The 144,179-nt window shown below is 42.6% G+C and overlaps 1 protein-coding gene across 2 annotated transcripts; it reads left to right on the plus strand.

Annotated features, from left to right (window-relative positions):
- Window positions 1–65,398: 65,398 nt before the first annotated feature.
- On the plus strand, window positions 65,399–120,094 carry LOC129701606 (fibroblast growth factor receptor 4-like). Of its 2 annotated transcripts, none has more exons than XM_055642901.1 (18): window positions 65,399–66,919; window positions 79,045–79,358; window positions 93,506–93,769; window positions 96,310–96,399; window positions 98,913–99,082; window positions 101,650–101,773; window positions 103,011–103,201; window positions 103,504–103,642; window positions 104,724–104,917; window positions 106,181–106,326; window positions 106,654–106,775; window positions 107,141–107,251; window positions 109,087–109,277; window positions 109,856–109,978; window positions 111,531–111,601; window positions 113,171–113,308; window positions 113,713–113,818; window positions 114,821–120,094. In XM_055642901.1, exons 2-18 carry the CDS (start codon window positions 79,253–79,255, stop codon window positions 114,977–114,979), a joined length of 2,445 nt encoding a protein of 814 aa, XP_055498876.1. In that variant the 5' UTR covers window positions 65,399–66,919; window positions 79,045–79,252; the 3' UTR covers window positions 114,980–120,094. The 2 variants fall into 2 exon arrangements, with proteins under 2 accessions (XP_055498876.1, XP_055498877.1); XM_055642902.1 differs by having other exon boundaries at window positions 65,399–66,402.
- Window positions 120,095–144,179: the final 24,085 nt, after the last annotated feature.

The raw sequence follows: 144,179 nt of genomic DNA on the forward strand, positions 1-144,179 counted from the left end.
CGCTCTTCCTCAACTGGGCTCAAGACACGCCCCCTTGTGAGGCAGACATGATCGCTGCCTCCCTTGGAGCTTTTTCAATGCAGTTTTATGTGAGACCAGCGAGCACAAATGTAATATCTTTATATGTGAAATACGTTACCTGGACTATGGAAAGTAAGGACATGTAATGAAGGGGTTTACACACATTACTTTGGTGACATACATAGAGATAGTAACAGGCATAAGCTTATTGCACGCGCTCCATGCAGTTTCTAAGGGGTTGCGCAATCAGAGGAGAGGCTCAGCTCGTCGCTGCCTCACCTCTCTTCTCCCTGTATTTGCAGCGGCTGTGAAAATTTTGTGATTTTTACTATAAAAAATGATTAGATTCATATAGAAATGACATTTATAACAGATCAGTGGAAAAATCTTTATATTTATTTTATTTTATTATCATTTTTCTTTACTTTTCTTAACACCCATTTTCATTGGGAGTATCACAGGTGAGGCTCTGCCTCCCCTGTCTCCCCTGACCGCACGTCCCTGCTACCTCCATGATCCATTAGCTATCTACCCTGAGAGGCCCTCTTACAATACTATACATTTCAATACATCTTTTATTCTTCCAACTGCCCATGAGACCATTGGAGGTCCATTCACCTCAATCGTCCCTCAAAAGACAATCTCTTCATCACAATAATCCTCCTTATCTTGGTGATCCTCTCCAGCCTTACAATACTCTGTGGTATCTGTGTTTCTCAAATTCTGGCTCCTTGTGCATCACCAGTAGCTGCTGTCCAAACACAAGCGATGGGATCCCCTGTCTAAATATATCTGCGTCTCTATCCTTTTTTCTTCATGACTCTCCCTAAAATCTACCTCTTATTTCCCCTGATAGGCACTTTTGTCAATGTTGGGAGACGCAAGAAATTGCAAATGCCAGGATCTTGAATAAAACAAAAGGTAGTCAGTGCAACTCACTGTCAGGCAGCATCTGTGGATGGAATTGATAGGCATGTGCCAATGTATGTGCCAATGTTTGTGTGGTGACTCTGTGAAGCATCTTGGTGCCACTTTGCAGTTCTAGTGACACCGTAAAGACAAATTGTTTTTCACCAGTAAGAGGAAATGACAATAGCTGAAGAACAGCTCTGAGCAGTTTGAGAAAATGTATCCAGGAAATTGAGAACTATTGTTACAATGGGTAACAGGATATTGAAGCATGACTTCCTATATATTTCACCATTAACATTTATTAACATTTATTCCAAGCCCTATTAACTTAATCTCCCATTCTTTGTTAACAATCCACCTTCATACAAGGGAAAATGACATCAACTACTCCAGCTCAGCTGCTGAAGCTTTGACAAATCAGAATCCCTCTTCTTACTCTGTGTTCGGTACTATGTGCTTAGCATCATCTTAAAGTTGATGTTTCCTCATTAGTTTTAATAGGATAAATTATAAACGGTTTCCAATGTATTCACTAACTGCAGGGTGACCTGGTCCTGTTTCTTCCAATCCTTCCTGGTGCTGAGTTCCTTATCTAAGTAATACCAGGGCTGCCAACTCTCACGCTTTGAGCGTGAGAATCACGCCCTCAAGCAAACTCTCACTCCCTCACGCTGATCAGAAATTTCTCATGCTCTGTGGTGAGAAATTCTGTGATCAACAAAAATGTCAAAACTCGGATAAACTTCATGGTCCACAAGTGTTGGAGAGCCGGGGCTGAGGGAGGGGTGAAAGCAGTGGGCGGATACAGATGCAGGGAGCCGGGGCTGGTGAGTTTGCGGGGCTGACGAGTATTTGCGCGGCAGCAGCTTCGGCCATTGAGCACTCCGGACAGTGCGAGTGTCCCGGGCCATCGAAGGCGTCGGAAGCGCCGCTGCCGCGAGAGCCTCTGTGCCGAAGGGACAGACTCTCAAAGAGAGGTGGAGAGAGAGAGAGGGGAAGGAGACAGGGGGGAGAGAGAGAGGGCGGTGAGAGGAGAGAGAGGGGAGAGACAGGGGGGGGAGGTGCCTATTCCTGCACCTATTTTCTATGTTTCTATGCTTGAGTATATGGCAATAAAACTCAATCACTTGATTTTGAAGCATTCATGCATGGTGGAGGTATAATGTAGTCATAGTGATACAGTGTGAAACTTCGGCGCAACTTGCCCACACCCGCCAACATGTCCCAGTTATGCTACCTGCTTTTGGTCCATACCTCCAAACCTGTCCTATCCATGTATCAGTCTAAATGTTGAGATGGTCCCTGCCTCAACTACCTCCTCTGGCAGCTTGTTCCATACACCCATCACCCTTTGTGTGGATAAAGTTAGCCCTTAAAAAGTTACCTCTTAAAGATACTTCATACAAAAAACATTGAAATCATACTTCTACAGGGCACTAAAACATGATTTTATTACATCAAATTTCAAAAAGTTCCTACCCTTGGAGGGGGGAACCCCCTTCTTCCAAACCCTCTCCCCACTCGGTTGCTCCACTCCCTCACCGGGTACCCCCAAGGCAAGTGATCAGTGATCGCACAGCCTCCCCCCTTTCAAAAACGCTCCAATCCAATTTAAAGCATATATATTGTATTCAAGTGTAAGTTAAAAGACTTGCTGCAGTATGCACCATATTGCACAATTCCAATGGGACGGGGACACCCTCCTCCCCCCCACCCGGTCGCTATGCTCCCTCGGGCTTGGTCTCTCGCAATTTCTCACTCCCAACTCTCACCCAATGTTGGCAGCCCTGAAGTAATTACATGTAATTAAAAAAATGCCGGATGATTATTTGCTACAATGAGGTGACACTAAATAGAATAACTATTTGTGAGTAAACTTGTTAAAAGCGTTTGCTCCGTATTGTTGGCTGCAGGTTTTGGATGAGGGTGTTATTTCTTGTTCCGGCATGTGGTGGCAATCCTTTGCGATTCAAGATAATCCCTTAATAACTAAAGGCTGCATTCTTTTGTTAGTGAGCTCTGATTGTAGCAGCAACAGAGTGGGGGTTAACAATTGTCACCTGCTGCCTGGCTTTGAGGCGGCAGAGAAGCGCAGCACTGATTGAGTGATAAGTGCCAGGCCCCTGAGTTTATCTGTGGGAACAAAAGCTCCCTTTGTTTGGGCAGTTTTATATGCAAAACTGTCTTTGTCTGTAAAGCTTTCAGGATAAACAATTCACCTCTTGACTTTGATGAAAGATATGGAACACTTGAACTTGTGGCCGATCAGATGTAATTTGACCATTTCACACAGGCTTCATTCCTTTGGTTTAAACTAACACCTGAAGTGGCAGCTTTGAGTCAGATCATTCTGTAATCCCAATTTTCCATTTACCCCCCCCTCCCCACAAAAAATCTAATATTCGGCCTGTAATGATAACCATGGCAACTGTCAGCAATTAGGTTTAATGATTATTGAATCCTAGATGTATACGTCAGAAGATGGCCCTTTGGTCCATTTTGCATCCTTGAATGAGCTGCCAATTGGTCCTAGAATTCTACAAAGGATATTTATTTCAAAGTCAAAGTCAAAGATATCATAAAAGCAACAGAAAATGCATATAAGAAGGCAAAGATGCACTAGTGTGATGGAAGCTGGAGTATTGGGAAGCTTTTAAAAACCAACAGAACGCTACAAGAAGAGAAAATATTCAATATGGTGCAGCACAGTGGCACAGTGGCACAGTGGTAGAGTTGCTGCCTTACCGCACCCGAGACCTGGGTTCAATTATGACAATGAGCGCTGTGTGTATGGAGTTTTATGGAGTTTGGCCCTGTGACTATGTAGGTTTTCTCCGGACGCTCCAGTTTCCTCGCACATTCCCAACACGTGCAGGTGTGTAGGTTAAAATGGTTTCTGTAAATTGCAGGCATGTTATTTCAGACTTGGCTCTGAGGCAATGTGGAGAATGGAAAGTCGACAGTAATAATGCTGGAAACTCGTAGGTTTGGGGCACAGACAGGAGATTCTGTGGCAGCAAATGAGTCTGCATGATGCAAGGTGACTTGGATAGGCTGGGTGAGTGGGCAAATGTTTGGCAGATGCAGTATAATGTGGATAAATGTGAGGTTATCCATTTTGGTGGCAAAAACGGGAAAGCAGACTATTATCTAAATGGTGGCCGATTGGGAAAGGGGGAGATGCAGCGAGACCTGGGTGTCATGGTACACCAGTCATTGAAGGTAGGCATGCAGGTGCAGCAGGCAGTAAAGAAAGCGAATGGTATGTTAGCTTTCATTGCAAAAGGATTTGAGTATAGGAGCAGGGAGGTTCTACTGCAGTTGTACAGGGTCTTGGTGAGACCACACATGGAGTATTGCGTACAGTTTTGGTCTCCAAATCTGAGGAAGGACATTATTGCCATAGAGGGAGTGCAGAGACGGTTCACCAGACTGATTCCTGGGATGTCAGGACTGTTTTATGAAGAAAGACTGGATAGACTTGGTTTATACTCTCTAGAATTTAGGAGATTGAGAGGGGATCTTATAGAAACCTACAAAATTCTTAAGGGGTTGGACAGGCAAGATGCAGGAAGATTGTTCCCGATGTTAGGGAAGTCCAGGACAAGGGGTCACAGCTTAAGGATAAAGGGGAAATCCTTTAAAACCGAGATGAGAAGAACTTTTTTCACACAGAGAGTGGTGAATCTCTGGAACTCTCTGCCACAGAGGGTAGTTGAGGCCTGTTCATTGGCTATATTTAAGAGGGAGTTAGATGTGGCCCTTGTGGCTAAAGGGATCAGGGGGTATGGAGAGAAGGCAGGTACGGGATACTGAGTTGGATGATCAGCCATGATCATATTGAATGGCGGTGCAGGCTCGAAGGGCCGAATGGCCTACTCCTGCACCTAATTTCTATGTTTCTATGTTTCTATGGTGTGATGTCTCCCTGGGGCCAGGGTGCAGAATGTCTCCAAGCAGTTGCAGAACATTCTCAAGGGGGAGAGTGAGAAGTTGTTGTACACATTAGCACAAACTACATGGGTTGCAATAGGGATGATGTCCTGCAAAGTGAATGTTGGGAGTTAGGCATAAGATTAAAAAGCAGGATCCCGAGTGGAGTAATTTGGAATACCTCCAGTGTCACATGCTAGAGAGGGCACTCACTATACTGTCCTATGGGAAGATGGGACTGATGGATGTGTGCCTCAGGAGTTGGTGCAAAGGACAGGGATTCGGATTTTTAGACCATTGGGATCTTTTCTAGGGCAGAGGTGATCTATACAAGAGGGATGGGTTACATCTGATCTGATCTGCGGGGGGTGGTGTTCTTGCAGAGTGGTTCGCTTATGCCATCTGGGATGGTTTTTAGATCAGCCTTCCTTATGCCTGTCCCACTTAGGAAACCTGAACGGAAACCTCTAGAGACTTTGCGCCCCACCCAAGGTTTCCGTGCGGTTCCCGGAGGTTGCAGATGGTTGCTGGAAGTTGCAGGTAGTGGAAGCAGGTAGGGAGACTGGCATAAACCTCCGGGAACCTCCAAGAACCTCTGGGAACCACATGGAAACCTTGGGTGGGGCGCAAAGTCTCCAGAGGTTTCCGTTCAAGTTTCCTAAGTGGGACAGGGGCATTAGGGTGAACCCACGAACAACGAGTGGCCCACAACTGGGAATGAAGAAAGATTTTAACAGCCCTCCCACCTGCATAATTCAGATGATACAATGTTTTATAATGGCAGGAATGTTATATCATGCCTCGCCCAGCATTGTTCCGCTGCTGAGATGTAGCAATCTGGATCACAAAGCTCAATTGTTGTTAAGGAAACCGTCTACCTGCCTAATCAGACCTCAATTGCTCTTCTTATAACAGATTATAACACAGAACCAAATTGGTTGCCTCGATTTATGGTTGTTACAGAAGTATTCTGACTCTTGCATTAGTCAGGCATTTTCCAATGTTGGGCAAGTTTTCTTTATTTTCCAAATTACTGATTTTCTTTTTAAGAGATTAAAGCATTTTGTATCTGTGTCCAGTTTCACATCAGAAATGTGTGCACCATTCCCACAACAGAATAAAGTGAGATATTTGGAGCAGAGAAGAAATCATCTTGATGTGGCTGCTGTGTTTAAAACACTGTAACTTTCCAGCAGCCAAGAAAATGAGAAGAAACCATAACTAGCAGCATGGTTTACAGGGCTGCCAACTCTCACGCTTTGAGCGTGACACTCACGCATTTCAGCCAATTCTCACGCCCTCACGCTGAAGACAGAATTCTCACGCTGGCAGGCTGTCTTCAGTCCCTGCACAGCAAAGATCCTACAGCGGATCTAAAGGATCTTTGCCGCACAGTTTGTCTCTTTGCACCGCATGGCAGTGATCTGCACGGATTGGGGAAGCGCGTCGGTCCCGGGCAGCGGGTGTCAGCGCTTTTGTGCGCCGTCTACGAGCGCTGCGCTTCCGGCTGCCGCGGCAACCTCCCTCCCTCCCTCCTTCCTGCCCTTCAACTCACACGGCAGCACCAACGCCGCCAATCCACGCTACACCGTGCCCGCCAGACTCCCCATTGGGCGGCCGGGGAAAGAGAGGGGGGGAGAAAGAGAGAGAGAGAAAGAAAAAAAGGGAGGGATGGAGGCAAAGAGAGACAGGAGAAGGTAATGTAGGAAGGGATTGAAGGAAGGGAAGGAGCAAGGGGAAGCGTGAGGAAAAAAGAGGGAGGGGGAGGAAAGAGAGGAGGGGGAGGAAAGAGGGGGGAGGGGGGGGAAGGTGTGGTGTGTGGAAAAGGTGGGAGGAAAGAGGGTGTGTCTCCTTGTGTGTGGTGTGTGTGGGTGTGTGTGTGTCCCTGTGTGTGTGTGTGTGTGTGTGTGTGTGTGTGTGTGTGTGTGTGTGTGTGTGTGTGTGTGTGTGTGCCTCCCTGTGTGTGTCCCTGTGTGTGTGTGTGTGTGTGTGTGTGTGTGTGTGTGTGTGTGTGTGTCTCCCTGTGTGTGTGTGTGTCTGTGTCTCCCTGTGTGTGTGTGTGTGTGTGTGTGTGTGTGTGTGTCCCTGTGTGTGTGTGTCCCTGTGTGTGTGTGTGTCTCCCCGTGTGTGTGTGTGTCTGTCTCCCTGTGTGTGTGTGTGTGTGTGTCCCTGTGTGTGTGTGTGTCTGTCTGTGTGTGTGTGTGTGTCTGTCTGTGTGTGTGTGTGTGTCTGTCTCCCTGTGTGTGTGTCTCCCTGTGTGTGTGTGTGTGTGTGTGTGTGTGTGTGTGTGTGTGTGTGTGTGTGTGTGTGTGTGTGTGTGTGTGTGTGTGTGTGTGTGTGTGTGTGTCTGTGTGTCTGTCTGTCTCCCTGTGTGTGTGTGTGTGTGTGTCTCTCTGTGTGTGTGTGTGTGTCTTCCTTTGTGTATGTGTCTCCCTGTGCGTCTGTTGTCACATCCTGGCCTTAGACAGGGCTGCCAACTCTCACGCTTTGAGTGTGAGAGTCACGCATTTCAGCCAATTCTCACGCTGATGACAGAATTCTCACGCTGTCTTCAGTCCCTGCACATGTTTGTCTTTTTGCGCCATATCACAACGATCTGTGCAGTCTGGGGAAGTGCGTCTGTTGGCGTCTGTGAGTGACGTTGCATCTCTTCTCTTCTCTTCTTTCTTGGTTGGATGTGCAGCCGCCGACAACATGAAGCAGCCGGAGATAAAACTAACCAGGTGAACCGGTTGTAAAACATGGGGAGGACCACAATGAGGCCAAACATCTAGGACGGGGTTCGGCAACCTACAGCAACCTTCGGCTGACTCCGGCCCGTAACCCGAAAAACCACGTTTTTTTTTCAATTCTTTTTCGCAGGGTCGGGGCAGGCGAGCGGACCTGAGAACTGCAGTCAGTTCCTGGGACGTGAGCTGATCTGGGAACGGCAGCCAGTCCCTGGGCACGCAGAATGCCAACTTGATCATTATGGACAAATTGGGCCAGCCACGTACATGTTGTATAACTCTGACTCAATGAAGATCTGAATGCGCTTAGAATGACCATTTAAGCAAAATTGCCCCCACTTTCCCCATTTTTAACAGGGGAAAAATTTTTAAAGAGTCCTTGAGATTAATATCCCTTTGCTCTGTTAACAGCGTTAAAGTACTTATGAGGTCGAGTCAGGAAAGGGAACATGTTATTTCTTTTTAGTTTGCTTTAATTTGTTAGTTGATTGTTTGTTGAGTGCCATCATTTCTGAAATGGTCTTAAAGTAACTTAACTGTTATAAAGCAGTAATAAGTGATTTTTGTCCAAACAATTGGAACTTGCATAAAATGTTTGCATTATTAGCAGGACTGCCAACTCTCACGCATTGAGCGTGAGACTCACGCATTTCACAAAATTCTCACGCTCTCACGCTGATCACAAAATTTCTCACGCTCAAATATCTGCGGGTGCTGAAAGTTCAAAATAAAGCAAAAATTGTTTTAGAGGTGAGTAAAAACCATGAGGGGAATATCAGGTGAATGCATAGTCTTTTTCCCAGGATATGTGATTCAAGCACTAGAGGGGATTGGTTTAAAGCAGGGCTATCAAACTACCAGCACCAACCCCCCTCCCCCTTCCTCCCTGAGGCACGGCACACACCTCCCACCCTCACCTCCGGCGGCTCTATGTCCGTCGACCGCTCTGTCCACACCCCATGGAGTTTTAACCCCGGCCCGGAGCCAGGAGCGGACCGGGTGAGTGCTGCCTCCGGAGCCTACTATGGGAGGGGGAACACACCCCCCCCTCCCACCCCCCCCCTTCGGTCGCTACACTCCCTCGCAATTTCCCACTCTCAACTCTCACCCAATGTTGGCAGCCCTGGGATTACCTTACCAACCAATTATTATCTCAACTTTTTTCCTTAACTGATCACTTTGTAAGTTTGTCGGGGGAAAACCACTGAGGCAAAAGATTCAATAAGTAATCAAGGACGTTTCTGCAAAGAGAAAAGACTGGAGGAATATGGAATATGGTATTGGCAGAAGGAGTGGGATTGAGATCAATCAAAAAGGATCGGCCTGTTTGAGGTATCATTTCCTGTTCCTGTTCTTTTGCCATCCTTCTTATAATTAACCTCCTTTACAGAATTTCAAACTGAGTCTACTTGTAAGAATTCAATCAGATTGCTGCTCAGATAATGTGCCTCAGGCCCTGTTTGGGAATGGTAACCCAGTGTTTACCTGCCTGATACCATTAATATATCACCAGAGCAACAAACTCTCTGGAGATCATTAAACTAAAGAGGTGACGCTGTATTCATCTAACTTGCCTGGCTCTACAGCAGATCCCAGTTGCTAAGCTGATGTCAAGAGTCTTTGTATTCCCCTTTCCTAAACTTCAAACTACTTTGCAAATCAATATCCAATTGTGAGTGCACGAATGAGTAACAAGTGTAATTGAATAGTTGATCAGCTGAAATCATCTGACTTGAATTGTACCTTTTACTGGTGTGCTGAAATATGCCTGCATTTTATACTCAGGCCCTCCAGAGAACATAGTTAATTTGGCAAAAAATCTATTGTGAAATGTGGTAAAGTGGATTACAACCAGTCACTAGCACTATAAAGGAACATGTTTTTTTTCCAACAGTACCCCATACAATTTTAATTGTTTCTGTGTGGCTGTCAGAATAGGGCTTTAATTCTTGAAAGTGCGCTCCCTAAGAGACAATTGCCACTGAGTTTGCAGACCCTGGTCAATGGGTATGTGCCAGGAGGGATGTATCTTTCGGTATGTGCAAGGGCATCTATATGTGCAAGAAGAGTATAATGTCTGAAGAAGGGGCTCGACCCAAAAAGTCACTCTTTCCTTCTTTCCAGAGATGCTTTGTATTGTATTGTATTGTATTAAAATTTATTGTCATTGTCTCAATTTGAGACAACAAAATGAATTTCCCTTACAAGCAGTATCATAAAAAAAATCATTAAAAAATAAATAAATAATAAATAAAATAATAAAACATATTAAAAATAAAATTGAAATTGAATTAAAAAAAAGCACAAACACAGAAAGTCCACGACACAACATAACATAAATGGCACCAAGGTGAGGATGGCACCATAGTCCAGCCAGCCTCCCCTCCGTGTTCATCCGTGGTCGGGGCCTTCTGAGCACCCGCAGTCGCCGCCCCGGGTGGCCCAATGTTCAGGCGGCCCTCACGCCGGGCTGGTGGAACGCCGACGCCGAACCCCGACGGTGAGCATTCTCCTCCTCAGCGGCCCGGACCTCCTGATCAGCCGCCTCGTTGCCTGTCCCGTTGAGTTACTCCAGCTTCTTCTATCTTCGGTATAATGTAACATGTCTCCTCCATGAATAAGATTCCCCATACAATGGCAAACGTAACCTGCATATCAATGTTTACACCTGAAGAATAGAGGGCCTCACAATAATTTTTTTTTCAAATGCAGAGGTCTGAGTTATTTAAGCCAAGTGCCAGTCATCAGGAAACACAGAGATGCTGCAACAAGCCATGAAAGTAATAAGGACATGGTTCATCCATTGTGTTTAAGAAGGAACTGCAGATGCTGGAAAATCGCAGGTACACAAAAATGCTGGAGAAACTCAGCGGGTGCAGCAGCATCTATGGAGCGAAGGAAATAGGCAACGTTTCGGGCCGAAACGTTGCCTATTTCCTTCGCTCCATAGATGCTGCTGCACCCGCTGAGTTTCTCCAGCATTTTTGTGTGAGGCTCATCCATTCATGTGTAATATTCAGAGCAGGTGGATCTGCACAGCAGGATATGAAGGGATTTTAACTGTCACATGGCCTCGCCAAGCTGATTATCGGCATATTTTGTTGGTAAAGGTATTTCTCTTTACCTCAGTACATGAAATGAAATGATTCAATTTATTGTCATTGTCAGTGTACAGTACAGAGACAACGAAATGCATTTTTAGCATCTCCCTTGAAAGGGAGACACAGGGCGTCGCGGTGTGCCCGCGCCTGCCGCCGTAATTACATTCCATTACAGGCAAAGGTGGGTGAAGTGTCTTGCCCAAGGACACAACGACAGTATGCACTCCAAGCGGGATTTGAACCGGCTACCTTCCGGTCGCCAGCCGAACTCTTAGCCCATTGTGCTATCTGTCGCACATGTGACGATAAAGCACCATTGAAGTATTGAAGTGTCAGTGATAGAGAGTTAAGTAGACTTGCCACATTACCTGCAACCCCCTCCACTCATTCTGGAAAGAGGAACAAGTAGAGGAATATTGCTGAGTTGTGGCTATGAGTGGCAGCTGACAGATTTGTAATCAACACAATGGGAAAACAATTTGTTCTTCACCTTCAAGATACAAGATACAAGATACAACTGCTTAATGAATTTGCATTAGAGAAGGAATGGGTGTCTTTTCGGGTCGAGACCCTTCTTCAGACTGGTTAGGGATAAGGGAAACGAGAGATACAGACGGTGAGGTGGAGAGATAAAGAACAATGAATGAAAGATATGCAAAAAAGTAATAATGATAAAGGAAACAGGCCACAGGCAGCTGCTTGTAGGGTAAAAATGAGAAGCTAGTGTGACTTGGGTGGGGGAGGGGTAGAGAGAGAGGGAATGCTGGGGCTACCTGAAGGGCGAGAAATCAATATTCATACCACTGGGCTGTAAGCTGCCCAAGAAAAATATGAGATGCTGTTCCTCCAATTTGCATTTAGCCTCACTGTGACAATGGAGGAGACCGAGGACAGAAAGGTCTGTGTAGGAATGGGAAGGAGAATTAAAGTGTCCAGCAACCAGGTGATCAGGTTGGTTCAGGCAGGCTGAGCGAAGGTGTTCTGCGAAACGATCGCCCAGTCTGCGTTTGTTCTTGCCAATGTATAAGAGTCCACATCTTGAACAACGGATACAGTAGATGAGGTTGGAGGTGCAAGTGAACCTCTGCCTAACCTGAATGGACTGGCGGGGTTCCTGGACAGAGTCGAGGGAGGAGGTGCGACAGGTGTTGCATCTTCTGCGGGGAGGGGGTGGTCTGGGTGGGAAGGGATAAGTTAACCAGGGAGTTGCGAAGGGAACATTCTCTGCAGAAGGCGGAAAGGGGTGGAGATGGGAAAATGTGGCTAGTGGTGGGATCCCATTGGAGGTGGCGGAATTTTCAGCGGATTATGTGTTGTATGCCACGGCTGATGGGGTGAAAGGTCAGGACGAGGGAGACTCTGTCTCTGTTACGACTTAAGGGGAGAGGAGTAAGGGCGGAGCTACAGGGTACCGAGGAGACACAAGTGAGGGCCCCATCTATGATGGGAGAGGGGAACCCGCGTTCCCTAAAGAATCGGACATCTCGGATGTTCTAGTATCTTGGGCGCAGATACGGCGTAAACTGATGAATTGGGAGTAGGGGATAGAGTCTTTGCAGGAAGCAGGGTTGGGAATAAGTATAGTCGAGATAGTTGTGGGAGTCAGTGGGTTTGTAATAGACGTCAGTCAATATTCTATTTCCTGGGATGGAGACTGTGAGATCAAGAAAGGGGATGGAGGTGTCGGAGGTGGGTCAAGTAAATTTGAGTGCAGGATGAAAATTGGTGGTGAAGTTGGTGGTCCATGAGTTCTGCATGGGTGCAGGAGGTAGCACCGATGCAGTCATCAATGTAACAGAGATAGAGTTTGGGGATAAGGCCAGTGTACGACTGGGACAGGAATAGTTCAACGTACCCTACATTGAGGCATGCATAGTTGGGGCCCATGCGGGTGTCCATAGCTATGCCTTGGACTTGGAGGAAGTGGGAGTCGGAGTCGGAGGAAAAGTTGTTGAGGGTAGAGTGAGTGTTAGCAGAGGGAAATTGGATGGTTCTGAGGTCGAGGAAGAAAAGAAAGGCTTTAATGCCTTCCTGGTTTGGGGTGGTGTAGAGTCACTGAACATCCATAGTAAAGATGAAGGAATGTGGGCTCAGAAAGCGGAAGTCATTAAGGAGACGAAGGGCATGTGAAGTATCTTGGATATAGGTTGGGAGAGATTGAACATGAGGGGATAGGATGGAAAATATAGAACCCATTCATTATCCGGGGACAGCGTCTACGTGTTAGTGTTTAGCACCAAAACTATATCTGGCAAGTAAATTAAACTGGACTGACTTCCTTATTCTTTTCCTCAGCAGGGACAATCCTCCCCAATCACAAATATAGAATGAACAAATTGTTTATTTTATCAAGTCTAAGGGGACACAGATTTATTTTCTGTCTTGGGAGGCCCTAATGCAACAGTGAGAGGAAAGGAAAATCAGAATGAAAGACATCTCTTGTGCAACAGTCTCAGAGAACCACTGCAGGAAGCTTTAGGGACAGAGTGGTTACTGTGAATCATGTTTTTTTTAACATTTATAGTGTACTAATAGACCCACGTCATTTGGCAGGTTTGAAAGATTGTACCTCAATCATATTTTGCACTTATTTCACAGGGTTAAAGTAGGAAAACTTTACAAATTATTTGATTGCAAAATAATCATAAGAAAATAATCATTAAAATAAAGCAGATACAGTATTAGGGTGGTGGAGGTTATCAACATGGATCTTATTACGACCGTGGTAGGCTGATCCAGAACATACTGATACTCAGCATTAATAGTGACTCGGCTGTATAGAGTCAAAAATGACTTTATCGATAGAAGATAGTGGGTTGTGATGAAAGAACAATATTCAGACTAGATGTCCAGTGAATTTCTTCAGTGATCTGTGCTGGGACCGATGCTGTTTGTGATATAAATAAATGTCTAGATGTGTTGCTTAGTAAGTTTGCAGATGAGGGCGGCACGGTGATGCAGCAGTGGAGTTGCTGCCTTACAACTCTTGCACCCGGAGACCAAGGTTCCATCCCGACTGCTGGTGCTGTCTCTACACAGTTTGTACATTCTCCCCCGTGACCGCGTTCAGTTTCTTCCCAAACTCCAAAGACGAACAGGATTGTGGGTAATTTGGCTTGGAAAAATGGTCAAATGTCCCTAGTGTGTGTAGGATTGTGTTATTGTGCGGGGATCACTGGTCAGTGCGGACCTGGTGGGCCGAGGGGCCTATTTCCTCGCTGTATCTCCAAACTAAACTAATGACAGGAAGTTTGCGGATGTATATTGGGATCTTGGGATCCAAGCCTATAACCCCTTGAAATGGGCAACCCAAGTAGATAGAGAGATTTTATTTGATTTTGTACGCCGGGTTGATTGCATTCATCAAAACAGGGCGGACCACGTGAAGGTTGCAATCCCCCCCCCCCCATGTCCAATCTTTCCCGACCTCTGTCCAAGAAGATAGGTCAGGGCATTGAGTATGTCAGGAAGTCGTGATGCAGCTTTATAAGTTTTTGATTAGGGTGCAGATAGATATAAAATGCTGGAGTAACTCAGCGGGACAAGCAGCAGACTAGTCTCGACGTTACCCATTCCTTTTCTCCAGAGATGCTGCCTGGCCCACTGAGTTACTTCAGCATTTTGTGTCGATATTCGGTTTAAGCCAGCATCTGTAGTTCTTTCCTACACATTTGATTAGGCTGCATTTGGAGTATTGTCTGCAGTTTTGGTCACCCCATTACATGAAGGAAGTGGTGGGTTTGGAAAGGGTGCAGAGGAGGTTTACCAGAATGTTGGCTGGATTAGAGGCAATTAGTTACAAGGAGAGGTTGGACAAACTTGAATTGTTTTTCTGGAATGCCAGGGGTTGCAGGGAGACCTGATAGGAATATAAAAAATCACGAGAGGCATAGAAAGGGTAAATGGTCAGAATCTCCCAGGATGAAAAAAAATCAAATACTAGCAAGCATAGCTTTAAGATGAAAAGAGCAAAGTTTAAAGGAGATGTGCAATGTGTATTTTTTACACAGAGGGTAGTGAGTGCCTGGCACGCATAACCGCGGATGGTGTTTGTAGCAGATACGATAGTGGCGTTTAAAGGATTTTTGTATAGGCTTACGGATGTGGAGAGAATGAAAAGATATGGGGTATGGGCAGGCAGATAAATGATGGTCTTGGCATCCTGTTTGGCACAGGCACTATGGGCCAAAGGGCTTGTTTTTGTGCTGTGCTGCTCTATGTGTGTGTTCTATTTGGAGGGAGGAGGGAATAAAAGGAGTAATAAAAGTATGTAGCAAAATACAAAGTGCTGGAGAAACTCAGCAAGTCAGTCCACATCTGTGGAGGAAATGAAGGACAGTCATCGCTATGGGTTGGGATCCCTCTTCAGACTAAATGGAGTTGGGGGTGAATGTTGGAAAAGAGATGTAGAGGTGGAACAAAGCCTGGCAGGTGATACAGGTGAGGAGTGTTGGCAGATGGGTGTAAGCGATGATGTGAAATTAGAACAAAAGAAGGTCAGATAAGGAGAGAAGTGGAGAAGTGAAATGTACAGCTGGTGGGAAGGATATGAATGGATGGGGACAGGAGGATTGAGGGAATGGGGGGGGATGGATAAAAGGGAAATAAACCTGCTCTGGTGGTCATCTGGTGGAATTGCATCCAAGTAGCCATTATTTAAGAGCAGTCTTCCACAGTGACTTGGACAAGGTGCAACATGTGAACCCAATGGCAAAATACACTTAATTCCAGCAGAGATTACTGGAAAGCAAATGAAACAAGGATAATTATTTTCCTAATACTGGGCTTCTTACAGCGACTTTAGTGGTCCTAACATCACCTAAGACTTGCCAATGCAATAAGAATACATATGTCATTTAACAAGAGAGTCACAAATGGAATTGTGAATACTGGGTTGAATCACACTGGGAATTACTTCCAGGTTTGGGGACTGAAATTTTACTTCATGGTCTGGTACTGAGATGCAACGGTAGAGTTGCTGTCGTGCAGCACCAGAGACCCGGGGTCAATCCTGACTATACTGTAGGTGCTATCTATATGGACTTTGCACATTCTCCTGTGACCATGTGGGTTTTCTCAGGGGTCTCCAGTTTCCTCTCGCATTCCAAAATCATGCAGATTTGTAGGTTAATTGGCTTCTATAAATTGTCCCTAATGTGTAGAATAGAACCAGTGTACAAATGATCACTGATCGGCACTGATCGGTGGACCAAAGGGCCTGTTTCCACGCTGTATCTATAAACTAAACTAAACTAAACTACTGAACTCACTACTACATTCTGGGCAGGCACATATGTTTCCTCATTTCATTCATATAATATGCATGAAACAAAGAAAGGTTTACATCGCTGGGCAGCTGGAGGGAGTTGCTCATTCAGGTCAGCATGGGTCGTGTTACTGTGCTGATTCGGTTATTGAGTTATTGATCCATCCTGGATGATGGTTATTGATTGCACTGCACACCCGCCTGATGAATGATGGATGTTTACATACGGAATGTCTTCTGGTGGCTAGGGATCTAAAATTAATACGCAAGTGATTACTGGTGCATCTAGATTGAAAATCTAGGTTATGCAGCTCATGTGGTATTGGTTTAGTTAATAATTAATTTTATGTAAATTGTCCACATGGACAGCTTTGTTTCTTTTCAATCTGGAAAAAAAACTGGTCCTATTAGGAAGGGTCATCCCCTAGTCTCTCATGAAGAATTCGAAAACCAATGAAGTTGATCAAAATTAATTTCTTCTCAACCACCCTGCGGTGCTTCATCATCTTTAAAGGACAGGATCTCAGCTGAATTTAAAGAGGTATGCCTGGAATTTGCAGCGGGAGGATACCTCCTGATCTAGTATCATAGCTTAATTTCTCCATGGCTCTGGTCAGATGAAAATCTTAGATATCTTTCTCCATCATTTCCGAACCTGTTCTTTTTCAATTTAACAGAGGGCTATCACTTTGATAACGTAACATGAAAATGTAATTACTTTCATCTTTTTGATTTGTATCCTTTTGAAGAAGTCAAAAACATGAAGATGTAGGAGCAAGCTTAAAGCCACTCAAATCTGTTTGTTCATGCAATTGGATTAGCTCTTAGGGCTAAAGGAATCAAGGGATATGTGGAAAAAGCAGGAACGGGGTACTGATTTTAGATGATCAGCCATGATTATATTGAATGGCAGGGTTGGCTCGAAGGGTCGAGTGGCCTACTCCTGCACCTATTTTTCTATGTTTCTACGTATGTTCCATGTTTATCTGTTCCCCGAGCCCTTTGCTGCTGTGGAGTCAAATTTTCAATCTGCTTCAGCAATGACTCGGTCTCACCAGCTCTGGGGAGAACTACAATGATTCAGTACTATATTGCTTCCCATCTCCATCTCCCAACATCTAGAATTATTGAGGATTGTAAGTAGTTTGACGTCCCAGCATTGAACCCAGGTAATTGTACCTTGCCAGCCTGAAAATGATCAATTCATCCCAATTCTCTGTCTTCTGCCTCCTAAATCTACTTTCCTGCAGATATCAGACTTTTGAACAGATCTCTCCTAAACTACGGATGTACTCCCATTTCCACAATCTACCTCATTGAAGCCCTTACACTTTTTTTTTTGTACCTTCTTCTGTAGCTATAACATTCCATTCTGCATCTATTTCCTTTCTCTTTTTGCACTGTTGTATATATGGTTTAGGGATTGTAATCATGTGTAGATGATTTACCCGGATAACACAAAAAACAAAGTTCACTGTATCTCAGTAAATTTGACAATAATAAACCAGCATCAATTTAGCTATCCATATTAATATATTATTCCTATCTTGTTTTAACATTTTTTTATGGCACATTATGGGACATGCTTTGGAGATATAAATATACTTTAGACATATACTCAATAGAATAGAATAGAATGCCTTTTATTGTCATTCAAACAGACAAGGTTTGATCGAAATTTCATTCCTGCATTCATGACATTACAAAAAAAAACCAAGACACACACTTGAGGAGGTGCAGGTGAACTTTGCTGACATCTCCTCCAACCTCCTCCAACCTCATCTATTGCATCCGCTGCGCTAGATGTCAGCTGATCTGCATCGGTGAGACCAAGCGTAGGCTTGGCGATCGTTTCGCCGAACACCTCCGCTCGGTCCGCAATAACCAACCTGATCTCCCGGTGGCTCAGCACTTCAACGCCCCCTCCCATTCCAAATCTGACCTTTCTGTCCTGGGCCTCCTCCATGGCCAGAGTGAGCACCACCGGAATTTGGCGGAGCAGCACCTCATTTTCCGCTTGGGCAGTTTACACCCCAGCGGCATGAACATTGACTTCTCCAATTTCCGGTAGCCCTTGCTGTCTCCTCCCCTTCTCAACTCTCCCTCAACCCTCTGGCTGCTCCTCTTCCTTTCTTCTCCCCCCCCAACATCAGTCTGAAGAAGGGTTTCGGCACGAAACGTTGCCTATTTCCTTCGCTCCATAGATGCTGCCGCACCCGCTGAGTTTCTCCAGCACTTTTGGCTACCTACCAGTTTACCTATAGTCTGTTTGCTCTTTCATTATCTTTTTAATCATCCATTGAATCTTTATGTGGGCTAAATTATGTTCTCATTGGTTTTAGCTGTCCTTAAACACAATATCTGTGTCACCATCTCTAAATTCAATATATTTTTGGGCAGGATACTATTAAGGACATTTCAAAGCATTTTCCATTGCACAAGCTTTGGTGAACAGCACTATTGAGATTATCTGCAAAACATACATTGTCATTGTGCTTTGGTGCGTGATCAATTATTTGTCTTTCTCTGCCTGCTTCCTTCCCAACCTTCTTCCTTCCCCTTCCTGCCTTCTTCCTCCTTCCTTCCTTCCTTCCTTCCTGATTCCTTCCCCTTCCTTCCTCCCCTTCCTTCCTTCCTTCCTTCCTTCCTTCCCTTCCTTCCTTCCTTCCTTCCTTCCTTCCTCCTTCCTTCCTTCCCCCTCCCCTCCTTCCTTCCTTCCTTCCTTCCTTCCTTCCTTCCTCCTCCCTCCCTCCTCCCTCCCTCCCTCCCTCCCTCCCTCCCTCCTCCTTCCTTCCTCCCTCCTTCCTCCCTCCCTCCTTCCTTCCTTCCTTCCAAGTCAAATCAAGTTTATTTGTCACATACACATACAAGATGTGCAGTGAAATGAAAGTGGCAATGCCTGTGGATTGTGCAAAAACTACCAGAACATAATAGAACAGAATCAGTATTTACATGTTAGAAAATATGTTTTTACCAAAGACACAACACAACAGTAAATTAGTACAGCAAATTAGTCCCTGGTGAGATAGAGTTGATAGTCCTGATGGCCTGTGGGAAGAAACTCCGTCTCATCCTCTCTGCTTTCACAGCATGACAGTGGAGGCGTTTGCCTGACCGTAGCAGCTGAAACAGTCCATTGCTGGGGTGGTAGGGGTCCCCCATAATCAGTGGTGGACTGGCCAGGGTGTCAGCTTGCCCGATGGCAAGTGGGCCCCTGATGAAGTGGGCCCCCTTTGTCTCCTCCTGGCAACCAATATTTTTAGACCCAGTCCGCCACTGCCCATAATGTTGCTGGCTCTGGATCTGCACCTCCTGGTGTATAGGTCCTGCAGGGGGGCGGCGAGTGTGGTTCCCATGGTGTGTTTGGCCGAACGCACTACACTCTGCAGAGCCTTCCTGTCCTGGGCAGAGCTGTTCCCAAACCAGTTTGTGATGTTGCCGGGCAAGAAGGTTTCTACAGCCCCAGAGTAGAAGCACTGAAGGATCCTCAGAGAGACTCTGAATTTCCTCAGCTGCCTGAGGTGGTAAAGTCGCTGCCTTGCCTTACTCACCAGTGCGGCAGTATGTGTTGTCCATGTCAGATCCTGTGTGATGTGGACCCAGGTATTTAAAGCAGCTCACCCTATCCACAGTAGTCCCATTTTTCTCCAGTAGTGTGTACGTCCTCCTTCCTTCCTCCCTTCCCTCCTTCCTTCCCTCCTTCCTTCCCCCCTTCCCTTCCTTCCTTCCTTCCTTCCTTTCCTTCCTTCCTTCCTGCCTTCCTGCCTTCCTTCCTTCCTTCCTTCCCTCCCTCCCTCCCCTCTGCTACATCTGTTTCCCTCTTTTATTCTTTCAATTACAATTGACCTGGGGCCCAGGGAGAAAGAACTGTTAAGGTTCACTCCTGTTCACTTTACAGTGATTACTTCTGGAAAACGCATATAGGAAAGAACTGGCCTTGTGTTCTTATAGAAGGCCAAATGCACTGTTTATAATTGTCTCTCATGCACTAAGAATAACTACTTGAGTTAGGATCTGTTCACAAGCAAGCCATTGCTTTCTAATAGGAACCATTAAGGACTGAAACAAACCTTCAGATCCATTTAAATTCAATTTAAACTATGTAGCTCACTTCTGTTCATTTCCCACACTCCATTCACTTTTCCCTTTTATAAGCAACTACTTAATCAATCTCATTGACTTATTTCAGGAAGTAGACCTTCAGTGTACTCTGCAAAGCCCCATGACTTGCTTTACCCAGACTTCCAAAAGGCATTTGACAAGCTCCAAACAAAAACCTATTAATGAAGCTGAAAGCTGTGGGGATGGATACGAAATTGGCTGAAGGGTAGAAAACAACAGGTACTTGACAGAAGAATTACTGCAGGGTAGGGGGTGGATTAGTGATTGAGGTATCCCAGGGCTTGGTGCCATGACTGCAATTGTTTCTAACTTACATCAATGACTTGTCCAAACAATACATAAGCAGCAATCAACAGAGACAGTAAATAGAACACAGATCATCATAGCCTACATAGTTGAATATGAGTCAGAAGAAGTCATAATCAAATTGCAGTCCTGTGATCAGACAGTATTGTGAGCACAATGGTTGCCAAGATACAAGGGAGACATTCTAATGTTTGACGCAGCACAGATAATAATCTATCACCTCTAACTTAATCCTAAAATCCTCCATTGTGGAGGAGAGAATTGGCATGGAAACAAGATAATTAGATATAGGAGATAGTTCCTGTAGCTGTTATTATATTAATGAAAAACGCAAATGTCCAACAACAACCAAAAGACCATGCATCCAATTGAAATCTAATGTTCTTAATTCTGGCCCTGATCTATTGCTATGATCCACAGAAGGATTTGCAATTTGCAATGTTTTTTATAAAATTATTCTTGAAATAAAAATAACAAAATTACTTTACAAGTAATAAAGTTGGAAATAGATAGTTTGAAAAATTGAATTATCAGATTCGGTATATAGAGTAATTTTGATTGAGAGGAGTAGACTAATCAAGAGTCAAGAGTGTTTAATGTCATAAAAGAAATTCAATAATAAACCAATAACAATACTAGCAAGTAATGAATTATTTTCTTGAGGATAATTGTCTGATTGAATATTGAATCTGCTCCCTGAGTGGAGAAATATTGGTATATTTCTCTATTTAGGAGGCAGATTCCACATTAATCAATCAGGCAATTATCCTCAAGAAAATAATTCATTACATTAAAAGGTTAATTCTCATAATTTTGCTAAACTAGCCAGTGCAGCAGTAATCAGATATGGCTTAGTCTTTCTCAGATTCAGGAGATACCCTTTTCCTCCGGCATCCAAGTCCAATAGCAAAGCACCAAATCACTGATGTGTGAAAAGCCTCCATGCAACTTCTGCTTTCCCATGAGAAAGTTATCTTTTAATAGGGTTTATAAAGTGACTGGTGCAGTGGCCTGCAGCTTTGGAGGCGGGTCAGCCTCACTCTTTCAACTGCACTTTAAGAAATATAAATCTTCCTCGCAAACAAACCAATCTGCACCTAAAATGAGACAATTCATATTCTTCCACCAATTGAAATGAGGTCCCATACCGTGAAATGGCCTAACAGTTGATAATTTACTGTTGATTAAATTATCTGAATTTATTTTTACGCACCTCACACTTTTCCTGATATTAACCTAAATTTGCAGTACAGTACAGAATAATTAAATGTTTCTGTACAAATAATGACAGACACAAAATGCTGGAGTAACTCAGCGGGACAGCAGCATCTCTGGACGGAAGGAATGGGTGACGTTTCAGGTCGAGACCCTTCTTCAGACTGAGAGTCAGGGGAGAAGGAGATATAAAGATATGGAACCTTCCATATCTTCATGTCACCTTACCCTCCCCTATCTCTATGTCAACTTACCCTTCCATATCTCTACGTCTTCCTCTCCCTTAACTCTCAGAATTACAACCTGGCAATGTCTTTTAACTGTGCAGTTCAGAATACTCATTGCAGGTAAACACAACATGTACGTGCTTATAGGCACAACAAGTTGGAGTAATTCTGTGGGCCAGATAGCATCTCTGGAGAAAAGGAATAGATGAGACCCTTTTTCATTTTGAGAGCAGTGATGGAAATGGGGAGGGGGGGGATGCAGGGGTACGGCGTACGGTCGAGCAGTTTCTCACTTTATTCAACTCAGACGAAAACGAATTGTTAACTGCCGCTGTTAGCACTTGTTAACAGCCAGTAGTTAACAGTAGTTATACAATGTGTCATCAATACATTGATCCACATTCCTCAGTAAATGTGTTTTAACACCGCGTTCCTCTGAATAAAATTAAGGGAGAATTTCTTAAACTGATTGTCAGGGCTACAGGACCGCGAGCACGGGCTCAGGTAAAGTCACGTCATTTTATTATTCAACGTTATTTTATTTGCGTCTGTGCCTCGTTGTGCCTCCCTGCCTCTCTGCCTCCATGCCTCTCTGTGCCTCTATGCCTCTCTGTGCCTCCGTGCCTCTCTGTGCCTCCATGCCTCTCTGTGCCTCTATGCGCCTCCGTGCCTCTCTGTGCCTCCATGCCTCTCTGTGCCTCTATGCCTCTCTGTGTCTCCGTGCCTCTCTCTGCCTCCGTGCCTCTCTCTGTCTCCGTGCCTCTCTGTGCCTCTATGCCTCTCTCTGCCTCCGTGCCTCTCTGCCTCTGTGCCTCTCTCTGCCTCTGTGCCTCTTTCTGCCTCCGTGCCTATCTCTGCCTCTCTCTGCCTCCATGCCTCTCTACGCTCTCCCCGCTCTCGAAAACTCGATGATGTATTTTGGGAGATATTTTGGAGAAAGGAGATGCATAAAATGTGCACATTTTAAAAATCTGCGTTCAGATATACAAACCTTCAATAGCAAATGATATGCTACATTTTCAAATGAAAAATAATGCTTAAGAAGCTAATAGAAAACTTTTATAAATCATTGGTTGTGCCATAGTTAGAATATTGTGTTCAATTTTTCTGGAACGATATGTCCTTCAGCCAACAAAAATAATGAATAATTAGTCTGTGTTAGTCAATTAGTTAATGGTGCAGTAACGCTTGGCTAGCAGTTCCCCGTTGAATGGTATTCAATATACCAGTTAAAAGGGAGCAGGATGAGTCAGAAAACAAGGCTCTAAATTTAAGTGAACTTTGGGAAAGTGAGTCAGAAGAGTAGACTATGCAGAGCATTGACAAACAATGTGAAATGTTCCAAGATCTTCTTGGTAATAGACCTGTACATTTTGAATTGAATTGAAATTATTTGTCATTCAAAAATGAATGAAAAGAAATGAATGTTATCCCTAACAACTAAGTTCAGGTAGAAGTAACATGGATAAGGGAGAGCCAGTGGATGTAGTGTACCTGGACTTTCAGAAAGCCATTGATCAGGTCCCACACAGGAGACTAGTGGGCAAAATCAGAGCACATGGTATTGGGGATAGGGTATTGACATGGATAGAAAATTGGTTGGCAGACAGGAAAGAAAGAGTAGGAATTAACGGTTCCCTTTCAGAATGGCAGGTAGTGACTAGTGGGGTGCATCAAGGCTCGGTGCTTGGACCGCAGCTATTCACAATATAGAAACATAAACATAGAAACATAGAAATTAGGTGCAGGAGTAGGCCATTCGGCCCTTCGAGACTGCACCGCCATTCAATATGATCATGGCTGATCATCCAACTCAGTATCCTGTACCTGCCTTCTCTCCATACCCCCTGATCCCTTTAGCCACAAGTTCCACATCTAACTCCCTCTTAAATATAGCCAATGAACTGGCCTCAACTACCTTCTGTGGCAGAGAATTCCAGAGATTCACCACTCTCTGTGTGAAATTTTTTTTTTCTCATCTCGGTCCTAAAAGATTTCCCCCTTATCCTTAAACTGCGACCCCTTGTTCTATATATTAATGATTTAGATGAAGGAATTATTAGTAACATTAGCAAATTTGCAGGTGACACAAAGCTGGATAGCAGTGTGAACTGTGAAGAGGATGCTATGAGAATGCAGGGTAACTTGGATAGGTTGGATGAGTGGGAAGATGCATGGCAGATGCAGTATAATGTGGATAAATGTGAGGTTATCCACTTCAGTGGCAAGAACAAGAGGCAGGTTATCATCTGAATGGCAGATAGATACAAAATGCTGGAGTAACTCAGCGGGTCAGGCAGCATCTCTGGAGCAAAGGAATGGGTGATGTTTCGGGTCGTGACCCTTCTTCTGTATGGTGTCAGATTAGGAAAAGGAGAAGTGCAACGAGACCTGGGTGTACTTGTACATCAGTTACTGAAAGTAAGCATGCAAGAAACAGCAGGCAGTGAAGAAAACTAATGGCATGTAGACCTTCATAATGATAGGATTTGAGTATAGGAGCAAAAAAAGGGTTGCAGAAATGTCATATGATGAAAGAATGGAATGACTGGGCTTTTATCCACTGGAATTTAGAAGGATGAGAGGATATCTTATAGAAATATAAAATTATTAAGGGATTGAACACGCTAGATGCAGGAAACATGTTCCCGATGTTGGAGGAGTCCAGAACCAAGGGCCACAGTTTAAGAATACGGGGTAGGCCATTTAGAACTGAGATGAGGTAAAATCTTTTCACCCAGATTGTTGTGAATTTGTGGAATTATCTGCCTCAGAAGGCAGTGGAGGCCAATTCACTGGATGTTTTCAAGATTTAGATTTAGCTGTTTGGGCTAATGGAATCAAAGGATATGGGGGGAAAGCAGGAACCTAGTACAGATGTTGGATGATCAGCCATTATCATATTGAATGGTGTGCTGTCTCGATGGGCCGAATGGCCTACTCCTGCACATATTTTCTATGTATCTATGTAAAATGCTGGAATAACTCAACGGAACAGGCAGCATCTCTGGAGAGAAGCAATGGGTGACATTTCGGGTTGAGACCCTTTTTCATACTGATGTCGGGGATGAGTGGGACAGAGATAGAATGCAGTCGGGGACAGTAAGACTGGTGGGAGAACTGGGAAAGGAGAAGGGATGGAGAGAGAGGGAAAGTAAGGGCTTTTTGAAGTTAGAGAAGTCAATGTTCATACCGCTGGGGTGTAAGCTACCCAAGCGAAATATGAGGTGCTGTTCCTCCAATTTTCGCTGGGCCTCACTCTGACAATGGAGGAGGCCCCGGACAGAAAGGTCAGATTGGGAATGGGAGAGGAATGGCATGAATTCACAGCTTTATCCTGCGCTACTTAATCCAAGGGCGAGCGAACGAGCGTACAGACATTTCGGGTCGAGACCCTTCTTCAGACTGAATCGGGGAAAGAGGAACAAGAGATATAGATGGTACTAAGGCCAACTGAATGGAAGATATGCCTATATCTCCCATTTCCCTTTCCCTTGACTGTCAGTCTGAAGATGGGTCTCGACCCGAAATGTCATCTATTCCACTCTACGATCATTGCTTTCGTCCTCCTGAGAGAGAGAGAGAGAGATGCAAGAAAGCAGCTATGACATATAATACACAATAAACTATATTATAAATACACAATAAACAAGTTATGCATTCTTGTACTCTTTAATGGGTATGATCGCACATAACCCCTCCCCCCCTTCCTTCCCAACCTCAGCTTCACGGACCTTAGAGTACCCTTATTTCCTAAAACCCATTTCCATCACTGACTGAGAGTCACCTATTCATTTAATTCAGGAATGCTGTCTGACCCACTGAGTTACTCCAGCTTTGTGTGTCTATCTTCGATTTAAACCAGCATCTGGAGTTCTTTACTACATACATGCTTATGGGATTGGTCTCATTGGTTAGATGATTATTTCCAATACATGTTGTTTGTAACTTGTGTAGTTCTGAACATGGACTAAGAATCTTTCTGCCCTTCAAAGAGTCATGTCATTCAGTAAGAGAGAGAGGGACAACCAACAAAGAAAGATTAGCAAGGAATGGAAGGACATCACTGATATAGAAGATAGACACAACATTCTGGAGTAACTCAGCGGGACATGCAGCATCTCTGACGAGAAGGAATGGGTGACATTTCGGGTCGAGACCTTTCTTCAGACTGAAATATAAAGCTGGAGGGAGGGATATGGAAGAGGACAGGGGGGAGGGGAAAGAGGGGGATAAAAAGGAAATGGGAGACTCAGTGGTTCATGTGGCACAGTTCATGTGGACAGACTGCCCAGTTTATCTGGCGAAATGCCAGAACTCACCAACATGCACCAAAATCTCGCTTGGATGGCGATGAGAGAGGTCCTCCCAGTCAAATTCATCCTGTACGACTGGAGTTTTACTACAGATGCACATTGCCCTTGGGGCAGCTGTTATGCAGAAGAGATGGTTGCCCACTTCTTTGCATGGTGTGGATTTGCATAGAGGGTCTAGAGAATAATGCAATGGGTCTTGTCACGATTCATCCTGAGCAGCTCTGTAACAGAGGACTCTCTAGTTTATGGACTGTCCCTGGGAGACATTTGGAGATGGACATAAAGTGCTGCTGGAAGATCATCAACTTGGTGAAGGACACTCTTTGTCTGCCCAAAATCCGTTAGTCTTCAATCACGGCACGATGTCTGTTAGGGAATGTTGCCAACTGACTCTTCCTTGTGTGTGCTGAGGAATGCACTTAAACTTGGTGCAGTCAACACCCAGCTCTGTGGGGGTTACGACAGTGTAGGGTCCTTCCGATGCTGGACATTGAGGGATAGAGTCTGGTGGGGCCACCTCTCAGACAAGAGAAAGGATATCACCCCAGGGGAACACATGCGTGGCAAGGGTGTTTTGTTTAAAGATAGGTGTGAACACTGTTTAGTATGACATTATTGAATGCATAGAAACTCAGAATGTATGAAGATTTTTTACACAGTTTTCATTTTGGAGATTTTATATTCTGAATAAAGTTTATTTTTGATGAAAGAATGACTATTCAAAGCAGCTTTCTCATAGTTGATGGGAATATTAACTCTTTTAACTTTGTGAATACTTACAAAGAAAGTAATAGTGTCCCATTAAAATAGTCCCTGTGTCCATCTGGTCAAAGCTATAGCAAACTATAATTTCCATAAAACTATCACAGGACCTCTGCTTTCTTAATGTACTCAGGCAGTTGGGAGTATTGGTTGGCCCTCGACTCTGGACAAGTACCAGTTTCAGAGATGATGGACCTTTGGTACTATGATTCACAGCCCTGATGTAAAATCTTGTCAGCTGACTTCTAATTAGTTCTGGCTGGAATGTCAGTGAAAGTGGAAGTGGAAAATTGAAGCACAAGTAAATGGGGTGATAAAGATAGCATATGGTATGCATGCATGCATTGCCAGTGGTGGCATTGAATACAAGAGCCAGGGAATCATGATGCAGCTCTAGAGGACTTTGGTTAGGTCGCATTTGGATTATTGCATGCAGTTCTGCTCGCCTTCTTAACAGGAAAGATGTGGAGGCTATGGAGAGTGCATTGGAGGTTACCAGAAAGCTACTTGGATTAGAGGCTTCAGCTACTGGGAGAGGTTGGATAGACTTGGATTGTTTTGCCTGGAACAATGGAGGTTGAGGGGAGACTTGATAGTGTATACAATTATAAGAAGCATAGTTAGGGTAGACAGTCAGAACCTTTTCCCAGGATGGAAATGTTCAACACAAGAGCTCAGGTGAGAGGGGGTAAAGTTTTTAATGGAGATGTGATGGGCAATTTTTTTACAGAGAGTAGTGTGGGCCTGGAATGCACTGCCAGGGGTGATGGTGGAGGCAGATACAATAGTGTATGTGTAGAAGTAACTCACTCAGGTGATTTTAACTGCTGACCCATTCCTTTTCGGGTGACTGGATAATGTTACATTTTTTTAAACAATATTGTAATTGAAAAGAACGATGCCCCGGTGAATAAATACAACATGGAATATGGTTATATTAACTTTACAAATTAGGAACATTCTGGATCTGCATAAACTTAGCTAAGAGGTGCATGTCGGCCTCTGTCTCACCAGGAAGTGCTTCTAGGCTGCATGGATGGAAGTGAGAGAGGAGGCGTAGGGGCAGGTATTACATCTGCTGCCTGGAGAGGGGGCAGGTTGGGTGGAGACGGATGAGCAAACAAAGAGGTTGCAGAGGGAGTGGTCTCTATGAATATACTTTTGCCCCGATTTGGTTGAAATATTTAGGTTAAGCACGAATGAATGATTGCTCTTCATATATATTTAATTACACTAACTTTTGTGGTTTGCAAATCTCTCTGGCAGACTCCTTCGTAAAATTCTATTTCAGTGTCAAGGTGATTTCTCTGAGGCCTCAGAAACATCAGAAGTGAAGGTTGGTTGAACACTGCTTCCTGGGCCTCCTGCCAGTAGTTAAAGGGCCCTCAGTATCCAGGTGCCTAGGGCCAGGATAGGGTGTGTTTGGCTCCTTGACCCAGCCTTGCTTTGTATAGAATACATTACATTTGTCTTGCTTCAGTGTTCCGGCTTGGGCTGAATGGCAGCTTTTACCATTGTCTGCACACAGTGTTTTCACTGTTGTCAGTGTATGCTCTTATGGGCTTGGTGCAGCACGGGTATTGAGATGGAGATAGTGGGGTGGGACCGGTTACTGTGTCCATGGGGAACAAAGGGAGTTATTTCAAGGGAGTTGGCTGGCTGGCTGATGTCTCCATTAGACTCCAGCACCGGCTTCAAAAAAAAACAGAGACAAAAGGGATTGAGAATCCAAAGGAACAAAGACAGTATTTGAATGCCTGGAGTGAGATGTCCAGCCAGCATCATGCTTACTGCATTCCTGAGTGATCAATGCGGAATATGTTAAATGTTTTCTTGTGAATTTTAGAGGAGAAATGTAAGGCAGAGACTGAAATGGGTGGAAGTAAAGTTTGATAGTGCTCACCAAAGTCAGGAATCTAAAGGTTTTGCAGCATTATAAAGTTAATTAAATTTTTACCTCCAGCAGCACTTGGCTCACATTTTTTTTCTTGGATTATGTGCATGGATGTCAGAGGCATGGAAAACCAATTTCTTTTTCTAAACGCCTTCCAACAGAGCCAGGGACATGGGCCATAAAAATCACTGAGCAACACTCAATCACAGATTGCATTTGAAACCTGTCTCTTAAAGTCTGAGCAATATTTTTTATATGTTGTTGAAATTGAGCAAATCAGATTACAAATCCAATGATGTGGTTTGATTTGTTGCATAACCATTCATAACCCAGAAGTCACCGGCACAGACACTGTACTATAATTGATAATGATCCTTGTGCTTATCTAAAACCTAAAATAAATTAGGTGGCGCAGCGATAGAGTTGCTGCCTTACAGCACCAGAGACCCGGTTCAATCCTAACTACGGGTGCTGTCTGTACAGAGTTTGTACATTCTGCCCGTGACCTGCGTGGGGTTTCTCCGGGATCTCCGGTTTCCTCCCATACTCCAAAGACGTACAGGTTTTTAGGTTAATTGGCCTGGTAAAATTGTAAATTGTCAGTGTGCGGGGGTCACTGGTCAGCCCAGGCTTGGTGGGCCGAAGAGCTTGTTTCCGTGCTATATCTCTAACTAAACTAAACTATAATTTGCGAAGAATGCTTAGTAAAAGTGAAAACAGCTCAAACTGTTGAATCTGGAACATAAAACTACTGGAGGAAATCAGCAGGTCAGGCATCATCTGTGGAGTGAAATAGACAGCGTTTCATGTCAGGATCTTTGTCTATATTGGCTTAGGTTTTGGAAATTCATACATATCTTTTACTGATCATCTTGCTGCTTTGAATGTCACCAGCTTCCCATTGGAATATGGTACGGTGATCATGGAGGTGAATCTGAAATGATACATGTAATGAAAAATATTTTGTCCCAAAGTTAAAACTGCAATGCGTCAACTTAATCCGGAACACACTTTTGCCTTCAAAGCCATAAATTAACAAAGTGCTCGGAGAGTTAGAGTATGCAAAACACAAAGTGCTGGAGTAACTCAGCAGGCCTGGTAGCATCTATGGAGGAAATGGATAAGCGATGTTTTGAGTCAGGATCTAAATGTGTCCTTTGAGTGCGTGCATATCCCGCACTGAATTTCCTCATGTTCCTCATCACCGTACGGCTTAAAATGTTGCAAAAAGACAGATTTCATTCCAACTGTAAACCGTTTCTGCAACTGTTGTTCGCCAGTGCCCGGATATCAATGGCGGAAAATCAACTCTCCAAAACATTATTGCTCCAGTAAATTGAAGGAACAATACATAATTTGAGTCCAAAGAAGGTTCCCAACCCAAAAGGTGGTAGCTGCCAAGCCAGTCCCCTGCACATAGGCCTGGAAGGAGGAGCCCGCCAAGCCGGCCCCTGTTCATGTGGCCTGTGGCCTGGAAGGGGGGGCCCACTGAGCTGACCCCTGCTCATCCCCCGTTGACCAGACACAGCGATGATAGAACCGGTGACGACGGACACAACCGGCGGGGAACGAGGCTGGTAGGAGAGGAGAAGGAACTAGTCTGGCCTACCGTGCCCTCAAGGTTCGGTGTGGGAGGCACACCCAGGGAACAAAGGTAGACAGGCAAGCAGAGGTACATTGGTTTGCAGGTCGATGCAGACGTCCAAGGAATGCGATGGCTGGAGGCCCGCAACAGTCTGGGGCTTGCCTGGAATGGGAAACACTCATAACTAGAGCATAGACTGGACTTTTAAATGGATCCAAAACATGGCGCCTCTTGCCAGAGGGAAGAGCGGATTATTTCTGTACATTTGATAATCGGAGAAGTGCGTGGATATGGCAATACTCTACTGGACTGTTTGTAAAAAAATAATTCCACTGTGCATTTGCACTTCGCACATGTGACAATAAATTGAACCATTGAATCATTCTTCAGGCTGATTGCCATAGGGAGAGAAAGCCAAAAAAGATTTGCAGCGGAAAAAAGCCTGGCAAGAGATAGGTGGATACAGGGAAGGGAGGGGATCGGCAGATGAGCAGAGTGCTTGACAAAGGCTAGAGATGAAAAGGAGACAAAAGGGTGTCAGATAAAGGAGAAATTGGCGACCAATGTAACTCCCCGATAGTCAGCATGGTTTTGTACGTGGGAGTTCGTATATCATGAATCTGATTGAGTTTTTTGAAGTTGTGACTAAAAAGGGTGATGATGGCAGAGCTGTAGATGGCAGAGCTGTACATTTGGATTTCAGTAAGGCATTTGACAAGGCTCTGTATGGGTAAGGTGCTCTGGAAGGTTAGATCCGATGGCATCCAAGAAGAAATAGCTGACTATCGACCATTGGCTTCATGAAAGGAAGAAGAGATTGATGGTGGGTTTTTTTTGGATTGGAGGCCTGTGACTAGTGGGTGTGCATCAGGGCTCAGTGCTGGGCCTATTGCTATTTTTCATCTACATCATTGATTTGGATGAGAATGTACATGGCATGATTAGCAAGTTTGAAATGATACATGTTGGTGATAGTGAAAATGGTTGTCGAAGATTACGGGAGGATCTTGATCAGTTGGGCAGGTGGGCTGAGGAATGGGTCATGGAATTTAATACAGAGAAACGTGAGGTGTTGCACTTTGGGAAGTCTAACATATGCAGGGCCTACACAGTGAATGGTAGGGCTCTAGGGAGTGTTGTGGAGCATAGGGATCTAGGAAAGCAGGTACATAATTCCTTGAAAGTGGTGTCACAGGTGAATAGGGTAGTCAAGAAGGCTTTCGGCACATTGGCCTTCATCAGTCAGAATATTGAGTATATAAGTTGGGAGGTCATGATACAGTTATATACAGTTACATTTTAGGGTATGAAGAACAATGTGGATATCAGAGTGAAATGTTAATGAGGTAGTAGATCAGTCAATATCACTTTAAAGGACAGAGATGGCTGAATGAGCACATTGTCAACACCTTCTCCTATTCCTTTAGAACAACGCTGGATCCATGTGCCAATAAAAATTGGGGAAAATCAGAGTTGCAGCACTCTAATATTTTTCCATGAACCATTAAAATACATTAGGAAGATTATTAATCATTTGTTATGTACCTTAGTTAGGTATGTTACAAAACCTACCTGAATCGTGGCTGAGCATCTGCCCTACCCCGTGTGCACGATTTTGCCGCTGTTTAGAGGGGGCGGGTTTAAAACGCGATTTTTACTAGGCTGTTGCAATCGAAAATGTTCAGCCTAGTAAATCATTAACGGAAAATCGCTGAAAGACCCCGTCGCAAAAGGTATTATTAGTTTTTATGGCCTTGTATAATAGTTATAGTAGTTTAAAAATCACTCTCCCAACCCGCAACCTCTCACAGCCCCAGGGTTTTATAAAGCAAACAATTAAAGGTATGTACCTTATTTTTACATTAAATGGGGCTTGTATATAACCCTGTTTATAAAGTTTTCTATAGCGAGTAGCTCATTTTGGGCTCTTTATATCCCGCAGTATTTTTCTGGGCACAAATCCAGCACAATGTGAACGTTCTAAACCAGTGCGTTCACAGGAACCCACTAGAAAGCTGATTTAAATTGACTTTAATTTACAGCAATTGAACACTAAATTCCTTCCATTTGGCCTATAAATTGATGTAAATGAGATTTAAAAATCATGTTTTATTGTGAATTATTTGTGAATATTATTTGGACACTTGGGCTATTTAAAAATGTTAATCATTTATTAAGAAATGGATAGATGTTTAGATCTAGTAATTGAAGTTTGAAATTAGCTACAATTGGGTAACTAACTAATTATATGCTTTAATTTCAGGTCATCCAAGTAAGATTATTTTATATTTGTTTCAGAATGCTTCAATCTATGATAACTGAAAAGTTCATTCAGTTCTCTTAATTTTTAAAAAGGTTATGGGCTTTTGACTGTCCACGATCACAGCTTTTTTGTTATGTCCATAGAAAATCAATAGGGAACAAGATGCTAATTTCCGAGTATGAAAATGGCCATAACTTTTTTATTACTTGAGATATGGAAGTGAATTAGGTGTCAAATTAAACTTATTGTTATGCTTTATCTGATGGGATAAATTGCAGACTTGATTTTTTAAATCTCAAAATTTTGTAACATTGCTACCTTAGTGCTTTAATTCCTTTGTTTGTTCATTGCAGTATAAAAAACTACTTCATGGAACTTTTTTTCATTAGAATATGTAATTGAAGTTAAATCTTACATATTAATCTTCTATTTTAAAATACCTGAAAGACATCTGAATATCAATGCACCAGAGATAGTGCAGAGGACATTCCTCAGGATATTACCTGGAATGGAGGACTTTGGTAAGGGAGAGATTAGATAAAATGGGCTTGTTATCCCTGGTGCAAAGAGAATGAGGAGGTGGCCTAATGCAGGCATATAAGACTATAAGTGGCATAGATAGGGTATATAGTCAAAAGCTTATTTACTGTGGGTATCAAAAACAAGAATGCACGTGTTTAAGGTGAGAGGAAGGAGTTTTAAAGGAAATCTGAGGGGGACGTCATTTGATTGATATCTGGAACACACTGCCAGAGGAGGTAATGGAATCAAATCCAATTACTACATTTGTGAAGCATTTAGACAGACATTTGAAAATGCAAGGCATAGATGGATATGGTCCTAATGTAAGCAAATGCGATCAGTGTCAATAGTCAAAAAGCTTGGCGTGGATTTGGTGGGCTGAAAGGTCCGTTTCTTGTGAAAGTCTATAATTTACTGTACAGATTTAATGAAATCGTATGGAGAATGTTGATTTCTCTTGTTATGGAATCCTTTAGGACGCAGGGCGATTTGTGGAAATTAAAACCTTTTGGTGTACGAAGTAAAGTATTGGCACGGATAGGAATATTGGCAAATAGGAAATAAAAAGGAGGCATAAATGTGTTTTTTGTTTAGTTGGGGAGAGCCAGTGAATGATGTGCCACATGGGTCGGTGTTGGGATCTTAACTTCTCCAATTTATATAAATAACATGAATGAGAGCACCAATGATATGTGTTGCTGTTGTAAATCTGCTGCCGGCATAAAGATAGGAAAGTCAGTTGCAAGAAGGGCGTAAGGAGGCTACAATAGAATATGATTCAGTAAGTGGGCAAAAATCTGGCAAATTAAATGTTAAGTGTGCAAAAAAGTGAAATTGTTCATTTTCCCCCAAACAAATTATAAAAAATAGGCATCTTATTTAAACAGTGAGAGATTAAAGATCTGAAATGCAGGGAGATCTCTCTGACCTGCCGTGTGATTCACCAAAGGCTAATATCCAAAGTGCAATGATTAATTAGGAAAGCTAATAAAATATCAAAAATAATTAAATACAAAAGTAGGGAGGTCTTCCCTTTGTAGGGCTTTGGGACTACATATCCGGAGTGCTGTGTACAGTACTGGTCTTCTTATTTAAGGAAGGATGTCAGTGCTTTGGAAAACGTTGAGAGGTAATCTTAGGTAAAGATTAATACTTGAAATGTATTGGTTTATGTTGTGAGGGAATGCTGGACAGTTTGGGCTGATACCTGCTGAAGTTTAGTAGTGTGAGAAGGGAATTGACTGAAACTTTTAAGATCCCGAGAAATCTTGACAGGTTTGATGCGGAGAAGATGCTTCCTCCTGTGGGAGAATCTAAAATTGGGATAATTGTTTCAAATTAAGTGTCCTATTTAGAAATTTAAAAAAACTGTTCAATTCATATACCAGAATGAAATTATGATGATGAATGGGCCTTATTAGTAATAATCTTTCAAAACTCTTTAGATTCTGGAGTAGTTCCAGAGGATTGGCGGGTAGCAAACGTAACCCCACTTTTTAAGAAGGGAGGAGGGAGAGAGAAAACGGGGAATTACAGACCAGTTAGTCTAACATCGGTAGTGGGGAAACTGCTAGAGTCAGTTATTAAAGATGGGATAGCAGCACATTTGGAAAGTGGTGAAATCATTGGACAAATGGATTTACGAAAGGTAAATCATGTCTGACGAATCTTATAGAATTTTTCGAGGATGTAACTAGTAGCGTGGATAGGGGAGAACCAGTGGATGTGGTGTATCTGGACTTCCAGAAGGCTTTCGACAAGGTCCCACATAAGAGATTAGTATACAAACTTAAAGCACATTACATTGGGGGTTCAGTATTAATGTGGATAGAGAACTGGCTGGCAAACAGGAAGCAAAGAGTAGGAGTAAACGGGTCCTTTTCACAATGGCAGGCAGTGACTAGTGGGGTACCGCAAGGCTCAGTACTGGGACCCCAGCTATTTACAATATATATTAATGATCTGGATGAGGGAATTGAAGGCAATATCTCCAAGTTTGCGGATGACACTAAGCTGGGGGGCAGTGTTAGGTGTGAGGAGGATGCTAGGAGACTGCAAGATGACTTGGATAGGCTGGGTGAGTGGGCAAATGTTTGGCAGATGCAGTATAATGTGGATAAATGTGAGGTTATCCATTTTGGTGGCAAAAACGGGAAAGCAGACTATTATCTAAATGGTGGCCGATTGGGAAAGGGGGAGATACAGCGAGACCTGGGTGTCATGGTACACCAGTCATTGAAGGTAGGCATGCAGGTGCAGCAGGCAGTAAAGAAAGCGAATGGTATGTTAGCTTTCATTGCAAAAGGATTTGAGTATAGGAGCAGAGAGGTTCTACTGCAGTTGTACAGGGTCTTGGTGAGACCACACCTGGAGTATTGCGTACAGTTTTGGTCTCCAAATCTGAGGAAGGACATTATTGCCATAGAGGGAGTGCAGAGACGTTTCACCAGACTGATTCCTGGGATGTCAGGACTGTCTTATGAAGAAAGACTGGATAGACTTGGTTTATACTCTCTAGAATTTAGAAGATTGAGAGGGGATCTTATAGAAACTTACAAAATTCTTAAGGGGTTGGACAGGCTAGATGCAGGGAGATTGTTCCCGATGTTAGGGAAGTCCAGGACAAGGGGTCACAGCTTAAGGATAAAGGGGAAATCCTTTAAAACCGAGATGAGAAGAACTTTTTTCACGCAGAGAGTGGTGAATCTCTGGAACTCTCTGCCACAGAGGGTAGTTGAGGCCACTTCATTGGCTATATTTAAGAGGGAGTTAGATGTGGCCCTTGTGGCTAAGGGGATCAGGGGGTATGGAGAGAAGGCAGGTACGGGATACTGAGTTGGATGATCAGCCATGATCATATTGAATGGCGGTGCAGGCTCGAAGGGCCGAATGGGCTACTCCTGCACCTAATTTCTATGTTTCTATGTTTCTAAAGGGATATGAGCCAAAACCAGGCAATGGGACTAGCTCAGAATGCCAAGTTGGTCAGCATTGACAAGTTGGGCCCCAGGGCCTATTTCCATACCGTACAGCTATACATCTATGTGACAGGGCTGCTGCATCCACAACTCTCTGCAATTTGTTGTGGCCTTAGTCAAGACTGTTGTCATACTGTTATGCATCCTGAAGAAGGGTTTCGACCTGAAACGTTGTCTATTTCCTTCGAGTCTGAAGAAGGGTTTCGTTCCGAAACATTGCCTATTTCCTTCGCTCCATAGATGCTGCCTCACCCGCTGAGTTTCTCCAGCATTTTTGTCTACCTTTGATTTTCCAGCATCTGCAGTTCCTTCTTAAACATGCATCCTGATTAGTTGCTTTCTGTGGTTCATCTTTACAAAATTGAGATAATTTGAGAAATTGATCCAATTGCCTCTGGAGACATGCCGAATTATACACCTAATTTCTATGTTTCTATGTTTCTATGTTAGGCCTAATGAAGTACAGCACCTTCACTAAACAGGTCACAAAAGCATAAGTAATATCTGGCACAGGAGCATTGTGGATTAAAAAAAAAGCCTTAATCCCAAATGTAATCAGATTTACACATTGTTTTTTTGTTGTTCTGTTTATCCATCCATTCACATGTATCGTACTTTGCTTGATACGTATTGTAATTTGTACTGCTGTCATTTGGTGCACTTCCCTCCTTTTCATTCCTCAACTGTTTGTGTTTACAAAACCAGCCTTTTATATTGGTTTATAAACTGCTGGCAAAGTATTTTATTTTACAGGGGGTATTTTGGAGTGAGTTTGAATTTTAGTTGGTTTTCATTGATAATCTGTGTTCTGCTGTTTATTGCTGTCTGACTTGTCTGGATTTGTGCTCTGCTGATTGTGATGATGTTTGGAATTGATTATAGACCAGTACCAAGTCAACAATGAAACAATAAAGTGTTTAAGCACAAGTTATTCATTAACCAGCGGCACTGGAGTATGTTGGGAAAGTATTGTTTCTGTAAGTTTATTTTTGGATGACAGTACATTCTGATCAATGTACTGGTTAGTTTTTCAGGGCATGTTTAGTTAATTAGGCCAGTGTTAAAATTGTTATTACAATCTTCAGGCATTATGACTGAAAACCCCCTGTTACATTGGTTGTAATAAGTTAATAGTTCAAGACATCAACTTGAAAACTACCAGCCCGTATTTCTGCTCCAAGGGTCAATGCTGCGGAGCTTAGCTTATCTCACGCTTGCATTCAGGTGATATTTATAGTGTTTGTTCTCTGATATCATGGTTTATGATGTTACCTTGATAAATTAGTTTTGCAATCATGTCATCCACAACTCTCTACATATTTAACTTCTGAAGTGCAATCATGGCCCGTGTATTTCCCTCGGTGTCTATGCTGTGCTTGGTACCAGTACAAAACAGGAAACATATTCAAGCATTTACAAAACATACCCCACCCTTTGACCAATTGTAGTTGTGATGGCCTCATGCTGCAGAGAGACACAGTGGCGCAGCAGTTAGTGCTGCTGTCCGATAGTTCCATGTACACTGGTTCGATCTTAATCTTGGCTGCAGATTGGTGGAGATTGCACGTCTCCCTGCTGAGACTGTCAATTTCCACTGTGCCCTGGTTTCCTCCCACAATCCAAAGGTGTTGGCATGTTAATAAAGAGGGTTATTGGTAGGTTTTGAAATTAAAGAAGGAGGCCAATGAGGATGATATTCAAGTGAGAGGAAAGTTAAAGATTAAGGAATAACAAAACTATTTGTGTAATGACGAGTAGGGTGCATGGGTTTAAACAGTTTACATTTAAAAACATAGGCGAACAAAGTCAAATGAAGGAAATTGATAAGATTGGAATTAAAGGCACTGTTGTTACTGTATGAGTCATTTGTTAAATGATAGATTAATTAGATCCCAAAATAAATATACATTCGATGTAATAACTATGTTTGGGATGTGGCTGCATGGTGACCATGGCTGTTAGTTTAATATTCCAGAATACTGGATAAAGTATGGAAATGGATGGGATCTGGCACTAATAACGGGAAATGACATAGGGGCAGTGGTGAGGAGAAATCTTTAGAAAAACACGAGTCAGAATCAGTATAAGTCTCTAAGTTCAATTTTTAAACGTGGTATCGAAAGGAACCGGCTCTGATTTGTTCTGTACCTTTTTATGCCTCTAGTTTCCCTCTCCCCTGACTCTCAGTCTGAGGAACCGTTCCGACCGAAAATGTCACCTACTCCTTTTCTCCTCTAACCCGCTGAGTTACTCCAGCTTTTTGTGTCTATCAGAAATAAACTTTATTGGTTTACCCGAGTATTTCTCAGCTAGAAAATGTAATACAAATAAAGTTCTGTTTAATCCATGTTATACGCACTGCAGCCTAACTTTCCAGAAGGATTCTACTATTCCCTGTATTATCAGACCATTGATTGGGCCAAATGTTGAATTCACTGTATCTTAGCAATCGTTCTGTAGCATTCAGTTTCACTGCATTACTTGCTGGAGCAGCAGCGTAGTAGCACAATCTGACTAGATCAAGCACATTGTTGATACATATGGAAAAATCCGTTACACAGGACAGCTGCTGCATAGGTCCTTGCATTTATAATGATCTGTTATTTTACATCCCAGAGAGATCACTGGAATCACGTTTGTGTTTGGAGCAGAGAGGGAAAGGTGAAAGAGATACCCTTGTGTTGTGTTTGTGTTAGTTGATAAGATGAGCCAGAATTCTGTATTACCGGGCAGTTGTTTGCATGTTGCCTATTTTTTCAGCAGGCTTTGCGAGGTTGTTATGTTACAGTCAGAGTACTTACAGACAGGGATCCTGCCCCTTTCACTGATAAGCAAGACTTTGATATATGTCTGTAGTATGGGTGTGGGTGTGGGGGGTAAGATATGGAGTCGAGAGCCTGTGAGAGAGTGAATGTGATTGAAGCACTTGATGGATGTGGGAAACTGAAATAGAAAAATAATCCAGCCGATAAAGACATCATGCAGCTGTGTTTTACAGGGGAACTGTGGGAACTGAATAATGAAAACTTGTAGTCATGAAAGAAACCTCCAGAAATTGTCCAAGTATTGAGCTGTCATCCATGGCGAACATTCTGTGAGATTATTCTGATCCAGGTCCAGAAATCTTCGCATTTTATTGATATTTTCTGTTCGAGTTTGATTCTTGTGCTACTTTAACATAGAAACATAGAAAATAGGTGCAGGAGTAGGCCATTCGGCCCTTCGAGCCTGCACCGCCATTCAATATGATCATGGCTAATCATCCAACTCAGTATCCTGTACCTGCCTTCTCTCCATACCCCCTGATCCCTTTAGCCAAAAGGGCCACATCTAACTCCCTCTTAAATATAGCCAATGAACTGGCCTCAACTACCTTATGTGGCAGAGAGTTCCAGAGATTCACCACTCTCTGTGTGAAAAATGTTTTTCTCATCTCGGTCTTAAAGGATTTCCTCTTTATCCTGAAACTGTGACCCCTTGTCCTGGACTTCCCCAACATCGGGAACAATCTTCCTGCATCTAGCCTGTCCAACCCCTTAAGAATTTTGTAAGTTTCTATAAGATCCCCCCTCAATCTTCTAAATTCTAGCGAGTTTAATCCATGTCCTTTTGGAATTGTGCCACCCCAGCCACTCAGCTTTCTCCCTGAAGTAGCTGCAGCCCTGCCTGGGCATGTTTCAATCGTCCATCACAGCAAACATCTCTGCCCCTATATGTAATGCAGAAGATGGGGTCGAACACTTTGTTTGAAAAGCTAAATATCATGCCCAAGCTCCCAAATGTACATTAATAATAATAATAATAATATCTTTTTTTTTTTTTTAATTTTTCTTTTTTATTGTCATTGCACGTCAGTGTAATTAGCCAGGTTTTTAAAGTTCTAGTGCTCCCCAACCTGTCATTTTCTGCCCATTTGTTTTGCCAGGCAAACATTTTGTATTAGAGAGCTTGTTAGAAAAAGTGAATAAACCTTGATCACAAGAGGTGTTTTCTCCCAGAGTAAGGAGTCTAAAACAAGAAGGCAGAAGTTTGAAATGAGAGGTGAAAGGTTTATAAAGGACCCGAGGGGGCATCTTTTTCACGCAAGGGGTGGTGGGTGTATAGATGTATTCAAGAGAGAGTTAAATATAGCTCTTTGGGCAAACGGAATCAAGGGATATGGGGATAAAGCGGGAACAAGGTACTGATTCTGGATGATCAGCCATGATCATATTGAATGGTGGTGCTGGTTCGACAGGCCGAATGGCCTATTCCTGCACCTATTTTCTGTTTCTATGGTTCTACAAGTTGCCAGGGGTAGTGGTGGTAAAGACAGGTACAATTACAATGTTTAAAACATATTTGGACAGGTCATAGAGTCATGCAGCATGAAATAGGCCCTTCGGCCCAACTTGTCCATGTGATTAAGATGTCCCATCTAAGCTGGTGGAGTTCACCTATGTGTGAATCATACCCTTCTGAACCTATCATATCCATGTAGCTGCCCAAATGTCTTTGTTATTATATCTGCCTCAACTACTTCCTCTAACAGCTTGTTTCATATACCCACACCCAGTGTGTGAAAACTTGTCCCTCTGGTTCCTATTTCCCCTCTCACCTTAAACCTATGCCCTGTATTTCGTTTTCCTGGGAAAAAGACTACGGTGTGTGCATTCACCCTCATGGTTTTATGCACCTGTATGAAATCACTTCTCGTCCTCCTGCGCTCCAAAGAATAAAGGCCTATCCTGCCCATTTCTCCCTCTAGTTCAGCTCCCCGAATGTAGGCAATAGCCTCATAAATCTTCTCTGCACCCTTTCCAATTTAATTCCTATAGTAGGTGACTATAACCGAATCCTCGAAGAGTGGCTTCACCAACATCTTGTTCAAATGTAACATAACATCCCAACTTCTATGCTCAATTTCCTGACTGATGAAGGCCAATGTGCCAAAAGGTATATGGATAGAAAGTGGCTCAATGGGACATCAGCCAAATAGGACTAGCTTGGAAAGACATCTTGGTCAGCGTGGACGAGTTGGACTGAGGAGCCTGTTTCCCAGTTGGATAATACTATGACTCTGACCTTTAGTACTGGAGCCAAGAGTAAGTTGAGTCTCTGATGCTGTCAGAAGAGTGGAATTCACTTTGCTTATGGAATAGTGTGAGAATCGGCACCAGGAAAACCACACTCTGCTGCTCATGGCACACTGTCAACATAAAAGTGTCTCTAAAAACACTCTTTCAATTCCATTCACTTCTTTTCAATGTTATTTTCATGTTGAAGTTTGAGCTGGCTCTTCCTCGGTTGAAGCAGGCCTCACAAATCCTCCAATAAAGTGTTATGCAGTGTTCCCAGTGATGAAGCAGAATGGGAGATTTCAGCCACCCGGACTGATTGTGGAGGATAGGATGGTGAGAGGGGCGCATTTATCTCGTTTAAAAATCTTAAAAACTTTTGTTTTTGTTTTAATCTCTTAAAACAGATAATTCAAATGTGTAACATCTCCTTTTCAACTGATTTCTGATCTTCACATCCATACCACAGCCTTTTAACCCTCCTTTAAAAATTCTGATTTGCCTATTAAATGCCCAGTGTATCTACCTAAATCCCCAACATATTTTTGTTCATTCATGTCCTTCTACATGGTGTTGCTCTCGCGATCAACACAGCTGGTGTTTCATGTTCCTCCACCAGCTTACTCCTTCCCATCTCAGTAACCACTTCCATTCCCGCAACCCGCAAGAATAGCTGCTCATCTCCAGTTCTAGTCTCTTGATTATCCTCTACCTTTAATTGCTCCAACCATTCCTTCAGCTGCCAAAGCCGTAAGATCTGGAATTCTGACCATTAGCCCACTATTTTTTTTTTCTCCTCCTTAAAACCTATTTCCAACTTTCTCATAATTTGACACCATTGTCCAGCTGGCCCATAGCCAAATATTCGCAACAGACACAATCCCCATGCAGACTGAGCTTGAGCAAAGACTGTCAGTGCACAGATCTTCTTATCACCCTTTTTTACTTCAGTGCTTTACTTCCTATCCAACCAGCTCTCTGCTGGAATTAATCTACATGATGACCAAGAAATCCACCATTGCCTCCAATGTGTTGGTATAATCTTTGGTCACCATTGCAAAAGGTTCCAAAGACCAAGGCCTCAAAGCAGTCATCAGGGTCATGGTCGACCAAGCCGCAGTAATCCCGGCCCTCCTGCAGCATCCAAAACATAGGCAGTTTATAGTAAACCCCAAGACACTGGAGATGTACCACTAAATCAGCCTCTGTAAAACTCTGTACAATAGACAATAGACAATAGGTGCAGGAGAAGGCCATTCGGCCCTTCAAGCCAGCAGCATCATTCAATGTGATCAAGGCTGATCATCCACAATCAGTATCCCGTTCCTGCCTACTCTCCATATCCCTTAACTACGCTATCCGTAACTCTATCCTGAAAGCATCCAGAGGACCTGCCTCCACTGCCCTCAGGCAGAGAATTCCACACACTCACAAATCTCTGCGTTAAACTCTCTACTTTTACTGACATGGTAGTTGAACCAATGCCAATATTGTCTCCTAATGTACCACCCCCTGCACTGACACTGTAACCACACTCAACCAGATTGGATAGGTCAAATGTTTACACTTGGCCTCCATACTTTGTTGTGGGGGAGACTCAAACTTCTCCCTTCGTACTGAAGAAGGGACTCAACCTAAAACATCACCCATTCCTTTTTGTGTCTAGCATTGGCTTAAACCAGCATCTGCAGTTCCATCCTGCATCCTTCCTTTTCCAGATGCTTCCAGTTTAAGTAGCCATGGGTCACAGTTCCCATGAGATGGTTGATGTTGTTGCATTTTTTTTAAGGATGCCCTCAGGATGTCTTAGAAGCTATTTCGCTGACCTCCTGGAAATCTCTTTGTGTGACCAAGCTCAGGGTAGTTTGCTTGCTAAGGGTTAGGCATGTGGATGATGAGTTTTTACGAACATTTTCAACCTCTCACTTCTGAGGTCTGAGGTGACCCACCTGCTTTAAAAGGGCATCAATAATACGGGTTATTGTGTTGGCACCATTTGGTCAAACAGTCGATCTCCCTTCTATACTCTGATGGAGTTCGCAATATGAACGGCTATGCAGTCATGAGTATAGAGTGAGTACAGCAGGGGGCTGAGCACACAACCTCGAGGTGTTCCCGTGCTGATTGTTATTGAGGCTGACACATTTCCACCAATACAGACAGACTGTGATCTGTGAATGACTTACTCACTCTATATTCATGACTCATGCCCAAGATGAGCAAGGTGACGTGCCTCAATGACTATTGACCAGTGGCACTAACGTCGGTGGTGATGAAGTGCTTTGAGAGGTTGATCATGGCGCAAATCAACTCCTACCTCGATAAAAACCTGGACCCACTGCAGTTCGCTTACCATCACAACAGATCAACGGTGGATGCGATCTCGCTGGCACTCCACTCCACTCTGGACCACTTGGACAACAAAAACTCATATGTCAGGCTGTTATTCATTTACTATAGCTTGGCATTTACTACAATCATCCCCTCCAAGCTGGTTACCAAACTCTCAGAACTGGGTCTCTGCACATCCCTCTGCAATTGGATCCTCGACTTCCTCATTCACAGATCACAGTCTGTCCGTATTGGTGGAAATGTGTCAGCCTCGATAACAATCAGTACGGGAACACCTTGAGGCTGTGTGCTCAGCCCCCTGCTGTACTCACTCTATACTCATGACTGCGTAGCCGTTCATAGTGCGAACTCCATCATCAAGTTCGCCGACGACACCACTGTTGTGGGACGTATCACTGATGGAGATGAGTCAGAGTATAGAAGGGAGATCGACCGTTTGACCAAATGGTGCCAGCACAATAACTTGGCTCTCAACATCAGCAAAACCAAGGAATTGATTGTGAACTTTGGAAGGGGTAGGATGCGGACCCACAGTCCCGTTTATATAAATGGGTCGATGGTGGAGAGGGTCAAGAGCTTCAAATTCCTGGGCATGCATATCTCTGAAGATCTCTCCTGGTCCGAGAACACTGAGTCAATTATAAAGAAAGCACATCAGCGCCTCTACTTCCTGAGAAGATTACGGAGAGTCGGTATGACAAGGAGGACTCTCTCGAACTTCTACAGGAGTTCAATAGAGAGCATGCTGACCAGTTGCATCGTGACCAGTTGCATCGGCAACTTGAGCGCACAGAAGTGGAAAAGACTGCAAAAAGTTGTAAACACTGCCCAGTCCATCATCGATTCTGACCTCCCTACCATCAAGGGGATCTATCGCAATCGCTGCCTCAAAAAGGCTGCCAGCATCCACACCATCCTGGCCACTCACTCATCTCCCCGCTGCCTTCAGGTAGAAGGTACAGGAGCCTGAAATCGGTAACATCCAGGCTCAGGAATAGCTACTTCCCCACAGCCATCAGGCTATTAAACTCAACTCAATCAAAACTCCGAACATTAATAGCCTATTGCACTTTATCTGATTATTTATATGTGTGTATATATATAATCAATAGTATATGGTCACACTGATCTGTTCTGTATTTATGTATGCCTACTATATTCTGTTGTGCTGAAACAAAGCAAGAATTTCATTGTCCTATCTGGGGCACATGACAATAAACTCACTTGAATCTTGAATCTTGATGTGGCCTGCCTACATTACTGGCGTTGAAGTGAACTACATCTGCACTTGGTACCTCAGGTCCCAGCACCCCAGACTTCCCTGCATATATGACAAAAAATTAAACACAATGAAAGTCAGATACCTGGCTAGTTAATAAAATTAACTTCATCCAACTGGATCTAGTGGCTATATCAGAAAGCTCACAATCAGTTTGATTTCCAATCCTTCCTCACATATCATTTACACACAATGACAATCACACCAGCCAGAATTCACCTCCTCTCCACGGTGTGTTGGCTATTACTGTACCTTCTTAACTGTCATCAAAAGAAGCAGTTGTTATTTCATTAGTTGAATGCAGGCATGAAAGATTTTAAGTACAAGTTCTATATCATAATAATTGTCTCCAGTGAAGTTAATATTAGCTCCATGAAAATATTGGCTACCACAGCTGAAGTGATTAAATGGGCTATGTTAGGAATAATGCCAAAGTATCATGAATTGTGAATGAATTCAAGTAGGCCAGAAACTGCAACCGGCTGTACAAGTCAACACATCTACACTATCAATCACGTCTCTTGACAGACCAAAACACTGGATGTTGCAAACTATAAAAATACATCTTGTGGGAAAGCTATAGGCATGAGAGAGTTAAAGTTTGTACCATGAAGCTCTTCAGTAGAGAGGTTCTTTCAGTGATCCCGGCATAGTTTTCTGCTGGATTAACCTTTAAAGTCCCCCAAACTGAGTACTTGGCTCTTCCCCTCCCCCAATCCTTTGGAACTGTGTGCGCTGATCAAACTTAAAGGGGAAGGACCTTCAGTCACAAAGGTTACAGAGATAGGGAGAACCATAAAGTTAAATCTTGCCAACAATCTCTGTTTTGAACACAGTAAATGGTGCCAGACTGAATCAGAATTGTAGTATTCATGACATAGCAAGTCAACAACAGAGAGATCCATGAAAGGTAAACCATATTGAGTGAGCATCATTTGTCCCTCATTGAGTCAGAATACTTTTACTGAGGCAACATTTTTAGATAGAAATTCGGAACAATGATACTACAAGATGAGTGTTCTATAATCGCCACGGACAAGTTTACTGCAGGCCCGATTTCTGAGCTGTCCCACTCAATGATTCCATGTATCTATTGTAGACGATATAAAGGTGTCAGACACAGTGGAGCAGCTGGCAGAGCTGCTGCCTCATCGCCAAAGTTGTGGGTTTGATCCTGACCTCGGGTGCTGTCTGTGTGGAGACACTAGGTTTCCTCCGGATGTTCTAGTTTCCTCCCACATCCTATAAATGTGCAGGTTGGTAGGTTATCTGTAAATTGCCCCCTGGTATGTAGGGAGTGGTTGCGAAAGTCGGATAACATAGAACTAGTGTGAACAGGTGATTGATGGTCAGTGTGGACTTAGTGGGCTGAGGGGCCTGTTTCCATGATGTATCTTTCAATCAATTAGCCAACATCAGCTATTGATAATTATGTGTTGTTATTGGCCCTTTCTCTAACCATACTGCACTCAATATTACATGCTCCCTGGTATGTACAATACCACATCCAACAATAAATATTCATGGTGAGACAAAGCATTTTGCACATTCGGGAACTGGCTCTTGGCAAAGATAGTAGTGAGATCCACCTTCACCTTCAATCCACCAGAGCTGCCTTTATCCAACTGAGGAAAGGGGCATTTGAAGATCAAGATCGTAAACCAAGTGCAAAGCTCATGGAATTCAGAAAATAAATATAATTGTAGATACTGGAATCTGAAACAGCTGATCAAGAAGAATTAACTCAGCTGATCAAGAAGCATTAATAGAGAAACCAGTTTACGTTCCAGATCAGTGACCCTTCTTTGGAATGTTAATTGGTTGCCCACAGGTGCTGTTTGACTGGCCGAGTTCTTTCAGTATTTCCTGTTTGCGTTTCTGACTCCTGGGATTCACTCAGCAATCATGAGCACTCAAATTGGAGAAGGGGCACTGAAGATGGCTTTGAGAACCTCAAGTCCATGAACACATAGAAGCCCAGTGTAAACAGTGGAAAGATTGCACCACCTCACAAACTACTCATCCAGTCAGACCCTGCTGCCCCCTCTGTGGCAAGGTCTGAGATTCCTCGACTGGCTTCATCAGATCCAACAGAACTCAAGCAAAGCAAATTATCCTCAATCCCGAGAGACTGCCTTTAAAAAAAAAGTAAGAAATGCTATAGACAGATCATCATGACGTTTGTGGTCCAGGGAAGTGACATCTTGTTTCCACCAGGATAACAATGATCTCGGTTTCTCAGAGACAGAAAAGCGGAAAATTAGACAGTGTCAGATTTGATACTAAATCTGTCACTGTTAAACGTTTCTTTGTCTATATATTTGTTCTTTGGAGTAACTGACTGCAGGATTGAATTCATCATAGCAGCTCCATTGTTGAAAAGAATCTGCCAACACTTCACACTTTATCTTGGAAAGCTTTTAAAGTAATCCCATATCATCTGTGCATAAGTATAATTCACCACATGAAGAACCAAAGGTGAAAGTAACATAACACTTTCTGTAACTTTGATATAGTTCACTCTCTCTGTGACATAGTCCTCCGGATAGCAATTTTACTAAGACTCCCTGTTCCCTGTTCCTGTAACACTCTCACTAATTCAGCCCATTATAACCGGCCCACAACATTTACATATCACACTGTCTATAACAGTAAATGCTCAGTAATGCCTACAATAATGCACTCATCATAAGCCAGCAATCTCTACAATGCTGAGGAAGGAATTGCAGATGCTGGTTTAATCCGAAGATTGACACAAAAAGCTGGAATAACTCAGAGGGTTACCCATTACTTCTCTCCAGAGATGCCGCCTGTCCCGCTGAGTTACTCCAGCTTTTTGTGTCAATCTCCATAACGCTCTCACTTAAAAATTACTTCCTGAATAAAATTCATACTGCACTATTCTCCATCACTTCTGTTATAGATTCACAAAAATGATATATTCCTTCTTCTAATACTCTTGCTAAAACGATGTATAACAGTTACATTGTCTTCATAAATTTTCACGAGAACTGCTCACTTTCAGAAATATCGTTCTTCCTTCCCAAATGCAGAAATTATGTGCACATTCTCTATGATGCTGCAGTAATTTATAGATCCCCCCCTTTAACATTTGTCACTGTACGACCTTCCCCTGGGCACACTTACAGAAAATGGTGGAGCATAAATCTAACTAGTGGTGGCAGGGTGTGCATCGTGCTGACAAAAGGAGGAGTTAGTCTGTTCTTACTGTAGGCTTTGCAGCTCAGCAGTTTAGAGCTGGGGCCCTGCCACTGAATCTGAAGGCTCTGCTATAGAAAAACATGGTGCAGAAGCAACAGGAGTGGCAGGAAGTGCAACTTTCAGCAGCAACCAATATTTATGCTGAACCTAAGAGTTATACAGTCACACGGTACAGAAACGGGCCCTTTGGCCCAACTCGTCCATGCTGGCGAAGATGCCCCATCTAAGCTAGTTACCTTTATCTGGCATTTGGTCCATATCCCTGCAAACCTTTCTTATCCATGTATGAGCCCAAATGTCTTTAAAATGTTATTATTTTACTTGCCTCGACAATTTCAGCTTTATTACAGCTTGTTCTAAATACCCACCAGGTTCCTAGTATATCACTCTCATTTCATTTTAAACCTATGCTGTTTATTATCATGAGCTCTATCCCTGCTGCTACAATTCCCTCACCCACTCCACCTCAACTTGCCAACCCCTTCCCCACATCCTGATTACAATTCCTTAGTCTTCATTTGGCCAAATAGTAAAGTTCCAACAGGTATAGGTCCCAACCAGGCTTAGAGCCATTTTCAACTCCATTCCTCCAGTCTGAAGAAGGGTCTCGACCCGAAACGTCACCCATTCCTTCTCTCCAGAGATGCTCCCTGTCCTGCTTGAAGAAAGGTCCTTGAAAACGTTCACCGAGGGCGACCCGCAGAGGTGACAGCGGAACCTCCGGTCAGTCCTCGAAGAAAGGGGAACTAAATCCCCATTCATAAAAGAGGTGAGGGTATATTGCGCGGGAGGGTTAATAATTGACAATCTGCTGCTGCCTGCCCGCTGAGTTAAAAAGTTCCCACGGTAGACACGATACACAGTGTATCGTGAGTCTTGCGTGGGAACTTTTTAACTCAGCGTGCAGGCAGCAGCAAATTGTCGCTCCCTTCAGTTTCACCCCACCTACACCCCTCTGCTTTCCGGCCATGTGTGTGACCCCTTCCCTCCCCTCTCCAGCTCCCCGCTCATTGCACCGGCGCGGGGGCTTTGCACTGTCTTCACGTCGGCAATTCTAGCAGCGCAGTGCAGTCACGGGAGACGTCAGGACCAACCGGACACCGACCCCCAGGCCCACCGCAAGCACGGAGATCCCAGAGACCCACAGCCAGCAGCAGCCCAGCCCCGTTCCAACTCCAGAGGAAAACTGCAAACTGGCCGGAGACGTCAGGACCACCAGAAGCCGCTCCCCGATGGGCCGCTACAGCGACAAGTGGCAGTTCGCCCACAGCCCGAGCTGCGCCCTCTCATCGGGACCAATTGGACGTCGACCACCAGGCCCACCGCAAGCACAGAGATCCCAGAGACCCACAGCCAGCAGCAGCCCAGCCCAGCCCCGCTCCAACTTCTTCTGCCGGGATCAAGGCGCAAACTCGCGACCTTGCGGATATGAGCCGAGCACTCTACCACTGAGCCAGCCATTAAAATCAACGCAAAAAAATTTCCATTCCGAAGACCGACAAATTCTGAATTACGAAAGGTGTCTGGTCCCAAGGCTTTCGGATAAAAGGTTGTGCACCTGTATTAGAATGTCTAGTCATCTGAGTCTGAATTTAACTCCAAAAAATGTTTGTATAGAGATTCAAAAGTGAGTCATAACTATTAGTGAACTCAGTGACACTCATTTTAATTGGAGCAAAACAGAGATCACTGCCCACATCCGTTTTTAGTTTGATATTCCAAACTAAAGGCCCTCAATCCATTTTTCCAATCGGAATGTTCAGGGTGGTCAGTCCCTAACAGCTACGAATGCTGACTATGGTTATTTTTCATCTGAAACTCCGTGCCCCTATCATAACTCTCACTGAATTCAGTTCACTCATCACCTCTCTATCTGTTGGTCTACAGTGTGTCATGCTCTGGCAACACCTCGATTTTAAAATTCCATTCTCTGTGATCTGAAGCCTTCTCATAACCTGGCTCCTGCCTAGCCCCGTGCTTTCTGCAACCCTACAACCCTCGGCAAAATGTAAAAGTCTCCAATGTTACTTTCTTGTGCAACTTTTTATTCTATTCACAGGATACAGGTGTCGCCAAAATACATTTATTGCTGATTCCTTTGCTGCTTGGTCATTTCAAAGGGCACATTCTTGTAGATCTGTAATCACATATAGACCAGGCCTGTTAAGGGTGGCAGATTTCTCTTCAGAGAGTCAAATAGGGTTCTGTAGCCGTACCGTGATTATATGGTTACTATTACTGAGAAATAGGGCCATGGAACACAGGAACAGGCCATTCATCCCACCATATCCACGCCAACCACCATGTACATATCTAGTTTTGTAATACCAAATACCAGCACTTGGTCTATGGTCAACAGCTTTCCATTCCAAAGTTTTACTTTGTGGCCCTGAATTTAAATTTGCCAGCTGCTGTGGTGGCACCATGACAGTGCACCTATAGCTGAAGACAACGCATGCCCGAAGCATTGCTACAAATAATTAACGTTTTACTTTACCTTGGGTTTTCTTAGGTCTTTAATGGTGCCCAGATACCAGGGCATCCGTGTGACAGAGACAATAAAAATTGGAAGACCAGCACACCAATCTTTTGTCAACAGCACTCAAGCATAAAATAGCACCTGCCCTGGAGAGTATAAGAGGTGCATAAAATGATAGCAGTGCTTCAGATTACTTATTAGTGATAAATAAAAATGTATTCTGAGTAAATCCTTGAAGCTGGTGTAAAACTTGCTTTTGCTCTATTGCTATAAGGATATCATCTCTCAGTGCATACTAAGGCTGTTGATAGATTTGGGTGAAGGTAATTTCGGGATAACAAAGGACAGAACTGAATGTGCTTCAACACCACATTGATATGGAAGCAGGGTAACAAGAAGAGGCTGTGATTTTTTTTCTTGCTGGAAGTGTAAGCATTCTGTGGGTAGAACAGCCCACTGTTGTGATTCATAGTTCCCACCTGAAATGCAGGGTTTGGAGATTATTGCTTCTTTAAATAAACATGTTCTTAGAGAACTCAATCAGGGGTTTAGCAGTTGAATGCTAATATCTGTGACCAATCAATGCCCCCTCCAGCCAAAAGGCAGGATCCTTAAATCTGCTGCACTACAAGCAAAATGACCAATGGTGTTCTCCTTTGTTTTTATGTAAACATTGGGTTTTCCATTTAGTTCCCTCATTAAGTAGAATTTGTAAAAATAATAGCAGGAAACTACTGAGAGCACCGTCCTCTGTAAACTGAATTCTGGCATGGAGTTGAAAGATATTGACATCTAATAAGTAGGAGTTGGGAATCACAGCAGAATGGGAATAGACAATCGTTGGTGCCATGGATTATAACTAGACCATTTGAATCCTATCAGTTTGTACTATGAAGGTTCCTTGTCATTTACAAACTCCTGAGTCAGGCAGAGCATAATTAAAAGCAAAGGCATGTTCGACTTTGTCCTCCCAAAAATACCGAGAGTGGTGAGTGCCTAGAATCGATGTCAAGAGTGGTGGTGGAAGCAGGTATTTATCGAGGTGGTATTTATGAGGCTCTGAAATTGGCACAATGCAGGAATGGTGGAATATGGGTCACATGCAGGCAGAGATTGGTTTAAATTCTCATTGTATTCACCACAGACATTGTGGGCCAAAGGGCCAGTACTGTTCTATGTACTCTGTTCTATTTGTTTTGACTGTATTAACCATCAGTCTATTTGAGTGTGATACTAGTTGGGAATTACTGGATGCAGTAAACGCAAGCCCATTGAGGAACAGAAGTAAGGCCACCCAAGTTAATTTTATGTCTAGGAAGGAATTGCAGATGCTGGTTTACACCGAAGAGAGACACAAAATGCTGGAACAACTCACCAGAATATGCAGCATCTCTGGATAGAAGGAATGGGTGACGATTCAGGTCGAGATCCTTATTCAATATCAACCTGAAACGTCACCCATTCCTTCTATCCAGAGATGCTGCCTGTCCGCTGAGTTACTCCAGCGTTTTGTATCTATCCAAGTTAATTTTAAATTGAGTTCTCATTCTCTACTAGAGAGTTGTTAACTGGAATTCAACTAATTTCCCACAGGAAGTGAGAAATCAGTGAAGGGTAACCAATGTGGTTCATGTTCCTGCCGGTTGAGATACAGCATTGCCATGACTGGAGAGGGTAAAAGAAGAAAAAATGGTTTAAAAATACGTAGAAAGTGCTAAATCTGTCCTCATAACTGCCTTGATCAAGGAATGGGGTCAAGGAAAGAGCGTTCACGTCACGGCCCTGTTTCCACCAATCTTTCCACCACCACGCACAAGAAGTACAAGAAGCGACAAGACAGACACCATTGTATGCAGATGCGGAGAAGTGTGTTCATCTCTGGCTGAACAACTTCTAATCTTGTATGTGGACTCGATAAGAAGAAGAAAATCAGGGAATTATTTCAGTTTTAGTCCTCTTGTGAAGCACATTGGAATGTTCAGGGTACTGTATAAATGCACATTTTTGTTGTTATACCATTGTACAGTTTGACAAACTACTTTGAATGTTCATTCAGTGAAGATACAAGCCACTAAGGAACACCAGATTACCATTTTGATTCACCAAAATTCTATCAAAGATCCCAGTGAGGCGACAGATCAGCAGAAGGCGGAAAGTTGATCCCCTTCTTTCAGTATCAGCCCAAAGTAAAGATGAACATCATTGGGAAATCATAATATTATGAGTTACAGCCTTCATAAAATCCATGTTCTGCTTTTCCATTGATTGTAATGCCTTGACATACATTGTGATGCAGACGTTTTACATTGAAAGGGTTCCCACCAGGTGATAATCGTCCATCTTTAAAATAATTCCACGTCTCTTATCTTATTATTCACAGTGAGTCAAATATCACTCTAGGGCAATTGTTATGGGGGCGTAGAAATGGGTAGAGCTGTATGTTTGGACTGTAGGAATTCAGAAAGAAGTTTGTAAAAGATTTCCTCAGATGTTGCAGTAAATGAATTTTGATTAGCTGTGACAAACTGGTCTCAATCTCAGCACTGAGTCAGAAAGTAGAGACATTAAGCAAATATTTTGCATTTGTTTTCACATTAGAAGGCATAATAAATGTAGCAGAAATAGAAGGGAACCAAGGTCTTAAACAAACTCAGGAACTTAAGTCAATTACTCTCGGGAAAGCACTGGAGATATTAAGGAGACCAGAATCAAATAAATCCTCTGGACCCAATAGTCTGCATTAAAGAGTTGTAACTAACAATAAAGGTAAAGACTATTCTAAAATTCCTGAGACTCTGGAATAGTTCCAGCAGACTGGTAGGTAGCAAATGTAGCACCACTATTTAGGAAGGTAAGAAAGAGAGAAAAAATAGTGAACTGGACAGGTTACCTTACCATTAGTTCTGAAAATGATGGAATCCATTAGTACGCTGTGTTAACAGAATCGTTCAAAAATAGCTGTTTTCAATTTTTGGACCAGGGTCAAAATAGTTTGTGAAGAAAACATCATGTTTGATGATATAACCAGAATAGATAAGAGGGAGCCAGCGAAAACCTGCATTTGTATATGTTATGATACCTAACAATAAGTCAATATAAAATATAAGGATTCTCTGGATTGGTGGCAATGTATAAAGCTGAATGGACAAGGGACAAGTGAGTTCTTTTCAGATTGCCAGACTTTCACAAGTGGGTTGATATATTGTACTTAATATTGATATATTGGCCTCAATGCCATGTACAACTTATAATAGACTTTAATGAATAGAGTGTAATGTCTAAATGTTTGCAGCTGATGGACCTGTAAGTGGTAAAGTGAACAGTGAGAGGGGTGCAGAAAGTTTTCAAAGTATACAGAAGTGAGGAAACAAACGAATGACAATTGGCAGATTAGAAATGAGAAGCTATTCACTTTAGTAGAAAGAAAGGAAAGGCAGAATAATTTTTAACTGGCAATAAATGGTAAATGTTGCTGTTCAAAGTGATCTTGGTACATCAATTCATGAACCACAAATAATAATCATACAGGTATAGCTACCAGTAAGGAGGCATATGGTATCTGCAAGGAAATTGGAATACAAGAGTAAGAAAGTTTGCCAGAGCATGTTCAAAATTTGTTGAAGTCACATTTAGCATAAAGTAGGCCAATTTAGTTTTATACCCAGAAAAAAATTTGCCTTGCATTCCATGCAGTGTATGTTCACAAGATTGATCTTGGGATAAGGGATTCGTCCTCTCATGGAGTGGAGTTTAGAAGAATGAGAGATGACTTTGTTGAGACAATTCCTTTTATCCCTTTAATCTATGTGATAACACAAAAACCAATGGGAATTATGGAAATGCTGGGCACCATTAAGCAACACAGGAATGTAAGTAAATAGCACAGAATAGGCTATTGTCAGATGTTCAATGCTGGTTACTTTTCTTGAAGCTTACTGTCCTTATCAAACCTAAAATACACACAGTAAAGATATCTCTGACACCTCTCTCCCCTTTTTTGTTGTATGTCTCCATCACAGGGTACAGACTATAACCTGACATCAACTATAAACCTACCTACTCCCACGGTTATCGTCTCTTCTGTGTACCATAGTTCTGCTCTTGTTCCCCCTCCTCCTAGATGGAGCAAGGATAGAGTTCCCCTAGTCCTCACCTTTCACCCCAACAGCCTCCGCAACCGACGTGAACCTGTCTCACCTATAAAGACTACTAGGTGTACCTGGATGGAGGCAAGGGGGGAGATATAGGGACAAATGTTACATCTGACATTTCTGTCACCTCCAACATCATCCACCACCAGTCACATCCTCATATCTCCACCCTTTTCTGCTTTCCACTGAGTTTGTTCCCTCCGCAACCTCTTGGTTTGTTCATCCTTTCCCACACGAACCACTTGCTCCCCAGGTACTTTCCTCTGCAAACGCAGAAGATGTAGCACATGTCCCTATTCCTCCACCCAGTGATACCAGCAGTTTTTCCAGGTGAGTTAGAGTTTCACAAGCACTTCCTTTAACCTCATCTACTGCAAATAGTGCTCCTGATGTGACCTCCTGTACATTGGCGAGACAAAGCATAGACTCTGCAACCCTTTCACTGAACACTTGTGCTCGATCCACCACGGCCTACTAGATCTCTCAGTTGCTAACCATTTTAACTCCCCCTCCCATTCCCACACTGACCTATCTGTCCTGGGCCTCCTCCATAGCCAGAGTGATGCCACTAACAAACTGGAGGAACGGCACCTTATATCCCACTCGGTTGGCTTACAACCTAATAGTATGAACATTGAATTCCCTAATTTTATATACCCCCCCCCCCCCCCTCTTCTGCACCTATATCCCCCCCTCTTCCCCCCACCACCCTCCCCTGTGCCCCATCTGGACTCCCATCTATTTCTCCCATCCACCCCCACCACTTTAACACTTGCTGAAATGTCAAAATTAATCAATTCCCCGTTTCCATGCCTATGCTCACAACAGTTTAAAAAAGCAATCCGTCTGACATTACAGAGATCACTAATGCTTACCTGAATTATGTTTGTCCCACAAAATCAGACTATGCCAATGATGATGATAAGCTAACTGATCAAAGAGAGGTGGGTAGATGATTGTGACTTGAGACATTGGCGCTATAAATAACAAAGTACCCGATGACTTATTTGGTAAAATGTACACTTCTTGCACACATCTCAGTAAATCCTCCTACTATATGTGTTGTTTTCAGATTCCATGTAAGTGAGGTGATATTCAATGAGATCCATCCTCTTTGGATGCGCTACAATTCTAATTCCATCCGCTTATCCTCTTCCATGATAATGGCCCGTAAGAAATTGCCCATTGTACTCCGAAGAAGACTTCACTATTTATGAGATGGGGCAGGAGGGAGAAATCTCTCATCAGTATCTACAGTAATTGTCAGCAGCAAGTTGAAGGAAGTCTATGCCTTGTTGGCTGTAATCAATTGAACTTTGATGCAGAACTCGGTATGGCTGCAGAATCCACATGTATTTCAAAAGACTTTCATTGTATTACTAGACCAAGAGCTCCCCAACGCAATATTGCATCACTCACCTGTTCCCCCAATGCAACCCGTTCCCCCAACAATCACCCCATGTGTGGGTTGGGGTCCGGGGGCCGGTGGGGTGGGGTGAATCACCCCGGTGTGGGGGTCATGGTCCGGTGCTGGTGCAGTGTGGTCAGTGACTGTGGGTGGGCAGAGGGACCAGACTGTCCCGAACACTGCTGCAGCTGACTGGGATGTTGCCGGGTTTTGTGTCCCTGTGTGTCCGGTGGCCGGACAGCACTGACCCCAGGGGGAGAGTGAGGGCTGTCCCGAGGGATCCGCTCCTTCCGCTGCTTACACCGGGTGTCCCTTGGTGCTCATTCACCCTCCAGCCCCGGGCAGTCGTGGGCAGGGACTTGCCCTCAATCCACTGGCACGCCGCTCAGTCACGAAAAACATTTGTAACTTCTCACTGTCTGTGAGGGGCAGTGATGATGGCGGTTTTTACCAGGTAATAACGTATGTATTGCATGTGTGGTACTGCAGAAGGCTTAAGTGACTCCGTGCATCACCTGCCTTGCGAGTACATTGTGACTCATTCGGATTTGCTGTTGGAGCGCTGGAGTGTCCCTCTCTCCCGGAGTGGGCCGGCCTGCCTTGTGAGTGCACTGTGACTTCATTAGGATTTTTTTTTCCAAAATTGTTGAGCTTTCGGGCTGTTTTTAAAATGTCAACGATTAATAACCGGAAATTTAGGTGGAAATGCGATGGGAGATGTTTATCGCCACCACAGGAAAAATGTGAATAGGGTGTGTGAGAATGGGAAGGCTGTGGTCTAGCGTTTGGAAGAAGATAGCAGTTAACCATTGACACAGAGACACAAACAATACGAAGACTTTTAGTTATATAGAGATTATATATCATATGTCCCAAAACGGAACAATTACATTTTTACCCGCAGCAGCACAACAGATATGTAAACCGTACTCAGTAAATACCAGAATAAACAACAAAAAAATCAATATTTCTAAAACTAACAAACAAACAATAAAAGTGCAACGATAAAAACAATGCCCCCAAGTCTATGTAGTTCGGACCTCATTTGGAGGTTGTAGTGTTTAATAGCCTGATAGTTATTTAGAAGAACCTGCTGCTGAACCTAGACATTACAGTTTTCAGGCTCCCCTACCTTCTTCCTGATGGCAGGGGTGAAATGAGAACATGGCCAGAATAGTGTGGGTCTCTGTTGAAAATGGTGGCATTTTTTAGGCATTTCTGATGCAAAGACCAGTTATCCTCTAGCGGCCTACAACAGGAAGAAGCCGGGGACTCTGGTGCTACAACTCACCGTCGCCGTCGCGGGGCTGGCCGAGTCCGGAACGGATGGAGCGGTGGAGGAGCGCTGCTGCTGCTGCTGCTGCTGCTGCTGCGGACCGACCGGAGAGTCGGAGGCTCCAACGACAGGTCTGTGGACGGCGGCACCGGGAGCCCGCGGCTCCCTGGAGGGAGACCGCTTTTCAGGGCTCTCGCAACGACGACTTCCCCCGCCCGAGTTGCGGGGTCGAAGAGCTCCTGGAGCGGGGCCTGACACCACTGCCCCGTGCGGCTTGGAATGGCCGCGGGACTCTGCGAGCACACGCCGGGGGCTCTAACACCAAGACCCGGTGTGCGACCTCGCACCACCCGGCGTGGCTTTAATGGCCGCGGGACAATCGCCATCGCCAACCGGGGGCTTTGACTTTGACTCTGACATCGGGGGGGGGGGGGGAGAGTGCAGTGGAGAAATAAGTTTATTTGGCCTTCCATCACAGCGATGTGATGGATGTTTAAGTAAATTATGTTGTCTTGGGTCTATGTGTTTGTATGTATGGCTGCAGAAACGGCATTTCGTTTGGACCTCAAGGGGTCCAAATGACAATAAATGTATCTTATCTTATCTTATCTTATCTTATCTTATCCTCTCCTGATTTGGTACATGGCTAGGTCAGGATTGGAGGGATATGGGTCAAATGCAGGCAGGTAGGACTAGTGTAGCTAGGACATGTTGGCCAGGTGTGAGCATGTAGGGCTGAAGGGCCTGTTTCCACGCTGCATCATTCTGATCACTCTAATCCTGACAGCCAATCATAATTAGGAATCTAGCCTATGCCAGAATGTTTTGCAAATGTAAAAGCAGGAAACATGAAACTGCAGCGAGGATAAATGAGCTCAGTTGATTTTCTATGGATGGACTACAGAATGAGCCAAAAAGGACGGCTGGAATTCAGGGAGACAATTTTGTGGCGGCAAACCAATATCCATTTTGCTGCCAAAAATGATTTTCACCCTGGTCGGTCATGGAATCCATGCCAAAACACAAACAATCCCAGCCAACTTGCTCCCTATGTTATCATGAAGAGAATTGAATCACTGTTCCCTCGACAGATATGAGTTAGTCCATGCTGGAAGTGAGGTAGGAGGAGTAAATACAGGTATTACATCTCCAACACATCATTCTCAGACATTATCGCCAACTCTAACATGATCCCACCCTTCGTCATATTTTGGAGCCACAGGGAATTGCAGATGCTGGAATCTCGAGTAAAACACTGAGTACTGGACTAACTCAATGGGCCAGGAGGCATCTTTGGAGTGATGCTTCTTTAGACTGATTGTAGCAAGGGAGAGAAATCTGGAAAAGAGGTGGGGGTAGGACAAAGCTGGCGAGTGAAAGGTGGATAAGGGTGAGGGGGGGTTGATTATTGCTAGATAGCTGGAGTAAGTGACAAATGCTAGAGATGAAACAGCTGCAAGGGGTGTCAGATAAGGAGATAAGAGGAGTGAAATATAAAGTCAGAGGGAGGGATATAGGTGGAAGGGAACAGAAGGGAAGGGACAGGACAGTGGGGAAAATGATTAGGCACCAGAGGGTGGAAGTGCGGCATAGGAAACAGACAGGGGGAAGGAGGGATGGTACTTAAGATTGGAGAATTCAACGCTCATACCATAAGCTACTCGAGTGGAATATGAGTATGAGGCACCGTTCCTGCAGTATGCATGTGGCCACCCTCTGATAATAGCGGAGAACCAACACAGAAGGGTCTGTATGGGGATGAGAAGGGCGGTTAAAATAATTAACAACTGAGAAATCCAGCAGGCCTTGGAGGATTGAGCCAAATGTTGGGTGAAATGGCTGCCTTGTCTATTCTTGGTCTCATTAATTCAAGATTCAAGATTCAAGATTCAATTTAATTGGCACATGTGCCAATTAAGGTACAGTGAAATTTGAGTTACCATACAGCCATACTAAGTAAAAAGCAAAAATACCCACAGCACATAAAATAAAGTTTAACATAAACATCCACCACAATGGAAGCAGCATTCCTCACTGTGATGGAAGGCAATAAAGTTCAGTCGTCTTCCTCGTTTGTTCATCCGTGGTCGGGGCCTTTGAACGGGGCCATTGCCGACAGACCGAGGTTCAAACCCTCTCGTTGGGATGATCGAAACTCCAGCATTGGAACAGATTGGAACATGGAGCTTCCAAGTCGGCTGCATCTTACTGGGGATCGCGGCTTCACGGTGTTGAAGTCCAGTGGGGGTAGGATCGTCAGTGTCGGAGCTCCAACACTGATGATCCTCAACAAAAGATCCCGGGCTCCGCGATGGTAAGTCTGTGCCGCACCCACAGCTTGAAGCTCCGGGCCGGTCTCCAAGAAAGGCCGCACCACTCCATGTTGCAGGCTGGAGGTGGGGTGGACGGAGATGCAACACGGAAAAAAATCACATCTCCGTCGAGGTAAATGACTGGAAAAAGTTTCCCCCGATACCCCCAGCACTCCCCACATAAACCATACCAAGAGACATTAAAACCAAACAGAGAAGCGACAAGACAGACAGCTGGTGAGGCAGCCATTACGGGCGCCGCACGGTGGTTCTACAGGCGCTAGCCGGTGGTCCTAATGTAAGGGAGACCACATTGGAAAGATCAAATGCAGTGGACAAGGCTTGAAGAGGTGCGTGTGAACCTCTTTCACATCTGTCCCAGCACCTGCTCCCTCATCCACATCCAGGGACCCCTCCAGGTGAGTTGGAGGTTCCCATGCACCTTCATCCGCCAAACAATTTCCCTCACCTGTAACCACCTATCACTCCCGCATTGATGCAATTTGATCTCCGTTCCATAACAGATACAGCCTGCACTATCCCTCTTGATAGTTATCACCCAACCTCGGATCCCGAGTGTCTGACAGACACTGCTCGAACAGATACAATGTATAACAAAGATGCATGGATGGATAGCAGCACTGGGAAAGTATAGGGAACAAACTTTCTCACCAACACAGATGTTGAAAGAAGGAAGACAGGGTGTCACTATAATACAATAAAAGCTTCATATATCCCTTTTGCTTGGTTATAATTGCAAATGACCTTTTATGGTCGGTGTTCCGGTGGCGGCGACCTGAATTCGGGGCTCGCCCGCGGGCCCTCTGGACGACATCGTCGGGAGCTCGCAAGTCACAGGTTGGTGACCTGTTTTTCCGGGGCTCCTGCAACTACAGCTGCATCCGCTGGACTGGAGGGCGGCAGCTTCGGCAGCTTCGACCACCCCGGGCCACGGAGCTTGAACCTGCCCGTTCGCGGACCTCGGTTGAGCCGCGGGACTGACTTACCATCACCCGGCGGGGTCACAACAACGGAAGCCTGGATCGCCTCAACGCAGAGGGAGAAAGGAGGGAAGAGACAGAGGCTTTAAGAGTTTTGCCTCCATCACAGTGAGGAGGTGCCTGGTGAACTCACTGTGGTGGATGTTAGTTTGTGTTTATTGTGTGTTTTTGTTATTTATTATCATATGTATGACTGCAGGCACGAAATTTCGTTCAGACCAAAAGCTCTGAATGACAATAAAGGAATTCAGATTCAGATTCAGAAGTTTTTTTAATTATAGAGGAAAGGTAATAATGTGTTATAAATTAGGGATGAATAGTACAGTGGGTTGTTTGATAATACATGATAAATCTGTGTTTGAAACATTTGTGCCTAAATTGTGCCCTATTTCAATCGCAGTCAAGTCTATCATGGAACGTTAAATGGAATAAATGGGTTGGCAATGACTGGTAACACTGATCTGCCATAGATATTTCACAAGGACAGTGACTAGAATGTCAGCACATTCATTCAATATGATGAGATCCAGCAAAAAATGGTGGAAAAGGTGGGTCACCGATGCTTCATCTGCCAACCCGTATCTCTACTCCATCCCCCCACTGGCCTCCACCAGCGACTATGCTTCTCCACCGCCCACCAGTGGGCCAGGGTTCCCTCACCTGAGTTCCAGACTCTGCAACAGGCCCACAACCTCCACGATGCAGACTCCGACAGCACGTAGTCTGACTCTGCTGGGTCCTACTGCTCCCGCCTCCTACAGGGAACCTCAGTAGTGATGGGTCTTCCACTTCCCCCTCATTTAACCAGGTTACCCCCCGACCACACCCCTCCCATACAATAGTCCTCTCGCCCCCTCTCCACTCTGAACACCCATCATCTCCCCAGCAGATCACGCCTCGGCCCTTGTCCACTCCCCGGCCCTCCTCTGACCCCAACCCCTACCCTTGTCGTGTCTTCACCATCCCTCCTAACCTCCCAGTTTCTGATATGGAACGACCTGTCCTCAAGAGAAGCCTCACCTTCATTCCCCTTTGCCCCCACCTCAACGGGTTCCGGGTCCGCCACCTTCTTCCATCGCCTCCATCATCATGCCTTTTTCTATGGGAAGGAGTCCTCACCACCCAGTGATGACCCCTTCTCCCGTCTCCACTGGTCCCCTCCTCTTGGACTCCCCAGAACGGCCTTCAACCCTCTCTAGACCTCTAACTGCCAATGTGACATCAACCGTCTCAACTTTGCCACTACCCTTACCTACTCCAACCTCACCCCCTCTGAACGTACAGCCCTCCGCACACTCTGCAGCAACGCTGACATTACTATCAAACCTTCGGACAAGGGAGGTGCCGTGGTAGTCTGGCACGCTGACCTTTAACGGGCTGAGGCCAGGCGACAACGCTCAGACACCTCCTACTTATCCTTGGACCATGATCCCACAGATTGGCACCAAGCCATAATATCACACACCATTACTGATTTCATCACTTCGGGCTGTCTGGCTTCCACAGCCTCCAAACTTATCGTTTCCCAGCCCCGCACAGCCCGTTTTTACCTTCTCCCCAAAATCCACAAACACAACTGCCCTGGCAGACCCATTGGTCCTGCCTGCTCCTGTCCCACGGAAATGATTTCCACGTTCCTCGACCTCATCCTATCCCCCCTGGTCCAATCTCTCCTGACCTATGGCCAAGATACTTCACATGCCCTTCATCTCTTTAATGACATCCGCTTTCTGAGCCCCCACTCCCTCATCTTTACAATAGACATTCAGTCACTCTACACCTCCATCCCCCACCAGGAAGGCCTTAAAGTCTTCCGTTTCTTCCTTCACCGCAGAACCATCCAATTTTCCTCTACTAACGCTCTACTCCGCCTAGCGGAGCTGGTCCTCACCCTCAACAACTTCTCCTTTGACTCCTCCCACTTCCTCCAAGTCCAAGGCGCAGCTATGGACACCCGCATGGGCCCCAACTATGCCTGCCTCTTTGTAGGGTATGTTGAACAATCCCTGTTCCAGGAGTACACGGGCCCAGAACTCTATCTCCATTACATTGATGACTGCATTGGTGCTACCTCCTGCACCCATGGACTTTATCAATGACACCACCAATTCTTACCCTGCACTCAAATTTACTTGGACCATCTCCGACACCTCCCTCCCCTTTCTTGATCTCACAGTCTCCATTCAAGGAAATAAACTATTGACTGACGTATATTACAAATCCACGGGCTCTCACAACTATCTCGACTACACTTCTTCCCGACTCCATCCCCTACTCCCAATTCCTCAGTCTACGCCACATCTGCGCCCAAGCTGAGGTGTTTCATACTAAAACATCCCTCTCCCATCATAGATGAGGCCCTCACTCGTGTTTCCTCGGTACCCCGCAACTCCGCCCTTGCTCCCCCTCCCCCTAGTCGCAACAGAGACAGAGACCCCCCCTCGTCCTTACCTTCCACCCCATCAGCCATTGCATACAACACAGAATCCTCCAAAATTTCCTCCACCTCCAACGGGACCCCACCACTAGCCACAGTTTCCCTTCTCCACCCCTTACAATTCCCTCCGCCACTCCCTGGTTAACTCATCCCTTCCCACCCAAACCACCCCCTCCCTGGGTACCTTCCCCAGCAACTGCAGAAGATGCAACACCTGTCGCTATACCTCCTCCCTCGACTCTGTATCGGGACCATGACATTCCTTTCAGGTTAGGCAGAGGTTCACTTGCACCTCTTCCAACCTCATCTACTGTATCCATTGTTCAAGATGTGGACTCTTGTACATCGGCAAGACCAAACACACACTGTGTGATTGTTTCATGGAACATCTTTGCTCAGCCCGTCTGAACAGACGCAAATTGGAGGAACAGCATCTCGTCTTTTGCTTGGGCAGTGGTATGAATATTGATTTCTCTCGCTTCAGGTAGCCCTGGCGTTACCTCTGTCTCTAGCTCTCCACCACCCAAGTCGCACAGCTTCCTTTATTATTGTAACTTTTTTGCACATCTTTCATTCATTGTTATTTATCTCTCCACATCACTGTCTGTATCCCTCGTTTCCCTTATCCCTAACCAGTGTGAAGACGGGTCTCGACACGAAACATCACCCATTCCTTTTCTCCAGAGATGCTGCTTGTCCCGCTGAGTTATTCTAGGTTTTTGTGCCTATCTTCGGTGGGAAAGTTCTGTTTTGCTTGAGGGTTATCTCAAATTAAAGAGCGTTCCTTGCAAGTTCCTGTCCATTTGCAGAACGTGTAAACAAATACAAATGAATCGTAAGGAGCTCAAAACAAGGTGTGTCTTTATTCAATGGCTCCTCACAGACTGCACTTCAGAACTTTTATAAACATTATGGCTTCCCAGAGAACATTTAGTCACGTGATGCAAACCTTAAAGCAAAATTATTGTTTACAGCCGATATTTCATACACTACATTCCTTTAGCATTTTTAAAGAAGAAATAGAATAGAAGCACATCATCAGCCACCCTCTACTCTTCCGGCAATGATTCATATATCTCAACGAGGATTCCTGCCATTTCATCTGTAGCTTCCCACAGTGTACTTGGAGATATCTGATCATGTCCGATAGATTTATCTACCTTCATATATTTTAAGACACCCAGAACCTCTTCAACACTAATAGGGATTGTGCTCAGGACATTGCTATTAACTTTCTCAAATTGCCTAGTCTTCATATTTATGTTTAGTTTAGTTCAGTTTAAACTTTAAAGATATAGTGTGGAAACAAAGCCCCTAGAGATGGGGATATAATTATGACTTTCAAAAGACATGTGGACAGATATATGGATAGGAAGGGTTTAAAGGGATATGAGCCAAAACCAGGCAATGGGACTAGCTCAGAATGCCAAGTTGGTCAACATTGACAAGTTGGGCCCCAGGGCCTATTTCCATACCGTACAGCTATACATCTATGTGACAGGGCTGCTGCATCCACAACTCTCTGCAATTTGTTGTGGCCTTAGTCAAGACTGTTGTCATACTGTTATGCATCCTGAAGAAGGGTTTCGACCCAAAACGTTGTCTATTTCCTTCGAGTCTGAAGAAGGGTTTCGTCCCGAAACGATGCCTATTTCCTTCGCTCCATAGATGTTGCCTCACCCGCTGAGTTTCTCCAGCATTTTTGTCTACCTTTGATTTTCCAGCATCTGCACTTCCTTCTTAAACATGCATCCTGATTAGTTGCTTTCTGTGATTCATCTTTACAAAATTGAGATAATTTGAGAAATTGATCCATTTGTCTCTGGAGACATGCCGAATTATTGCACTGGTCTCACGATATACCAAGGGCAAGGATTATTTGATAGCACTCTCATGATGCACCTTGCAATACCTCAGTACACTAAAGATAGCATTCTCCTGCCACTTATAATTAGTGTTGCCCTTCAAACTCTGTACAACTTAGAGTTATATCCCTGAATAAAACACATTTGGTTTGACCAATGTGGACTGCGCCATGCAGACAAGGATAATTTCCTGTTGATATTAGATGATCTCAACTGGGGTGGCCTGGGAATGATTGGGCAATCAATCAGAACGGTTCTATCCCAGATAAAAACCGGATCAGGCATGGGACCAGCAATTAGAAACTTGTTGGTGCTTGCTGTCTTGGCTCCGGGAAGAGGAATTAGCACTTCGAGGAGATATCTTGAGGCAACCAGTTCAGTCAAACAGTAACTTAATTGAACATCTCCCTTCTGGGAGGTACTGGAGTGCAGCCAACACATCAACTAGCACCCACTACAGGAGAGGAGAGACACTTGGAATAAAAGAAAACTGAAAGTTAACACACAAATTACCCAATCAATACGTGATCAAACGTCCAGGTTGTCTGCAACAGTGAGCAGGTCTTAAGGAGTAGTGGGGGGTGGGAAATGTTTTCAAACCAACGTTTTGCAGTGACATTACAGAGAGAAAACTGAGACGTTTATGTATTTTTCAAGTGTAACCATCCTCTCACAACTCTCCTAAAGTCTTAGAGATATGCAAAGAATTCTCTCTTTGTCAGTTTCTCGAAGGGTCACTGTGTTTTATAAATGACTGTGTACTGTAGCAGAAAGCAAGTTGTCATTGTTGCAGCCAGGAGCCTGTATTGAAAAGGGTTAATCCTATTCTCCACAGATAGGACAAACGCTACCTTTTCTCCTTCTCGTGTGTGAAAGGATTGTACTGCGGAGCTGGGGGGTAAGAGGAGGTGCCGGGAGATTGGAGCCACCCCTCTCTTTCAGTTCCCTTTAAGAGCTATTGTTAACTAGGAGTGAGTGAGAGATGGAACCTTCCAGCAAACAGTGGGTGTAACGCGAGAGCTGCTAATTGAGATTTCTAATGCTGCTGACCCCTTAAGGGCACAAGCTCTGGCAACCAATGCTCCAGTATCTTTGCTGGCAACTCTGACTCTGTCAGACAGCGTGCCCAGAGAGAGAGAGAGAGACTGACTGACTGGGGTGCTTGCTGTGCGCTCTCCATTCCCTCTGGTGTAGAGTGTGAGTGCACACTACACTGAAACTGGACAGTGTTACCAGGACCAGCACGGCTTTAGACTGAAATACCTTCTCTTATGCGTTCCAAGTGTGTTTGCGCAGTAATCACCCAGAAACATCCCTCCACCCGCCGAGATCTTTGTGTTGTTTACTTTTGGATTTAACTGTGCAGTGCAGCACATTTGTGACGGTCAAGGTATGCAGTCTGGAGGCTCGGGTAGGTTGTTATCAGGTACTGGCGACTCCTAACCCCACCAACGGTTTACAAATCGCTTAAGATTTGTGTTTCTTTGCTGCAGTGGTAATATTTCACAGAGATCGCTGCCACCAGCGGAGCAGTGAATATTTCTGGGATTCAGCGGCCAGCATTAAGCGAGTTAGGGACAGAGATTGGAAACTTGGAGCACAGACTCTACTCGGTGTCGTTGTGCTGTGCCCATGCTGTTCCCCTCTCCCTGTGCATCCGTGCCACCCGCCGCACACTCGCACAGGTGACTCTTCAGATGTGCTTGAAACTGACTCGTCCCGCCCGATGCAAAGGTACTTGAAGAATTTCTGGAAGCCTTTATCCTGGCACGGTGTCCCGAGGGGGACGGCAATTGGCGGGGTTTAATCGTGCATCGTCACACGAGTACCTTGATGGAGTGAGCCACTGTGGAGCAACTATTGTAGCCCAGCACCGAGCCGTCACATTGTGTCATTGTCCAGGGACCGCTCACAAGACGCTTGTAGAGGTAGGCTTAATACAATGAGCAAGCTGGGTTGAAGTTCTCGTTTGTGTGTGATTATATGTCAGTGTTTATGTACTTGATTGTCGAGGTTGTAAATGGAGATACATATGTGCAGACTGAAACCTCCTGGTCGCTGTATTATAAACTCGGAATAGACGACGATCTATATAGCAGAGTGTGACTAGCTGGCTGTGTTGTGCGCGCATGATTATCAAGGGCGGATTGACCATAAAGATTTCCCTCCGAGTGCTTCTATACCATAACCCAGTCTTTTCTCGTCCGCCGATATTATTGCAAAACAAAAAAAATAACTAGGGGACTATCTCCGCCTGGTGAAGTTTCAATTTGTCAGTGTTCAGTTAACAGTCATGTAGTGCCGTGTGGCTGGCAACATATAGATAATGTCATACTTTAGTGATTTGGTTTTGGGATCGAAGTGCAATGGGAAAGAAAGAACAAATCAACAGAATCTTCATATTTAGGCACATAAAAGATATGTCATACAGCACGACAGCACAGCAGGGATCATTACATAATTTATTGAAAGAGCGTGTAATCCAGTTCTCAAACCATTGCGATGTGCATACCCGAGCAGTCAATTTGACAGATTTTGATTGAAGAACAGTTCTTTTTTTTAATATATTTTCTAATTACACAATCCAGTCATAAAATAGTAACGTTTCCATCATCTGGTAACTTGATGTAATTTAAAACAGGGTTGCCATAAGAAATCTAAAACGTGAGACAGCATTAAATTGGGAAGTCTGAAGCAGGGTCTACAGGACCTAACCCGCGGAGTTACTCCAGCAGTCTGTGTTTTTTTTTTGTAAACCAGCGTCAGCAGTTCCTTGTGTCTTTAAAGTGGAAAGGTGAGCGTTTGGTTCAAATAAAATATTTTTGACATGGTTGACTCCTCCTTTGATTCATAGATTAATTCCACAACTCAATGATAGTTTTAAGGAACTTGCAGAATCAAATGAGTTTCAGCTAATAACCACAAAGCTATTTTTTTTTCTGATTACAGTTAATTATTTTTAAAAGCTCCCAACTTCACATCATTATAATATCTAATTATTTCCAGGATTTTATGTCACCACTGTTTTATTTAAAAAAAAACTTCATATGTTGGACATTAGTTGAATTTCCTGCTGTCAGTCTTATATACACAATATATTTGTTGCATCATCTGCATTTACTTTGGTTACACAGAAATATTACTTCTTGGCTGAACTTCCGTGGCCATGATCTAAATCATAAAAATGTGTCTATCATGATTTCACAGTAATAATACTTTCTGGCTGTACTTTCACCCCAAAAGCTGTGAGCTAGTAATTTGAATACCACTCTGTGAATAGGTCTCATTGCAACATTGATTATGTAGTGCTGATTCATTCCCTGCACAAATCTGCCCCCAAAATCTCATAACTTGTTTGTATATATATTTATGGCCTTCCTTTTCTCGCTTTAGTTCAAGAGGTCTCAAATCTTCCTCTGTTCTATCAGAGAGTTCTAAGTCAATTCTCAGGAAAATTATTTCAATGAAGGAACAATAATGTAGTTTTACAATAATCGCTGCCTTGCATTGAGAAGTTAACTGAGACCGAACTTAATAAGATAGGATCATTTGGAATTTAATGAGACGATGGGTATAAATCAAGAGTCTCTGCTTCTTCAAGGTACTCACAGAAAATCAACTTCCTTAGAGGAAGTGGATAGACCCCATCAGAGGCCAGGGGTGGAATGACGCTTCTTTCAGTGCAATTTACTTGCTTTCTAAAAGTACCTCCAGTGGGGAAGTAAATATAGCATGTGTTCTCGTATCAATGTGGATGTTAGCAGTTGTAGTGAGAGAGTCTGTTCCAGGTACTGATAGCACCTGCTGTTCAAAAATAAAATGAATGCATTAAATAACCAAATAGGGATATAATGCATTCATGGCTTTAGAAGAATATCTAAAGAGACCACTGGTTGCCCTGAGATGTGACTGAAATATTTTGTTAGACCTTTTTTTAGGTAGCTGGATGGTTTAAAGAAAATCCTCACAAAATTGGTTAGTAAGTTGGGGAGCATTATTGTTTAGTGGTTTACCCAGGGGTGGGAAATGTACTGGTGTTTGACACTTGATTTCAATTCACCTGACTCCACAAAGGATTATTTGTGGATGTTGGGAAAATGACAATGTGCCATTGTTTATAAGGTTAGCTGTGGAAATGCATTTAATGTAGACAAAAGTGCTGGGCCTGAAACGTTGCCTATTTCCTTCGCTCCATAGATGCTGCTGCACCCGCTGAGTTTCTCCAGCACTTTTGTCTACCTTCGATTTTCCAGCATCTGCAGTTCCTTCTTAAAGAACTGCATTTAATGTTGTTTTGAAATTTAAGCTAATGTTTGACAAAATTCTGCTGACTGTGGAGTCATGATGCTCTTGCCAATTTGTTTTATTGGAACAACGTTGCAAGCATCTTGGATTATCACCATTTAAGTTTGATTCCATGAACCGGAATGCTAAGCAAACTGACTATTATATCTGTGTAGATAGACACAAAATGTTGGAGTGACTCAGCGGGACAGGCAGCATCTCTGGATAGAAAGCAGGGGTCGAAACCACTCTTCAGACTTTCATCTGCAGTTCCCTCCTACGCATTTTTTTTAAATCTGGGTAACTGATTTAATATTCTTCACATTTAATTTATCTGAAAGACAGTGCAATCCTAGTGGATTGTTATACTTGGTGTACATTTCCCTTTCATTAGATAAACAGATCACGATATAAAGAGAGAGAGCAACTTGTAACACTGTGGTGGGCAGTGCAAGTGAATCTCCATGGCTGTTCTCTAAAGGATGGCTGCAGGACTGCTTGCTGTAAATTACCTGGCACAATGAACCAGCTCGTAATTAGCATGTCTGGTGATTTAAATGTGGGGTCAAAGGTCCTAAAATAATAACTGGTGATGAAAGCATTTTTTATTGACCATACTGAAGAAACAAAGAACTACAGATGCAGGTTAATTCAGAAAAGAACACAAAGTGCTGGAGTAACTCAGCAGGTCAGGCGGCATCCTTGGAGATCATAAAATAGATGATGTTTCAGGTTGAGACCCTTCTTCACACTGATTGATTGGGGGTGGGGGGGGGGGGGGAAAAAGCTGGAAAAGGGGAGAGCAGGACAAAACGTGACAGGTAATTAGGTTGACATAGTGGGGGGGGGGGGGGAGGGGGGGTGAAAGGCAGGTGGTTGGAATATACTGCCAATCGGAAAGATGTTAACAGCACCTCACTATAATAGCCATTTCATTCCTGAGTGACTCCAAAGTTTCGACATGGAAATTTACTACAGATTTTGGTCATTATCTGTATGAAAGATTTCCTGATAACAGGTGAAAATCACAATGCTTTCGAAGCTATGCAGGGTAGTTTCAATGCTTATCTTCGTTTTGGGTGTTTTGTTCATGGTAGGCCATTTGTCTATATTTATTCAATGTGATTACTGAGTTTTGAGTCAGAATTTTACCATTACATCTCGCCCTTCCTGTATAAACAATTCTATTGTCTGCACAGCTTTTCTGTATGTTAATCTGAGTCCCATCCATCTTTCACACAGTGTATCTGCCTGAGTCTCTTCATTACACTGTTATCTGTGCCTCACTGGAGCCTGGCTGTCCCAGCCACTCTCTGTGTTAATCTGAGTCTGCCTGTCCTATTCACTTGCTGCACCTCTTGGGGGGGGCTTTTCTGCTAATACGTGGCTTATCTGACTTTATCACCTTGTATCTTGTGGTCTGCTTGTCTTGCTGTGTGTGTGCCAGTCAGCCTCCCTGTCTACCACTGGGGACACGGGGAACTGCAGATGCCGGAATCTTGAACAACACATAGTACTGGAAGAACTCAGTTGGCCAGGCAGCATCTGTGGAGGTAATGAACAGGTGACATTTTGGGTCGGAGCCCTTCTTCAGTCTGAATGCCTATCCATGTTCTCCTGAGATGCTATGCCTGATGATTTAGTTGATGCTGCCTGACCTGCTGAGCTACTCCAGATCTCTGTCTTCGTCTGTAAACCAGCAGTTCATTGTTTCCACTTCTCGCATTCTTTTATTTTGCAATTCCCATCAGTTTTCTCCTACCTAATTCTAAGGGTTTGAATCCTATTCTGCATACTATCCATAGTCATTAAAACCTGTTCTACATACAATGCACAGTAGTCATTAATTTGTATCTTAGTTTAGTTTAAGGTGCAGCACAGAAACGGGCTCTTCGGCCCACTTACTTCGTGCTGCCCGGCGATACCCACACACTTACCCTATCCTATACACTAGGGACAATTGTCAACTATATCAAGCTAATATACCGAAAAACCTGTACGTCTTTGGCATGTGGGAGGAAAGTGGAACTTTCAAGAGAAAACCTGCGCAGATCGTGGGGAGAATGTACAAACTCTGTACAGACACACGCTCGTGGTCAGGATCGAACCCAGGTCTCTTGCACTGTAAGGCAGCAACTCTACCGCTGCACCACCATGCTGCACTGAGCCTTTATGTTAGAACTAACAAGCCATCTGATTGTGGGAGGCATCACATTCAAACACAAATCTGCCTTCATCTGATAGATTATCATAGTTGATTGAAAATGCCTATTATTCATTTAAAAGTCTGGAGGCCAATTACAGCATCCTTGCTTGAGTGAGAATTAAAGCTAAGTATGTTCTGATCTCTGTAATTGACTGGATAAATACTAAACCATCAAGTGTGGCTACAGGCTGACTCCACTTCACGATGGCACATCTTTCAACAGAATAAAGCAGTTCAACAGTGTTGGCCACAGCAAGGGACCAAATCAGAATGCCCAAATTAGAATATTTAATTATTCAGCTGACAAGAAAGGGCTCTGTCTTATTCCACTTGACACTTGACAAATGCTAGGCAAGTGACAAACATAAGAGATAAACAAGGAATGCTGAGATATAGGAGCCAGAGGCAATGGGATTCAGGAGGGGGGTTGAAGTAGTAAGTGGAGGGGTGAGGGGAAGGCAAGTGGAGGGATTGCGCTCTGAGCTTTGGTTGGAAAGTAAGAGGCTTCTTTGTCAACACTGTGATAACAGCAGTATGAACAGATGGCCCTTGATGGCCCAGACAAGTGAGAGCGGACGAAAGAAGAATCGCTCCCCTGTCTTGAGCAAAGCTCTTTCGGATCCCGAGTTTAAAACAACAGGAAGATAGAGTGAGTGAAAAACGGACACGCTTTTTTTCAGTGAACAGAGAGCCCGCTGTTCGTCAAGATTGGCTGCTTTCACAACTGTTTGCTGTTGTACTCTCAAGTTAAAGAAACTAATCAACCATACAGCATCTTTTCCTGTGATCTTAAGTTTGGAGGGGGGAGGGCAGGGGGGAGGTGAGGGGTGGGGAAGGAGAGGCAGGCATGTTTTCCCTTTCAAAATCAGAGCTGATTCTCTGAAACCACTACAATGTCCGAGTGAGCATTCATTGTATATAATATGAGGGTCTTTTAATAGGGGGAGGTGTCATCCATTTACCAAGCTGCAAAAGTCTGGCAGACGGTTCTGTCTCTGCATTTGGGAGGTGTCTGCTTTAACCAGTTTCCCCCTGCACATTATTGTGGGATCTATGTGCACTCAGCATTTTATAACAAGAGACAGCAAGTTATTCCAACCAGAGGCATGTCATAGTGGAAGCAAAATCTTTCCTCTTTCATTAATAAGCTGAATACATTCCTGGAAACTGTTTTGGATACTGGGCAGATGATTGATATTTCCTTTCTGCATCCAAGTTTGCTGTTGATCATATTTGCAGTTCAGGTAGGATTAATTAATTAAGTACAAATCAGATAAATGAACCTGTTCTTCCTAATGTGTGCAGTTGAGTGAGTACCACACAGAACAATGTATTTGCCTACTAAACAAAAGTATGTTAAAGTGCTTTGTTAATGATATTACATGCATTTTAAAAAGGCCATTTACAGCATCAATACACAGAATTCTTTGCAATTCAAGTACGAGGGGTTTTGCCATTCTCATCGAGAAAACTGCTGAATGCGACAGTATGCATTGGTCAAGATTTTCTAAAGAAATTAATTCTATGCCAACTTGAAAGTGATGGAGGCAATAAGCAGCACAGTACTTTAGTTTAGGGATACAGCGCGGAAACAGGCCCTTCGGTCCGCCAAGTACGCGCCGACCAGCAATCCCCACACATTAACACTATCCTACACACAGTAGGGACAATTTTTACATTTTATGCCAAGCCAATTAACCTACAAACCTGTGTATCTTTGGAAGATCTCGGAGAAAACCCATGCAGGTCGTGGGGAGAACGTACAAACTCGATACAGGCAGCACCCGTAGCCAGGATTGAACCCGTGCCTCTGGCGCTGTAAAGCAGCAGCTTAAACACAACGTGCACACATCTTGGGATCACCTGCATGTTTGTTTCATTTGACTTTTCCAGGTTCTTATCAATGCTTGGGTTTATAGTTGAATTAGCAAATATAGATATATATGTTCAAAGGACACTGAGCGGCATGTTCTGACCTTGTTAAACAGTAAACAATCCAAATTTCCACTTGTACAGTCTTATTTTGATTCAATTTGATCTTTTTTTTAAAACTGGAGCAGTGATAAAGTAGGCAGCTCTTATTATGAGTGCATGGGAATTTAACAACTAGCGTACTCATGAAAGAATACAGTAGGTTACTAGAGATATAGTGATTAGAATTGTGAGAAACAGCTTGGTGATTGAATGGAACGGAAATACACACTTCCTGGATGGACGGTCAAAAACACTTCTTCACACTATGAATTATTCTAAGGCAGGCCACAATAATACCAGGAGTCCGTAATTGTGAGCTATGAGTATTTTAAACAAAAATCGTCAGATGAATAAAGCAGAGCTGAGAGAAATCGAATAAAAATTGAATTTCAAAATTCAGCACACGTGCATGCATATCCCCCCCGCACCTCCCCCACCCCTCAGTTGCCCTACAGCCTCCAATTTACACCCTATTTGTTTCATCAGAATAGAAATCATGTGAAATTTGTAAAAGACAAAGTGTCTCTGCCAGTCACTTATCACCTAGGCCAGAGGATGGAAATATGTCCTTGAGGGTCTGTTTACTTTAGCTTTTTACATTCTGCAGCTAAGATACATGGAGTATTCGCTGACATTCACCGGGCAAACAACAGTTTGTGGGCAAGGTCCTCAATGAATATTTCACCTGTTTTTACTGCCGAGAAAAACATATGAAGACTAGGGAAATTGGGAAAGTTAATGGAGATGTCTTGAGACCAGTCCATATCAGAGTTGAGGAAATGCTGGATGCCCTAAGATGTATGAAGGTAGATACATCTTGTGGGCTGTTTGGATTTATCTAAGGATACTGTAGGAAGCCGGGGAGGAAATTGCAGGAGTCCTGACTGAGATATATGAATCATCATTGGACAGTGGTGAGGTGCTGGTGGACTGGAGGGTGGCTAACATTATTGGCACTATGTAAGAAGGGTTGGAAAGAGAAATGCGGGAACTATAGACTAGTAAGCCTAACATTTATGGTAGGAAAGTTACCGGCGAGGATTCCGAGGGATAAGATATCCATGCATTTGGAAAGTAAGGGGTTTAGTTTAGAGATGCAGTCTGAAAACAGCCCTTTCAGTCCACTAAATGCACACCGACCAAAAATCACCCATACACTAGTTCTATCCTACACACTAGGGACTATTTACAGAAGCCAATTCACCTACAAGCCTGCACGTCTTTGGAATGTGATAGGAAACCAGAGCATCTGGAGAAATCGCACACAGTCACAGAGATTGTACAAACTCTGTCCTGATAGCAACCGAGGTCAGGATTGAACCTAGGTCTCTGACGCTGTAGGGCAACAACTACTGCTGTGCCGCCCTAATGATTGATTAGGGATGGGGATAGTCAACATGGTTTTGTGACTGGGAGATTGAGTCTCACAAATTTGATTGAGTTTTTTGAAGAAGTAATCAAGAAGATTGATGAGGGAAAGGCCATAGATATAATCTACATGGGCTTCAGCAAGGCCTTTGATAAAGTTGTGTATGGTAGACTGCTCTGGATGCCAAGATTGCATGGGATCCAGGGGGATGTAACTAACCAGATAAACAATTATCTTCATAGTAGGAAGCAGAGGGTTTATCTTTTGTAACTAATGATGTGCCTCAAGAATTGGTGCTGGGCCCATTGTTGTTTGTCACCTATATCAATGATTTGGAGGTTTGCAAATGGCATTAAAATAGGTGGTATTCAGGGCCAGATTTACATATAAGCTTCACAAGCTTAGAGCCTCGAGATCTTGGGGGGCCTTGGCAGGACTGGATTTACCTATAGGCTTCATAGGCTGAAGCCTAGGGCCTCAAAATCTAGGGGGCCTCTGGCCAAGGTGTTTTTTTCCCCAGAGTAAAAGAAATCTAGAGGAAAAAAAATTGGAGCACTATCAGCGTTTCCACTTTGACGGTAATTACCCGAAATTCTGGCTCCAGCCCGCTGGAAGTTTTGGGGGCAGAAATTGCGCCCATCCTCGCCTGCGCAGTAGCTGGTGATGTAGTAGCGGCGCAAAGTGACGCTGTTTCTCGCGCGTGTGCAGTGGGCCCAGGCGGGTTCAGATCTCGATTTGCACTCTACACAATCATTTCTACTCCAGGGGGGAATATTGCATTGTGGGAGTGGTTTCTCCGGGCCGGGGGGGGGGGGGGGGGGGGCTGCGGTGTCTGCGGCGAGGAGTCGGAGCCTCGCTGGGAGGGGGGAGAGAGAGGGGGGGGAGTGAGGAGAACGGGGGGGTTGAGACAGGGAGAGAGAGAGATGGGGAAGGGGGAGAGAGAGAGGGAGGGGAGAGGGGAGGGAGAGATGGGGAAGGAGGGAGGAGGGAGGGGGGGAGGAGGAGGGGGAGAGGGGGGAATTATCTTTAGTGAGATTGCAAAATTAAGGTAGGTTTTAGAACAATTATATTTTCTACTCCTTATGAATATTATCAAACAATTGGAACTGCTTTCTTTTCCTTCATAACAATACTGAAAAATATGTATTCCATAGTTTGCGACTTTCATTCTGCATCATATTTTTAATGTGCACACACTAACACAGTCGAACAGTAACTGGCAATCAAATCAACACAGAAACCATTTTCTAAAATAGGTTTTATTTACTGCAAAAACTTACAGTATTTTATTTGCAGTGTTTGCATGCTCCTTTATAACATTTTACAGTACAACTTAATTATTAAAACAAGGACGGCTTCAATTCTTGATTTAAAAAAATGTATACAACAATGTGCCCAATCATCCCATGCCAACCACTCATTACTCTTGACTCAACCAAAATTATTTATGAAATATTGGTCTTAAATTTGGTGCTCCAAAATAAGGCTCAGAATGCACCAAAGAGCATCTAAAACCCCAGAGCTTCCAGGGCCCTTTAGCGGGCCCTGGACCCCGGCCGCAAGGGTCTTTGAGCGTCGCACTTAAGATATGTGCTGCGTGCACCTATTTCGCATTGTAATCCTGCCATGCCAACCCCCTTTTTGAAAAGCTTCGTACGGGCCTGATGTATAATATTTTTGACACTGTCATAGGCCTTTCTTACATATGCTGTCACAATGCACTGTAGTCCGTAAACAACACTTCAGTAATTTTCCTTGCCCTCCATTTCAGAATAATAGTGTTTTAAGCCGATAACTCGACACTAGCACTGGCAATAAATAAAAAACGCAGCTTTCCAGCCCTTATCTCATTGGCCACGCTCGGCTGCGCACCTTGTCAATCTGGTGGACTCGTCCATCTTCCTCTCGTCGTGGGGTTGGGGGATTGGGAGGGGCCTCACAAGTGGAATAGCCTAGGGCCTCTCTTCATCTAACTCTGGCCCTGGTGGTATTGTAGACAGTGAAGGTGGTTATCAAGAATTACAGTGGTTTTCTGATCGGCTGAGCAAGTGGGACGATGAATGGCAAATGGAATTGAATTCAAATAAGTGTATGGTGTTTCATTTTGGGAAGTCTCACTAGGTCAGAGTTTCCCAGTGAACAGCAGAGTCCTGGGTGTGTTGTAGACCAGAGATATCCAGTACAGATACTGGGGCAGCACAATGGCGCATTGGTATAGTTGCTGCCCCAGAGATCTGGGTTAAATTCTGACTATGGGTGCTGTCTGTGTGGAGTTGTTACATTCCCCCCGTGACCGCGTGGGTTTTTTCTGGGTGCTCCGGTGCTCATGGTTGGCGCAGCGATAGAGTTGCTGCCCTACAGCGAATGCAGCGCCGGAAACCCAAGTTCGAACCTGGCTACGGGCGCACTCTGTTCTGAGTTTGTACGTTCTCCCCGTGACCTGCATGGGTTTTCTCCGAGTTCTTCGGTTTCCTCCGAGTTTGTCGGCACGGACCAAGTGGACCGAAGGGCCTGTTTCCCCGCTGTATCTCTAAACTAAACTAAACGCACTGCAAAGACGTACAGGTTTGTAGGTTAATTGGCTTTGGTACAATTGTAAATTGTCTGTTTTGTGTAGGATAATGCTAGTGCTATCCTACTCAGTGCTAGTGCTATCCTATAGACTGCGAGCCGAAGGGCCTGTTTCCACTCTGTATCTCTAAAGTCTGAAGTCTAAAAGGAACATAGTTCCTTGAAAGTGACGTTGCAGATTGATAGTGGTGAAGAAAACTTGTGACATGCTGGGCTGCATCAGTCAGGAAATTATGTATACAAGTTGCGATATATTGTAAAGACAGACTGAAGTAACTCAGCGGGTCAGGTAACATCTCTGGCGAAAATGGACAGGTGACGTTTCAGGTCTGATTGTTGGCTAAGGATGGTGTGATCCTAAGAGGAATGCATTGTTGCAAACTGTGGAACTGATCGACTGACTTTTAGTGGAGGTACGGGGAAAAGAGGGAGGAGAGGGGAGAGTTTGCAGAAGTTGCCCCAAATTAGAGAATTCAACATCCATACCGCTGGGTTGTAAACTATCCAAGCAGAATATAAGGGCTGCTCCTCCAATTTGTGTGTGGCCTCACTCTGACTACAGAGGAGGCCCAGGACAGAAAGCTCAGTATGGGAATGGGAAGGGGAGTTCTCCTGGTTAGCAACCAGGAGATCCAGTAGGCCTTGGGGGGCGGAGCATAAATGTTCAGCAAAATGGTCGCCAAGTCTATGTTTATATATACAGGAGTCCACATCGGGAACACGCAAGCTGTAGATGAGGTTAGAAGAGGTACATGTGAACCTCTGTCTCACCTGTCAGGGGTCCCTGGATGGAGTCAAGGGGGAGCGATTGCAGAGAAAAATACCTGGGGAGGAGGTGGTTTGGGTAAGATGAATGGATGAACAGATGAACCAAGGAGTTGCAGAGGGAGCAGTTTATGTGGAAGGCAGAAAGGAGTGGAGATGGGAAGATGTGATTAGAGGTGGGATCACATTGGAGCTGATGGAAATGTTGGAGGTGATGTGTTGGATACGGAGGCTGGTGGGGTGAAAGCTGAGGACCAAGAAATAGTCTGTCCTTGTTGCATCTGGAGGGAGGGAAAGTGGGAGCAGAACCACATGACAGAGAGGAGACACGCATATGGATAGGAAAGGTTCAAATGGATATGAGTCAAACGCAAGCAAGTGGGACTAGCTTATATGGGGCCTATTTGCCAGTATGGATGGGCTGAAGGGCTTGTTGCCTTGCTGTATGACTTTATGACTTAACAGTTGGTGACAACATTTTCGGTAATGCAAGATGACTTTCTGATGACTTCCACTATTGATGCCAGTCAACAGTGGTCTCACAGAGACACCAACATTGTGGACGATTGGCTCTGAGCTGGGATGCTTTGATACCTTCTGATATTCAGTGTCCAGTGCCAGTAAGGTAAACATCTGAGAAATACTATCAATTATTTTCTTTTTTCTGTGGCATCCTCCCACAACTTATCTAGATAACGAGACATCATGATTATAGACCTACCAGCAACAGTTGGACAGATCTATCACTCGTACATGCTGGCAGGAGACACCATTACTTCAGTTGCGTGATATATAATGTTGCTTTCAACTTGATGTGCATGCTGGAAAACCCATATACACAGGGAGCTATTATTTTGATCTGATTATTTTGTGTTCTCTTCCAGGAGATCACCAGCAATTCAAGAGTCAAGATTGTCCAATTGAAGAATTCAAAGTCGTATGCAGATCCCTGCCAATGACTGCGCAGAACAACTAAAGTGCAAAAGAAAATCAGGCTGAGGGTGCCTTCATTGTCCCAATGAATGCCCAGAACAATTGAGCTACCAAGTTTTGGAAAATTTATATCTTTGAATTTTAACCAAAGGAAGAGGTATGAGCCACGTGCCATGCCATCTGTGTCTCTGCTTGTTCACCCTCCTTACACCCACTACGTCAAGGCCCACTGTATCACAGTTGGAAGAAAATAATTCGCAACTAGGTAAGGCCAATAGAATGGAATTAAGTTGATATTTTATTAGAATGTTGGTGGAGCTGATTCTTCTGGTAAAGCTCTCCCAATGGGTCAAATGGTAAATAAAGTGATATTATGCTAAATGTTATGGACTAAGAAGGATCAATACAGTATTAAGTCTAGATTGATTGGTTCTAGATCCAATAATGCTCATATGCAGGCCAGTGAACTGGATTTCAGTCCTTATATATTTGGGCAGTTGAAAGGGGCCATCAACATTAATTTTAGGGCTCATTATTAAATGCCTCAAAACGTGAAGGCATCGGCTAATACTACAGTCGCTCCATTGATGAAGGTATGGCTGTGTTCACTACTTCCCTTCCTTGGGTCAACAGCCAACTCTATTGACTTGCTGATCTTAAAGGTGTTAATTTCACTTCATGACCAATGAGTCGATTGTAGCATTACCATTTCCAGTCTGACTTTAAACAAACTAGCACATATCAAGGATGATATTCAGGAATTATCCTGCTGGTGCGAATTAGGATTTCAACTTTAATCTGCTGTTTTTTGGTCAGGCACCAAAGAGCTTTGACAATGTTTCGGAAGAATCTTCCTAAATTATTGTAAAAGTATGATTCAATCTTTATAATAATTCAATCTACAGTATTATTGGTTAAAATACCAAAGTACAAAAGCACTAGCAATCTGAAAATGGAATCTTATTTAAATATTTCTCCGTGTTTCAAGGGTTAAAGGAGGTATCTAGGCTGTGGTGTGGTTACGGAGGGGTTTTTTCTGCGTGAGATCTCATTAGGCTGGCTCACACACTGCCCCCAAAGTCTCATCCCAGAGAGAAGCCTTTGTCCAGATAAATATGCACTGTAATCTAGCCTGTCTTTGAGTGGTGGCCTATTTATTGTCCCTGGGAACTGTGTACATTTGTGTATAAAGAGCACCCGCTCAGGCTCAATTCTGTGTGTCACTCTCTCCTTCAATATTCTGGGCTCTAATGTGAGGATGGTGGCCCCAGGCCAAATCCTATGAAGGAAAGGGGTGACGGAGGGGGAGGGGGAGGCGGAGGGAACAGAAGCGAGCCTGCCACTCTGGAAAGGACAATCCAACTCCCCTCCCCACTGTTGTCTGTGGCACCAGAAACAGAAGCTGTCAGTTTATTATGAATGGAGTGAGCGTCTCACACATAGCAGCCTAGACGAGGCGTGTAGTTCACACGGCCTGCAAGCAACTCTTCTCTGCTCCTCTTGAATGGAGGGCGAAGGAGCTTGGCTAATTTTCAGGAATATTTAATTGTTACAGACATGGAGGCAATTAAGGAATGCTTGTTTAATGAATAGCAGGCTTTTGGTTGCAGAAGGAGTATCTGTCCATCTCTTCATCCTTCCTCACTCTTAGGTGCACTGTGTGGTTTGTTTTTAGTATTGTATAAAACTCTAAAGTTCAATTCTTTATTAGTGTAAGCTTTCACTGTACACTTTCCAGCTAGTTTCATTTCAAAAATGTTTTTGCAATAGGTGTCACTAGGCAGTCTAGCCATTTTGTTATGCAGATTTCATTGGATTAAGCTAATTTATATTACTTGCTTCAATTGTACATTGTACTCTAATTGGTAAAAGTACTACCAAACTACATTTAATGATCAAATGTGCATGAAAGACATTTATGTTCTTTGTAGACAATATAGAATTTGTCTATAAAATGTGCAATTTATCATTCTTGCACATCTCACCAACGACATTGCTGTTTGCAAGTTCAATGAACCGCTTGCCTATTGAATGTGTTTGAATGACCAGCTGAGTAGTTGGGCCCTTAATTATTGTTAGTAATCCACAAATTGTTCCCCCAATAGAAAAAAAGTCCAGTTATAAACCCAGTTGGTCAAGATTCACTGAATAACAAACTTGCAGCAATAGGGGGAGCAATGTACTGCTCTGATACAGGGCTTGAACCAATGCTCTTTGTAACTGGTATTGGAACTATGCTGGTGTCAATTTTGGCAGCTTTTACGAAACGGATGCCATGTACAAGACTGTCAACCTGAAAAAGTTGTAATTAACTGATCGTAACTGTCTACATGTGTCAGCGTGCAGGGTACACTTCTGATTGAAACCCATATTGGTATGGGAGTGATGTATTTGAAAGGGAGGGTCATTTACATTTATTTAACATCTTTTGTGATCTGAGGACAGTTCAGATGGGGGGGGGGGGGGGGGGGGGGGGGGGGGGGGGGGGGGGGGGGGAAAGACACTTTAAAACACACACCCACCAGGAATTATGCAGAACCTTGAATGTCACGGTATATCACAGGTGCATTACCACGGATAAAATGATTGGTGACTAGGGAGCAAAGGGTAGGGCGAAAACTCCTGAGAGTGGGCTGATGACTTGGTCATCTGTGGTAGGGCAATTAACCCCGAGGAATTTACAGAGATCGGAGATCAAGAGAACAATGTTGTGGGTAACTGAGTGAAGATAAGGTTTGAGCAACAGATAAGATAGGGCAGGGCAGGGCAGAAGTGGCCGATGTTGATGGTGAAATAGTGTAAGCAAGTACTTGCAATAATCAAGTAATCTGGCAATAGTGTTTTCTGTTGTAGGAAAACACAGCATTACAAAGAAAGAATAGCAAGAGGCCACAATAGCAATATGAGAATTATCAAATGTAGGACAGATAAACCTCTCTTTGAAAGAATTAATGTTACTGTAAACAATTCAAATTCTAATTTTATAAAAAGATTATATTAGCATGAAAAAAGTGGAACCAAAACCAGAAGATTGATCAGAACAAGCTGCCAGTGGGCAAAGGTCATTGGAAGGCCTTGTCTACCCAGGTGGTGTGTGAAGATTAAAATATGTTTATAGAGTGCAGTGGGAGGATAAGAGAAGGGGCTATTTAATAATGCAACCTTATTCAGCCAGGCAGAGAGTAGGATTGCAAGGAAAAAAGCAGATTAAATTCCTCCTTTTAACAAGTGAAAGATCGTCGTGGATTTAGTAGCATTTTAGATTGTCATTCTGTGTCCTCTAAAAGAGTCCATCTGATGAACCAGGGTAAACACTCTGGCACCTCCTCACTCTGCCTGATGTCCAAGAGAATGGTAGACATGGTATTTTCCGATGTTGTGAAGTTTTCTTGTGCTGTTTACTCGGTTAGCACTCATTTTTAAGCTATTCTATCTCCATTCTTATTAGAATATGGTACATAGCGACACTAGTCCGCAGATTTGACTGTGAACTGTGTGACAATTTGAACAGCTTATTCCTGTGTGCAATCAAAATCTATACTAGCCTGCATTTTGATTGTCTGGACAATTGAAATAATTGAAAAAAATATATACATTTTCCTTAAAAAATATATTGGGGTTTTCATCTGGTCTGCATCCCTTAATGCTGTCAGCAAGTCACTCTATTGACCCAGCTGACATTTAACCATGATCCTCCTGCTCTAAGTTGCTTAATCAGGCAAAGGAACATTAAGTAGATGCCGGCTGAATATTGTTAAAGGAACATGCAAGAACTTAGAAGGATGGAGCCAAGAAAATCAAACGCCCACTTCATTGTGACTGAATGGTATAACACTATATGATAAAATGCTATTGTGTGTAAAATCCATCCCTCTCTGTCTTTCCCTCTCTGTCTGTCCTCCGCTCTCTGTCTCCTTTGCCTTCCTTCCTCCCGATTGAGAAATGTACATTACAATAGAGATTTTCAGTTCATCAAACCCAGCATTTCAGACCAAAGTCGATCACTGTTGGGCAAATTAAAAGGCATGACGAGCAGGTTGCATTTTATTCATAATTTTAAATAGCGGGCTGCATCTCTTTAACACAGCTGGAGATAAATGACATCTTAATAAGTTTCTTCATCTGTCATGGTTGGAAGATGAAATAGCTTTGTTTGCTTCCCAGTGTGGGACTCGATCTCTCTGTGAAGGAATAAGAGAGTTCCAGGCCAGCGCCTGTGGAGAAAGGCGGGCTTGCTTTGAGTCTTGTGTTTGTTGTTGCTATGCACCCAGAGAGCAAGGATTAACACTTTGTGACCTGGGATTGGCCTGTGTTTGCTGCCACCTGGGTCAGCAAGCATGGTAAATCCAACCACGCCTGACAGAGAATTGGAGACCAGCTGGAACTTTTAATTTAAAATAAGGTCCATGCACTAGGCAAGGGCAAGGGCAAGGCTGCAGCTTCTAATAGAAAACTGGAAAAACAGTGCATTATAAAAAAAATTCAGGAGGGAAACCGTCTATGAATCCATTTAATTTAGTTTGGAGATACAGGGTGGAAACGAGCCCTTCGGCCCACTGAACCTGCACCCACCAGCAATCCACTGTTTTAAACAAAGAAAACACACTCTGCTGGATATTAAAGATCCCATGATGCCATATACATTTTTTTTTCTTTCACAGAACAACGACAAAATTATAATTCAAAATTGTAAAGCCTTGCAATGGCATAACTTCGTTGTAGGTAAAGGGGATTCTTATCCCTTCAATCGTTAATTTATACAAGCAAACGCATTGGTCGAGATAAGGCCATTTGTCAGAGGTTACCCAAATTGAAGAATTCGATGTTCATACTGTTGAGCTGTAGACTGCCCACACAGAATATGAGGTACTATTCATCGAGTTGGTGTGTGGCCTCATTCTGTCGATGGAGGAGGCCCAGGACTGAAAGGTCACTGTGTGGATTGGAAGGAGATTTGAAATGGTTAGCAATCGAGGGAACCCAGTAGCCTTGGCAGACCGAGCGCAAGTATACAACAAAACAGTCGCTGAGTGTACGTTTGGTCTCCCCAATATACAAGAGTCCACATCGGGAACACCAGATGCAGTCAATGAGATTAAAGGAGGTGCAAATAAACCTCTTATCTCACCTGGAAGGACCTCTGGGGTCCCTGAATGGAGGCAAGGTGAGAGATAAAGGGACAGTTCTGTGGTTGCAGGGGAAAGTATCTGGGGAGAGAGTGGTTTGGGTGTGGAGGGATGAGTGAACCAATGAGGGTGTGGTCGCTGCTGAAGTTGGAAAGGGGTGGAGATGGGAAGGTGCTATTGGTGGTGGGATGATATTGGTGGTGGCGCAAATGTCGGAGGATGATGTGTTGGATGCGAGGGCTGATGGGGTGAAATGTGAGGACCAGGGGATGTCTATCCTTGTGCAACTTGGGGGAAGGGAAGCGAGTGCAAAACTATGGGACACGGAGGAAACCTGGGTGAGGAATCCATCTGTCAACAAATTGTCTCTAAATTTAAACAAAACAAAGATTATGCTATTTGGGAAACTTAAAACAAACCCTCAAGTACAATTGAAAATAGATAACATAAGTATAGAAAGAGTATATGAAAATAAATTTCTTGGTGTGATCTTAGACCACAAAATCTGCTGGAAGCCACATAAAAAACCACATCAAAGCAAAACTGGCAATGTCTATAGCAATATTGGGAAAATCAAGACACATTCTGGACCACAAATCATTACATACTCTGTATAATACACTCATATTGCCATATCTGAGTTACTGTGTGGAGATATGGGGTAACACCTACAAAACCAACCTACAGCCGTTATGCACATTACAAAAAAGAGCAATAAGAATTATCAATAACGTTGGAGATCTTGAACATACCAATTTATTATTCTTAGTCACATACACTGAAGTTCACCGATCTGGTTAAATTTAAGACTGCGCAAAGCAAGAAATAATTTACTTCCAAGAAATATACAAAAACTGTTTATGGAAAGACAGGGTGAGTATAATTTGAGAGGGGAACATAATTTTAACAACTCTTAAAGGTATGTGCATAGCAATCTGTGGTGTGAATTTGTGGAATGGTCTGGAACAGGAGATAAAACTTAACCCAAACATAATTAAGTTTAAAAAGATGTACAAAAACACTTTTTTTTAAAGGATATTGGGATGAGGATAGGTGATTGTGTGGGATATTTGTTATACTGATTGTATTGGGAAGGGTGATTATAGGGTGATGGGTTGTATATATGACTAAGATACTGTATAGTATATGAGGGTTTTTTCTTTTCTTTTTTATTTATTTTTCTCTCTTTTTTTGTATGGCTTTGTAAATATTTGATTAGTGTATACATGTAAATAATTTGGTGTACATATGGTGTACATATAGCTGCTAAATTTGTATAAGATAATTATAAGCAGTTGAATAAGGGGTGGAAATTAATAAGCTTTAGCTTCTTCCTGCTCCTTTTCGGACACATACAATTTCATTTATTTATAGATATTGTTTATGACACTTTATAAATATTCTTGTTTTGTTTTTTGTTTGCTATTTCACACTTGCTTTTTATTCTTTTTTTTCTGTTCGAAATAAAGAAATAAATAAATAAATATGTCGGGAGAAGAAAAACTACAGATAGACACAAAAAGCTGGAGTAACTCGGCAGGTCAGACAGCATCTCTGGAGAAAAGGAATAGGTGAAGTTTCGGGTCAAGACCCTTCTTGTAGTTCTTTCCTACACCGAAGTGATCTATGTTTACTAAAGAAAGAAGACATCTCTGATGTCCTAGAACCAAAATCCTCATCTTGGGAGCAGATACGGCAGAGACAGAGACATTGAGAGTAGGAGATAGAATCATTGCAAGAGGCAGGGTGGGAGGAAGTGTAGTCCAGATGACTCTGGGAGCCGGTTGGTTTGTACTAGACATCAGTCCCCTGTGATGGAGACAGAGATCAAGAAAGGGGAGAGAGGTGTCAGAGATTGAAAAATGAGATAATCTCTAGATAAGAGATGGTCTTGGCACCATGTGTGCAGCGGACATTATGGGCCAAAGGGCCTGTTTTTTGGGCTGGACTGTTCTATATTCAATGATTAAGAATGTGACAGAGAAATTATACTTCCCTGTGTAGGAAGGAACAGCAAATGGTGGTTTAAAATGAAGATAGACACACAAAACTAGAGTAACTCAATGGGTTAGACAGCACTCTGGAGAAAAGGAATAGGTGAATTTTCTACACTCACCTATTCGTTTTCTCCAAAGATGCTATCTGACCCATTACGTTATTTCAGCTTTTTGTGTCTTATCTCATTACAACGGTCAGGGACAGAGGGGAATCAAATATTAGATTGCATAATTCAAAGGGTAAAAGGAAAATGTTTAAAATGTTAGCTTTGTACTTTAAAATCTGGCAACAATTTTCAATATGGCAGAATGAAGTTGAACACAATTCAATTAAGAGACTAAATTAAATCTTGCTGAGCCGGAGAGGATGGATTGGTTTTGCGATTACAATTACCATGGTAATAGTAGATAATTAAGATGTAAATTTCAGCCCTAAATTACCATACCTAGTTTAATGGGTAATTAATGTTTAATATTCTCAATGATAACTGGGAAGCTAAAGATGCTATACCATATTCAGGAAACAAGAAGTGAGGGAAAAGAAATGACCAGCGTAATCTGTAAACCTGTAATTACTAAAATCTTCTTAATCCCTGAATTTGCTGGTTGATTTGCTCGATAATATGCTTTACTCCTACCAGTTATTTCTCCCAACAATTTCTCAGAGTGAAGACGAAAGCGCTGAACACCAAGAGAAAAGAAAGTAAAGACCCTACTTTCATGTTTAACACCTTTTTAAAAACCCATTGTGTGGTATTCCCACAGCCTCACCTGAAATTTAATTTGCTAATAATCAGATTAAGTGTAAAATCTGTTATTAGTCTAGTGCCTAATCTCCATGTTGCACCATGAACTACCATGTTGCCTAATTTAAGCCAAACCAATAAAACACCAAAGATTACACTCAGCAGTTATTAAACCCTTTTTAAAAATTGTTTAACTCTGAGTGAAGAGACTGGTTGTTAACAATTTTTGGGCTTTAATGAGTCCATCTTAATGAATCTGTTTCCTCCTCTCTTTTTCCAACACGTGCACAGTCCTTACCATTTCAGCTATCTGCTATTTTTTACAGAATGTAACTGAGATGTGACTTTTGGTCACTTTGAAGCCACGCCCTTAAGTATTCCACCCAAAGGCATTGACTTTAAGATCTGTCAGTGGTTGAAATGTTTGTCAATGGAGTTGTCAGGTTTCCTGGTGAGTGACCTCAACCCTCAACCCTCCCCCCCCCCCCCCCCCCCCCCCCTCCCTCCAAGACACCTGCAGTGCTCCAGCCTCTCGCTGCACCCTATCCTATAGAGCATTGTACTTTTGTCCTTGTCACCGTTGGGCTGTTGGCTAAGGTTGAAAGGTCATGCCTCAGCAAGCAGCAAATCATTCCTCCTTGTCTTCCCATGTCAGGTATTGGGTCATGACCCTAGTGGAACCCAGTGGGGGGGGCAGCTTGATGATGACAAAGACATTGATTTTTTTTGACAAAAAATCACTGCTGTACACATTTGACGGGATTGAGCTTTATATAGAATTTGCAGCTGTATATAGAGTTGTGCCAGGAAGAATATCATCATCCTTTAAAAAAAAAAACTAAACCATAACCAATGCAGGATAAGATCATCTTGCATGTAAATATTTCACTCGCTATGGAATATGCACATAAGTAGGTGTGGGCATTGAAATCTGGGTGTCATACATTCACTATTTGGTAAAGTCAATTGGAAATCTATTCATTTAAATGAATGTCTGTGCTGGCAGTTGAAGGAAGACATATTTTGCCCACTTCCTCTCCTAAAATAAGAAGAGAATTGTTAATAGTACTAAAGCTTCCATAGTATGTTACAAAACATGAACGGGCCATTCACACCTAATATGTTTGTAAATATCACCCCCACCTATGAATATTTGGGATGTACTGCTATTCTCCTCACTGTTTGTTACAATTAAAAGTTTTGTATCATTTGTAGGTTTTGAAATGGTACCTTGTACTTCGAAGTTCAAGTCATGGATATAAATCCTGGCCAGCAGTGATCCCATTACTGATCCGGACGGAATAACACTGCATATCTTTTTCTAGGCTCAAAAACAATAATTTGCAATAATACTTGTCTGCTTTTCCCAAAGCAGTTTCCCTGCCATTGGGCGCTGTGGCCATTTCCCAATTATTTAATAGGCTTTAATTTTGTTGACTGGTTTCTAGTTAATTTTATCAAATACATTTTATAAATCCAAATTCACCAACGTAAGGCCTCTCTGCTACTTCACCAAAAAGTTAAATCTTTTACTCAACGATTCTCCTTTACCAAAAGTACATCCTAGCTTTTCTTTATTGATCAATATTTATCTAAATTATTATTAATTTTGTCCTCAATTATCATTAAACATAGCCTCCACAACACAGAAATTAAGCAGTCTGGCTAATCTGTACTTGCTGGCTTTATCTTTACAACAATATTTTGATCAAGGATTTATTATCTGCAATTCTCCAGTCCCCCAGCAGCACACTAGTTATGCCCACTACTCCCACAACTTTGTTCTGCTTCCCTAAGTGTGCATCCCATCTGAACCTTGTGACTTGCTCACACATATTAATCACTTGTAGGAAGGAAATGAATGTAAAGCAGCCAGATTTATGGATGACAAAAGTAAATGTGAAGGCATATCATGAAGAGAATACAAAGTTGTTTACGCATAGGTTGAGAGAGGCCAGGTGAGTAAGTAAATTGTTGACAAATAAGGAAAAATGTGAAGTTGTTCATTTTGGAAGGAGGAACAAAACACCAGGATATTATGTAAATAGGGATAAATTATAAGGTAGGGATTTGTGTATCCTTGTGCATGAAACACAGCAAGCTCGCACACAACTTGTCCATGCAGATCAAGATGCCCCATCTAAAGTAATGAAATGCTCGCCCTAATTTAATTGGGGGTCAGACTTTGCCAGAAAGAAAGTCTTACTGTGAGTGCGCAAGCCATCAGTTAGATCACATCCAGAGTACTGTGAATAACTTTAGTTTCCCTATTTAAAGAATGTGGGCCGGCCCAGGTGCTCTGTGTCCGGGGCAAGGGGGGATAAGGGTCATGATCCCGGAGTGGGCTGCCAACATTGGGTGAGAGTTCCCCCACTCAGTGTGAAATTGCGAGGGACAGAGCGTAGCACACAGAGCCGCCGGAGGTGAGGGTGGGAGGTATGAGTGGTGCCTCAGGGGAGGGGGGGGAGGTGTCGGTGCTGGGACCACCGCCGTGTCTCACCTATCACACCATCTGCACGGGAATGTGAATGCGGGTGAGGCAGCATCTATAGAGCGGTAGACAAAAATGCTGGAGAGATGCTGGAGTCTGAAGAAGGGTCAAACTCAGATATAGATGTTGCCTCACCCACTGAGTTTCTCCAGCATTTTTGTCTACATTGCCATTTTAAATAGTGTACGATGGGCTTAAGCCAATTGCTTGTTCTTTATAGGGAACCCGCCGACAGAAAACTATTCTCATTGATGAGTGGGAAGGAGTGTGACTTTATTTATTTATTTATATGCTTAAAAAAAAATCTTTTTGAGCCTGAAAACTTCTGTCATCAGCATGAGAGCGTGAGAATTTCGTCAAATGCGTGAGTCTCACACTCAATGCGTGAGAGTTGGCAGCCCTGTGATCCCTAGTATGAAGAAAATGTTCTTTCTCACAGGTTTGTGAGTCTCTCAACAAAAGTACATCCCAACTTTTCTATATCGATTCATATTTATTCAAATGATTAATCATTTTATCCTCAATTATCATTTTGAGCATCCACTGTGCCACAGATATTAAGCAGTCTGGCCGACTGATCTGCAGTTGCTGGCTTTATTTTGTCATCCTTTAGATGGAGAGTTTTGTTCTCAATAAGTATAATGGGAAAGGATCAGATAAATGGACTTGGGGATTGTCAGTTCAGCCATGATCCAATTGAATCACTTGTTTTATAATCTAAAGTAGCGCCAATCTTTCTGATACATAAGTTATATTTAATCAATTTTTAGGGTACATAGTATCTCAAATGCCTTCACATTACAGTTGCAAAATACTAAATTTAGTGCCTCTACGGTGAACTGTGTACAGGTTCGGAAATTCATTTTTTATGTCCTATTCTTCCTCACACTTATTTTGTAGATTCATATCAGTAGGACACTTTAAAATTTCTCATTTAGTCATTGCTCAACTCTCATTATCTTTTGTTGTCCTTAATTCAAATGTTACATCCCCCATTGCTGTCCACACTGATTCTCACTTCCATATAAGATCTGATTTCTGCCCTAACCCATTCCCACAGATTCATCTCTCTAAATTATTTCATTACCCTTTCAAAGATCTTCATCTTTGATCATTTGTCATTTCCTCTCAGGACATTAAAAGACAATTTTTGTGAATGAAAAAATGTTTAATCTACCAAGCAATTGTCTACTGCTCGACAATGAAGTAAAGGGCCTGTCCCACGAGCATGCGACCTGCTTGCGGCACACTTAACCAAACCAGAAGGGGGGGGCTGCGCGGAGGTCGAGTGATCCCCGTACAGGGCCGGTCCCACCAGCATGAGCCTGCATGCGGCGAGCACAACCAAACCGGAAGCGGGGGCCGCGCAGAGGTCAAGTGAATGACGTGAAGTTCGAGCGAAGTCCGGGGGAAGTTCGCGTGTGATGTATGGCATCAAGACGCTGCGTACGGCGTCAAGACGCTGCGTATGGCGTCGAGACGCTGTGCACGCCCGTTGAGGCGGCTGCGGGCCGGCAGGCCGTTGCCGCGCGGAATTTTTGGGCACGGTCAGTTTTTCGGAGCCCCACACGATGTCGGGATCAGCTCCGCACAACTCCATACAGTTACGGCAATCGAAGTGGGACCGACCCCACGAGGCCGGTCTGTTCAAGCGATCACGTTAGGTCGCGCTTGCCGCATGGAGTCGCATGCTTGTGGGACAGGCCCTTTAGTAAATGGTTCCGTGCAGCTTTGAAAATGACAGGAAAGTCTTTGTTGTGTGATTAAAACCCTTTTCTCCTAAACTAATTAAACTGCAACAAGTTACCATACTCTTATAAGTATTAATTTAACGAAAAAAGCAATTATATTCTACACTGTTGCCTGATTGTATGGCCTGTGGAGTAGGTTAAGTTCATGATTATGCAGATATATTTTAATGGATAATTGAAACAACCAAACTTCAAAAACCAGGCTCAGTTTGTTTGTATATGCATGGTCATACGATTTTGGTCATACGATTTCAACATGTTGCAATGTTTTGAAATAAGTGACCATTGCTGCAATACTGTGACAAAAATTGAATCAGGCCAATGTTATCCTACAATTTTCCAACCAATTCCTGTTGAGAAAAGTCGAACCATCAGAGTAAAGCCATGAACAAAGTTTAGTGCACTCTGTGAAGTGTTTGTAGTGAGATGGTCATTGTTATCTCGTGACTGCTGCGCAGGAATGATAAGGGGGTTGCTTGTGTTCCAGGCCGGCTATACTCACATTCAAATGACTCTTGAGGTTTCCTGAATTTTAATTTTTGGCAACAGCAAAGGTCATTCAACCCTGTCTACGTTGTTTGCGCTCGGCCTGCCAAGGTCTACTGGATCTGTCGATCGCTAACCATTTTAATTCCCCTTCATTCCCACACTGACCTTTCTGTCCAAAGAAGGGTCTTTTTTTTTCTTTTTTTTTATTTTATTTTTATTAGCAGTACAGTAAATCACATTAATACATCGCATATATCTTATTACATTATGTTGTACCACTTCATTTTTTGAGCTTTAAAAAAGATAGAAATAAAAGAAGTAAGGAAAGTAAGCAAGAATCGTGAAGGTGCAGGAAAGTGTTGGGAGAAGAGAACCCCTTAGGGAAGGAATTAGAGAAGGAAGCAAAGAAAAGAAATAAGACCCTAGAAAGAAAAGAAAAAAAAAGAAGAAAGGAAAATCAATCGCTCTATTGTAACACAAAACTCCGCAAAAAAGGATATACCAACCGTGTTTTTATTAAAAATTTATTTTATACCCCCCGTTTCCAGGTCTTGGTAGCCTTTATGTTATAACTTATTATTGCACCTTATGCTTGTAATAGTTCCATAAATGCAGACCATGTCTTTTGGAAGTGATCTGCTTTGCCTGCTAGGAGGAGTCTCATCTCTTCCAAGTGTAATGTTTCGAACATGTTTGAAATCCACATTTTTGTTGTTGGTATTGGAGCATTTTTCCAAAATTTAAGTATAAGCTTTTTTCCGATTATTAGCCCATAATTAAGTAAATTCTTTTGAAACATATTTAATTCTGGGTTACCTTCCGATATTCCAAAAATGATCCATTCTACTTTGGGTAGTAGTTTTGTTTTAAATAATTTTGTGAAGATTTCAAATATTTCGTTCCAGAATTTTTGGATTTTTATACAGAAAACAAAAGAGTGCGCTATGTTAGCTTCTTGTAACTGACATTTATCACAAATGGGTGAGACATTGGGGAAAAGTTTATTTATTTTAGTTTTTGAATAATATAGTCTATGTAATGTTTTATATTGGATTAGAGTATGTCGTACGTTGATCGAGCATTTATGCACATATAATAAGTGTTTATCCCAGCTCTCTTTTGAAATTTTTATAGCTAATTCTTGTTCCCAGTCTCTTCTAATATTATCTGTTGTAGGTATTTCTATATTCAATATAATATTATATAAATATGATATTAGATTTGCTGATTCAGCCTTTATCTTCATGGCTTCATCTAATAAGTCTGGGGGCATATTATAATAGTCTTTTGTATATTTTTTCAGATAATCACGGATTTGAAGATATTTAAAATATTGATTATTTTTCAAGTTATATTTCAGTTGTAATTGTTGAAATGGTAATAATTTCCCTAATTCATACAGGTCTCCGAGCGTTTTGATTCCCGTTCTTTCCCATTGTGTAAATGATTTATCTATAATTGAGGGTTTAAACGAAGGGTTATTGGCTATTGGCATTAGCAGAGATAGATTTCTTAATTTTAAGTTCTGTTTTATTTGTTTCCACAATTTGGAATGATAAGGGGGTTGACCCAAATGTTGACCCAAAGGGTCTTGACCCAAAATGTCGCCCATTTCCTCTCTCCAGAGATGCTGCCTGTCCCACTGAGTTACTCCAGCATTTTGTGATTCTTTTCGAAGTGTTCTTTAACCACTTCCGTAACAAAGGATTCCCCACAACTGATGCCAGTGGTCAGAAACAAGAAAGACTGCCTCATATTCTCTCTTTCACATGCTGTCACCTTTTTAAAGTGTCCTTGTTCTGCCTCCAACAGAATTGTTCAACAATGAAGCAGCAGAATCCCAGGACCATATCCTCCTGGACCTCCATGATGGGCTCAAGCTGACATGTGGCACCAATCAATCTGAGAATGTCAACTGGTACAAAGAAGATAAGCAGATCCTGCCCAGTGAAAGAATGCATATAGCACGGAAGGTTCTAGAAATTGTCGAGACTACATACAATGACTCTGGCCTATACCTATGCGTGGTGCGTGGAACAGGCAAGATTCTAAAAAACTTCACCGTAACTGTAGCAGGTATGAGTTCATTCCTTCATGCTTCAGATTCAGATTCAATCTTTATTGTCATTGTGCAGTGTACAGTACAGAGACAACAAAATGCAGTTAGCATCTCACCCAGAAGAGCGAACATAGAATAATGAACAGTAAAATATATATATGTACAAACAGTAGCAGTAGTGCAATTTTTCTGGGGGAAGGAGTGGCCGGTGGGGGTGACTGGCAATCACCAAGGTGCAGAGTTAAGTAGTGTAACAGCCGCAGGGAAGAAGCTGTTCCTGAACCTGCTGGTCTGGCAACGGAGACCTGTAGCGCCTCCCGGATGGGAGGAGGGTAAACAGTCTGTGGCTGGGGTGAGAGCAGTCCTTGACGCTTTGGACAGACTCAATGGAGGGGAGTGAGGATCCGGTGATGCGTTGGGCAGTTTTCACCACCCTTTGCAGTGCTTTCCGGTCAGAGACAGAGCAGTTGCCATACCATACTGTGATACATAAGGATGCTAACAGGGCCAAAGAGTAATAAATACACTTACTTTCATGTGACAAATGTATTCCATTTGTACAGAACATCATGTTAATATAATATTTTGATCACTACAATTTATCATTACTACTTGTTTTATATATACTGGTCTTTCATTCTGCGAAGATTCTTTGTTCTTCCAATTTTCTCAACAGCAAGAAAACAATGAAGTGTGAGGCCAATAAGATTTAGTAATTTTGTTGACAAAGTAAAGAATGCAGATTAACTTCACTACATTGTGAATGGCTGGGATTTTCATGCCCTGAATCATGGAGATAGACATAGGTCCTCTTTGAGTGGACAGCAACATTAAAGAAATTACAGAAAATATAATTAAAATTCATGTCATCGATTTTATCTGAGACATGATTGTTGTTTTCCTTTCCATCCAGTACTCTGGCAAATTTCAGCCATTAAGGGCGGCACAGTGGCACAGCGGTAGAATTGCTGCCTTACAGGACTAGAGACCCGGGTTTGATCCTGACTACAATTTATCATTCTGAATATCATTTATCAGTCTGAAGAAGGGTTTCGGCCAGAAATGTTACCTATCTCCTTCGCTCCATAGATGCTGCTGCACCCGCTGAGTTTCTCCAGCATTTTTGTGTACCTACAATTTATCATTACTACTTTATCATTGCTTTCTGTATGGGATTTGTACGTTCTCCCCGTAACCATGTGGGTTTTCTTCGGGTGCTCGGGTTTCCTCCCACATTCCAAAGATGTACAGGTTTATAGGTTAATCGACTTTGGTAAAATTGTAAAATTGTCCCCAGTGTGATTGCTAACACTAAACTAAACACTAAAAATAAAAACCGTATAGCACCATATTAGAATGGTTTGATTGTATAATCAATCCAACTGAGTGGAAGCCGCCAGAAACTGATGAGGTTCTCCCATCTAAACAACAATGATGCAATATAGAAAAATTGGTATGATGCACAAATTCAGACTGTTCAAATCAAGTTTGCACAATAGACTCCCTTGACTTTTGCCAGAATTTTGTAAAAATCTAATGATGGATTTGGATATACCTAGCATATCTCCTATAACCTCTTCTATAAAGTGCATCTGTGTATCAATGAGAGGATGGGATTGTAAAATGAGATATGCGGTTCATCAAACAGCTGCTAGATTCTTGTTTCCTACCTCTGTACATAAGGAATGGACACTTAAGGATTTTCTAACAATATTCATACAGCATCTTTACTTCATAGATTTTTGTTACCAGAAGTGTGCAATGTAATCCTCTCCAGTAACAAACTCCTTCGAAGACCTACTGTATATTATCATATAACATAAAGAAACAGCTCCATCTTTTTGCATTGTTTTCTGTAAATTCTAGACAGGAACAATAGACAGGAACAAGTTTCAGTTCTTTGCTGTGGGCTAAAGGCTAGCAGGCCATGTGAGATTTGAAGTTGTCCTCAACCGTGTGTGTACATCCATAGTAATGGCAGTCTGCCTGTGAGGTTCGATGCAGTCCTGTGGCATGCTGTTGATAATATAGTGCTCAATGCTCTACAGTGATCAGGTCACTCATTTGTTCAAACAGTGTGACCAAGGAAACTCAGTCTCCTGACTCTGATCAGTGCAGTTGCTGCCAGGCAGGCTGACTATCGGACCTCAGCTTTGGTGATGCATTCACTGAAGTGGACAGGGAGCAATCAATGTAGGGGCCATTGCCTTATTTTTCCTGCATGGAAATCTCTGTTGATGGCTACTTCTCCAGGCCTGTGCAGCAGAATGTCATCAATATTTGTGTTGAACTGTAACTTGCACGTGTGCCCTTGAAATTCACATTTAATTTAAAAGATAATTGATTTTTTTTTAATCACCACAGCATTGCTGAAAGTTATTTGTGGCTGATCTTTGAAAGACTTCATTTTGGTTTTTGCCCAGTTTATTTCCAGACAAAATGAGAAGGCTTCATTTTGCATAATCTCCATTGCAATGAATCATATGTTATAATGTACTAAAATATATATGAGATTCCGGTTTTTCAGGTTCAGTGCCTTATGCTTTGATTGTTACAGATTCTTTGTCTTCTGGAGATGACGATGAAGATGATGGATCTGATGACTCGGCTCTAGAAGCGAGTGATGGCCGTTCATTTCCTAAGAAAGGTCTACACTTTTGGCTAACCCTTTCTCTTTCTCTCTCACGCATTCATATATCTAGAAAAGTTGTATATATTTTGTTAGGTATTATGTGGTCCAGGTGTTTAAGGAAGCTGGTATGGATATGATGACTGTTACAATGTACATGGGTGTGCTACATACAATGTGTCCTGAACATAAAACATGGCATTGAGGATAAAACAATGTGGGTAGTGTTTGCACAAAATGTGAATGCTATATATCCAAAAGTATGAATCATTACATACTTGATGAAATTTCCGTTAGTGATTATTTTTGCTCTCTCCTTTGCTGGATCTGTAAATCTATCATGGCTGTGATGGAGTTTGGTGCTAAGTAGTTCTGGCAGAACCCAAGTGGAGCTTCAGGAAATAGATCAGTAATGATGGGTAATTAGTGTTCAAGAAGGAACTGCAGGTGCTGGAAGATCGAAGGTACACAAAATTGCTGGAGAAACTCAGCGGGTGCAGCAACATCTATGGAGCGAAGGAAATAGGCGAAATAACGTTGCCTATTTCCTTCGCTCCATAGAAGCTGCTGCACCCGCTGAGTTTCTCCAGCAATTTTGTGTACCTATGATGGGTAATAATGCTTGATGATGTCTTTCACCACTGTGCCAATCATTGGCAGGTGGCAGTTTGGGCGTTAAATGACTGAGTCGATAACAACCAAAATGATGCCTTGTAGCCGAAACGCACCGTGGCAATGCTGCACTTTGTTGCGTGATGGAGGAGTCAAAGTGCTCTGAACCCGAATGTTTCAATTTGGTGCATACATTGGTAAATAGTTAGGTGTGGGATAGAGTACAGCATTATCAGCATCTCAGATCAAAAAAACAATGTGGTTTTAACCAACGTTCAACTTAGCCATGTTTGCCACATTAGTATGTATGAATGGAAGACATGTTTTTGCAGTGCTGCACTCTAAGAAATATTGGAAATGTGTGTCTTGTTTGCAGAGGCAAGTCTATTGCTGTTCATTTGAACTGCTATGTATATTTTTGGGCACCACTTTGCCTTTGCTCTAATTATTTAAGCTCTGCAGATTCGGTCTACTGTTAAATGCGTGGCCTAATTGCCACTGGAGCTCCCAGATCAGCTAATTAGCTCAATTACCACAGAGCTGATTAGGCAAGAATGCAGAGGAATGTGTAACTTCTTGGAGGAGAATTACAAAATGATTGATGTTTGATATGTTACTGTTTAGTTTTTTTTACACTGGGTTCATAAACTCAGGGTAGAACTATTGACTCTGGTTGGCCAGTATTTAATTTTTTTATGATTCCAGAGTTAATTCAAATGTTTAGGGACCATCCCTCCTGATCTAAGGTAGACAAAAATGCTGGAGAAACTCAGCGGGTGAGGCAGCATCTATAGAGCGAAGGAAATAGGCAACATTTCGGGCCGAAACGTTGCCTATTTCCTTCGCTCCATAGATGCTGCCTCACCCACTGGGTTTCTCCAGCATTTTTGTCTACCGTCGATTTTCCAGCATCTGGAATTCCTTCTTAAACCTCCTGATCTAAGGATTTTTTAATGCTCACTGCCAACTGTCCTCAGATAGTTTCAATGTAAAGTCAATGTGGAAACTATTGTGAATCCCAAGCTAGAATTTGAATTGTCATACAGTTTGGAAACAAGCCCTTTGACCTAACTCTTCCATGCCAAGCAGGTTGCCCACATACACATGTCCCATGTGCCTGTGTTTGACCCATATCCTTCTCAACCTTTCCTATCCATGTACCTGTCCGAATGACTTTTAAATGTCGAAGGGCCGAATGGCCTCCTCCTGCACCTATTTTCTATGTTTCTATGTTTAGTATGGGATAATTTTGTGATATGTACCTGCAGTATAGAACCTTGTTCCAAGTATGGACTCACAAGAGGCTGGAGATGCTGGAATCTTGAGCAAAAACAAAGTGCTGGAAGAATTCTGTAGGTCAGGCAGCATCTGTAGAGAATGATGGACAGACGAGGATTTGAGTTGCAACTTTTCTTCAAACAAATCGGTCTGAAAGAGGGTCCTGACCTGTTCATATCCCTTCACTGATACAGCCTGGTCTATTGTGCAACTCCAGCACTTTGTTCCAAGTATGCCCAATTCATAGATTCAATCACAGCACCCTATGCCAATTCAGAGTTGAGATTTTGTTGAAGAACCCTCTGCCTGCAACATTCACCCCTTTTTTATGGATACTCCCTAATCTGGTATGTTTACAGCAATATTTTGTTTCTATTTCACATTTCCTGTCTCTTCCATGTGTTTTGCATTTTCACCTTTAGCCAACTATCTAGACTTTGTTTCTCTTAATTAAACCTCTCATCAGTCAATTTTCTTGGTTTCGCCACAATTTATACCACGGTTCATCTCAAGTAAAGGGTCATACTAAACTGTTGTGGTGTTACACATAATTACACCAAAAGCTATGGGATGCTGCTCATGGGCAGGGTAAAGCAGTTAATTACTGATTGTTAACTAAAGTGCTTTGCTTCTGCACACAGGGACTCCCTACTGGACCCACTTTGAGCGAATGGAGAAACGGCTGCATGTGGTTCCAGCAGCTAATACCGTGAAATTTCGCTGCCCAGCAGCTGGAAATCCTCTTCCCATCATACGCTGGCTGAAGAATGGCAGAGAATTCCGGGGAGAGCAGCGGATCGGAGGAATTAAGGTAGACTCCCTTTCACCCCATATGCGGGATTGCTGAGAATTAAGTTCCTATGTATTCAGAGGAATCGCAACATGAAGAGTGAATTTTAAATAAAAAAGGTTGATCTATATTTTCTCTACTGTACCAGGAACCTAGACGGCAGTTGGCAGCAGTGTACTGGGAATCTTGACATACACACAACGCGCCAAGAGATCAGAAATACTTACTTTCTTCACTTGGATCACTGACCCTTTCGCAACGTGAAATCGCACATCCACATGGGATTGAATATACTTAGTTTAGTGATACAGCTTGGAAACAGGTCCTTCGGCCAACAAAGTCCACGCCAACCATCAATCATCCATACTCTATTTCTATCTTACACACTAGGGACAATTTACAGAAGCCAATTAACCTACAAACCTGCACGTCTTTGAAGTATGGAATAAAACCGGAGCACACAGAGGAAACCCATGTGGTCACAGGGAGAACATACAAACTGCATTCAGACAGCACCTGTAGTCAGGATTGAACCCGTGTCTCTAGCACTGTAATAAGCCAGGCAGTCTACTGCTGCACCACTGTGCCACCCTATATAGTATCAAACTCCAAGTGTCTAGTATTAGGGGCATAACCCTTCGCCAATAGTTCTTGAAGGAAGTGGTTGTGAAGGCCAATAGAGCCATGCAACTCTACTGCTTCTTACATTGTCTGCTTTGTGGAAAATGGAACACAATCACGGTAATTAATATTGTATTTCAAGCCAGCTGATTGTTCCTGTGTTACTACAACACAGAAAGTGGCATGACAAATGAAGCATGTAGCTCACTAATCTTTGGTGTAAAAGGTTTTACAACAGAGAGACAAGCCTGGGATATTGTCAGCAGCCATATGAATTATCTGTTAAAGAAACTGGCTTACATGAATATAAATTATCAAAAAGGCAGGGGTGTACGAGTGAAACATGATGCTTTCTTAACATATAGGAGGCTGTTAGCTGAGAGAAGCCATAAACAACAAAGAGTGAGAGCTCAGCAATTTCCTTAACTTTTCAGATTTTTTTCATGGGAATTGAAGAATTATTCCTTCAATTGTGTTACTGGTGAGATTGATTGATATGTCTGATAAAAGAGGCAGTGCTTCTTTCAGTGAATTCCAGGGTCATTGTAATCTGCCTCGATATGCATATCTATAGGTTTAATTTATAAATATGAAACGTATTTAATGTCCTCCTGCTCAATTGAAAATATGCTTGCTAGTGAGTATCACCAAGGCCTGAGTGCACTATATTGACACCTGAGCAAAGTATTGAAGAATTGCCTGTTCAGGCAGAGTGAAATACCTAATAAGGTTTTGTATTTATATTCTCATCGGTTGTGGATGTTGCTGATTCTACTGGATTTATGTCTAACTGGTCTAGAAATGAGACAGTTAGAGTGAACTACATTAGTGACTATATGGAGTCACAGGTAGACCAGAGTGATCAAGGAAGGTAGATTTATTTCACTAATAAATAGCAGTGAGCCAGATATTTTTAGCAGCAATCCAGAATTTCATGGCCATTGATACTGAGTTTGATATTGATACTTTTTAGTTTAATTGCAGATTTACTTAAATATAAATTCTCCAGTTGCCAAGTGATTTGAACTCTCATCTTTGCTTTAACAGTCTAGACCTCTGTTAGCTAGTTCAGTAAACTAACAAGTACATTTTGAAGAACAACAACTTGTTCTTTCTGTCAAGATCAGCAAAACAAATTACTGATCTGGTTTATCCAATTCACTATTTGTGAACATTTCAGACACTACTTTCTTAGATATAGGACAATCTTTTGATGGATGAACAAGAACAAATTAGAAACGTTATTGTAACCCTAATGGTAGGAACTATATTGATGTAGGAGGCAGCTGAGGTGAATCTAAACTATCCTGTTGTCAGTCTATGCTGTGTGAAGCCAGGGAGGTTACAACGGCTTTCTTTTGTCCGCTATCTGAATTGGTAATGACCATGATACCTTCAGTGATTAAAAGAACATCAAATATTGTTTGGCAAACCTTGTTTTCTATGTATCACCTAATGTGGTAAACACTTCCCCCCAAAACATTGACAAATGAAATATATCAAGGATCCCATTATTAAAAGTTCTCAGCACTGTCCAATAGCCTCTTGTTAGTTAACATTTGCAGAATGACCCTTCTTCCACGTCCTTACAACGTACTAGGAGGCCATTCATCCAATTGAGTCTATGCCATCTCTTAAAGCTATCTCATTACCTCAATAATGTTTGCTCTAACTTGATCTCATCAACGTGCCCCCAGATTCTACCATCCATCACACTAAAGGCTCTTCTAATGTACAAACCTGCAATCTTTTTTGGATATAGGATTTTACCAGCACCAGAGAAATTTGTGTTCATATCCTAACTCGGATCGCAAGATGTTCCCATGGCTTAGATAGTAAAATGAAAATATTATAAAAGACGCAATCTGAAAATCCTTCTTTGACTGTTTGTATTTAGTTCACTGGTTAGTGCCTTCAGTAGGCTTGTTTTCCTCTCTTCTGATGCGTTTTAATCTCACATCCTTCAGTTACGTCATCATCGCTGGAGCCTCGTGATGGAGAGTGTTGTACCTTCTGACCGTGGGAACTATACCTGTGTGGTCGAGAACAAGTATGGCAGCATTAACCACAGTTACCAATTGGAAGTTCTGGGTAAGAATTCAACAAATCAGAGAGTTGCAAGTTGGTTTAAGAATTAGAGGTACTGGAAATGGGGTGGGGGGGGGGGATAAAAATGGCTGGGTTGAAATTATGTTTATTCAACTATACCTTTATACATTTTATGAGCCTCAATGGCTCATTTAATAGTACATTGCCCTAAAATATATACTTCATTCTCTATTAAAATGTGCATGTCATTTGAACAGAATGAGCATAAAATCCACTTTCATTGGCAACATAAATCTGTATGCTCCAGTTTAATGGAGCATACAGATATATTAGCTGTGCATATATTTTGGCTACACTGATCTTGGAATCAATAGGAGTACGAGTTGGTTGCTTTCGCACTCCCAGTTCATCATTATTGTGAACACTGAAATTGTAGTCTGTAGATCCAAAGCAATATACATTGTTGAGCCCGATTAAGGGCAGTTTGTTTCACTCAGTACTTTCAAGCTATGCACTGTGCCACAAAAATGGGATAAATATAATTACATTAAAAAAAAACCTTTGAATAAAAATAAGATAATTATAGGGAAATGGGAGCCAATTGATGTCATTTTGATAATATAAGATTAGTGCTTTTGGAATACAGGTTCAATTATGTCTAAATTCCAAATAATTGATAACAATCAAAAAGAAGTAAAAGTCTACAAATGATTAAAAAATCTCCTTGAAAACCAGGTGTTTATTTTGGACTTAGTAGTGGTTGACTTTGGATGTGAGTCGACTTGATGTTTCTGGTTGACCTGAGATGTTGTTATGGTGCAATTAGTCAGCGTAGGGTTGAAGTGGGACTTCAAAGAAACATCAAAGTCCCCAGCATTGTTAACTGATATAGTGAAAACTATTAAGAGAGTTCTGATTTTCTATCTCGCATTGCTTGCTTATCTGTAAGCCATATCTATCCACCATTGGGAATTGGGAAACAATGTTAAACAATTTCTGCTGGAAATTACTTAAAGAATGGAAGGAGTAAATGTGTATTGTTGCAATTAGCAAATTGGATATACTGAAAGCAAGAAGTAGTGAGTTCTGCCACTTTCTCCCTATTATATGTTATGGGTGACTGCGAATTATCAACATAAGAAATGCCGAGGTTAAAATAAATAGGAGCTCAAGTATTAGTATCCCCCCCCAAAGTAATTATTTATTCATTCATTTTCAAAATTGCATGGTGCACTCACTATTTTGAATGTTCATGTTTTTTACCTTTCTTGACGCACAGAGAGGTCTCCTCATCGGCCTATCCTGCAGGTTGGCCTGCCAGCCAACAAATCTGCAGTTGTGGGCAGCAATGTGGAGTTTCACTGCAGGGTTTTCAGTGATGCCCAGCCTCACATCCAATGGCTGAAGCATGTGGAGGTGAATGGCAGCAGATATGGACCCGATGAGGCCCCATATGTCCAGGTTTTAAAGGTACGTATGTGGTTCCAAAAAAAAAGTTGCATTAAGTTCTATAAAACCCTAAAGTCAATAGAGCGCTTAGAGTACACTAAGTGGACACGCTGCTTCTCAAATAACCTTTACAGTAGGGTCCCATTGTTATTATTTTGGCACAAAGCTATGCTCCTAGAGCTTTGAATAACCCAGTTATTTCCTATTTCATCTCTGTGTAATCTAATACTATGCACCTGCAGAGCACAGTTTATACACATGTCCTCTGCAGAACATTATTCCTTAATCAGTTTATATTTTTTTCTCTCTCTCTCTCTTCACAGACTGCTGATATTAACAGCACTGAAATTGAAGTTCTTTACTTGCATAATATCACATTTGAAGATTCAGGGAAGTACACCTGTTTGGCAGGCAATTCTATTGGGATCTCGTACCACTCAGCCTGGCTGACAGTTTTACCAGGTGCGTTGTATAATGACTGAGACAGGGGCTAAACATTTTATTGTATCCATACCAGCATGCAAACAAGAGAGAGGCTGACTTGGATCCCGTGACCTGGGCTACATTCCTTTCTGGACCTCACTTAAACATTGATATACAGCTCCAAAAGTGGACAAGGATGGGGCTAGATATTGGAACAGCAAGCCAAGAATACCATGAACACAACAGAATGGCCTATTTTAGTTCTAACAAGGAGTGCCAAAACAATCCTGGCACTGGGTGAAAGGGGCAGGACTGGGAATGGTGAGATGCGAGTTTTTATTGTAAGATTGTGAGGAGCAGCAACCAGCGTCAGCAGTATAAAACCACGTAGATACTCAATGTGGCCACGTCATTGACTGTCACCATATCCATTTGTCAGGTTTGGCCCTGTACAACGTCCCCAATTTTAATTATATTCTGCTGCGACTTTTGAATGTGAATGAGATCCTCACCAATGCGGGCGGCACAATGGCGCAGCGGTAGAGGTGCTGCCTCCCAGCACCACAGACCCGGATTCGATCATGACCTTGGGTGCTGTCTGTGTGGAGTTTGCACGTTCTCCCTGAGACTGCATGAGTTTTCTGTGGGTTCTCTTGCTTACTCCCACATGCCAGAGATGTGCAGGTTGATTCGCTCCAGTAAATTTTCCCCAGTGTGTAGGAAAGAACTGGTGTACGTGTGATCGTTGGTTGGCACGGACTCAGTATATGGACCTGTTTCCATGGTGTATCACTAAACTAAACTCATCTGCTGGGGTGGCCATGTCTGTTGTGAGATGAGGTAACATGCGATACTGCCAGTCACCACAGCATTCTGCCTCTACCAATCTTACTGGCACTAAAGGGGAAAATAGACCCTTGGCTGGAGATTTTATAAAGGAGAAGAGCCAATTATCAGTCTGTACAACATCTTCGTTGCCGTTTAGGAACGGACTCGGAGTTATGTGCCGAAGACGCTGAGTCTTTGCATGTCATTTCACATACTTTTCTCAGTGACTTCAATAATATCTGTAGCTTGGTGATGACTATTCATGGAAATTGTTCTTTCCATTATTTCACAGAGGAAGAGGCCCCGAAAATAATTGACACCTCTGGGACTAAATATACGGACATCTTGATTTATGCTGCTACATCTTTGGCCATCATCTTGTCAGTGGTCATCGTCATACTGTGCAGGATGCAGGCAAATTCCACCAAAAGGGCATTTGACCCACTTCCTGTGCAGAAACTCTCCAAGTTCCCTTTTAAAAGACAGGTAAAACCCTGATCATCATTCAATAGGGCAGAATAATGCTTACAAAATAAATTACTAAAATGCAACAGCAATTCAATTGAACGTTGAAATGGGTGTGTTTTACAACTTGTTGCTCCTGCTTTTGTTCTTGTTCAGCTCTGGATCTGTCAATTCCTGTTAGTATCGGGTTACATGGGCACCACAGACCATTCACACCTTGCTCAAATGCTTAGAATTGATGATTTGGCAGGCTGTTCTGCCATCGTGGTGGTGGAAGACATCTTGTCAGAGCCTGCCCACCACCCTGAATTAAGGGCTTGTCCCACTTGGGCGTCATTTGCGCCTCATTTACGCGTCACGATGCATGACGTGCGCGTCGTAACGCACGCATGACGCGCGCATGCCGTGCATTACGCGTGCATGGCGCGTGGTGACGTAGGCAGTGACGCGCGGTAGCGTGCGTCGTCCCAGGATTTGGGGATTCTCAAAACGTGCAAATGACGCCCAAGTGTGACAGGCCCTGTACTATATACCAGTTTAGAGTCGGAATATGCAGGTTGAGACTTTACTGAGGTCCAAGATTGCTGATCATGTCGTCTCCAACCCACAGCTAATGATGTATTAATTTCAACAGTTTATTGCTGAGATATAGATACCTGAAAAAGTAATCAACACATAAGAAAAATCACCAATAGTAACTTGTAATGTTGAATGACATAACTGCTTTTTTAAAATTTGACTGTACCATGGTAGGATTTACCCTCCAACATATCACAATAAAGGGAATCAAACAGCATGTCTATGCAGTAAATTGCACTAACAATATAATAGTGCAACCATAGTGCATCAGCCATAGAAAATAAAACTTCACCAAATTACACCAACAATTTTATACAACTAAAATGTTATTTCAGTGCAACCAGAGCAGGCCAGCACAATTACATTACAGCCAAAGTGTACCTACCTACAGCACCCAGTTAGGTCAAAATGCACCCTCATTAACATCGCAAAGCTAAACTGTCCAATCACTCTTGCAGTGTAGCCAAAGGGCCGATCATAGATATGCTAAAATCAGACTAAGGTCTAAAGAAGGGTCTCAACCTGAAATGTCACCTATCCATGTTCTCTCGAGATGCTGTTTGTCCAGTACTTTGTATCCCTTGGTTAAAATGTACTGATATCATCATAACAAGACCAATCTTCACAAACGTGTGGAGATTTGTGAATCTGAAGAAATGTTTTACTTCACACAGCCTAATAATTTATTTCATTGCATTTTTTTAGTTTTCACGAGAATCCAATTCTTCAATGAAGTCAAATGCCTCACTGGTCAGGGTAGCACGTCTATCCTCCAGTGGCACACCCATGCTGGCAGGTGTTGTGGAGTTTGAGTTACCAATGGATCCAAAATGGGAATTCCATCGTGATAAGTAAGTGTAACATTGATATGATGACGTTGCTTCTGGAATATCACACTTCTCATCTCGTAGTAAACTGGACTGATGGCTTACCTAAATGTGTTTAAACAGAACATGAATCAAACTATCCTCCCATGTTGTCAATTACTGTAAGAGCAGTTCAGAGCACTGTGACATCTTCTGTAAATGGTTAGTATTGTGGATCTGTTCTCGTGTATATTTTCCTAAAGATATTCATCAAAGAGAAAAATTGAAAATAAAGAATTCAAACAGCCCGGGAATATGCATGAGCAGGTATTGTGTATATGTTTACAACTTGGTGTTCATTTTCCTTTCCAGACTGGTAATGGGGAAACCCCTCGGAGAGGGCTGTTTTGGACAGGTAGTCAAAGCAGAGGCATATGGGTTAAATAAGGACAACCCAGACAAACCAATTACTGTGGCTGTGAAATCACTCAAAGGTGAGCAAAATATGAAACTTTGTAATCAAGTTTGTTACTGGGTTCAGAAAGAAACGTGTAGTCCAGGGACACAAGACACTGCATATGCTGGAATTGTGAGCAAAACAACTGTGCTGCAGGAACTAAGCAGGCCGGGCAGCTTCTGTGGATGGAATGCTGGTGGTTGAATCTATTATCTAAGTTATCCTAGTAAAATAATTAAGTAAACATTTATATGATCAGGTTGTATTATCCAAGTAATTCTATGCAACTGCTTCCTGTTTGTTCTAAATTGGTGATGGTAATAATGTTATTTGCTTAGTCATTTAATGAAATCAATGCAAAGAAAGCTGTTAAATATAACTTTTTTAAACTCTCATTTCCAGACGATGCTACAGAGAAAGACCTGGCAGATCTTATCTCAGAAATGGAGATGATGAAGATGATGGATAAGCATAAAAATATTATTAACTTGCTTGGTGCCTGCACGCAGGATGGTGAGTATATGGAGAATTTCTGTAGAATAGAAATTCTGTGGAATAGGATCATGTAATGATACATGATTCAATAGTACACAATGTATGTTGTGAGGACCACACCGGTGATAACATTGAATAATTTTGTACATGCATAACTAGAATGCACAAGGTAGCATGTAGGTGTAGGAATGTATACAAAAAAGCTGGATAAACTCAGCGGGTGCAGCAGCATCTATGGAGCGAAGGAAATAGGCAACGTTTCGGGCCGAAACCCTTCTACCCTTCTATAGGTGTAGGAATGTTCAGTGCGTCATTACACAGATATAAAATAGAACAACTGATACCCCATCATTAGACATTGTAAGATTGCATGGACAATGGAATACAGATGAAACTTTTGCTCCAATATATTATCATGTGCACTGATATGTTAATGTAGCCAATAGTGCTATAGTGTCACTGAATTGATGAATGCAGTGACACTATGGCCTGATGGTCTGCATCCCAGGGTACTTAAGGAAGTGTCTCTAGAAATCGTGGATGCATTGGTGATAATTTTCCAATGTTCTATACTCAGGATCAGTTCCTGTGGATTAGAGGGTAACTAATGATATCCCACATTTTAAGACAGGTGGGAGAGAGAAAACGGGGAATTATAGACCAGTTAGCCTGACATCGGTGGTGGGGAAGATGTTGGAGTCAATTATAAAAGATTAGATAGCCGCACAGAATCGGTCCGAGTCAGCATGGATTTACGAAGGGGAAATCATGCCTGACTAATCTTCTGGAATTTTTTGACGATGTAACTAGGAAAATGGACAAGGACAAGAAGAGTGTACCTGGACTTTCAGAAAGCATTTGATAAGGTCCCACATAAGAGATTAGTGGGTAAAATTAGGGCACATGGTATTGGGGGTAGAGTGCTGACATGGACAGAGAAGTGGTTGGCAGACAGGAAACAAAGAGTAAGGATTAACGGGTCCCTTTCAGAATGGCATGCAGTGACTAGTGGGGTACCGCAAGGCTCGGTGCTGGGACCGCAGCTATTTACTATATACATCAATGATTTGGATGACGTGATTCAAAGTAACATTAGCAAATTTGCAGAAGACAAAAAGCTGGGTGGCAGTGTGAACTGTGAGGAGGATGCTATGAGAATGCAGGGTGACTTGGTTATATGGACTTGTACAGGTTGGGGGAGTGGGCAGATGCATGGCAGATGAAGTTTAATGCAGAATAATGTGAGGTTATCCACTTTGGTAGCAAAAACAGGCAGATTACAATCTAATTGGTGCCAAGTTGGGAAAAGGGGAAGTACAACGGGATCTGGAGGGTCCTTGTACATCAGTCTATGAAAGTAAGCATGAGAGAAGATTGTGTATGTTCCACTTCTAGTGTGTTATATTCCTATTTTAGCACGGAATGGGATGTTTTCTTCCAACATTTAAAGCATATTAATCGGTACTTAAGAGATTTTTGGAGTTTCCTTTATGTTTGAAATCTCATTCTATGATGTCCACTGAAAAGCACTGACATTTTGACAAAGATGAGCTTTGATAGTTTTCATGATTGGATACAATGCTATAATATAACATATGAAGTATGGCCACACTGATTAGCTGCTGGCAACACCAATACCCTTAGAAGCAAATGCTTTGGAAAAGCAGGAAGCTGAAAAGTTTCAAACTGTAATGAAGTACGGGTATAAACTTTGCATAATGGCATTTTGACTGTACCGTGCCACGTATACTGTAATCTGGCGAAATAAGCAAATTTATCGTGTAAATGGCATAAAAAGTACTACTTTTATTTGCTCAGTGTGCCGTTGTGAAAGTTGTTTCTTGGTGACCCAGGTCTGCTATATGTAATTGTGGAGTACGCAGCGAAAGGCAACTTGCGGGAATACCTCAGGGCTCGGCGGCCCCCTGGCATGGATTACAACTTTCAAATCACCAAAGTGCCAGACGAACAATTAACATTTAAAGATCTGATATCCAGTGCTTACCAAGTGGCACGGGGCATGGAATATTTGGCATCTAAAAAGGTATGTCATCAACTAATCTAGCTTTCTACATGACAGAGGTCTTGTCGGTCGCATGTCTGGTTGAAGCCCAGGTGGATTGTTCATTTAATGTAGGGGGAGTTTGGGTATGTGCATTGGTCCCTTGGGATGGGTGAAAGGTCGTGTGAACAGAGCAATGTGGGAAGGGCAGTGTCTCACTTTCCCATGTTCGACGAGTAATAAGATGGTTCAAAAACAACATCCCTTGTTCACAAGCAAAGAGGAATGAGGCTCACATTACTGTCACTTCGAGGGATTAGATTTTTTAGGCTTATGAATTAGCCATCCTTTGCGGGATTTTCATCTGTTCACAGAAGGCTTGTTGCTGGGCTCGCATCTTAAGCACTCAGCTTGCAAATGAGCCACCATTAAAAGTATCCTTTTGGGTAACTAGTTGAGCAGCAATGCACTGTTGTAAACAGTACTGTCCAAGGCTGCCATATTACTGTCTGTCTCTGTGATACCTCACTCTTAACTGCTTGTTTACTAGTTGTGATGAAAGCTACTGCTGTGACACAGATGTAAATGTGCTAAGTACATTTTTTTAATTCTCTCCGCAGTGTATCCATCGTGACTTGGCAGCCAGGAATGTGCTTGTAACTGAAGACAATGTCATGAAAATTGCAGACTTCGGCCTGGCACGAGGTGTGAACAACATTGACTATTACAAGAAAACCACAAATGTAAGTAGCTGTACACACTGGCTACTACAATCAGAGGCCGACTTTATTGAGTTATAAATATAAATAATATCACCGCTAGGCCTTCTTCTGACTATTTTAATTTATTCTTCAGAGTGGGAGTTGGGGAGAAACATACCGAGAACTGAGAAGAGGCAAATGTTTGGTGATTTCTCCAGACAATATATGAGATTGAAAAGACACTTGAATTTCTGAGGTCTATAGGAATTGGACAATAAACATTTTTTAAGATATAATCATATTCACAATTTTGAATTAAAAAAAAAACAACCTCTGTTGGAAGACAGAACAAAAAAGGCACTCCTGCTAAATAGAAATATGGAAGTGAAAGGCAGCACAGTGGTAGAGTAGTTAGTACTGCTTCCTTATTTCTCTATGGCCTGAGTTTGATTCTGACCTTGGGTGGAGATAGCAACTCCTTCCTGTGACCATATGGGGTTATATTGGGTGCTCTGGTTTCCTGCCACATTATAAAGATGTACTAGTAGGTTAATTAGCCATGGTAAATCATTCTAGGCAAAAGAGCCAAGAGAATCAAAAGTTCACATCAAAAGAATCAAAAGGACACATGGGAGAAGATAAGTTGCAGGGATGCAAGGGGCAAAAAAAGGAGGAGAAACCTGTTTGGTACATAGATACATAGACAATAGGTGCAGGAGTAGGCCATTCGGCCCTTTGCGCCAGCACCGCCATTCAATGTGATCATGGCTGATCATCCACAATCAGTACCCCGTTCCTGCCTTCTCCCCATACCCCTTGATTCCGCTAGCCCTAAGAGCTCTATCTAACTCGCTTTTGAATGCATCCAGTGAATCAGCCTCCACTGCCTTCTGAGGCAGAGAATGCACAACTCTGTGTGAAAACGTTTTTCCTCATCTCAGTTCTAAACGGCCTACCCCTTATTCTTAAACTGTGGCCCCTGGTTCTGGACTTCCCCAACATCGGGAACATGTTTCCTGCATCTAACGTGTCGAATCCCCTCATCTTTCTAAATTTGGTGGCCTCCTTCTGTGTAGCAATGAGTAAACTAAGTCAAATTTAGCTAAGGAATTAGTTATGTGGGAGACACTGTTCTGAAAGTTAGGCAGCATTGTTTTGTGATGCTTCTCAAGCACTGCCATGTTCCATGCCAACCCAGACATCATATCATAACCCTAAAGCCCACGAGAGGTTAACCATTTCCAGGCTCTCCATACGGTGTAACCATGATTTCATTTCAATTATTTCATTTCAATTATTAATTTCAAATATCTCCCATTTGCTTAGGAAATATGCTGGAGCACTTTGTGCCCCGATTAAAAATGCATCCAAATTTTGTGAAAGAAGACAAGTCCTCAGAACAAAATCTAGTGTTGTAGCCCTCTCTAAGTAATCAACTCTGAGTAATTCCTACTCGCATCGTTCATTGTGCTGTTTGAAACCCCAACACTTGGCTGCAGTTGACAATTTGTCATGGAGTTAATGTGAAAGTACATTGAACTTGTCAAAAGGGAACATTAGGCTCACTGACAATGGCTTTTATGTTTCATTCCAGGGTCGCTTGCCAGTAAAGTGGATGGCGCCAGAGGCCTTATTTGATAGAGTGTACACACACCAGAGTGACGTGTAAGTACTGATCATGTTTAAGTACTCTTAAGTATTAGATTCCCTTTCTCAATCTCTGTACACTGTAGAAGAAAGCTACAATGTAGATGAATGACAGAAGCCCGCCAGTCCTGTGTTACTACACTCTGCAAGTAATGGATTGACAAAGTTGGACACACTGTCAACATATTATCTTGTGTTCCTGACAGAAACCATTATCAGACCTTGGATATAATTTATTTATATAGTTTAAGAAATGTTATGAAATCCACTCCCAATTGAAGGGACTGTTTTGGGAAACTGTGTCATATGGATGTAATTTGTCAACCATTTAGCTTATTATGCTGCATAGGGAGGAACTGCAGATGCTGGTTTAAACCCGGAGACAGACACAAAAAGCTGGAATTATTCAGTTCGGGATTGAAATCATCCTTATTTCTACCAAAATGAATTATGTAACCTGGTCATAATGAATAACCTGTAGACTCATGGAGAGTACCATACTATGGTCAAGGTAGCGATTACCAAGGGGATGTGGGATTCTGGTCTATATGCAGTTGCTGAAATCAAGTAATGCACACCGATGCTGGTGTTCAAAAAAATTCCCAGAAATACGATCTTGGCTTTTTCAGGCTGTGTTGTCGCCAGGATTAAGAATCTGATGCCGAGGTTTGCAAGGACCACCTCCTGCATGAATATAATCCACCAATTTTAGTTTGGGCAACATGCTAACATTATTCAGCACTGGACTGCCATAGGTGGCATTGTCAAATAATGATCAAAAACAGAGTAGTACTAAGCAAATCACCCTGACTCAGTTAAAATCTGGTCACAACGTTGCTGTCTGACCCACCCAATCCTTAGACATCATCACATCCTGCCAGGCTCATGTTGGGCAGCCAGGCTCCAATTCTTATCTGGAAATTTTTTTTAGCGCTATAAATAGAGCGGCACAGTGACTCAGTGGTCGAGCTGCTGCCTTACAGTGCCAGAGACCTGGGTTCGATCCTGACTATGGGTGCTATCTGTACGGTGTTTGCACATTCACCCTGTGACCACATGGGTTTTCTGCGGGTGCTCCAGTTTCTTCCAACATTCTGAAGACATGCAAGTTTGTAGGTTAATTGGCTTCTGTAAATTGTCCTTAATGTGTTGGATAGGTATGGTGTATGGGTGAGTGCGGACTTGGAGGACTGAAGGACCTGTTTCCATGCTGTATCTGTAAACTAAACTAAACAGAAATACTTTCTTCACACAGCAAATGATCAAGATGTGGAGTAGATTTCACGATTAAATAGTGAAAGCAAAAATTTGACAGTTGTAATGGAGTGAATCCAGTTTGAACAAATGACTGTCTTCATCCTGCATAATTACCATGAGTTCTCATAAAATTAACGATGTTCATTTCAATTTGCATTGATTAATGAAAATGGTACTAAATCAGATGCCATCAGCACTTTAATGAATACCTAATGAAATTATTTTTGCCACTCCACAATATTCATACAATATTCCCATGGGTCTGCCTGGGTCAATAGACAGTAGAGTGATTGATCTAATATTTTGCTGTTTGTTCCTACTTCCATACAGATGGTCATTTGGAGTCTTGATGTGGGAAATCTTCACACTAGGCGGCTCACCCTATCCAGGAATCCCTGTGGAGGAACTCTTCAAACTTCTCAAAGAAGGCCATCGGATGGACAAGCCATCAAATTGTACACACGAGCTGTAAGTTACACATCAGCATCACATTGATTTATATGTATATAACATGTGTAGATTTGTGAATCTACACTTTACTATTTTGAGCTATAATTATTTTATAAAATGGCATATCCCCTGTGTGTGTTTTTCCCCTTTGAGCATGCAAAATTTACTGAAGAGCAGGAAAAGAAGTTTTGATGATCTTAGCTATGAATGTTTAATATTATATCCTGGCAACATCACTAAAGAACCAGGGCATTCATATTCCTGAAATATCCTCCAGTGGTGTGCATGTAATGCTGAATAAAAGGGTAAATGTAGTTGGTAATTACAGACAGATTCAGTGATAACATGTTGCTAGCATTCTTTCAACATGATCTGTGTAAAACCTGTTATTGAATCTCACAAGTTACATGTTTCTGCTTCAGGTACTTGCTGATGAGGGAGTGCTGGCATGCAGTGTCTTCCCAAAGACCAATGTTCAAGCAATTGGTCGCAGAACTTGACAAGATCTTGAGTTCTATATCGGACGAGGTCTGTACACCTGCGATATGTTGAGATTTCTTCATTGCACAGTTCCACCCACAACCTTTGGACACCCTATCCAGAAAGGAACCAAAATACCTTGATAAACTGTTTCACTTTTTTTTCCTGAAAATTGGAGAAGGGGAGCCCAATATCTTTCTCAAACTCTTCTTCTAGTTAAGAACTGCCGTAGTTAAAATCCAAACCTCCTGCTACCTTAATTCTACGTCTTTATGTTTCCTCGTTAGCATTTTCTGCGTAATACCTTCATAGCATTATAGACCTTAGCCTTTCATCTTCATTTCAGTACTAACACCAGAATTAAGACATTAAAATTTCTTGAGCATTATAAATCTGATCATTGCCTGGTGCAAGAAACCTCTCAAAGAATGTCTTGTATCTCATTCTCCTCGAGAAATATAATGATGCTGTATGTTCAATATAAGATTATTGGTACAATCTAAATGAAAACAATTTGAAGCTGAAAGGTTCTTATCACTCATGATTTTACATGCACAACACAATCAAGATAGTCATGATTGTAAATGTGATCATTCCTTGGTGAGGCTCATAATGTTTTATTATAATGCATCACCGTTGTACTTTGGTCCCTAACCCTAGCCACATTTCTGGTACAGGTGAATGTTTCCTTTCACCGCACCACTGCTTTACAACTTCCAAATGGGATTGCCAATTTAATGTAAACTTAGCTTAATCATAGGAATTTTGTTGAGGATCGGCACACATTCAAAATCAGTACAAATCCAATCTTGTTAAATCATCAGAAGGAGGTGTCCTTCATTCCATCCTTCTACATGAGAAAAAATTTTAAAGCCAAGATATTAAAATTTAGTGTATCAACCATCTGCTTCTGGCCATTCCCCTACTACAGAGGAATCTTTCATCTCGGCTGTTTTCTTAAAAGTAAAATGATAATTTTATTCTATGATAAATGTTATTTCTTTGATGCTTTTCCAATGAAGTAAGCATATCTGTATTTTTCCTCAACAGTATTTGGACCTCTCAACTCCCTTTGAGCAATATTCTCCTTCGTGTGAGGACAGCAACAGTACGTGTTCCTCTAACGACTCTGTCTTTGCCCATGAGCCCTTGTCCGATGACCCGTGCTTACTCGGCTATCGTGATTGCAACACTCGAAGCAGGACTTGAGAGAAATGTAATCCTGGAACTGTCGTCTCAATACGCTTAATTTTCTTGTAATTCACCAAAGCAGTATATTGGGGCTGGTCCAAAAATGGATTGAGACTGATTTCCCCCAAAAACTGCCTCTTCCTGAAAGCTATGAAATATTCTTCCATGGCAAAGTGCTGTAGACCCATTATGGTGTTCACTGGCTCAGACGTATCATGATTCACGCCTTTCGAGACTGATGACTATGACAATAAAAAGCCATATTTGAATAAGGAGAAGCCTAAGTATTCAGGCACAGGGTCACATCAGAGCTCACTGTTACAGGAGCACTGTGCTTTACCTCTTGATTGTATACATTACCATGTGACACTATCAAGGGGGCTGCTGCTTCACAGCTTGATGACAAATGGCAGTGAAGGAGCATTAATTCAGCCACAACAGACACCATTAAAGAAGTTACCTGGAACAGAATCCATGTGGTCATTAAGAAGCAACCAATAAAACAAGGTATTCACCAAACAGAAATCATATCACTTCCCTCAATCTTTAATGTACCCTTCCGTGATCGAAACATGAAGTGAAAGACTGCCACCATGAAAATCTTGTCAATGGATCAAATCTATCATCCGAAAATAAAATTGTTAGCAGCATTATAGACTGTACCCATTACCTTGTGAAATTATCTCATTCAATGTCAGGAAGTTTTTATTTGTATTGATTTTGCTCAATATAGGACAAAGTCATTGCGAAGGCGAGGTTTTCCAGGTAACTATTAACTGCTCGTAAAATATTTCCACCAGCCATATACACCAATCACAGAGTTATGTACCTTCAAATGATGCAATGATCTGGTATCTCGTTTTTAAAAGAAAATATCTTTACATCTAGACATACAAATAGCCATCAAATTAACGTGTTATAATTCTATTTTTCAACCAGTCTTGCAAAGCTGGTGCAGATGCTCAGGGAACAGCCTGTTCTGAATATCCAGTGGCCAACCTCACTGAAAATAATTTGTATGTATAGTGCAAACATATTGCTTTTTTTGTGTTAAGAAAAAATGGATCTGAAGTACCAGACACAATTGGCAATATAACAGCAAGGAATCATCCAGCTGGGTAACCAGATCCACTTTCACCTATAAACACGGCAATTAGTCTCACAAGCGCAATTACCACAGCAACTGCTCTTTGTAGAACATTGAATACATTTTACTGTGTGAATGAACAACTTCGAGAACAGCTGGTCCAGTTCTTTGTATCAACAGTTATCCAGACGATCATTGGTTTGCTGTTTAATATTCTGCAAAAAACTGTAACATAAAGAAAGATTTGTGTCTGAAACTTTCTTTAAGTAGCCTATCCAAAACCTTTTGGCATTCATACTTCCTTTGCTGGTTATCAGTGTCAATATTTCTGTGGCTTAAAATATTTGCAGTCTTTATTGGAGACATCTGCAGAAAAATTCTTTGAGTTATTTTCTGAATAATTGCAATTATTTTCTTTAGTTATTTGCTTATTTTCTGGTCTTCTACACTGTGAGGAAGGAGAACAAGCAGCCGGAAAGAATAGTTAACTTTTACTCTAGTTTTACCTTTTTACCACTGTGGGGGTTCTCAGACCTTTGCTCTATACAGTGAAGAGATCCAGTTAGTGATTTATGGGAAATGGGGTGAAGGGTGAAATTGGAGTAACAAATCAATGTCCCGACGTTCCAGGAACCAGGGAGCCAGGGTCAAGGCGCCAAAAGACTTCAGCAATTTTTTTTCCTTCTTGGCATTCTACAGATAGTGGGAGCAGGAATCTTCATAGCTGGCTTGTATCCTGAAAACTGGCTCCCCTGTGAACATCAAAATCATGTTAGGGCAGTGGCTGGGCAATCAAAAACGCGGTTTCTCTTTGGATGCTAAGCTGCTGTTATTTGTCAAGTTCATGTATTATTTTAAAATCTGCCACCATGGTTCTAAAATGTGGTGCACGATGAGAAGTTAGCTTTTCTGCAGTATTTGTGAATATGGTGCTGTAGAACTAGGTGGAGAAGGAGATTTTCATGTTATGATCTCAGGACCTTGCCTGAATTGTCCTCTCCTGTTAATCACATGTCTTGTAAATATGATTGAATTGAATGTAACCGGACAGAGTATCTTACATTGGCATGTTTATTGCATACAAATTGTTGCTTTTTATAACTTATTTTTCTTTCTGAAACTACAATGAGATGCCTTTTCCATCGTGGTCTTGGAATTTAGTTTATGAAGACTATGAAGAGGTTTATAGTATTTGTGTACAATAAAATGTGTGATTTTAATCGAAGGGCAAAATGGTTGGTAGCTTCAGACTGAAAGCTTATTGCCTGTCTTCATTAAGTTGCTGATGGTTAATCAATTCACGGGTGACTGGCTTTCTGTATGCTGGTTCTTTTTTTATTCTTTATTTACGTTCACCTTGGAGCTTCACCTTTTAAGGTCAGGATTGAAATAAAACAAAATCCAGACATATGTAACATGATTCAACCCAGACAAGCAGTAGGAAACAGAACTGAGGTAGAGCTCTTCATCATCCTGGTGGAGATAGGACGCTGATTAAGAATTGAACCAAAAGATGCTGTAATCGTACAGCTTCAGATTTGTTATTATCACATCACATCTCATCGTTCATTTACCAGTAAGCCACCACCATTGTCACTGGTGGTACAAAGAATGACTGTATAATATTTGTCACCATTTATGGAAACCTAACTTTTAAATTGCCAAATATAAAATCAGGAGGTGCTGGAATACTCTAGTGGCCAAGTAGTGGCTCTCTATTTCCCTCTCTATTTTTCTTTGTTGCACTCTCCCTTCTGCGTTCTCTTCCCCCTTCTGCATCCTCTCTCCCATTTGCTTGCCCTCATTTTTGCGGCCTCTGTTTTTGCACCCTCTCTTTTTGCCCTCTTTGTTTGCTCTCTTACTCTCATCTGCACCCACTCCCTTTCTCTCTTTTGCACCCTCTCTCTTACACTTTCATGCTCTCTCTCCCTATTTTTCTCTCTCTCTCCTTTTCAGCAGCATGAAAGGTGGATTGTTTCTCTCTCCATTGATTCTGCTTGGCCTGCACAGTATTTATAGCAATTCCTGTTTTGAATTCAGATTCCTTGCAATAACCTGTTGGGTTTTTTTTGCTTCTTGATTTAAATTGCTTGTATATCAATTCAAAAAGGGGAAACCGCCTTTTTACCTCATCCATTCTCCTGAAATTAGTTCAGATTAAGAACACAAAGATGATCAGATATAGCAGCTTGAGCATGATTCACAAATTTAGTAGGGTCTTGACTAAACTTTTAATACATCTCCTTGCCTGATCCCCTTGTGCAAACCAGTGATCAAATCAGCATAATTTCAACCTCTTCAATATATGGTTCAGAGTTTGCTATCATAAATTATTGTTTATATTCATTCCTTTGGGACGTAGCAGTGGCAAAACACTATGTCCATTGTGGCAATCTGTGGACTTCATTTGCTCGTTGTGATACCTCTATGCTCCCTTAAATCAGCTTTTTTTGCCTAGTTCCAATGTGAAACCCCCAAGGCATGTTTTGAGGATCTTGGAAGAATATTTACTTGGACTATTAGTTGGGCCTTCAATCTAGAAGGATGATCAGATTTCCCAAGCATCGTGCTAAAATTCGGAACCAAATTTGTTATGCTGCTATATACTGGTCTTACCAAGACAAATGGAAACTAATTATTCTAGATTGCTCTGACTAGAGTGGTGCTTGCCAGTTACTGTACTCTTGTCTTACCAAAGCTAGTGCTACACCAACAGTTAAATATTTACAGTAACAGTGCCGAGAAGGTTTCAGAAATCTTAACAAAGTGGGAAAGAAACAGAATTTTTTTTTTAAATGTCATCAATGAACGTATGTTATGCTACTTTGAATGGAATCTTTCATTGCAGGATGATTATTGCATTAATAGAGTAGTTCTTTATATTAGATCAATAATTTTATCAATAATATTGTTTAAATATTAATCAATTATATTGTAAGTGATATACACAGGAATACATGCAGTTTTATTAGAGGGAACATTTTTAATAACTGAACAGCAGGATTTTCCTAACTGGCCTCGTGTGTAATTGGCCTATTGAACTGGGCAGAGAATTATTAAGAATCAATTTTCACAATATATATTCTGAATTGTGAATGAACATAACACGTAATGTATGTGTCACGTAAACAATCAACCTCTTTCCTATAAATTGATCGCATAATTCTAATTCAGTGATGCATACACATATCAACAAAATGTTCCGTGTTTCTCACAAATATCAACATCAATGCAAATACTGAATCTCGCATGTCTGTGGTAACACCGTCTTTTCTTGTACACTTCTATTCCCTTGTCATGCATATATGCCATCATTTTCACAAATTCAAATATAAATTTCCTTTTGTATTCGTGTCTATGCATTCTGCATTACGTAGATAAATGTGGCCTGTTCATCTTGCTCCCTGCTTGCATGTCAGCCTAACATCACCACTGCTATTGCCTGGATCAGTTCTTAAGACGGTCATACCACAACAAGAATATTGCATACTTCCAGAAAGGTATTCTATTGAGCCAAAACAATGATCACCAAAATATAATTTTGATTGGAAAGAAAACAGGTGGAATTTCTCCCCAACTGGCACATTTTAGCTCAATGCCATTGTGTTAACGCATTGATGAGAACATTCCAGAAAATAACTCAATATTTTATAAGTGTGTGTAAAAAAAAAATGTATTTTTACAATTCACAGAATTACATTTAATTTATTGTGTTTTATGAAAAAATATATATATTCTAGGTTGAAGTTCTTGAGGGTCTCATCTTCCTTGAAACTCTATTTGAAGATGTTTGAAGTCAACCCAATAATGTGTTACTTCTCCATTTTTGGACGTAGAAGGATAATTAAAAATCAACCAGAGCAAATATGATAATTCTTCCCTTTTAATATTTGAATTAATCTGTGGAAGTTTCCTCGTCTATATCCTGTACTATGTAAAAGATTATTGAAAGAGACTGATCTACTGAACCTTATCTACGTACCTCATGTATTCAGTTAATAAACATCAGTTTTAGGGCGACATAAATAAAATTTAAGATTAAATCAGGTTATGATGTCTGTCTCTGTTTGTTAAAAATCCCAGTTTAATAGAAAGAGAAATTGGTGTAAAGCAATAACAGCAATCAACTCAACCTCCTGTACATCTAAGAATTAAATAGCTATCAAACAAACGAGCATGCTAATGGGAATGTATTATCAAAGGCAAAATGGTGAAACAACTTAGCACAGGAACTTGAGAGCAAATATCTTAGAGCAGAGCAAGATAGGCTACTCCTACGAAATATAATGGGCTGACGTGTAGTACACTATGGAGGGGATCCTGGGCATTTTTCCCCGCCCATTTTAGTAACCGGAGCCTACCTGACCCGGCTCGACTCGCAGTGTAATCAATGTTGCGGGGCAACAGTTTGTGTGTGTGATTATAGGGTTAGATTCATAATTCTGTCAGTTCATACTTCTTGTCAAGAATAAAATTTGACTCTGATAATTGTCTTTTTTAATGTTTTTTAAATCATTTCTTTTTAAATAGCTCACAAGCAGTGTTTGAGTTGATTTTGTAGTAACCGGAACCGACCCGACTTGCAGGGTAATTGACATTGCGGGGGAAGTTTTTGTGCGTGATATAGGGTTAGATTCATAATTCTGTTAGTTCATAATTCTGTTAATTCTTGTTAAAGAATAAAATGTTTATAAACACACATACATGAATGTGATATAAATGTATATAATCATATAACACACACAATTATATTTCTTCTGATCCAATGATGAACTTTATTTCAGACTAGGCAAGGGACATTAAATAAGAAACATTGTAAACCTCCCCGCAACTTCACACACACTATGCCTTATCCATCCCCCCGGCACTCCCTCGCCTGCCCCCACGCTACAATGTCTCCCCCACTTCTATGCCCCTCTCCCGCTGCCCCGGGCCGCTCACTCCCTCTCCCAGGGCAGCGCACTCCCTCTCCCCACTGCCCCGGGCCGCACACTCCCTCTCCCTCTCCCCGGGCCCCACACTCCCTCTCCCCACTGCGGAAACAAAGATCCAATCTTTGGCCGGAAGCAAGATGGCGGGGACTGGTTGCTAAAATGAGTCCTATAATCACCCATGAATCCGCCCATGAGCGTACTACACGTTTGCGTGAGATTAACCCATCTTGCTCTGCTATAAGATCTTTGCTTGAGAGTGTGAAGCTGGAAGGCAGGTCCCTCAAAGGGTAATGTTCACAAGTGTAAAATTATTTTTTAGTGAAGAATAATTCAAGGCCCTTTTACTTTAATAACAACATCATTAGGAATATAAGAGGCAAAGGATCTCAAACAAATTCTTATGGAAGATGTATCTCGCAATTGCCAGCAATGCTGTCACTAATGCTGTATCTCACACTTGGGTTCAAGGACTATGAAGAGATTGCAGAAGCAGAAGGGGTTGTTAGCTATCAAAGTGGGAGTTGAGGTCAGTATTTTTAGGATGAGATGAATGATTGTGAATGGGGTTGAGAAGTTTAGAGTATGTGTTGAATTATGTTCAGTTTTTTGGTAACCCTGTTATAGGAAAGATGCGACTCACCTTTAAAGACTGCTGGGGTCCCGAGATGGAGGTTCGGAAGGACAGGTGTTACATTTCCTGCCATTGCAGCAAACGTACCTGGGGAGGGGGAGGTTTAGGTGGGAAGGGATGAGTGAACCGAGGAGCTGTGGAGGGATCGGTACCTGTGGATTGCGGAAAGGTACCTGGGAAGTTGTGACTGGTGGTCACATGTCGCAGGATGATGTGTTGGATGCAGAGGCTGGTGGGGTGAATGGTGAGGATCAGGGAAAGTCTATCCTTATTCCGTCTTCGGGAGGGAGCTATGGGACAGAGGAGAAACGAGTGAGGGATCCATCTATGAAAGGATGGAGAAAAAGAATGCCTACTAAAGAACAAGAAAATCTTGGAAACCTCATCTTGGGAGATGCGGTGGAGATGGAGAAATTGAGAGTAGGTGATAGCATCTTTACAAGAGGCAAGGTGGGAGGAAGTGTAGCCCAGATAACTGGGGAAGTCGGTTGATTTATCTTAGTAGTTAGCCGATAGTCTGTCTCCTGCGATGGAGACAGAGAGATTAAGAAAGTGATGAGATGTATCAGGGATAGTCCAAGTGAATTTGAGGCTAAAGTGGAACTTAATGGTAAAGTTAATGAAAACGAGTTCTTCATGAGTTCAGGAGGCAGCCCCCGATGCAGTCGTCAACGTGGCAGAAAAATATTTGGGGGATGATACGAGTGTACATTCGGAACAAAGACTGTTCGACCATTATGTCCTGGGCCTCCTCCATTGCCAAAGTGAGGCCACACCTCATATTGGGTGGCTTACAAACCAATGGTATGAACATTGAATTCCCTAATTTTAGGTAACCACAAGCCCCTCCCCTCTCCCTCCCTCTCCCTTCCTCTTCCCTAACACCCCCATCGTACCCAAGTCTCACCTGCACTCGCACCTATTTCTCCAGTCCCCCTTCCTTCCACCTACATTCCTCCCTTGCTTCACAATTCGTAAATCTTCAATCCTTTTGTGCCACACCTTTTGTCTTTTTATATCTGTCCATTGTCCACCATATGCCTATCAACACTTATTCATGTTCTCCAGAGATGCTGCCTGAGCCACTGAGTTACCTCAGTATTTATGTCTTTTTTTGTAAACATGAATTGTGTGTTCACTCTTTGTCAGCCATCTTTAAAAACTGATGCAAGGCAAGCCCAGGTTCTCTTTTCCTTCACAAACAAATTATTGCTTGCTATTTGTCAAGGGAAAGTTCTCTGATATTGAATATCAAGGGTTGGTAGTTAGACGCTCTTGTAGAGATGGACAATGCCTGGCAATTTGTGCCCTGACTGTTACTTGTCACACCAGAGAGGTTCTACTGTACAGAGAGTTCTACTGCAGTTGTACAGGGTCTTGGTGAGACCACACCTGGAGTATTGCGTACAGTTTTGGGCTCTCCAAATCTGAGGAAGGACATTATTGCCATAGAGGGAGTGCACCACAAGACGGTTCACCAGACTGATTCCTGGGATGTCAGGACTGTCTTATGAAGAAAGACTGGATAGACTTGGTTTATACTCTCTAGAATTTAGAAGATTGAGAGGGGATCTTATAGAAACTTACAAAATTCTTAAGGGGTTGGACAGGCTAGATGCAGGAAGATTGTTCCCGATGTTAGGGAAGTCCAGGACAAGGGGTCACAGCTTAAGGATAATGGGGAAATCCTTTAAAACCGAGATGAGAAGAACTTTTTTCACACAGAGAGTGGTGAATCTCTGGAACTCTCTGCCACAGAGGGTAGTTGAGGCCAGTTCATTGGCTATATTTAAGAGGGAGTTAGATGTGGCCCTTGTGGCTAAGGGGATCAGGGGGTATGGAGAGAAGGCAGGTACGGGATACTGAGTTGGATGATCAGCCATGATCATATTGAATGGCGGTGTAGGCTCGAAGGGCCGAATGGCCTACTCCTGCACCTAATTTCTATGTTTCTATGTTTCTATGTTTCTATCAACCAGCACTGGAACATTAGGTGTTCGAAGAAGACAAAAGAGACTGCAGATACAGGAATCTACAACAAAAACAGAATGCTGAAAATTTTCAACTGGTCAAGCAGCATCTGTGGAGACTGACAGTGTAAGTTCACATTGCACGTCAAGACTATGAAATAGTCCCGATTGACATATTGAATTTTTCCAACATCCCATTGTTTACGTGTTATACGAATATTTTGCTTGAACAGTCCGTGACCCATAGCGCTGTGCCCATGGTTAATGCCTATAGCGCTGTGACCAGTAGCGCTATGTTTAAACTATTGCACACAAAACCGGCAGTGCGGTGTGTATTGCCTTTACATGCCAAGTCTGTAGCGCTGTGCATTGCTTTATGTGCCAGTCTGCAGCTGATAGCGCTTTGACCCCAAAAGGGGAGGGGGCTTGCTCCGATGAAGTCCCCTGCCATCGGTTAAGTTTGAATCTGGGAGCAGCATTATTGTCCAGTACTACAAGGGTTCACTGACGGGCTGAGTCGTGATCAGCACGTCAGACGGAGGCAGAGAGAGAGTGAGAGAGGGGTGTGCTGCTGTAATGCTCGGGCATACTGAGACAAGTATTGTATTTGTCCTCTCTTGCCAATAAAACTGAATTGCAACTAAACAGACTATTGAGCCTTTTTCTGTTCTACTAGTCAGGTCCTTGAACCTGTTCCCTTGTAACAATTGGCGTAGTCAGCAGGATCAGACAAATAGAATAGAAAATGTTTGGTAAAAAGAAATAACAAATAAGATGGCGCTGGTGCAGACCAAGCACCCCCGCAACAAGCTGCTGCCCTTGGTGCAGGGGAGCCCGCAGCAGGCCGTGCTGCAGGTGGGACCAGGAACCTCGAGTCTTCAAGCTCCTTTAATGCTTTTAATGTTTCACAAGGGAGAAGTTTATTGTAAATTTCACCTGAATTGATCATCACTGGCATCTGCAGGATTTGATCGGCTCGTATTGTTTTGGAATGTTTATGGCGAGTGCGATGATGCTACACTGAAAGGTCACTGTGGAGCAGAGATGGAATTGCATTATAACCAGGGGCGGAAAACCCGGGGGGGGCCAGAGGTGACACATCCCCCCATGTTTTGAGAGGTGGGGGATATCCCCCCAAGGTTTTGTAATCCGGATTTTAAAACCCGGTAAAATCTCCGCTTTCCGCGAGATAGTGGGGGTGGGACTGATGATTGAGGGCGCCGATTGGACGAGAGAGGCGTTAGTCAGCAGGCAATGGTGCGGGACATGATGATTCAGCGGGATGATTGGAGGAGGGAGGAGTGGGGGGGGGGTGGGACTGAGGATAGAGTGCGGTGATTGGAGGAGGGAGACGTGGCACAGACCTGCGCCTCAGCCGCAGCCAGGATCGATCCCGGCCGGGTCTCCGGCGGTGTCCCGAGTGTCCCCCCCTCCACCACAGGTGGCCAGAGAGGTCGGCAGTCAGACGGGCGCGGTGCCCCCAGGCACACAGCCAGCGCAGAGAAGCAGCGCTTAACCAGACTCAACTCTGCCTGTTCCGCCAGGTGAACCTACAGCCTTACCTGGACTTGCGGGAAATATGGCCAGCGCGGAGAAGCAGCGCTGGTGTCCCGTCAGTCCAGTCAGGGCTGTAGTTAACCCGGTGAGACAGGCAGAGTTGAGCTGCATTTAGCGCTAGATTGAGCCTCCGAAGCCTCGCACGTGTGTATTTGCGAGTGTGCGCATGCGTGCGTGGCCGCCAAAAAAATTGTGTCCCCCGGTCCCCTCCATGTTTTGATGGAAGGAAAATCATTGATGAAGCAACTGAAGATGGTTGCTTACTTTTTTTTGATAAATATACCAATGTAGAATAAGGTCGGCACAGTGGCCAGTGGTAGAGTTACAGCGCCAGAGACCCGAGTTGCATCCTGACTATGGGTGCCGTCTGTACGGAGTTTGGACGTTCTCACTGTGACCATGTGGGTTTTCTCCAGGTGCTCCGGTTTCCTCCAACACCCCAAAGGAGTAAGGGTTTGTTGGTTAATTGGTTTTGGTAAAAAAATAATAATTTCCCCCAATGTGTAGGATAGTGTTAGTGTATGGAGTGATCGCTGGTCGGCACGGACTTGGTGAGCCAAAGGGCCTGTTTCCACACTGTATCTGAATTTAAAGTTCAATTTTTATCTGACATTAAACAGACTAATTAATGACACATTGGTTATAGGCAATTGACTAGCCAGTAAAGTAGAGAACTCGCAGTTCCATATCTAGAGTTTTAACTCTTATGTATACATATATAAGGGCGGCATGGTGGTGCAGTGGTAGAGTTGCTGCCTTACAGCGCTTACAGCGCCAGAGACCCGTGTTCAATCCTGACCACGGGTGCTGTCTATACAGAGTTTGTACATTCTCCCCGTGACAGCGTGTGTTTTCTCAAAGATCTTCGGTTTCCTCCCACACTCCAAAGACGTACAGGTTTGTAGGTTAACTGGCTTGGTATAAATGTAATTTGGCCCTAGTGTGTAGGATGATGTTATTGTGCGGGGATCGCTGGTTGGCGTGGACTCGGTGGGCCAAAGGGTCTTGTCTCCGTGTTGTAGCTCTAAATTAAACTAAATAACAGACACAATCCTTCCAATCATAACTTTCCATGGGTTCTGAAGAACAATATTTTGCCAGTGGCAAAATTCTGTTGTATCTTCATCAAGTGCATCCAAAACTGACAGAGATCTCAAGCAACCATTGATATATTTATTTATTTTTTGCTTCATCCAAGCCTAGAAATTGTCTTGCATCAATTTGTAATGCCCTGAACTACCATTGCATCTACTGTCGATGACAAATTGTCAAAATTGGCCAAATTCTAATGGGCAGTAATGTTATGGTGGTTTACCAGCCTATAAATGCACTCTTCACACGTCAGAGATGGCTATTGTGGCTGGCATGGAGAGAAAGAATGCATGGGAAAGGAATTGAAATCCCATTTAAAAAAATAATAAGCTACAGTAATTGAAATCCCATAAAAAAAATAATAAGCTACAGGAATTGAAATACCTGCCGCTGAGGAAACCCATGAAGACACTATAGTAAAAGCTGACAGGATGTGGTTAAAGTCTCATACAGGAATGAGAAGCCTCACACATTAGATTTATGTCACAAAAAACCTCATAGTAGATCATTGTTGCAAGAAACCTGTTGAACTCATATGATATATCTGGGTGATCAGTTTACACATGCAGAGCAGAGATCCTCATAGAAGTGTGTGCTGCAAGCGGAGCGCTTCATTCTTGAAGTAAGGCTCCACTTTTCAGGAAATAGTTGCTATTGTAAGTCAGTAAGAAAATTGGAGCAGGATTTCATTCATTAAAACATTATAATCAGCACAGTTATTACAGTAAAGCAGGAAACAGGGAACTATTAATTGTCTTTTGGGATTTCCAAGCCGATTGTTGGTATGGCAGGATTTGTCGTAAGTACCAAATGCAGCACCGAAATGGGCCCTCTGACTCATTGCATCCATACAACCATTTTGCTCATCGACACTAATATCATTGGCCTGCACTAGGATCCTATCCTGTTATGTCTTGCCTATTTATTAATCTGTATAATTGCCTCTTAAACACAGTAACCATATCCAATGGTAGCATGTTCCAGATATCAACTACTCTCTGTGCAAAAAAAACACCCTTCAGTTTTGGTTTTAGTTTTTAGATTTAGGGTTACAGCATGGATACAGGCCCTTCGGCCCACTGAGTCTAAACTGACCATTAATCCCCTGTTCACACTAGTACAATGTTATTCCACTTTTGCGTCTATTTCATACACACTAGGGAGGTAACCCCATTAAAACTTGTACCTCTCACCTTAAATCTATACCCTCGTGTTTTTCATATCCATACCATGGAATGAGGTTTTGACTATCTACCATATCTCTGCCTCTTATTAACCTACATACTTCTATCAGGTTATCCTCAGTTTCCTATGCTCCAGGGGGAAAAAAAACTCAGTGTATTGAATTCCTCCCCGCAACTAAAGTCCTCAAATTCAGGCAACATTCTGGTGAATCTCATCCCCCAAGCGATATAGCCACTAAAAGTACCCAGCAGCCAAACTCTCGAAGGATTGCATTAATCGTCAGGATATTCTTCCCATGATCTTTATTCAACTACGTGAATTGGGGAGTGGAAACCCTTTTCTGTTCATGAAAAGATATGGATAATTTCTTGGGAGCTCTGATAGGTACAATTACAATGTTTAAAAAACATTTGGACAGGTACATGGATAAGGAAGGTTAAGAGGTTTATGGGCCGATCAGAGGCAAATGAGACTAGCTCAGGTAAACATTTTGGTTAGCATGGAGGAGTTGGGCCGAATTGCCTGTTTCTGTGCTGTATGACTCTATGATACCATGACTAAATGTCACTTGTGCAATTTGTTCTGAGTAAAATTGAAAATGATGTGGCATGTTAGTTAAAAAAAAAGCATAATCCTATTTCTACTCACTCCTGCCCACTTTACTCTTGTTTCCCTCTCCTTGCAAACAAGGGTATCAAAGTCATTAATTATTATGTTTACTCAGTATCTCAAAGTCTGTTGGTTTGTAATTCATGTTTGTGTAAATTGGTCTAAGGTCACACATTCCTTTATCACTAACTGGTATGTCGCTACATCACAGTATTCAGGGTGGTTCTGTCACTAATAACTTCAGTATGTCCTTATTGTTTGTGGTGATTCTTTGGTGCCCTATCTGGAAAAGATTACAATTGAGATACAGTCTGAAATCCTCGTTTCTCAGATTTCATGTCTGTGGGAGACACCATGATAGAAAACAAACATTCAGTTAATTCAGATAAACAATGTGCCTAACATGAAGGCTACTATTGCTATCCTATCTCGATAATGCCATCTATACAATTTCCTTTCTTACTAGGTCCAGTGGTCATGTTGCTTTCAGAATCTGTGGTTAATTGTGCAAAAATCAGTTTTAACCAATGTAGATCTGGATTATTTCTGTTAAATTGAGTCCTTCATGAAGTTAGTGGGTCAGAAATATATTTATTGTCAGATGTGCATGAAAATATATCACATCATCAGCAAAGCACCTCCAACACTTTTCCAAATTTAATCTGTTAAACTTGCAGGTTGAGTTGGTAGTAAGGAAGGAAAATGCAATGTTAGCATCAATTTTGATAGCACTAGAGTATAAAAGCAAGGATGTTATGCTGAGGAATATACCTATTCCTCTGCTTCATCTTATTCCCCTGAACACCACATCCTGTATTATCCAGTCCCCTCCCTTGGTCCTCTGATATTCACCTCTGCTATAACATCCCATCCATTCTCACTGTTCTTGTTGTTTCTCTTTAAGGAAAATCATGAGGTTTAGACAATAGACAATAGGTGCAGGAGTAGGCCATTTGGCCCTTCAAGCCAGCACCGCCATTCAATGTGATCATGGCTGATCTTCCCCAATCAGTACCCCGTTCGTGCCTTCTCCCCATACCCCCTGACTCCGCTATTTTTAAGAGCCCTATCTAGCTCTCTCTTGAAAGCATCCAGAGAACCTGCCTCCACCACCCTCTGAGGCAGAGAATTCCACAGACTCACCACTCTCTGTGAGAAAAAGTGTTTCCTCGTCTCCGTTCTAAATGGCTTACTTCTTATTCTTAAACTGTGGCCCCTGGTTCTGGACTCCCCCAACATCGGGAACATGTTTCCTGCCTCTAGTGTGTCCAAGCCCTTAACAATGTTATATGTTTCAATGAGATCCCCTCTCATACTTCTAAAATCCAGAGTGTACAAGCCCAGCTGCTCCAGCATATGACAGTCCCGCCATCCCGGATATTAACCTTGTAAACCTACGTTGCACTCCCTCAATAGCAAGAACGTCCTTCCTCAAATTAGGGGACCAAAACTGCACACAATACTCCAGGTGTCTTCTCACTAGGGCTCTATACAACTGCAGAAGGACCTCTTTGTTCCTATATTCGATTCCTCTTGCTATAAAGGCCAACATGCCATTCGCTTTCATCACTGCCTGCTGTACCTGCATGCTTACTTTCATAGACTGATGTACAAGGACCCCCAGATCCCGTTGTACTTCTCCTTTTCCCAACTTGATGCCATTTAGATAGTACAATGCTCTCCAGAAACAATTAGGATCTGGATCCTTCACCAAGTATCAGCCCTGTCTACCTTTCTCTACATTAGCATCACTTTCCATCTCTCGACTTCTCCTAGACTTAAAGCTATTTGAAATTAGAATTTCAATTTTCCAACACTTCAAATAGTTCTGATATGGTTATTACCAGGATTCAAAATTGTCACTTTTAAAAAAAAGAAACAAAAATCACTTTAATTTATTTAACCTGGGCTGGAGTTGAATTAGATTTCAAAAGTTAGAATTCAGTGTCTGCCACTCAGTGAATTATCTATTCCTCCATCATCTTCCTTCTTTTCTCTCACTCCTTTTGCGTCCTTCTGTTCTTCATTACTTTTCTTGCACACAACTGAGATTGTAATCTGCTTAAGCCTTCCACAGAATTGACCTTAAATGTAACAGTAGGAATGAATAACAATAATATCTCCCAATTTGATATGTCCATGAACATTACAGCAGCAGTTAGTGTAATACAGCCAAGAAGTGCTTCAGAAAAACATTTTATTTTTAATATCCGGATCCATTTAATCCTACATTTAACTGTATTCCAGATGAAATAGTTCAAGCTTTAATACTGATTCCATGTTTACTTGTTGAGTCCATGTGGTAGTGGGTTATGGCGTGCCAGACAGCTTTCAGACTATTTTTGACAAAAACGACTGACATTCGTTGATAGGTGAGATTGAAACCCCTCATTAACACTGAACTATTTAGCATTCAAAGGCACACACATGCATGCCTCCTTCACCCCGTTGCTTTCTCCGATACCATCTCACTTTGTGTTGAAAATATGGCTTTAACATTCTTTTGTCATTCATAGAATGGCTTTACCAAAAGAGTAAAGCAAGGGGTAACTGAGGTATGTGCTTGTTTTCGCAAAGGGTCATCTGACCCTCTCAGTTTATTCATGGTCAGGACATTCCTTTCTCCAAATAAAAAATATCTTTATCCACAAAACAAACACCTGGCATTTCATTTTTTATTTAAATGGTATCGAGGGAAGGGCAGCAACTTTATTATTAACTATTAGTGAATGTTTTAAAATTTAATTATGAATCAAGAGTTTTCAAATCTGTAGAAGAATATTACTGTGGTTTCATCACAAGAAATTGAATCAGTACTTTTATTTAAAAAATACTGCATTTTTTACTAAGGTTCTTTTATTCTGTTATTTTATTATTCTTTCAGATTTAAACATCATTCTTCACCCTATTAATTTGAATTGCATAATATGACATTTTAATTTGACAGATCAATTTGCTAAATTACAGTTAATACTAAAGTAAATAAAAGTGAGGCTTGCCATTTGGCTTCTCAAGTCTGCTCTGCCTTTTTTTTTTAAACCCCGTTTGATCATTTCTCCGAGTTCCACTTTACCTGAACATTTCTCTGTATTCCTGGGTTCTCTTAATATCTAAAAATCTATCAATCTGTGCTTCACAAATCACTGTCACTCTTTTTCTGCTATATAACTTTCATTGTTTTACAGCTCAAGAATATCCAGTTGCTTCTAATCTCATCAATGTTCATCTATTCATGCGGTGTAAGCATTCGTGTGTGGACGTGGTGTCGAAGGACGAGAAGCCGAAGCAAATAAGTGGAAGCCAAATAACCGAATGGAAACAAAGCTGAAACGCCAACTAACCGAAAGGGTGGGACGCCGAAAAGCAAACTAATCGAAAGGGCGAAACGCCTAAAAGCCAACTAACTGAAAGGCTGTGTTGCCTAAAAGCAAATTCACCGAATGGCCGCTCTGCCGAAACGCCACCTACCCGAAAGGCTGCGTCGCCGACAAGCCAACGGACCGAATGCCACTCAACAGAAAAGTCAAATAACAGACATGATGTTGCCGGGGGCGGGACGTCAGAGATTGGTCCAGACCCCCACGTCCATCACCTCACTGGCTGGTGGAGACGGGAGGGTGGGGGTCATTTTCCCCACACAAGTCATAGGTGACTGGGCACTCTGAACCCGAGCACTAAGTTGTAAGCAGCCGAAGGTGCACATCCCTCTGGACATCCCCCACTCTCCCACGGCCACTGCCGCCCTCTGCCTCGTCTCCCCCGTGCGTCCGCACTGTTTCGGGCTGTGGGTCGGGTGGAGCGGAGGTGTGGGACAGGCTGGTCCCTCTGCCCACACAGAGTCACTGACCGCGGATGCGCTTGTGTGGGAAAATGACCCCCACCCTCCCGTCTCCACCGGCCAGTGATGTGATGGACACGGGGGTCTGGACCAATCACTGACAAGTCCCGCCCCCTGGCAACGTCATGTCCGTTATTTGATTTTTCTGTTGAGCAGCATTCGGTTCGTTGGCTTTTAGGCAACGCAGCCTTTTGGGTAGGTGGCGTTTCGGCAGAGCGGCCATTCGGTGAGTTTGCTTTTAAGGCGACGCAGCCTTTCAGTTAGTTGGCTTTTAGGCGTCCCACCCTTTTGGTTAGTTGGCGTTTCGGCTTTGTTTCCATTCGGTTATTGGGTTTCCACTTCTTTGCTTCGGCTTCTCGTCCTTCGACGCCACGCCCGGGTACTGTAAGCATTACTGAAAAGCACTTAGTGCCCACTTTGTTGTTGTCCATTGTGGTGTGGTAAAATATCCAGACTATTTTGTGAAGGAGAGATGGAGAGCAAGACTCTGTCTAGTTACTAAAGAGATACTAAACCAAGTTACTGAGTGAATAGTACTAGTTACGAGTTACTAAGGAGATACTAAACCACTATAGTTCCCGTGACATTACCTGTAGGATTGGGATTTGTAGGATTTTGACACAGCAATAATAAATACATAATTTACATAACACAAAAGCAAAATGCTATACATTGTAAAAATCTGAAATAAAAACAGAAAATACCAGGAATGCCCTATGGTTTTGCTTCAAAAGTGGACAGAGAAAAACAAGAATTAAATGGATGATCTTAATATATGTAGTCTTGCTAATAAATATGATGTTGGATGTGCAGCTTCATATAGTTGATAGGAAGAGGAATGAAATCAGTAAATGGTGAGTGAAGTATGTAAAGAGATTCAATGCAGAGCTATCAATAAAGTTTATGAGAAAGTAGAATTCTCTTCAGCACAAACTTTGAAAGAACGAACACTGCATTTTCAGATGACATTGGGATACATCAGGAAGGTGGAAAATTGGAAAGGGCTAAAGATAGATCCTTGGAAGATATCTGGGTTGATGGTGATTGGACACAACTGGTATTATTTGGCTGTGGCCTCGGTTCACTCTGGAGCTCTGCCCAGTGTGCCGGTGTTTTCCCTGCAGCCAGGCGCTGTTCATGCTGCTGAGGGTTGGCTTCACCTTGGTTGTCTGCCTGTGACGGGGATCAGAGCGGAACACGAGGGATGAAGCGCTGTCACATTACATAAAATAATGATAAATAAATCAATAAACGCGGCAAGTGCAAAAGCAGCAATGGGGAAGCTTCAGTATGGCAAGGGTTAAGATTGCTGTACAGCACAAGGCCCTTGGGAATCCTTTGATGTGCAGAACAAGGTCCTTGATAGGAATCCTCTGACGTACAGTTTGACATAACCTAGAGCACAAGGTTCTTGATAATCATCCTTACTAAAATTAAATACAAATAGAGGATTGAATAGCATGTAGTCTTATTGGGTATTAGTGTTGTTCAGAATGTGTTGTGATTGGTGATAAGAAATTAGAGAGTATGCAAAGGTCAAAAACTGCACCAAAGCTTACAGTTAGTTGTAAGTAGAATTTCAGAGACGTACAGTAACTGGGACTGCGTTGCTCTCCTTGCGCATCAGTAAATACAGTGCGTCTGGAAAATCAATGCAAGTTGTCAAAGTCCAGTTGATCAGCGACAACAGCAGTGTGGTGGAAAATTATAGTGCAGGTAGTGCAAAGGTATAGAGATATTAAAGTATAATAACGGAATATCCATTGAGCTAAAGCTAAAAATAAGAGTACATTTCTAGTAAAAGGGTGTGAAAGAACTGCTTGGTCAGGAGTCGGATAGTGGTGGGGAAGAAGTTGGTCTTAAGGTTGGAAATCTAAGATTTGAAGCTTCTGTCTTCTCCCAGAAGGCGGAAGAGAGAAAAGGGTGGCAGGCAATCTTGATGATACGCCCTGCCTTCCCGATTCAATGCATTGTAAAGATGGACTGGATGGAGGAAGCGACAAGGCTGCAATAGACTAGGCTGTATTCACCAAACTCTGCAGGTTCAAGCAGTCAGGAGCAGAGCAATTGTCACAACAGGTTGAGATGCATCCTGACACAATACTTTCTGTAGCACGTCCGTAGAAGTTTAAGAGAATCATTGTGGACATGCTGAATATTCTCAACTGCCAAAGTAATTAAATACACTGATGAGCTTTCTGCATGACTGCATCGATGTGAAGGGACCCGGTTAAGTTGCTGGTGATATGGATCCTGAAGATGTCAACCATCTGTGCAGCAGCTAAAATACGATGACAGGGGTGTGTTCACTCCCTCACTTCCTAAAGTCAACAGCCAAATCTTTCTTCTTACTGATGCTACAGGCTAGATTATTGTTCTGAAATCAGGTTAAACACATTTACTTACACATGTAATGCCACTCCATACATCTGTCGTCATCTTGTAGTACAGTGTCATTCAGGAAGACCTCTCTTGAAAAGGAAAATGACATTAATCACGTTGAGACCGAATGATGCCACAGTTTCCGGCGCTGAGCAGGTGTACTCTGATGGCGAGGGTCAGCGCCTCCATGAGACCGTGGACTTTTTTTTGCCACTGTAAACAAAATATATTATGCGAGTTCACCCTAAAACGAGTGTTGGTGTGGCCACTGCCGAACCCAGCGTCATCCCCGACACCACAACCGGTAGATGAGATCAGTTTAACTTGACATCATGTTTGGCACAAACACTGTGTGCTGAAAGGCTGGTTCCTGTGCTTTACTGTTAATGGTCTATGTTAATTTTAAAAAGTCATTAAGGTCAAAGTGGGAAAGTAACTGATTTTGAAGTGTTCAGGGAACATTTGGAATCACTTTTATATTCTGCAGAACCTTCCCAGATCTATTTAAATACATTTGTGTAATGAGATGAGCGAATGATCCAATGAACTAATGTTTATGGTTCTACGATTACCTGTGGAATGGTCACAAAATGCATTAATAATACTATAAATTGTTTAGCATGTTCAGTGCTAAAATGAGCTGTTTATATTTGCACATTTTTTTGATGATTCTGATATGTAGCCGAGGTCCCTGAGCACAGGCAATATATTAACACACGCAAACAACTAAAGAGACAAGTGGTTTTATTGTCATATGTAGCAGGAATTATACAATTAAATTCTCACTTGCTGCCGCATTAAAGGCCCATTAACATAATAAAACAACGAATAAATATGCAAAAATCAATAATATAATGCATTTGTAATCAGTAATACCAGATAACCAGACCATAATAGTGCAAAACCTAGTTACGTGGTGCAACCAAAAACAAAGTCCCTAGTTTGGTTGTGCGGTGTGTCTGTGCGGTGGGGATGTGGTTTGGGTTGTGCAACTGCTGATTCATTCATTAGAAATGGATTGCCTGAAGTTATTTTGAACACGAGACCTTGGCCAATATCAAAAATTATATAATCAGAGAAAGGAAACCCTCAACTTTCAGATTACCATAAAGTATAAGATTATTATAACATTATGACACACAGCATTGATCAAGGAGTGTCTTTTGTGCCTATTGTCTGGTTTAGTTCCATTGATCCTAGATTAAGATGGAAGTCCCACTTAGGCGATTTTGTAGGCAACTACAGGTGACTAGTTTGTTGCCACGTGTTCGCTGGTGGTTGCCGGTAGTAGTCTCCTCAGTCGCGCAAAAAGTCGTAGCATCTTTCTGGTTGCCGCAACATGTTGAACATTTTTCGGCGACAGTGGGTTTGACGCCAATGAGCGTAGCTTGACTTCGCCTGACGTAGGTGTTGTCGTAGGTTGTCGCCAGGATGACGCAAGTTGTCGCCGTTTTTTTAGCGACCTGCTACGACTATGGCAGTCGTTGGCAGTTGCCTAAAAAATTGCCAAGTGGGACAGACTCATTATTAATCACTTTCTCATCCAGGCTTCCATCAGGGAACCCACTACTCTGACAGGCTAGATGCTATTAAGTTGTGGAGGTAACATCCACTTTAGTGTACAGCAATTGAGCACACATTTTCCAAGCATTAGTGTTAAGGGGCTATCCCACTTGGGCGACCTAATTGGCGAGTTTAGAAGAGTTTAAAAAAATGACATGTTGAAGACCTCCTTCGACTATGTAGAAGACCTCCTTCAACCTCCTTCGACTATGTTGAAGACCAGCTTCGACTAGCTACAACTAGCTATGACTAACTTCGGGAAAATTGGACACCGAATAGTGGAGAGTGAAGACGACCTCCTTCGATCTCCTTCGACCTCCCTTCGACTATGATGATGACCATCTATGACTACCTTGGACTACCCTCGATTAACTACGACTACCATACCGACCTAATACGACCTACTACGACTAAACCTATGAGTAAAAAAGTATTGATTTTTTCCATGGAGACCTTTTTTACTCGCGGGCATTTTTTAACATATTGAAAAAAACGCCACGACCTAGCTGAGGCCTCGAGTACGCGGAGACCACTCTCGAGCATGAAGGAGAATTACGAAGACCTCCTATGACCTCGTGTCGACCATGCTGCAAGTATGAGTCGAGGGCAAACGCGCCAGAACTCGCGGATTAGATCGCCCTTTATTAACCAAGATGCTATTGGCAGAGAAGAGAAATGTAGGTAATTTGGTGTTGGAAAACTTAAGTGAAGTGTCCTAAGCAATGGTAATTTTGTCACATGTATTTTGTTCACTGCTGGCTTTCCTTTCAGCATGGACCTTAATGATATTTTGCCAATAAGCTGGAAATGCTGACCTTGGCTTGTTCATGTCAAATGTTTGCTGAGTAATTATACAGCAAATGCATATTGATTAAGAACTGATTTTAAAAAATTCCCAGATTGGCGGGAAGGCAGAGAATGATGATCCTTGTGGTAATACTCGATGAGAGGTTAAACAAAAAAAAAGTCAATATGTTTATATTTAAATGTTCAGAAGCAGCTGTTTCGTATTAGTTCTGCCATTACCCTCAATAACCATGACCACAATAAACAGCAGTGACCTGAAAATAATCCACTGAAAGGCTTTCTAAGTCTTGCCTGTACCCATATTAGGTTTCAATATGTACGATGGTGTAGCGACATACAATTGGCATCCAAAATTGATTTATTCTTTTGAAAAAAAGGCTAAAAAAAAAAAAAAACATTATTATCCTACTTCAAGCAGAATGGCCTTGTGGAACAAGAGTCAAAATATATTATTACCATATCTATGATGATCCACAGCTGTAATCCATACCAACCTAAAGAATCAAGTTTCATTTCTTTCAGAATAGGGGTACCAATGATCCCACAACCAGGGTCAGGGTCAACGTTACAGAAATGAACCTGCATTTTGAATACATTTTGTTTGCCTGAATACATTGATCATGAACTGGAAGAGACATAAGCTGCAAAACTACAAAGGTGCGTTTTGTGACAAATTCCTGATAATTCCAGCCACTCTCTACAAACTGCATATGAAACATAGAAACATAGAAAACAGGTGCAGGAGTAGGCCATCCGGCCCTTCGAGCCTGCACCACCATTCAATATGATCATGGCTGATCATCCAACTCAGTTTCCTGTATCTGCCTTCTCTCCATACCCCCTGATCCCTTTAGCCACAAGGGCCACATCTAACTCCCTCTTAAATATAGCCAATGAACTGGCCTCAACTACCTTCTGTGTCAGAGAGTTCCAGAGATTCACCACTCTGTGTGAAAAATGTTTTTCTCATCTCGGTCCTAAAGGATTTCTCCTCTATCCTTAAGCTGTGATCCCTTGTCCTAGACTTCCCCAACATGAAGGTGCAGCATATTTGATCATTAGAAGAAAGGGAATGATACTCAAATATATGTGACAGAAGTGGAAGAATTTCTCAGGGTGCATGCTTTGTTGGCTGTGTCCCAGTTTACTGCATTTTTACCCCTGCATTTGGAGGCTTTTGGATCCAAGTTCCATCATTGAGAGTTGAGCATTCTAGTGCACACTAAGTGAATACTCCACTGTTTAAGGCGGCTCGTGAATAAACATTAAACTGCCTGCCACTCTGTCTGATTTATCAGATTAGATTAGATTAGATTAGATTCGTTTATTGTCATTTAGACCTTTCGGTCTGAACGAAATTCTGTTTCCCTGCAGTCATACATATAATTTACAAAAAAATGACAAAACCCATAGTCAACACAAATTTAACAACCACCACAGTGAGTTCACCAAACACCTCCTCACTGTGGTGGAAGGCAAAATCTTAAGTCTCTGGCTCTTCCCTCTTTGTTCTCCCTCTGCGCCGCGGCGACGGTTCAAACTCCGCGGGTGGTCGCTGCCTCGCCACAGCTCAGAGGTCGAGTCAGGTCTCCGCTGCTGCTGCTGCTGCTGCCGCCGCCGCCACCACAGCCTCGGTGCCGAGTCAGGTATCCGCTGCTGCTGCCGCCACAGCTTTGGTGCCGAGTCAGGTCTCCGCTGCTGCTGCTGCCGCTACAGCTCCAGGGCCGAGTCAGGTCTCCGCCGCTGCTGCCGCCGCTACAGCTCCGTTGCCGCCAGCTCCGCCATTAGGCCTCGGCGCAGACGGAGACGGGGGATACGACCGAAGAAAAAGTCAGGTGCATATAGAAGGTCTTTTGCAATATTCAATCTCCCAGAAAACATTTCCATTTCAACTGACATTGTCAACACTCCCATGTCACATATGTTTTGGCAACAAAAAGGAGGCCAATTGGACCAACCAGTCTCTGCAGGCCCTCAGACCAACTGATTGATTCTATTCTCTCGTTGATTTCTCTCGTCAACTCTTTTCCTAATTCTCCCACCCACCATCTGCACTAAGAGCAGCGGATTAATTTATTGATCTGCATGTCTTTGGGACGTGGGAAGAAACTGGAGCACCCAGGAGAAATCTACGTGGTCACTGGAAGAATGTGCAAACTCCATACAAATGGCACCCAATAATAGGATTAATACTAGTTGCTGATCATAGAGTTGTACAGTATGGAAACATGCCCTTTGACCCAATTCATCCATGCCGACTAGTGATGAAGCTGAACTTGTCACGTTTGCCTGCATTTGTCCTATACCCCTCTGAAAAAAGTTGCGGCTATGCATTACCCGCTGTGCCATTGATCCACATACACTGTTTCTGAGAGTTTGCAGTGTTTCATGCACTACAGCAGTAACCACATTACCTCATGGCTATATGACATACTGGAATGTACTGAAAGAGATGTGACATGTTTTATAAGCCATAAGTCATAAGAGCAGAATTAGGCCATTTGGCCCATCAAGACCTCTCTGCCATAAAATCATGGCTGATCTACATTTCACTCAACCCCATTCTCCTTCCTTCTCCCCATAACCTCTGACCCCCTTACTAATCAAGAACCTATCAAACTCCACTTTAAAAGTACCCAATGGCTTGGCCTCCACTGCCATCTGTGTAACGGGTATAGCTTGGACCCAATAGCAGCACAGAATCTGGCAGGTATAATTGGTAATGAACTTTATTACGATACTGTAACACAGAGTAGTAACACAGGAATGGGTACACCGTCCTCACCCAGAGGCTCAGGATTGAGCAAGGGTTCCGAAGAGGGGCAGGCAGGAGACGTAGTCGGGGTAGCGGAAGGTCCGGTAACCAGGAGATCCAACACACGATGCAAACAAACCAGCGAGGGACAGACGAAAGGAGAGTCGAAGCCAGGCAGGAAGTCGAGGAGCCGTTGCAGGGATACACCAAACAGCCCAGGAGAGAGGCAGACAGAAACCAGGATGTACGGGACGAAGGCCGTGGTCAGGGACAGAAGGCTGAGGTGCTATCCGGGAAGATGACAGGACAGAATGGTCAGGGGCAGGCAGGTTCGAATCCGTGTAGGCAGTCGGGAAATTACTGGAGAGTCTTGCATGAATGCTGAGAACAATCTGGCATTGTGGTGAGGAGAGTCTATATACTGGGTTAATTGGTGATCAGAGGCAACTGAGTGCAACAGGTGAGGAGAGTTGGGCTGATGAGAGGGGAGTGGCAGGCAAGGAGAAGGAGGGACTGGTGGAAAAGTACAGGGAGGTGAAGTGGATGAGAATGAGGAGAGGGCAGACTGTGACAATGAATTTTTCACAGATCCACCATCCTCTGGCTAAAGAATTTCATCCGCATCTCCATTCTAAAGGTACATCCTTTAATTCTGAGGCTATGCCATCTGGTCCTAGACTCTCCCACTACTGGAAACATCCTCTCCACATCTCCACTATCTAGGCCTTTGTTATTCGATAGGCTTCAATGAGAACCCCTCAGCCTTCTAAACTCCAGCAAGTACAGGGTCAGAGCTATCAAATGCTCCTTATACATTAACCCAAACATCTGGGCCCTCTCCAAAGCCAGCACATCCTTCCTCAGAGTCAAAGCTGCTCACAGTATTCCGAATGTGGCCTGACTGGCGCCTTATAAAACCTCAACATTACATCTTTGCTTTTATAGACTAGTCCATTTTGAAAATAGTCCATGTCTTTATTCCTTCCACCAAAGTGCATGATCCAATACTTTGCTACACTGTATTCCATTTGCCACTTCTTTGCCCACTCTCCCAACCTGTCCAGGTCCTTCTGCAGTCTCCCTGCTTTCTCAACACTACCTGGCCCTCCACCTATCTTCTTATCATCTGCAAACGTGGCCACAAAGCCACCAATTCCATCTTGCAGATCATTAACATATATTATGAAATGTAGTAGATCTAACACTGACCCCAGCGGAATACTACTAGCCATCAACAGCCAAACAGAAAAGACCGCCTTTATTCCCACTGTTTGCCTTTTGCAAATCAGCCAAGTTTCAATCCCTGCTAGTACCTTTCCTCTAATACCATGCTCATATCTTGTTTAGCAGCCTCATGTGCAGCAGCTGATCAAAAACCTTCTGAAAATCCAAGTATACTGCATCCACTGACTCTCCTTTGTCTATCCTGCTTGTTACTTTCTCAAAGAATTCAAACAGATCTATCAGGTAAGATCTCCTCTTAACAAAACCGTGCTGACTTCAGAATATTTTATCATTTGCTTCCAAGTATCCTGCAACCTCATCCTTAATAATGGACTTTAACATTTTAACAATCACTGAAGTCAGACGAACCGGCCAATAATTTCTTTTCTTTTACTTCACTCCATTCTTTAACAATGGAGTTACATTTGTGAACTAAAATCTTCCTTCACTTTTTCTTTGATAATTAGTCCATTCCTGTACAACCCATATTGAGATGGCATCGAACAATTTCCAGCCTGGCAGGTCCGGTGGCACTTTGTGAAAGTTACTTGGTATTTCATCTTCAATAAATACAGGTTAGAAATAATTACTAAACCATTAACAGACTAAGAAAGATTCATTACAACTTCTTATCTGTTCTTGCAAACCGTGTTGTACAAGTTGCTAGGTTGCAGAACTGTGCTGCACAAGTCACAGCAAACAGTAAAGCTAGGTGACTGGGAGTGAAATACTGAACATCTCAAATTTCTATCAATATCAGTCTGTGACAGAATAAGTATCCAATATTCTATCAATGTCTTTTCCCAAATTCCAATGCTGTACATCGTAATATCTCATGTAAATGTGGTCTGTTGCTCTTTTACTGATACTTCAGTTTCACCACAAGAAATGGCTCCATCAAGTGGCTAAGAGCAGATCGAACAATGGACGAGGACTCTAATGTGCAAATATTCGTGAGTGCCTGGATTCTTCACAAGTGAATAACTCATATGGCTGTAAATTGCTTTTGTGTTCAAATTAAACATTGTATATCTGACAATCTACTTTGAACATATTGAAATCACTAAATTATCTCTGTTTCCCCTTTCCTTTTATCTTTTGTCATCACCTTTCCCAGCTCAGAAGATAATTTCAGATGAATAAGGAAATTTGGATCCTCGAGTTTACATTATTTCTTAATGATTCCAAGGGTTTTCCTCCTCGAAACTATTAGCAGCTTATTTAGTGTTGGTCGTTGTGTTAATAAAAAGTCCTGATATCTGCCTATAAAGTAACTTTTCTAAAAATGTAATAGAAAATAATGGAAATATTCAGCAGCTTCTGAAAAGAGAGAAGCGGAGTAAGTTAGCAGAGCATCTTTACAATTAACATGCATCACCTACTTCAATTGAAATGATTTAACTTGCGGCATTCTTAGCATGTCATGTAAAATTGTCTCTCAGCCTTATCTTATCCAAGCATATATTCCCAATTGCCTTCATTAGTCCAACTGGAGATCTGCCTTGTGATTTCTCACACTACCTCGAACATTCAACATTGTCTCTTCTTTATTGATAATCAGAATTGACCTGAAAATTAACTTCAGCATCTCCTTGACTTCCAAGATGTTGCTTTAGGTTTGTTGTTCAAAATTCAAACGGTTTGGTTGGAGATATTTATCACTAAGTCTACTAAATCTCAGGTTGTTCTTTCTTCTTCAGGCCTTGATATTTCAACATATGCAGGGTGTGCACATGCCTCTTCGTGCTTCTCCTAGTTTGGTTTCATCATCAAATTCAATCACTTGGGAAGGAGGTAATAAAAATGTTTGCAACAGGTTAGTTATACGGTGAAAGCAACTAGCGCTTTGGGGATATGTGAATTCCTGTGGGGCAAATTCTTCTATAATAGTTTACAAGCAAATCAAACTAGTTTTGCTAATCCGACTTATTGCACGGAAAAGTGTTCAATTGGCCAGGAATGCAGTCCTGGTGCAATCTGGCTATCAGGTAACAATGCCACGAGGCTTCGGAGACTGGCCTATTCTGTAAGTAAATTGAGAATCTTGACCTTGACATCTTTACAATTGTAGTACAAAACGTACTGTGAGAAAAAGTAAAGCCAATAACTAATTTGTGTTCTACCTGCAAGCCATAAACCTGTGTACACATGAGCCTATAATTATTAATGTTATGGTTCTAAATTGTTACTAATACATAACTGATGCTTCTGGACTCTGAGGGAAGAAAACTGACCCATAAATTACTAAAAGGTATTAGCCAGTCATGTTCTAAGATATGTCTGGATTCTGTAGGAATTTGCTCTTGTTTCTGAAACGAGGAAGCAAAACTATGTTTAAGTCAACTGTATCAAAACGATGTCAACTGCAACAAGATAAGTTCAGATGAGGACGACCGATTTGGATTCCTGAAGGTTGCCAGGCAAGAATCAGCATATTCAAACATGGAAGGAGAATGTTGGACAACAAACGCCTACTGGAGCACAAAGTCAAGTATCCTTTATTGTCATTCAGACCTTTCAGTCTGAACAAGATTTCGTGCCTTGCAGTCATACATATAATAAAATAACAAAAACACATAATAAACACAAATTTAACATCCACCACAGTGAGTTCACCAGGCACCTCCTCACTGTGATGGAAGGCAAAAGTCTTAAAGTCTTTGTCTTTTCCCTCCTTGTTCTCCCTCTGAGCTGAGGCGATCCAGGCTTCCGATGTTGTGACTCCGCCGGGTGATGGTAAGTAAGTCAGTCCCGCGGCTGAATCCGAGCTCCGCGAATGGGCTGGTTCAAATTCCGCGATGGTCGAAGCTGCCGAAGCTGCCGCCCTCCAGTCCAGCGGACGAAGCTGTTGTTGCGGGAGCTCTAGAAAAACAGGTCACCAACCTGTGACCTGCGAGCTCCCGGCGATGTCGTCCACTGGGCCCGCGGCCGAGCCTCCGAATTCGGGTTGCCGCCGCTGGAACACTGCCACAGCCCTGAAGTCGGGCCGCCGCCGGAACACCGCCATTCATTTCTTGTTATTTTTCTTAAATTTGTATTTTTCTTCTATGATTCCATGCTGAAAGTAACACACGAGCTTCACTGATTGGTAAAGCGGGATTTCTTTGTCATTGTTACCCACAATTGTCCATTTTCCCTCATGGCCTGGTAGAAAGTATACCTATTTACCCAATAATTAACGAGTCATTTTACAGAACCAGTAATAGAGTCATTGAATCATACAGTATACCATATGCCTCTAAGCCTTTCTTATTAATGTACGTGTACAAATATCTTTTGGATGTTGTTATTGTACCTGCCTCAACTACTTCCTCTGACAGCTTGTTCCATATACCTACCGCCCTCTATGTGAAAACATTGTCCTTGGGACTTCTATTAAAATTTTCCCCTCTCATCTTAAACCTCTGCCTTTTGGTTCTTGATTCCCCTATCCTGGGAAAAGGACTGTGCATTCACCCTTTCTATTCCCCTAATGATTTTATACACTTATATAAGATCAGCCTCTGATGCTCCAAGGAGTAAAGTCCTAGCCTGCCTGCCTCCCTAAATTAGTAACACCCAAAACAAATCCCCAAATAAACTTG

Source organism: Leucoraja erinacea, chromosome 11, assembly GCF_028641065.1.
Source record: "Leucoraja erinacea ecotype New England chromosome 11, Leri_hhj_1, whole genome shotgun sequence".
Taxonomy (NCBI): Eukaryota; Metazoa; Chordata; class Chondrichthyes; order Rajiformes; family Rajidae; genus Leucoraja; species Leucoraja erinaceus.

What these genes read in the sequence shown, in the direction of transcription:
- LOC129701606 (XM_055642901.1), top strand. Translation starts at nt 79,253, where the DNA reads ATGAGCCACGTGCCATGCCATCTGTGTCTCTGCTTGTTCACCCTCCTT. An exon ending in CTTCACCGTAACTGTAGCAG is followed by an intron (nt 93,770 to 96,309) that starts GTATGAGTTCAT and finishes TGATTGTTACAG; the next exon opens with ATTCTTTGTCTTCTGGAGAT. An exon ending in ATTACAAGAAAACCACAAAT is followed by an intron (nt 109,979 to 111,530) that starts GTAAGTAGCTGT and finishes GTTTCATTCCAG; the next exon opens with GGTCGCTTGCCAGTAAAGTG.